We start from the raw sequence: 121,896 nt of genomic DNA, 5'->3' as shown, positions 1-121,896 counted from the left end.
CACATGCCTTCTGGGCAGCCTGTTCCAGTGCTCTGGGACCCTCACAGGGAAGAAGTCCTCATGTTGAAGTGGAACCTCCTGTGCTGGAGTTTCTATCCATTGGCCCTTGTCCTATCACAGGACACAAAACTGAGCAGAGCCTGTCCCCTGCCTCTTGACACTCAGCCCTTAGATATTTATAGACATTGATTAAATCCCCTCTCAGCCTTTTCTTCTCCAGACTGAACAGCCCCAGGGCTCTCAGCCTCTCCTCATCAGGCAGTGCTCCAGTCCCTTCAGCATCCTCATAGCCCTCTGTTGGACTCTCTCAAATAGATTCCTTTCCCTCTTGAACTATTCAAGGTGAGGCTCAACAGGGCTCTGGGCAACCTGATCTAGTTGAGGATGCCCCTGCTGACTGCAGAGGGGGTTGGACTGGATGAGCTTTGGAGATCCCTTGCAACCCAAACCATTCCACAATTTCAAAGCCAGGTATCACAAATCAGTTTCACTACCCTGAAACTGTTTCACACTTGCATTTAGTCTGCAGTTCTGTCCAGTAAGTGAAGCTTTCCATTGATTTGATTTTGAGGAAATGAGGGCAGGTAGAAAACAACCAAAAACCAAAGAGTCTGTCAGGGGGGTCCTTTTTATTGTTTGTGATACAGGTGACTTGAAAGACAGTTTACATTTCCTTTCTCTGACCAAAAGTTCTGACATGAGGCCCCAGAATCCCCAAACCTAAGTGATGTGGAGTTCCCCATTAGTTGTTATAATCAAAACTGACATGAAGCACAGAAGTTGTTGGATAACAACATAAAGACTAGCATAAGAGCACTAATCTTCAATGAACCACTGAACTGATTGCAACAGAAAGAAATATTCCATCAAGCATTTTATACTAAGCTATTTTTAATAGGAAGAAATGGAGGCAAGGAAAGTAACACAACATATTAACAGACGAGATGTTAACAGAGCTCAGCCAGAGGAATTACATCAGCACTTCAGTGTACACTAAAATCTACTCTCACTTACGGTGTCTGAATTCAGTTTTGTGCTGCCACAAGACAAAAGGTGACATTTCTTCCCTCCTCTGCACTTTTCTGGGCAAGCAGTGTACACACATGATCTGTGCATGTGAAGTTCTGCTGCACACAGGCTACCATTCTAGGAACAAGAGCTACCTCAGGCCCAAGTGAGGTACAGTAAATATTGAGTTGGTTCACTCGTTGTAGACCATGAGCCATGCAACCATCACAACAGCAACTCCCAGCAGTGGCAGCACAATGAGGTTCTTGTACTTTTGCCATGCTGATTGTTCAACTTCTACTTCGTCCTTTCTTCTCTTGTTCTTTCTTCGTCCTTTTAACCTGTTTTCAAAAGCTTCCAGCTCAGCCTAGGTGAAGAAAACCAGAAGCAGTTGACATTTGTGAAGGAATTAAACCTTATTAGGTATTAGATAACCTACACCCCCTTCTCCCCCCCAAAAAAAAAAGTTATTAAAACAACTGGCAGCCAGCAGAAGTGGTGCATCTCTTACAGGTGAGATGGTGGCATTGAATCCCATGGTTACAAAGTGGGTTTGCTTCCAAATATTAAGCCCTTGTTAAGTTTCCTATTAAAAACATCACCAAAAACCCCTGCAAACAACCAAAATTTTACATTGAATCTTTTTTTAACTCAGGCTGCATGTGTTAAGCCAAAGTGAGATTAGAATCACAGAACGGTAGGGGTTGGAAGGGACATCTGAAGTTCATCAAGTCCAAACCCCCCTGCCAAAGCAGGATGACCTAGGGCAGGTCACACAGGAATGTGTCCAGATGATCCTTTATCTTCACAGCTTTCTTCATAAATTCTGAATCTTCACAGCTATCAGACTGCTGTTCCATGAAATATCTTAAAAAAGATAAAAGGCTGAAATCTTCAAAGACCTCCCCCCACCCAATAAGGATGCACTCTCTGCTAAAAAGAAATTAATAGAAATATAAACCCAAATAAAAATCTATCATCTTTCCCCCAGTTTTTGGTGTTTTGTACGCTCAGCTTAATATAATCTTAGATACACACAAGAAGATTCCATCTGCTATGGACTGATATTATTAGTGTTATAAATTAGCAGTTAGTCACTCATATCTGACTGAGGTAGGTACATATTAGACTTCCAAAGAAAGCCCTAAGGGCCAACAATGAAGCAAAGCAATTGGAAAAAAAAATAAGAAGAATGCCAAGCTTCCATCCAGAACAGCAATTTCAGGGTGATGCCTGGATTGAACACTAGGATGCTCTGATCCTTATTCCTCATTCCCCTTCACAGCCTTTTAAACAATTACCAAGAGAATACAGACAAAAACTCAATTTAGAGCAGAAAGGTGAAATAAAACTGGGATTAGGCAGCCTGAAACAAAGAGTGCAAGACTGGGATAAGATTCCAATGAAGAGCCATCTAATTGCTAGGAAAATCAGCAAGGATGCCCTAAAAGAGAGCTGAGACAGACTAAAACCATAAATGGTTCAACAGTCCTCTGGATCTTGGGGTAGAGCTGTTAGGGAAAGCCTGCAACAAGGGAGCAGAGAGACAGGATGAACTGAAAGAGAGAAGAGAGATGTAGCAAGGGGTGCAGCAAGCCAGGACTGGCTGTGCAAAAGGCACAAACTGAAGCAGAGGAAACATGGACAGTGAACAGAGACAAAGCCTGGCCACAAGAGGAAATAAATCTACGTGAGTACTACTGCAGCCCTGCCAGGAAGAGAGGGACTAAGACAATAAGGTAGGTGCATTAAAGAAACGAGAACAAGACTGTCTGGGGAAATGGGCAGAGCAGCAGTCCAGTAAATATAATTTTCCTTTGGAACTCAAGATTGCCTGCTGCCTGGTCTTCCTCTGCTGACAGCAAATATTTGTCAGAGTTTCACAGAGCGGATCTCGCTTCCCTTCTTGGGCCAGACACCACCGGCAGCAGGAGAAAGGGACTCGTTCTGATGTCTCTGTCTTTGTATCTAATGAAGGCAGGAATTGTTGGCACTTCTGTGATGACAGGGGAGAAAAGTTCAGACCAAGTTCCACAGCCTGCTGTTTGAAACAAGATTACTTTCAGCCAGCTAATCCTCCTTTAGAAAAGCAAACTGTTTTAAAGAAGCAGTTTTTGCAAAATCCCAAACCTGGAGGCAAGTGCAGAGGTTTGAAGGTTTTTTACAGCTAATAAGGCAGCACTTCCCTTGACACAGGCACTGAGCAGAATCTGGGGCTTCTCCAGTGCTGTGCTTGTGATCTCTAGGTGTTAAAAGCAGAGTGCTTTGTGAACTGCAGCAATCTGAATTAAAATATAGGGCTTGAATAATTATATAACAGGCATTGAATTGCTTTCGTAGTGAGCTTAATAAAAACCCAGCTAAAAATAAATAGATCATTAAAAAGAAAAAAAAAAAAACAGAATGGAAAAAAGGTTTGTGGGCACAGAATATGAGAAAGAAGCCTTGAAAAGCTACCTACAGATTTTATGTAACTGTCAACCTTCCCAAAGTGTCACCTGAGGGATCTCTGAACAACAAGGTTGTGCCCAGTCTGCAAACTATTTAGTTTTTCAAACTAAACAAGCTCAAGCTTTTTATGTAGAACATGAATCTAACTTCTTTGTGTGCAGACATGTTAAAATGAAATGCATTTATTTTTAGGGTGGCAGGTAGGGATAGGACTAAGGGGAATGGAGCAAGACTAGAAGTGGGTAGATTCAGATTGGATGTTAGGAACAAGTTCTTCATCATGAGGGTGGGGAGACACTGGAACAGGTTGCCCAGGGAGGTGGTGGAACCATCCCTGGAATTGTTCAAAAAAAGCCTGGATGAGGCACTTAGTGCCATGGTTTAGTTTATCAGATGGTGTTGGGTAATAGGTTGGACTTGATGATCTCAAAAGTCTTTTTCAACCTGGTTAAATCTGTGATTCTGTGGAAATGTAACCAAATCTTTTACACCGGAGTGGGGCAGAGAGGGAGCTTGGTCTGAATTGTTAAATAATCAAAGCAATGATCATTCTGTCCACCTCTTAGCTGCTGTGAAACCCCTGGCCTCACATGGTGAAGCAGAGGGAAAGTTTGGCTGAGAAGCCTAACCAAGCTGTTTCCTTTCCACTAAGAACTAAGTGATTCCATCTGTAAATGATGCTAGCAGAAGCTGCTACCAAATATAGCAAATGTCAAAATACAAATGTGCAGAGTTACCAGAGCACTAATGAGTTTGTACATAAAGAACTGCATGAAGTATTCATCAAAACAGGTCTGAAGAAGCTGTGGCTAACAGATGAACTGTCTCTATAAAAATCTGCATCTGGAAGGTGGTAAAAGATGCAAGCCTTTGTCAGAAGGGAGTATACTCAATAAATATATACTCTTAATGTGACCCAGCACCTTCTGATGGTTGAGGCATGAAGGTAACAACATTACAAGATGATCACGGAACAGTTCCTGGTCCCCTGGAGGACAGGTACCTAACTGCATGCTTGCCCAATCTGGCAGATGGACACACTCCTCAATGAAAAGCCAAAGCAGACCTTGCCAGAGCACGACAGGCATGAGACTTGAATCAAGTCTCTAGGCAGCTACTCAAAGTATACATGACAGAGTTGTAACCCACAGGGAAACTCTCTGTCCTAATGAGATTGGGACAACGGTGCAAGCGGATCAGGTCTTTGAGTAAGCCTCTGGCACCCCCTGTCAAGCGGGCAGTGCTCTGTGATAAAGCAGTGTGATGTGCAGCTGAAAACACAGCTACAGCCCAGTACAGAGCTGCTGTGACAGGTAAGGAGAGGCAGAAAGCACACTCTGGACTTGGAAGGTGATTTGGTGTCAAACACTCAGGCACAGGCAGGAGCTATCTAGAAGGAGAGCAGCGAAGCTGTAGCCTCCAGATGCCAAACCCAACCCAGCCAGCAGCAGGGAGGCTGTAGTGTAGCCTCCAGATGACAAACCCACCCCAGGCAGCACCACCAAGCAAGCCCACCCTTTTTGCCTGAAACACCATTACTGTTAGTGCCTCCAGGCAGCTGGCACAGAAGCTTCTTGGACTCCAGTGCTGACAACATATGGTCACCAACAAAAGCAATTGCAGGAAATACACATTTCCCACCCTCACCCCCCAAGATCTTGAAGGACAAAGCCTCCTTCAGCCTTCCTCATCATGGGGGAAGGGAGGCTTCACCCAGTATTTCTATCTCCATGGAGGCTATGCAGCAATTCTGTGGGGGCATTATAGTGTTTGATTCAAATCAAGAGTACTTAGTATTTTGAAGACAAACTATAGAATACAGAGTCATAATAATGCAAGATCAAGCTGATTATGAAGATAATCCTCATGAAGGCATGAAAATTGGGAAAAGCTGTGGGCTTTTAGCCACTGAAAATCATTCACAGCACACATCTTTGAGTAAGGTAACAGCTGACAGGAATGACTCTGCGTATCACATTACAAACTATACCTCTTTAATTGCATGTAAATGAAATTATTTACTAACAAGAACAAAGTGAGGAGGAAGTGAATGAATCAAAAAAGAAAGGCTGATACCTGTTGTCTTCTCTTCTCTTCTTCAATAGCAGCTTTGGCTTCTGCCTCTTTCATCTGTCCAGACACACAAAGTGATAAGCAACTATTGTAAACCTGTTTTCTTACAGGGTCATAATTACTCCTGTGGCATAGTTCTCAGCAAAGGCAACCAAAACCTCCCTCAAGTGAGCTCTAAACTTAGATTACAAAATGTTCACTGCATCATTTCACATTGGAAAAAACATGGGAGCATATAATGGATGCTGCAAGGTTAGAAATTGAACTTCTGACTTCACCTTGACAACTTTAATTAGCAAATAAAAAAAACTTAAAAAGAATAGTTTGGTCACCAGCAAGCAGGAAAATCCCTGAAGGCAGTTACTCTAAATTTTGTTAGCACCTTTATCCCCAATTATGCATACAGACAGTTCCTAGATATGTAATTTACACACTACTTATGTAACTTACACACTACTCATATGACTTCCAGACTACTTACACAATTTACACACTACTTACACAATTTACACACATATATTTCATCTCAAGTACTTCTAATATTCCCTGGCTACTAAAGCAAAAGGAAACCTCTGTATTGAATGCCACATCTATTGGATAATACATATCCCAATTGTTTCAGAGCCCTTGGTGTCATTCAAACCAAATGGCATTAAAAATGCTTCCCCCCACCAGAAAGTCCCATGGAAAGAAGTTCATGGGAGTGATGTCAATTGGTAATTCTATGGAAGTGCTTTGTAGTGTTCAAGAAAGCAAATTACATGCTAGAAGTTATTAAGAATGGTACAGTCAAAAATGTCAATGCACTTGAATCTTAGCTCCTGCACTCAGGTGTTTTTTGGTTCTGTAATAAGAGAAGAATTGTAAAGCCTGAGGAGATACAAAAGGCAATAGGATGGAGTGGCCTCCATAAAAAAAGAGAGACCTAGCTAGATGTCATCAGGTGACTTAGATGGCACAAAATCCTGGGGAGGGTGAAGATGCCACATAAGGATAAGCCACCAATAATCAGCAGCAAGCTGGTTGATAACAGAGGGAAGTGTTCTACTCCCACACAGTCTTTGGCTATACCTAGAAATTTGGTGCTCCAGGATGTTTATAGATGCCAAAAGTTTATGTTGACTGAAAAATAGTTAAATATTCTAACAGAAGGTAAATCCAATAAAGACCACTGCACAGAAAGACACCTGCATGAGCCCTAAAATTCCCATAGTCAGGCATCATTACAGTAATAATAGCAAGAGGAAGAGCATAGTGGGGAAGTAATGTCTGTGCTGCCTGCTGTGCATTTCTTGGATGTTTAGCATTGCAGCCATTAAATTCCTACCTCATCCAAATGAGAGGTAAAAAATCTGGTCAAGAAGTTGAAATGAAAACAAGTTTTGGTCTCAATAACTGGATGAGCTGACAAAAATTTACTAAAATACAACTTGTGCAGGTGGAATTTGTTCCAAACAATCTGCAGTTCAAGCACCCTTGATGACTCTAATATGACTCTTCCCCTCCAGTTTGCTCTGGTGAGACCCCTCCAGGAGCACTGCATCCAATTCTAGTGCCTCCCACACAAGAGGGACATAGAACTCTTGGAGCAGGTCCAGAGGAGGCCACAAAGATGATCTGAGGGCTGAAGCACCCCTGCAATAGGGACAGGCTGGGAGAGTTGGGGGTTGTTTGGCCTGGAGATGAGAAGGCTTCAGGGAGACCTTGGAGCAACCTTCCAGTACCAGAAGGAGAGCTGGGGAAAGACTTTTGACAAGGGCTTGCAGTGACAGGACAAGGGACAATGGCTTTGAGCTGGAAGAGGGCAGATTTAGACTGGAGATGAGGAAAAAATTCGTTACAGTGAGGGTGGTGAGGCACTGGAACAGGTTTCCCAAGAAGGTTGTGGACATTCCCTCCCTGGAGGTGTTCCAGGCCAGGCTGGATGAGGCCTTGAGCAATCTGGGCTAGCAGAAGGTGTCCCTGCCCATGGCAGGGGGGTGGAACTAGATGATCTTTAAGGTCCCTTCCAACCTAAACCATTCCATGAATCTGTGAGAAGGGGGAAATCAGACCAGCCCATGCTTGGGCACACTGAGCTGCAGCAGTGTGCACTGGGAACAGGCTCAACAGCCCAGTCCTATTTGCAGCCTTTCAGGCAATTTTTAAAATTGCTAAACCATGTATCAAATAAAAGCATTATTGATAATTTCATTAGTCCAGGCTCAGCAGCAGAGTCTCTCTTGAGAAAAGTCTACAAAAGACCTTTTCAGCCACCCACATGTGAAATTGGCAGGGCTGGTGTCGAAGATGCTGCAGAAGCAGCCTGCTGCTATTTCACTGCCATCTAACGGCAGAACTGCAGCTCCAAAGAGGAAGTGACCCATAAAGGTGGGAAAAAACCCACAAGAGCTGCTTTTTACACTGCTGTGGTCACTACAAGAAAGACAATGAGTTGCTGGAGCCTGTCCAGAGAAGGGCAATGAAGCTGGTGAAGGGTCTGAAGAACCTAGAGGGGTGGCTGAGGGAACTGGGGTTGTTTAGCCTGGAGAAGAGGAGGCTGAAGGGAAATCTCATTGCTCTCTACAACTTCCTGAAGGAGGTTGTAGTGAGCTGGGGGATCAGAATCTTCTCTCTAATATCAGGTGATAGGATGAGGGGAAATGGCTGAAATTGTACCAGGGGAGGTTTAAGTTGGAGATTGGAAAAATTTCTTTCCTCCAAGAGTGGTCAGGCATTGGAACAGGCTGCCCAGGAAGCTTTTGGAGTCTATATTCAAAAAAACAAGTAGATATGACACCCTGGGACTTGATTTAATGGTGTTCTGTTGGTGGCTGGGCTGGATGATCTTAGAGCTCTTTTCCAACCAAACCAATTCTCTGATTCTATATTTGTATAAGACACATAGAGGGAAGCTTAACCATTCTCATCACAGTATGGAAAAATAGTTCTAGAACTCCTTCTTCAATAAATAGTCCAGTAAAAGACAGAGTGGATTCCTCAAAAGTGCACACTGACTGGGTGCTATGCAGAAAGAATTTTATTAAAAGTCAACACACTTTGGCTTTGGAACTGTAAGTTTTTAAACAGACTTACCTCATCTTGGACACATTAAAGAGTAACTGACATAACAAACTACTTTTGTCAGGGGCATCTGATTGCAGATCATTCCAGTTTTGTCATTTGCAAGCCACTACAGGCTAGAAAAAGATGCCTAGTAAGAATTTAACTACAACTTTGTAACTACAAACACTCCAAACAAATCCACACTCTTTGAGGAAAGCAGACAGAGCAGGGTTATGCCACACTATGCCTGTGGCATTGCTTGTAGTTTGCTCATTGCATTGGATCATTCCTCCCCATGGATGACCACATCAGGGGTGAGAAACAGGAGTCAGCACCTGCTGAAGTGCCAAACTGAGACACACTGCTGTGTCCCAGCTCACTTGGGCTCTTGTGAATTCCCTTTGCTTTAGCACACTCCATGTTCTCTCAACTTACCTTCATGTGCTTGCTGGAACTTATGAAGAGTGACTGAAGGAGCTGGGGCTGCTTGGCTGGGGAAAGAGGAGGCTGAGGGGAGACCTCATTGCTGTCTACAACTACCTGAGAGGAGGTTGTGGAGAGGCTGCTGCTGGTCTCTTCTCACAAGTAATTAGTGACAGAACAAGAGGGAGTGGCTTCAAGCTACGACTGGGTAGTTTTAGACTGGACAGTAGGAAACATTTTTTCCCATCAAGAGTGGTCAGGGATTGGTATGTGCTGCACAGGGAGGTGGTGGAGTCACCAACTCTGGATGTGTTCAAAGGTGGTTTGGATGTGCTGCCTGGGGATATGGTTTAGGGGTGAACCTTGTAGAGTAGGGTTCTGGGTTGGACTTAGTGATCCTGAGGGGCTTTTCCAACCTGAATGTTTCCATGATTCTGTGTGAACTGTCTGTTATGGTTAGGATTTTCTAAAGGCACATTCCAAGAATGTGACCTGCTTGCAAAATTGCAGGGGTTGGTCTCTGTGGTAGCTGATAGAACTTGTAAATCAATCCTGAAAGAGCAGAAGCTGACAGAAGTCAGCTCTACCTGTTGAGTTTTGAGGTTGTAAATTTGCTACATCTAACTCTTACCTGATAAAAGCAAGCAATTTATGTACTGATTCTTACAAAAGATAGAAGTTCTGTCTCTGGATAACAGCATGCAGTCTTTTCTTTACTTCATAAACCAGCAGAATTAGGAAGAGGTCACATTTACAGCAGGCTAAAAAGTACACTGCAACTGCTGCAAGCTCTGGTTCCATTCTGCTGGTACAGGATAACTAACACAGTGTGACAGGATTCCACTCTTCATGCTTGGACAAGTTGAGCTGCAGTGAGCTGTGAAACTTTCACTGGAAAAAAGCAGATTTAACCACTGCCCTGGGAAGTGGCCTGGCACTAACCTTACAGCACTGATCATCAGGGAAATCAGCTGATTTTATCAGCACTGACCATCACTTGTTCTCAGTGGATGAGGAAGGAACCACTTCTAACAACAATAATATAACAGAGTACTGTTTCAACACACTATTTCACTGAGCTAATTAACACTGTCTACAACACCAATCCTCCCCACTAACCCAAAAGCAAATCTGAAAAACTAGCTGCCATTAAACAGGACCATCTACTTAGGTTGTGGCTTTTTGCTGGTAATGCCTTGAAAAATGATTCTGTGTTCATTTTTTCCTCCTTTTCTTGAAGCAACTGGGAAGAAGAAATAACAGCTACAATGGATACATTACCTCAGATGCTTTCCTCTTCATTTCCTTGCACAATGCATCACATTCCAGTGAAACTTGGCCTTCTTGGATCTTGCTGCACTGGATTTCCTGTTAAGTATAATTTGAATCTTTTATAATCATTTTCCTATATAAAATTCAGTTACTTATTCATTTCTGCATGAAAATAATTGTAAACCATTCTTGTTTAGTAAACCATTGGTAACACAGAAAATAAAGCTAATGATTAAATGTTGTTTGAACCTGTAATCCTGTATTAAATTGTCCTTCTCTTTTGCTTCTTTCTGATAAACTAAACACAGGAAGAAATCAAACAGTCCAGTTTCGTTTATCATCTCTTTTCTCACTTGTTTGCCTAAGAAAAAGTAAGAAAAGCCTCTGAACTCCGGCAGAAAGAGTCTCAGTAATTTTATACACACTCTCTTAACTGGCTGGAGATTGCAGGTCTGGTTATGAGGGGAAAGGGGGGAGAAAAAAAACAGAAAAAAAAAAGAAAACAAGAATTCTCCCTCCCACTTCCTGCCCTCCTCCTAATGCTGACAAGAAAAAAAAACTGTAGGCAGAGACTGCCCAATCTGAAGCACTTTTCCTATATGTGTCACCCCACTGTAAGACTTCTGGTTGCACAAAATATTTCCAGGAGAAGCTGAGAGCTCTGGGGAACTGCAGTCCACTTGGAAGGCTCAGAAGTCAACTGTGTCCAGAAAAATAATTTAAGCATCTTATAATGGAGCCAGATAATTATTTTTTTTATTAAGTCATGATTAGTTGCCAAGACTTCACATCAGTTTCTGTTCTTCTGATAGTAGAATCACAGAATGCACTGAGTTGGAAGGGACCTCTTCTAAAGGTCATCTAGTCCAGTTCCCCTGCAGTAAGCAGGGACATCCCCAACTAGATCAAGTTGCTCAGAGTCCCATGAAGCCTGACCCTGACTGTCTCCAGGGACAGGGCTCCATCATCTCCCTGGGCAACCTGTTCCTGAGTTCCACCACCCTCAGAGTGAAGAACTTCTTCCTTATGTCCAATACTCTACAGCTATGAAAAAGTAGTTACATGGCTTTGTCCTTTAACTCTGTTAGAAGCTAAGGATGCTGATGCCTGTACTTGCTTTCAGGTTTGCAGAGAATCTCTACCTGATTTCATTAGTTAGGGATTCACAGTAAGTTTGTGATTGTTCCAACTTATGTAATGTGCTCTTGTAGCCAGGAAGGCCATTGCCATTCTGGGGTGTATTAGAAGGGCAGTGGTTAGTAGTTTGAGAGGCTCTCCTTTCCCTGATGGTGAGGCAGCACCTGGAATATTGTGTCCAGTTCTGGGCCCCTCAGTTCAAAAAGGACTTCAGGGAACTGGTTGAAAGAATCCAGCACAGAGCCACAAAAATGATTAAGAGAATGGAACATCTTCCTTACAAGGAGAGATTGAGGGGGCTGAGGGCTCTGTATCTTGGAGAGGAGGAGAAAACTCAGGGGTGACCTCATACACGCTGATAAAGATGTGCAGGGTGAGTGCCCAGAGGCTGGAGCCAGGCTCTGCTGGGTGATGCCCAATGACAGCACAACGGGCAGTGGTGGAAGCTGAGGCATAGGAAGTTCCATGGAAACAGGAGGAAAAACGTTTTCCCTGTGAAGGTGACACAACACTGGAACATGCTGCCCAGAGGGCTTGTGGAATTTCCCTCTCTGGGGATATTCAAAACCTGCCTGGATGCATTCCAATGTGATCTGCTCCAGGTGATCCTGCTCTGGCAGGGGGTTTGGACTGGATGAGCTTTCAAGGTGCCTTCCAGCCCTCAACATTCTGTGATTATAAACTTTCCCAACACTGGCAGAAAAAAAGATATTTTTTTTCTCAAATCATCCAACTATTCTCCCAATGAAGCTACAAAAACTCAAGTGTGCCTGAAGATAAAGCTATTGTAACTCTGGCAGCTAAAAACCTTAGAACCAACAGGATTTTACACTCTCCAGTGAATCTTTCAATATTATAGCCCAGCCCCCTCCAGCTGATGTTAATTGTTATAGCTCTACTGGAATAACTGGACCTCTTCAAATCTGCACCAGAGACACCCTATGCACAGGACCCTAGAAACATGCAGAGAAAAGACATCATTCTCAAAAGTGTAGCTTAAAGGTTTACCTTTTTCAGCCTCTTACAGAGACATCGAAGTTTAACCTTCTGGCTGCAGTTCAGAGGACAGCTACCTGAATGGCAAATCTCTTTACACCGGTGACCGCAGGGCAGCTATCAACAACAACAACAACCCCACAATCAAAACACTCACATCAATAAAGTGTCTAAAATTATAAAGCATCTATGAACTGGTTTTATTTTTGGATGTAGCAGCTTAGCAGAAAACTTCTACAGCTTCTCAGGTTTTTCCCCACCTTCCAACCTAAACTGTTCTATGAATCTATGCTCATTACTGAAGTTCAGTCCTCCCAAAGCCAGGCAGCTCCTATGATCCCTCCAGGACTGGACAAAGTCTTCCAAACAGACCTCCATTCTACTCTTTCACTAAGGAGGCTGTTTCAGGAGCTCACTACAACATGCAAGAGCTTACCTGAATTGCCTACATTTATTCTAGGCAGTCTAAACTTCTTAGTTCTTATCCTCATATTGAAATATTTCTCTACTGTCCCCTCATCAAAGGCTGTTTATTCCCACAGTATTCCTTCCATTGCTTTTCAACCAGATTAAATCAGTGTTTCTTGAATGCAGTAGTCAGAACTGCATGGAATATTCCAAATGACATCTCAGCAGGAAGGGCTATGCACAATGCCTTAATTGCACCTTACTCTTAACAGAATATCTTCCCTAATACATCTTCAGCTCTCATTTGCATTTCTCTCCAGCTAACCATGCTGTGCCAGTACGAATTTCTGCTGTTTCCTGGGAGGTTACTATTAGCCTTGACAGGCATCATCTTACTGTTTTTTTTTTTCTGTATTTAATACATGTGTTCTGCAGATGCATTTCCTCAATTCTCATGTACTAACAACACTCACCAAATTTTCATCAGAGAATTCTGCTGGGTTTGGGTGCCGAGGTCATTACTTAAAACAATGCAAGGTCAGGCATCAAGCCAAACTTTGGGAAAACATCCTGATTTTATTATCTCTTGCTCCAACTCTCTATTTAGTTCTGTTGGTTTGGGTTGTTTTGGGGTATTTTTTTTTTTGAGGTGTGTGGTTTGGGTTTTTGTAAATTATAAAATACAAGCAGTTGTTCCCTTCAGCCCACCTTCATCCTTGGATTAACCCTCTTCTGTTTCTGAACTGGATAGTCATTAAGACATCATCTACTCCAACCTCTCCACCATGGGCAGGGACACCTCTCAACTAGACTCAGCTGCTCATCCAACTTGGCCTCAAACACCTCCAGGGAAGAGGCAGCCAAAAGCTCCCTGGGCAACCTATTCCAGAGTCTCACCTACTGAGGAGCTTCTTCCTAAGATCCAGTCTAACCCTACTCTCCCTCAGCTTCAAACCATTCCCCTTTGTCCTGTCTCTAGACACCCTTCTGTAAAGTCCTTCTGCAGCCTTCCTGTAGGATCCCTGCACAGAAATGTTGAAGACTGATCAACTGTGAAAACTGTCCCCAAACATCTGCAAACATGCTGGTAAGAATTTAATCACCCCTGATTAAATAAACAAAGTTACATTTCCTTCAACAGGATATTTTGTTATTGTTACCAACCAAGAGAAAGAGCTTTTTAATTAAAGCATCTCATCTAACAGCTGTGGCAATATCAAAGCCTTTGCTTCTCCCTCAAGCTGAAAGGACATGTGACCAGTGCTGCATAATACTAGGACTCATTTTTATAGTTTCATACTGTCACAGCCCAAACAAAACCATGAAATGTTTCAAGACTTTTAAGTTGCTGCTGTATTTTTTCAAGGCACCGAGACAATGGAGTTGATTTTCATCATCTCTACATCTACCACACAACCTGGAATACAAATATTGTAGTGCCCTGGTACCACTGTTTCCATTAACCAAAAAAAGAAAAACCTTCTCAAAGCTAAGACTTCAGTAAAGTATCTCTCCTGAACCTCACACTGCAACAGGTTGCCCAGGGAGGTGGTTGAGGCCACATTCCTGGACATATTCAAGGTGAGGCTTAACAGGGCTTTGGGCAACCTGATCTAGTTGAGGATGTCCCTGCTGACTGCTGAGGGGCTTGGACTGGATGACCTTTGGAGTTTCCTTCCAGCCCAGACCATTCTGTGATTCTAAAATACTGTATGCCACTGAGCTCAAGCTGCACTATGCTAAGCTTGGTGGAGTGACAGTGCACACTGACTTTTATCAAACAGCAACTTCACTGAGCTCTGCTAAGGAGCCATGGTCAGCTTCTGGCACCATAATCCCATAAAACACTATTTTGAAAGTTACTTGAGGCTCTCAGGGCTGCACACAAAACATTTCCAGTTTAATTCTGGGCAGACATACTTGATTTGTAAACATTAAGTGTTCTAAATTCATAGAATCATAGAATGGTTTGGGCTGGAAAGGAGCTTAAACATCACTTAGTTCCAAACCCCTGCCATGAGCAGGGACACTTCCCACTGGATCAGGTTCCTCATCTAGCCTGGCACTGAACACCTCCAGGGAGGAGGTGTCCACGACCTCCCTGGGCAACCTGTTCCAGTGTCTCACTGCCCTCACTGTAGAATTTCTTCCTAATGCCCAGTCTAAAGCTGCTCTCCTCAAGCTGCAGTCCATTCCCTCTCATTCTATTACTTGTTATAAGTCCCTTCCCAGCTTTCCTCTAGGCCCCTTCAGGTGCTGGAATGTAGCCCTAAGGTCTCCCTGGAGCCTTCTTTTCTCCAGGCTGAACAGCCTCCTAGAGGAGTTTCTCCACCCTCTCATCATCTTCATGACCCTCCTCTGGACCTGCTCCAACAGCAACATGCCCCTCTTATGCTGGGGGCACAAGAACTAGATGCAGTGGGGGCTCAGCAGCGCAGAGAGGCAGAACCACCTCTCTTGTCCTGCTGCTCTTCCTGCTTTTGATGCAGGCCAGCACATGGCTGCCTTCTGGAGTTGAGTTTTTCACCAGTTGATGCTCCCAAGTCCCTCTTCTCCAGACTGCTCTAGAGCAACTCCTCACCCAGCCTGGACTTGTGCTTAGGATTGCCCCAACCCAGGTGTAGGACCTTGCACTTGGCCTTGTTGAACTTCATGAGGTTGGCTTGGGCCCATCTCTCAGGCCTGTCCAAGCCCCTCTGGGTAGCACCCCTTCCCTCCAGCACATCAACCAGACCACACAGCTTGGTGTCATCCACAAACTTGCTGAGGGTAGTCTTATTCACCTCTTTTGGCCAAGTCAGTTTAAAGTTTTTGTCATGAGGCCCCTGCAGTGGCCTTGATCTGTATTTGCTGGGGAAGGGTGGTGGGGGGTAGTGGCAGGGTGATGTCTGCCAAGGCTATTCCTTCAAATTGTGTTTTATCAATGACTGCTTTGGAAGAGAACGATCAGTACAACCTGTCTTACGATACAGCTAGCTCATTTTCCCCCAATTGCAGACAAGTATTTGATACTGATAAACTAGACAAAACATCCTTAGCACTCTTCAGTATTCAGAGAAAAAGGAGCAAATTGTTTAGATAATAAAAAGGTAAAAGGACCCCATACAGTACACATGAAGTTATGACAACAGGACCTGAGAAAAGCAGGGTGAACTCTAACACCAAGATATGAACTACCTGAAGCAGGACTGTGCTTGAAGAACAGGACATGAAAGCTCCATGAAAGTCAGTAAGAGCTAAATCTAGAATCATGGGAAGAGAAGACTATGCTTTTTGACACCATCAATTAGACTAAGACTGTCTGGATAGCAGAAGCTGCTCAAAACCTTATTTTTTAAGGTATTAATAGGCATAAGAACTTTAGAGTCAAATAAAAGCTGCATAAAAATGAAGTGGACTCTGCTGTCATTGACATCTCACTGAGTTAAGTGAAAAAAGACATAACCCCTAGAACAGAGCAATCCTGAACTGCAAGCTAGAATTCAAGACCTCTACTTAGATGGATTTTAAATCCCAGACTGAGTTTTGGGAATATGTCCAGAACAATAGTTACATTAATCACAGATGAGAAATGGGGGGGAAAATAATAACAAACAACAGAAATCTTTGAAGAGAAGCTGAAATACAGGAACACATACTTCACGTTAAGAGATTATAAGCACTCTAAAAAGAAAAGAGGAGGAAGCCTTGGAGCAAATAAACCCAAAGTAACAGAGAGGGAAATGAAAGGACAAAATGAAGAGGTAAATTGACAATGAAATAATATCCAAAAGTGTTCCCCTGCCAGGAAGAGAGCTCTCAGACATCCAGATGAGAAAATTGTGACAGGCACATTCATTTACAGAAAACAAAAAACCAAAGGACATCAGAAAGGCATCTACAAGGGCAAAACAGAAGCCAGAAGAAGCACAGAGCATAGCCTTCCTCTTAGGATTAGCCTCATCTTGTCTGAAAACCAAGCAGCAATCCTGGCAATTTTTGCATCTACTCAAAGCAAGTTTTCTAATAAAGGCAAGGATGCAAAGTTGAAGTTTCTGACACTGGAAAACAATGAAACAAAAGGCTTATAACTTATGGTTATTAGTTTGAGGCAGAATTCAGAACTATAAGAGATGAGGAATCTCAGACTAGAGGACATCAGAGGTAAACTACCATAAGGAACTGAGTAGAATCAGAGAAGGAGAATCAGCTGAATCAGATTATGAGTGTGATACACAAGAGAAAGGGATTCAAGTACAAAGGAAAAAGCCATCCAGAACAACAAAATAGCATGTAATTATGGGATACATCAGTACAAGCATTTTTATTGCAGGGAAGGGGAATTTCTCAGAAATTCTAGAGAGCTGAGCAGTGGAAACATTACTGTGTCCAGTTCTGGTGTCCCCAGCTTAAGAAGGGCACAGAGCTGTTGGAGTGAGTCCAGGAGGCCACAAAGATGATCCAAGGGTGGAGCACCTCTGCTATGAGGACAGACTAAGGGAGCTGGGGTTGTTCAGCCTGGAGAAGAGAAAACTCTTGGGAGACCTTAGAGCTGCCTTCCAATACCTGAAGGGAACCTTCTCATCAATCAACACCCCAAGTCTCTTTCTCCAGAGCTGCTCTCAACCCACTCTGCATCCAGCCTGGATTTGTGCCTGGGACTGGCCCAAACCAGATGCAGAACCTTGCACTTTAACTTGTTGAACCTCATGCATAACAACTGCCTTGTGAGTACAATTCACTAACCACCTTCACATCAGGCATTCAGACTAAACTTCTCTAGTTTGCTTGGCCCATGAAACTGTATCAAAACCCTTACAAAAGTAACCTCCACAAAATTCCACACATCCATCAGATCAAGCATTTGGCTCACCTCTTTTGGACATTGATTTCTGCAGGAAACAAGAAGCTCTTTTTCTTTTAAGTCAGCACCTGTAAGCTTCCTGCAACAAATTCCAAATTAAAGGGAAAAAAAAAAAAAAAGTCAGTAACATCAGAAAATCAGGGGTGTATTTTAAATAGATCTCACTGGAAAGAAAAGTGGGCTGGCTCATTTGTTCCCACCCTGTGGGACTAACAGAAACTGCACTGTTTTACAGACAAAAATCATCTAAATTTAGGGCATTTGAAGCGCTTTGAAGAATATGCATGCATAGGATGAATGTCTTCAAAGAACTATGCAGAGGATAATGCTTAAATCCACCAGTCCCATCTCATATTTAATAAAGCTCAGTTAACCCTCTATGCACAAACACACAAATGATTACTAAAAAGTTTTCCAACTAAAACAGCTAGATTTTGAAGTTAGTTACTTGTAAAGATTTTTTACATTAATTACACTAATTCTTGTTATAAAATCCTTCTTTACATTCTGTAAAAACATAAGGAAAAACTTCCTCACTGTGAGGGTGACAGAGCCCTGGAGCAGGCTGCCCAGAGAGGTGGTGGAATTTCCTTCTCTGGAGACATTCAAAACCTGCCTGGATGTGTTCCTGTGTGGCCTGCTCTAGGTGATCCTGTTCTGGCAGAGAGGTTGGACTGGATGATATTTTGAGGTCCCTTCCAACCCCAAACACTCTGTGATTAATCAAACATTATGTTAATTACAATCTATTTACATCATTCAAAATAAAATCACAGAACGGTTTGGGTTGGAAGGGACCTCCAAAGCTCATCCAGTCCAACCCCCTCTGCAGTCAGCAGGGGCATCCTCAACTAGATCAGGCTGCCCAGAGCCCTGTCCAGCCTCACCTTGAATATCTTCAAGAATGGGGCCTCAGCTATGTCCCTGGGCAACCTGTTCCAGTGTTCCTCCACCCTCATGGCAAAGAACTTGTTCCTAATGTCCAACCTAAATCTGCTCTTTTCTAATTTCAAACCATTGCCCATCATCCTGTCACTACAGGCCTTTGAAAACAGTCCCTTTCCAGTATTATCAGAACATAATAATATTCAGTTGTGCTCCTGAGACCCCATCAGCAGTAATACCAAAGAAACCACTGGCTAATTTTAAATAGAAACCCCTCCCATTATATTTCAAATGATACCCTTCAATGGAAATGTGCTAACTTGCCCTAAGAGCAGCTCCCATCCCCAGACATTTCAAATGCTTTCCAGTCAGCAGCACTGATAAGGAAAGTTGGGTTGAGTTCTGACACTTACAAGCATTCAATATAGAGTACTGAGAGTTTGCAGTGACACTTAATTTTGAGCATCTGGAGGCAGGATGGGCAGTCTCCAGGATGACAGGGCAAAACACATCGGTGAGGACAGCCAGGGGGCCGAGGCTTAGTACACTCCTCTTCACACTGTGAACATTCTGGACCTGCCTAACAACATAAAAACAAAGTACTGAAGAAAGTGCAAATCAGTTGTTAGATGCCATTAATAAACTTTTACACAGCAGAAAGAGCTGGGGTGTTTTTGCTAGGGGGCTCCAGCCACTCAATAAGATATCCCCCGAGCAAAAAGAATTATGAAAAAATATCCTTTTTAAAAGAAAAGGAGAAATTCCAGTGCTTGCCTGTCAAAGAGAAAGAGTTTTACTTCCTGGGCAGAAAAAAGATCTCCTAATCTTAGTACTTTGGAAAATTTCCATTGAGCCTGGTAGTTCTCTATGGAAACCTGTCAGGAAAAGAAGTCATTTCATCCTCAGACCTACCTTTTCCCACACACCATGTTGTTGTAACACTTCAGTCATGACATGTTGCTCTCTAACCTCCCTCTGTGGGGAGGTTTCTTTGCTTAAGATGCAACCTAAGTCATTCTATTTCCATACATGCACAACAGTTTGTATAACCTTCCAAAAAATACTAGCTCAGCTATATGCTGGGAGCTGCTGTGGTGTTGCCTCCACACCCTACATTCCACACCCTACAGAACTGTGGTGTCATTCTTGTTTCCATTCTTCATCAACATCAGCACAGTAAATTCAGCTCCATTTCGACTCATATGCTTACCTGAACTCAGCCAGCACCTCAGATTACATTCAAGAGATTCACATCACTTAGCAGCTGAGCCTACACAGGTATTTAAGCTCCTCACCCCCCCACACACATCCCATTGCAATGCTCAGTTTCACAGAAGTCAGCCAAAGTGAAGCCAATTTAGCCAAGAATGAAGTTACACAATGCTTCCCCAAAAGGACTAATGCCATGCCAATGTTTCACATTGCAAGAATTTCACAAAGTAAGAATTTAAGAGTTTTCTCCTGTTTTATTCCAGTCTCCTTTTCTTCTGCTTCTACAGCTGAACAATTTTTGCTGAAGTTTAAAAAGGAACCTTTGTTCAGTAATCATTTACAAAACCTAACACCCTCCCCACCCCCCAAAAACTAACACCTGAGGAAAACAATAGCAACTGAAAGCATGTAGAAAACTGTGATCAAATATTTAGCACTAGGTAAAAGCAAGCAGCTGGCCTTCCTGCAACATTTTGTAACACCATGTGCAGAACAAACCTAAATTCCAGACAGAATAAAAATCACTACTCAGACATATAAGCAATAAAGTTAATCAGCCCTCTTCTTGACTACATCTGCAGTTCAGTCTATCAAAACAAGAGAACAAAAGCTCTAAAGGTCAAAATCAAGCTGAGTTTATAAAAATTCAAAGAAAATTGAGAAGTGAGGTTTGCCCACACTGCACATCTACACAGACTCCTGTTGTCTCAGGCAAAATGGAGCTGGGAATAAACCTGACCCCTTCAGGCTGAAGTTAATTTAATTGAAGCAGTAGGCAGCCTCTTCTAGTCCTTAATGGAGATGTTTAATGTCACTCTCAGGATTCACTGATGTCACTCTACTGCTGCAGGTTAACATTCCACAAGGTGCACTAACAGCTCATAGACCTCAGACAAAAATTCCACCATCATTAGGAGAACAAGACAGTAACTGCAATACATAAACAGTTATCAGATGACACCACCACTTCTAAGACTGGAATCCACAGGGTTATCATCCTATTTCAGTTAAAACAGAACATTATGGCTTGTCCCCAACCCAGTGCTTTCTCAGTTTGCTAAGTACCAAGAGAGTTCATGTTGCAACTTTCTCTGAAGTAATGCTCTAAAAACTTTAGAAGTTGTTTTCCTCCAAATCATGACTCTCTCTCTCTTCTGACTGCTCAAAACTAGAACTATTTCCAGCTTTGTACTTACTTTTCTTTCTTTCTCTGTTTTTATTATCTTCTTGGCACAAGGCTTGGATAAGTGCACTCTGCACTGGATAAAAAACTGGCTGGCTGCCTGGGCCCAGTGGTGGTGAATGGAGTTAAACCTGGCTGGTGCCCAGTCACTAGTGGTGTCCCCCAGGGTTCAGTACTGGAGCCTGTCCTCTTTAATATCTTTATCAATGATCTGGATGAGGGCATTAAGTGCAGTGCATCCTCAGTAAGTTTGCAGATGACACTAAGCTGGGTGTCTGTGTTGATCTGCTAGAGGGTAGGGAAGCTTTTCAATGGGATCTGGACAGGTTAGATCCATGGCCCAAGGCTCATTGTATGAAACTCAACAAGACCAAGTGCCAGGTCCTGCACCTGGGTCACAACCACCCCATGGCAAGCTGCAGACTTGGGGATGTGTGGTTGGAAAGCTGCAACTTGGAGAAGGACCTGGGGTTATCAGTTGATAGTTGACTGAACATGAGTCAGCAGTGCCCAGGTGGCCAAGAAAGCCAAAGGCATCCTGGCTGGGGTTAGAAAGACAGTGGCCAGCAGGTGACCATCCCCCTGTGCTCAGCACTGGTGAGGCCACACCAAGTATTGTGTTCAGTTCTGGGCCACTCACTCCAGGAAGGACATGGAGTGTCCAGAGAAGGGCAATGAGGCTGGAGAAGGTCCTGGAGCACCTGGGCTACAAGAAAGGGCTGAGGGAGCTGGGGGTGTTCAACCTGGAGAAGAGAAGGCTGAAGGGAGACCTCATTGCTCCCTACAGCTACCTGAAGGGAGGTAGGAGTGAGGAGGTGACCAGTGTTTCATCTATTCTGCAACACTTCCAGTGCTCTCTCCCAAAGATTTGACAGCCTCCTTAACCCACTTACAGCTCTGCTCAGAAAATAGTTTCCCCAGTAGGTTGTGAGTGCCTTTGTGTGTAGGGATTAGGAGAGGCTGACTTGATCTTGACACTGACAGAAAGTGACTTTAGAAGCAACTTATCAAGAGTATTCAATAAAGTTTTGAGGAAAACAAAGTTAACACAAACCAAAAAAAAACCTGAGCATTTGCAAAACATAGAATATTGGCTCAGGTTTATAGTCTAAAGAAGTATAGATTAACTACCTGCTTCACCATCAAGGGGAACACTGGAATCTAGACTAGATCATAGGATCACAGCACCTTAGGGGTTGGAAGGGACCCTCAAAGATCATCAAGTCCAATCCTCCCTGCCAGAGCAGGACCAGAGAATCCAGCACAGGTCACACAGGAACACATCCAGATGGGGCTTGAAAGTCTCCAGAGAAGGAGACTCCACAACCTCTCTGGGCAGCCTGTTCCAGTGCTCTGGGACCCTTACAGTGAAGAAGTTCCTCCTCATGTTGAGGTGGAACCTCCTGTGCTGGAGTTTCTATCCATTACCCCTTGTCCTATCCCAGGGTCAAATGAGCAGAGGCTGACCCCTCTCCTCTTGACACCCAACCCATTTATAGACATTTATTAAATCCCCTCTCAGTCTTCTCTTCTCCAGACTAACCAGGCCCAGGGCTCTCAGCCTCTCCTCACAGGGCAGTGCTTCAGTCCCTTCAGCATCCTGGTAGATTCTCTCCAGCAGATTCCTGTCCCTCTTGAACTGGGGAGCCCAAAACTGGATGCAATAATCCAGGTGAGGTCTGACCAGGGCAGAGTAGAGGGGGAGGAGAACCTCGCTCGATCTGCTGGACACACTCCTGTGCCTTCCAGCTGCAAATTCTTTATTTTCTAGTTAAGACTAAAGATTGTATAAAAGCAAAGGCAAAAATAAAAGGAAAAAAAGGATCTCAACCTACCTTCTTTCCATCTGCAGCAGTGTTCAGTTGAGTGACATGATGACATTCTCTCATGCAGGTGTGATTCTGACAGTCCAGAAGCCGCCCACAGAATCTTTTACACGAGTAGGGGTTGGCAGAGTGGCATGGCAATGGACTGACCTAGAGGTTTCAAAGGAAGAAACAAATAAATACACACCCACACACAGAGTGTACAAACACACACACTGCACCTCTGCTATGTATATATACACACAACACACTTAGATTAGGTCAAGAGGAAGCCATGAAGAGGATCAGAGGGCTGGAATGTGTCTCCTGTGAAGACAGGCTGAGAGAGCTGGGATTGTGTAGCCTGGAGAAGAGAAAACTCCAGAGAGACCTCATAGCAGCCTTCCAATATTTGAAGGGGGCCTCCAAGTTAGCAGGAGAGAGCCTTGTTACAAAGGCATGTAGTGGTAGGATGAGCAGTAATGGCTTCAAACTGGCAGGAGCTAGATTTAGATTAGACATTAGGGAAAAATTCTTCACTGTGATGGTGGTAAGGCACTGGAACATATTCCCACAGAAGTTTGGAGGCTGCAAACCTCTAAGTGTTCAAAGCCAGGACTTGGAGCAACCTGGTCTAGCAGGAAGTGTGCCTTCCCATGGCAGAAGGGGGGTTAGAAAGGCCATGAGGATGATTCAAAGGGCTGGAGCTCCTCTCCTATGAGGAGAGGCTGAGAGAGTTGGAATTGTTCAGTTTGGAGAAGAGAAGGCTCTGAGGAGACCTTATTGTGGCCTTCCAATATCGGAAGGGGACCTACAGGAAAGCTGGGGAGGGACTTTCGAGGGTGTCAGGTAGGGATAGGACTAGGGGGAAGGGATCCAGGCTAGAGGAAGGGAGATTTAGACTAGACATCAGGAAGAAGTTCTTCACCATGAGGGTGGTGAGACACTGGAACAGGTGGAAGCCCCATCCCTGGAGGTTTTTAAGGCCAGGCTGGATGTGGCTCTGAGCAGCTTGATCTAGTGTGAGGTGTCCCTGCCCATGGCAGGGGGGTTGGAACTAGATGATACTTGGGGTCCCTTCCAACCCTGACAATTCTGTGATCTTTAATGTCCCTTCCAACTCAAATTTGGTCTACGACATACACACACAGAGGCACAGCATAACTGCAGGAAAAAAAGCTTCTTGAGTGTCTTTGTTAAAAGAAGAAAACCAGTGCAATGTCTGTTTGATTTTAATTTCTTTTTTTTTAAGTAGCCTTTAGGTTCCCAGCACGACCACACATATTTGGTTTACACTGATCATACCAGACAAACAAAAACCTGCTCTACCAAACAAGCTGCCCAACTTCTGCAACATATTTTCCTTTTTTTTTTTTTTTTTGGATCAGACTACTACATTCTCAAATCTTTCAGTGGGATTTACTCCCTCTTTCTGAATTACACTCATGCCTTCCATAAAAGGTTCCCAAACTGCTTTACAGTTCTTGCTGAAAACAGTTAATTTGCTTCCACAGAATTAATTGCTTTGTGGTCATCATAAACCCAAACCATTTTTCAATTCTACAAAGAGAAAATAACCTGCAAGAAGAAATGGCTCAAGGACATGAGTAGGATTTTAATGGCTTACAATGTATTTGTCCTAACTTTCCTAAAGTTGAATAGTACAAGTCTCTCTGTATCACAAGTATTAGAGAGGAAACTTGCTGTTCCCATTTTCTAACCATTGCATAATATTCACATAAAGGGAAAAAAAAATGTTCCTGTGATGCTGTCAAAAAAAAATTTGATGTTTTTTTTCTTAATATCATGATCATTTTGCAGAGAAAAAGCAGGAACTAGTTGTGATGTTATTACACAACAAGCTGATGTGACATAACTCACTTGGACTAGACAAAGGGTGTGATCTTGGGTTAAGGCTGAAATTGACTGAAAGTCTTCACCCTTCCTTTTCATGGAATCCTAGAATAATCCAGGCTGGAAGGGACCTCCAAAGGTCACCCAGTCCAACCTCCCTGCAGTCAGCAAGGACATCCCCAACTAGATCAAGCTGTTCAGGGCCTCATCAAGCCTCATCTTGAATATCTCCAGGGATGGGGCCTCAACCACCTCCCTGGGCAACCTGTTCCAGTGTTCCACCACCCTCATAGTGAAGAACTTCTTCCTGAAATCCAATCTAAATCTGCCCTTCTCTAGTTTGAAGCCATTGCTCCTTGTCCTCTCACCATAAGCCCTTGCAAACAGTCTCTCTCCATCCTTCTTGTAGCCCCCTTCAGGTCCTGGCAGGCTGCTCTTAGTTCTCCCTGGAGCCTTCTCTTCTCCAGGCTGAACACCCCCAGCTCCCTCAGCCTGTCCTCATAGCAGAGCTGCTCCAACCCCCTGAGCATTTTCGTGGCCCTCCTCTGGACCCTCTCCATCAGGTCCATGTCCTTCCTATACTGAGGGCTCCAGACCCATACACAGTACTCCAGGTGAGGTCTCACCAGAGCAAAGTGGCAAAATCACCTCCCTGGATCTGCTGAGAGGTGATTCTGCCACTTTACTCTCTTCCTTTTCTCTCTTCCACTTCTACTATTCTAATTGCATGCCTCTACTACTTACTTTGAACAACAGAAAGATAATGCAACTAATAGAAAAAATTAATTAATACAAGAAAGCTCCTTGTCTTTTGCTAGGTTTGTAAGTTGATTGGCCATATAACCAGGTGAGCACTGGAACTGAAAATGAGAGAACAGAGGACAGAGCAAGGGGCGTTCTCCCTAAAGCAAAAATATACAAACTCACTTGAACCTATTTGCCTACAGAGACATTTTCCAGGCTTCTCAAAAAGAAGTCTGTATTCCACATCAAGTCACTGCAGAATACAGTTGATTCATAAGGCTTCTGAACTCCTCATCATGACCCCCAGAGTCTGTGTGAACAGGAAGAATCTGCATGGCAGGCTGAATGAACACACAAATGAAAACCTTGAGGGTATCATATCCGCCTACTCTTCCATCCTGACCTCAGAGCTCAAGCTCAAGCTCACTGTGCTTCAGAAGATGCATGGATATGGTGCTAAGGGACAAGGCTTAGCACCAGGCTTAGTAGAGTTAGCTAATGGCTGGGCTCAATGATCTTAAAGATCCCTCCCAACCAAAACAACTCTGTGATTCTATGCTGGCTAAAGCACTAACACAACCATAGCAAGTAGTCTGAATGCCTGGTTCATATTCCCCCCCTGCAAACATCCTGCAGCTTGGTCTCTGATGGCTTTTATTTCTGTTGACCAAAAGAGCAAGAGGCCTAATAAAGAGAAAGTCTGAAGCAGAGAATAGTTCTCCATCCAGTGAGCACACACACACACACACACTAACTGCCAACACTTTCATTGCTCCTAATATGCTGTTCCTTCTCATCCTCTTCTTCCTGCCTCAGAGTCACAACCTCGATTCAGTAGCAACATAAGCAGTCAAAGGATGCTGGAAGCTAAAAGAAAGAATGAAAAGATGTACTCATCAGTAAAATCTGCCACTGCCCACTTCTCTGCCTTTCCTTGCTCCCCCACTGCCACTCATTTTTTTTATGACTAATGGTCCTGCTGCAGCTCAGCCAGTTACAGCAGACAGGGGTAGTAAAAGCAGATTAGGTCTACAGCTACACAATTCAACATGCTGATGAGACTTCTTTTAGTGGGAGTTAGTCTTCCATCAGATGAGGACACATTAGTTCCAGTTAAAGAGAACCAGCAGAAGCACATAGGCAGAAGTGGGACATCCCTTCTGGTAGCATCCCTCAAGTAGACTAGAGGAGATGCAATGTTGAATGAAGCCAGGGGCAGGGAAGCATACAAGCAAGCAGACAGCAGTAGCAGCTTTCCAGACAGCCAACTGCAGAGAACATCCCAGCCCTCTGGCTGCATCCAGCATAGCCTCAGCTTGCCTCACTCCTCACTTTCCTAAGTTTTGAGTGCAATAAAAGAGAGTCTTCTGGAATTAACTGACATTTTAGCCAAAACCAAGAGAATTTCAATTAATTTAAACCTACAGTCTGTTTCCAAATTTTGTTTCCATTACTTGACAAGTCAACCTGGTGTGGACACGAGTAGCAAATCCAAAGGACAAAGCAGAGAGAAGTTTTATTTTCTCTGGCTGAAATGCATTTCTGAAATGGCTAAAGGGAGGTCACTACTCTTGCTACAAAGATGAACATAAAAGAAGCCACAAACTCCAGGGAGACTGATGAGCTAAAGAATAAAGAACACAGATGAGAATCAGAAGTAATTTAGGAAAGCTGACTGGGAAAAAGAAAGGAAACAAGGAGGCATCGTTTTCGGACCACAGGATAAGGAAAGGAAAGCAAGGGGAAAAAAAAAGGGCAGGAAGCTTTCCAGCACATCTCCCAAATGCATAAAAGCAGCTAACAGATACATCAATTGGAATATCAAAATGATAATCCAGTACAATAGGACAGGGAAAATTTGGAAGTATTTGTAAGTTGTTTAGCCACAGAGACGAATCTCATAAAGATGGGCATAAGATTTTACCTAGAAGCAAAGTAATGATCTTCCATTAAAAAAAAAAAAAACCCTAAAAACACCACCAACCAACCAACCAACACTTAGAGTAATAAAACATAGCATTAAATTCCTAACAAGACAACCCAAAACCCGAACAACAAAAGCAAACAAAAATCAAACACAACACCCACACAAAAGAGGAGAGAGAGCAAGAGAAAGAGAGTTCTATCTGCCTGGAAACATCAAGACTGATCTTACAGGATCCTCAAAATACTCATCACACAAAACCAACACCAGAACGTTTCCCTTCCCCTAGAACATTTAATGACATAAAGCAACTACAAGAGAATTCAATGCAGCAGAGAAATTAATACCATACTGAGTCAAGGGTTCCTTGTGTGGGGCTTTAATTAATGTTGTCCTATGAAAATCAAGTTTTGAATATACACCTTAACTCTCATGATTTTATTTCAAAAGAGCACATGCATAGCTAGAGCTGTCCAATGCCCATGTTCACAGCAGTGCAAAGAAAAAGGCAAGCATCACATTTTCATTTGGGGATGGCAGCAGCAGCTGTTGATGATTGCATGCTTCAGGTTGTAGGACAGAGAAATAAATCTGAGAGCTACTTTTAAGCACCTACAAATTGAAGAACTGAAGGATCCCTGGTTTTCTTTTCTTTTTCTTCTTTCCCAAGTATATGAAAAAAAAAATCCCTAAACTTACACAGTAAAATTATTTAAAAGAAGGCTGCGCATTGTATGTAAAGAAATCTTAATTACCTTAAACATCATGCAGAAGCCTATTTCCACTGAGCAGACTTTCTACAATTCTATCATCTTTTTCAGATGACAGCAATTTTAAGTCTGCTGTTTCAAGTGATAAACTTCTTGTTCTAAATACCCAAAGACATGCAAGAGCTCAAACTTAATCAAACCCTTCAAAACACTTTTTTAAACTAAATACTGAAATAAAATAAAAATACTGAAATAAAATAAAAATACTGAAATAAAATAAAAATAAAAAATAAAAAATTAAATTTTTAAAAGCTCCAAAAGCCACAAAAAAAACCCCAAATCCACAAAAAACCCACAACCCAAACTCACAAAAAAAAAAACCCCAACAGAACAACCAGCTCCAACACCTACACAAACAAAAAATGACTGTCCAAGTAAAAATGTGAAGACAGAGGATTTGCTTATCATGCAACCCCTGAAGTGTCTGCTTTTGTTCTATCTTCCACTCATCATCAGACAAAAATTCAAGAAGACTTTGTAACTTCTTTCATTCCTAGCTGATTTCTTTTCTACCTGGTCCATTATAGGAGGTCTAACAACAGTCCAGCATAAGTGGTACCACAGTCCAACCATGAGTTCCTCTTCACAGCAAAACTTTGTCTGGGAAAACTGCTGCTTTAATCACTTGTGAAAAGTTCACTGAAATTTCCTAGAGAAAAATTCCCTCAGCAGCTAGAAACTACTATGAGAGGGAAGTGTTCATAAACACACAGAAGTATTTTCTCTTGTTAAAAACAGTAATTTAGTTGGAGGTAAAATTACACTTTAAGAGTCAATGGGGCTGCAAAAACACTAAACAGACATTAGATGGTTTAGGTTTCTTTCTTTTCAGAGTCCTCAGAACAGCATAAAAATGTACACTGCACATAAACACTGTAAACACCCCTCACACACACACTCTTACACACAACAAATCATTCTTATCCTTGGCTGCTCTCAAAATCTCAAAGATTAGGACGACCCTTTCTTCCACTCCAGAAAGCGCTCAACCCAGCAGGAAGGAAGCACTGCACTCTACTGGCTGAGAGAAAGCAGGTTTCATTCACAAGATTCACAGATTGCATTGGGTTGGAAGGGACCCTCAAAGGTCATCTTGTCCAACCCCCCCTGCAGTCAGTAGGGAAACCTTCAACTAGATCAGGCTGCCCAGGGCCACATCAAATCCGATCTTGAATGTCTCCAGGAATGGGGCATCAACCACATCCCTGGGCAGCCTGTTCCAGTATTTCACCACTCTCACTGTAAAGAACTTCTTCCTGATGTCCAGCCTAAATCTACCCTGCTCCAGTTTCAAACCACTGCCACTCATCCTATCACTAGGATGACTGATGAGAAAAATCCCTTTGGGTACTGGAAGGCAGCTCTAAGGTCCCCCCAGAGTCTTCTCTTCTCCAGGCTGAACACTCCCAGCTGCCTCAGCCTGTCCTCACAGCAGAGGTGCTCCAGCCCTTGGATCATCTTTGTGGCCTCCTCTGGACTCACTCCAACAGCTGTGTCCTTCTTATGCTGGGGACACCAGAACTGGAGGCAGCATTCAAGGTGGGGTCTCAGCAGAGCAAAAGGGCAGAATCCTCTCTCTTGCCCTGCTGGCCACACTGCTCTGAATCCAGCCTAAAATAAAGTAGTTTAAACACAGTAATTTGAACCATTTCCTCTATTAGTAAGAGCCACACTGTCTGCTGTTACAGGAAGGTAGAGGGGTTGGAACTAGATCATCTTTAAGCTCCCTTCCAACCTAAACCATTTTATGATTCTATAAACGTCACAACCATGTCCATCTAAACACTACCAAAACCAGTAAACCTTGCCTGCTAAAGTAAGTTATATATTGGGTCCAAACTAATAAAAGTTAAGGCAAGACTGGATGTCCTACCACAAAACACTGCCATTAAGTCAATAAAACACTGGCTGATACACCTGCAAGTTTTAGTGTGGAAAACAAAACCCAAGCTGAGCTGCTTGAACAACAAACAGAATAGTCACAGTTGGACTTCTCATTCATGTTCCCAGCACATTTTTCTTTAGCGACCAACGGGCTGCAAAGCAGCTCTGTGCATTCACAGCTTGCTTGGATTAATAAATGTGCTGCACAGACAGATTGTGGATCTATAAACTTAGTTAACAACATCTGCAGATGTTGCCATCACATAATCAAGCCACCATTATAAAACATACAGGAAGATAATTAGAGATGCTCAAGGGGGAAAAATGGGGATTGGCTTGAAATATTTTTAGGTGTTTACTGTTTTCTAGCATTTTTTACAAGGTTAAAATGAAACTAGGTTGGTTACAGTATTGTTAGCTGTACTTGGATAGTGAATTCATGTCAGACTTACCAGCAGACAAAGCTATAAGAGCAAGGTTTTTTTAAAGATTACTTTAGCAGTAACCTTTCACGATCAAGAAAAATGAGTTAACCTTACATTTCCTGACTTTTAGAAACAATTGTGAATAATGGTGAGTTATTTAGCTTCAAGCATCAATTACATTTTCTTCTCATGTAAGCTGAAATAGACAATGACTTCCTCCAAACCTGGAAAAGGTTGCACACCAAAAAGATGAGCTAATAAGTAACACTAAAGAAGTTTCCACCATATTGTTACAGAATCACAGTGTTAGAGGTGGGAAGGGACCTCAAAAGATTATCTAGTTCAACCTGCCTGCCAAAGCAGGATCACCCAGGGCAGGTCACACAGAATGCATCCAGGTGAGTTTTGAGTAGCTCCAGTGAAGAAGACTCCACAACCTCTTTGGGCAGCCTGCTCCAGGGCTCTGGCTCCCTCACAGGGAAAAACATTTTTCTTATGTTCATGTGGAATCTCCTCTGCTCTGGCTTGCCCCCATTGCCCCTTGTCCTGTCATTGGTCATCCCTGAGCAGAGCCTGGCTCTGTCCTCCTGACACTGCACATCTTTAAAAATCTGAATGAGGTCACCCCTCAGGCTCCTCTGCTCCAAGCTCAAGAGCCCCAGCTCCCTCAACCTTTTCTCATCAGGGAGATGTTCCACTGCCTTCAGCACCTTTGTGTGCTAGACTCTTTCAAGCAGTTCCCTGAGGTCCTTCTTGACCTGAGGGGCCCAGAAATGGACACAATATTCCAGATGCAGCCTCACCAGGGCAGAGATTGGATTTCATTCACACATGAATAGATCCCAGGCACAAGAGAATTGTCCTGTATGACACTATGTCCTTATCCTTTTAAAATAAGCACAAGAGTTTCTAGGAGAACTGAAGAAAATGTGTGAGAATGAGGGAATAATAACTAAAATGAGGGGAAAAAAGACCCTAGAATTATATAACAAGAAAAAGAGCATCCCCTAAACATTTAAACCACTAATATCTGAACAGCTACAAGAACACACAGCTTTGTAAATCACGAGTTAAAATTTCTGTCCTTGAATTTTTACAAGTGAAGTAATTATATATTCTTGAAAAAGGAACTAAAATACCTTCTGGTAAGTAAGCCCTTGTGATAAGGGCTTCATTCACATTAAAATGTTCAAAAACCTCATCATATTTCAAATACTGTTTTTGCACACTGACAAATTCCCTTCACATTCCACTTTGAAAGCACTTCCCGTGACTCACCTCATGCTGCCCAAGACACTCCCTGCAAAAGAGAAGAATCAGAGATTTAGAAAGGATGTATTTCTTTAATAAGGGACTTAAAACAGTGCTTTCCACACAACAATAATGCAATCTATTTTTAAGAGAAAAACCTCCTATCTACACAGATCAATGCCTTCTCTTTTTCAAGTTGTTTGGGCTGTGGTGTTTTATGATGGCAATCCCCAAATCCATATTTCATGTGCAGACTAATTATAGTGGGATACTGAATTAATCATTTTTATTTAAGAAAATCACCTGAATTGCTTCCAAATATCTGCTGCTTTGGTTCTACTATACCACATACTTTATTCAGTTATTTCAGAGAATTATCTAATCTACTCTTATAATTTATAATTCTATCCCTTTCACAACAGTCTACAACTCCTAGGAAAGAAAAGCTGCACACTGATCAGAATTGTGGAGGCAATAAATGGTGACTCATTCAAACAGTGATCTTCTAAAATGTAAACCAATCTTCTGCTCAATTTCTTTGGAAAATCATCTTTGTTTCCTTTCACCTCTGATCTCATATTTGTCATCTCCTTCCCAACTATTATTTTGATTTCTCTACTGAAGCCTTGTAGGGGAGACTAATAATAAAAAACAAAAACAAAAACAAAAACTCTGATAACTTCTCAACACAATGGAACAGCCAATAGCTTCAGATGGTCTTTAGGACAGGACATTAACAAGAGCAATCAGTCTTTCACCTAGCAGAGTAAGAAGCAGACACAGCACATGAACCTGTTCTTCACTCTACAAAGATCAGTTATTTTATATCCAAGATAATCTTCCTATATCCAGCTAATATGGCTTCATGCTTCTGCTCCACTGCAAGGGGAAGCTGCTCAACCAGCCTGATTGCCTCCTGCTATGAACTACTAAATCTGTCCCAAGCACTATGTAAACTAAGCACAACTTACCCAGTATGGTCTCCTTTTCACTTAGCAGATTTAGCTCCTCCAGCAAGGAGTCTTCAACCAAAGGGAGAGATTTTGAGTTCGGAATTCAAGAGGAACTAGAAGATGTGCACTACCCCATGCATGACACTACACAATGATCTCTGCTGCAGACCTACATCAGACAGTTTCTGCAGGCATCTACCCAAGCACTGACACCTGACTGTTTGTAACTACATATTTTTCACCTTTTGGCAGTCTGAATTCTGAGGCCAAGTATGAGAAGTACTGAGCAAGCAATCACAGCTGTGAACAGAAGTACAACCTACCATAGGACAGTCCTTGAGAAATTAAGTTCTAAACACCTAGGCAGGCAGTTAAAAGGATATTTTTTTTATCATCTTCCTGTGTCTACTTCTCACTTCAGAAAATGAAGACATAATATCTTCACATAAAGGAGGGATATTTGAAAAACAAACAGGCATTAACACCTGTGAAATATGCAGGGTTTAAAACAGTAGGAGATTACAATACAAAACCAGACTAAACAGCCCTTTTTAGATAAATGTTGAATTCTGAGTCCTTTTCCACACTGTAAACAGAAATCTATGAAATTGAGAAAGAATGGTGAAAAAAACCTCACCACATCTTCTTTTATATCCTCAGCATCATCACAGAAAGAGTTCATTCAGTTCTGCTCACCTTCTGGACAAGCTTAAACCAGAAAGGCATTGAGCAGATGGGATGAGTGGCATTGACCTGCCTTTTGTTAGCATATAGGAACTGAAAACTGAACAACAAAACAGCAGTTCAGTATGAGTAAAGTTACAGCCCCATAAACAAACAAGAGAGAAACTGCATGGAAAATGCTGTGTGCCACTGAAGGCTATCAAATCACAATGGTTGTCTTTGCAGTGCTACTTAGTCTTAAGTGCAGACAACAGGCATTAGAAACAACCAATCTTTACTCTCAGCCCTTTCTTACAGAAAGCACACCCTACAAAAACGGCTATTAAACCACTACCAGTGCTCTCAGGTCTCTGAGAGTGGTGTTCACCAAGGCACTTTGCATCTGCAGAGGAAAATATGGTCATTGACATGTCCATTTTTACAACGGTAAAAAAAAAGAAGAAACCTTCTTTCCATAGCAAAAATTTGGCTTATTTGTTTGGTGTTTTACTACTTACACTGGGATAGGAACCTCACAGGGAGGGCATGGCAATGCAGTTTGAATAAAAGCTGGCTCAGATGGCTGCTCCCAAGGGCCTGCAGACTGGTGCTGAGAGCAAAAGAAAAAACTAGTTGAATACAAAGCACAAATGGGACTTTCTGCTTGACTATAAATATTTCATCTAAAAAGATCTCAGTTCTAACAAATCCACTTTCTAGTAATGAACTCTTTACTAATGCAAATCAACACTCACCCAACAGGGGTCCCTTAGAGCTGCCTTCCAATACCTGAAGGGATCCTACAGGAAGGCTGAAGACAGACTTTCCCTAAGGGTGTCTAGCAATAGGACAAGGGGGAATGGTTTGAAGCTGAGGGAGAGCAGGTTTAGACTGGATTTTGGAAGAAGTTCTTCAGTAGGAGGGTGGTGAGACTCTGGAACAGGCTGCCCAGGGAGGTTGTGGCTGCCTCGTCCCTGGGGGTGTTGAAGGCCAGGTTGGATGAGGCCTTGAGCAGCTGAGTCTAGTTGAGAGGTGTCCCTGCCCATGGCAGGGAGGTTGGAGTAGATGATCTCTGAAGTCCCTTCCTGCCCTAGCCATTCTGTGATTCAGAACACAGCACCATATTTTGCTGTTTACTTACTAGGCCAGTTTGCTTCACAAGAGCTTCATCATGACAGGGAACAGGGCACAAATGGCCACAGGCCAACGTTTTCTGGCAGGACTGACGACACGGAGGACACCGACCAAAGTGGCAATAGTGTTTCTCCTGGGTGGAGTGATGGCAGGTTGGTGGTCGACTGAAGTCAAATCCAAGAGCAAATCAAGATGGCAGCAAGAAATATGAAGTTAGTCACTGAAAAATTATGTTCAAAATACAAAGAATTGAGAGCAGATTGTTTGTTGTTCGGTTTTTTAAAATGAGTTTACTTCTCACCTTCAGCAGTGGTAAGCATTACAGTAAAATTATACAGGAGCTCTAAATTAAATTAAAACCAGAGCTGGGTTTGTGTATTCAAACAGCTATTTCAATCCCAGTTCTGGTCTGTGATAGGCAATCTTGCTACATCCCAGCAGCAAATATTCTCCTTGTTCCTTTTGTTAGTCAAGTTTTCTAGGTAAAATGCCACACTGAGGTACTCCAGAATGTCCCAGTGATAACTTGAAGGACTGAGTGGTACTACAGAATTGGAAGTGCTCAGTAGGACAGAGCCTCCCTCTGGACAGCAGCAGGCTGCTCATGAAACCACAGCATCCAAGAGGTATTTATTTGATAGGAAGAATTACTGCTAATCATCTGCATGGTCAGGAACAAAGAAGACATAGAAGTAATATCTGTACTCATAGTCAAGGAGTAAGTTTTGCCTTTTAAAGCTGTATTTTATTATTTTCTTTAAGGACACCTTAAACTCCACTGAAGAACTTGAAGGCCACAGGTGTTCTGTACTGACCTGCAGAGCTGCTTGCATTTGGGAGGTTTGATGGTGCGCTCTCTGCCACAGGGCACCTTAATGACAGTTTTGCCACAACTGCATTTCACATCTACAATCTCTGGACATGGATTACAACTGCCTGGAAAAAAAAATATATATATTAGCAATATGATCATCTGAATATCTGATTATAAAAAATTATCACTAATGTAACTCTGAATATGCACGTGGTATAATTCTCCTGGTTTAACAGCTGGTTGTTCATGATTTACCTCTGCTTAGTTTCAAATCCCTCTTGGTGAAGAATTTCACTGATCTTAAAAAAAAAAGAGTGATGATAAAAATCTTGTTCATCCTCCAGTTAACTGCTATCAAGTTAGAAACAACCCCTCTCTCAGGTTTTAAAAAGAAGTCAGCATTAGAACTGTATGTGAGGAAGAAGTTCTTCCCCATGAGAGTGGTGAGAGCCTGGAATGGGTTGTCCAGGGAGGTGGCTGAGGCCCCATCCCTGGAGATGTTTAAGGCCAGGCTGGATGAGGCTCTGGCCAGCCTAATGTAGTGTGAGGTGTCCCTGCCCATGGAAGGGGGGTTGGAACTGGATGATCTTTGTGGTCCCTTCCAACCCTAACTGATTCTATGATTCTATTAAAGCCCAGTCATGGGGGTCACACAACACTTAAATATTTACTGGTTATGTTTCAGTCTTCCATGTTCATCTTTCCTCTACATTCAAAAAAGAGCTATAGAAAAATATAACAAAGTTTATCAGAGCGCTGCAACAGGCTGCTCAGGGAGGTTTTTGAGTCTCCTTCTCTGGAGGCTTTCGAGATCCATCTGGATGTGTTCCTGTGCGACCTGTGCTGGATTTTATGGTCCTGGTCTGGCAGGGGGGTTGGACTTGATGACCTTCAAAGGTCCCTTCCAAACCCTAACATCCTATGACCAGATTTTATGGATACATAGAATGATTGGGATGGAAGAGACCTTAAAGATCATCTAGCTCCAACCCCCTGCCATGTGCAGGGCCACTCCCACTAGACCAAGTTGCTCGAAGCTTCATCCAACCACATCTCCACAGCTTTGAAACCCCTCCAGAGATGGGGACTCCACCACTGACCTGGGCCAGGCCTTGACAACCCTTTCTGTCAAGAAATTGTTCTTCATGTCCAACCTAAACCTCCCCTGGAGCAACTTGAGGATGTGTCATCTTGTCCTGTCACTTGTTACTTGGTTCAACAAACTGATGCGCATCCCTCTACAACCTCCTTTCCCCCTTGTCCTGTTGTTAGACACTCTTCTGAAAAGTCCCTGTCCAGTCTTCCTGTAGGATCTCTTCAGGTATTGGAAAGTAGCTACAAGGTCCCACAGAGTCCTTTTTATGATGAGGACACCAGACCTGGAGGCAGGATTGGAGGTGAGGTCTCAGCAGAGCAGAGCCAAGGGGCAGAATCCCCTCTCTTGCCCTGCTGCCCGCACTCCTCTGGCTGCAGCCCAGCACACAGCTGCCTGCTGTGCTGCATGAGGGCACTGCTGGCTCCTGGGGAGCTTCTCAGCAATCAGCACCCCCAAGTCTCTTTCTTCAGAGCTACCCTCAACACAGTCTGGCCCCAGCCAGGATTTCTGCCTGTCTAAGCAAGTGTAGATGTGAGATTCTGGCTTATTAATCAAGCTGCATTCTGGAACTTTAAAGAAAGTAAAGCTTTGAAAGTGTTATCAGCAGCAACACTTTTTAAGCAATTCTGCCTTACAGGATCTGAGAAGCAACACTTTCAGAAGCAGATTTCTCAGTCACAAAAGGCTGCTGAAGAAAAAAGGCTGGAAGCATGCAGTCTTTATACTGCAAAGTAAAATAAATTATAATACATTGTCAGCACCCAAACAGCTACTCTTGCAAAATAAACTGAAAAATCTAAAGCTATGCTGCCCAGGCTGGCTGATAGCTATACAATCTACTTATACATTCCACTAATGAAACAACAGACTAGAGTCTCAAAAAGATAGAAGGAAGGGCACAAAAATGCACATCAGCTTGAAATCAAGGTGTTCTCAAATGATGTGTTATAAGGTACTGCAGTAGGAAACAAAAATCTTCTATTCCCTGGCAACACATTCTAAATTTAAGTATTTAATCATGCTTGCTGAAGAAGAAATGATCTGTAAACATCAAACCATAAACAGAATAGATTAAGTCATCTTTTTTTTTTTTCAGGGGCCTTTGCTAAAGGCCAAGTGGTTATTATCAGCAACCTCTAATGTAATTATTTTCTAGGAGGCATACTCCTTCCTTTCAAATCAATGCTCACCTTGCAGCACACTGCAAAGTTAACCTGACCTGCTATTATACACTAAAAATAAAATAATTAATCATTAACTTTCAGCAGCTACTGAAGCCTTGCTGTATAAGGAGAAGCACAAGAATACAAATATTTTTAAAATCAAAACCATTGCCTTTAGAAAGAATATTTTCAAACATTCTGACATGACAAATTGTACTAGATTGTAATTGGTTAATGCACATAAAAGTTACTTTCTTTTCCAAATGGATCGTCTGGCACTATGGCTGCCAGCTATGTCTGGGTTTCATTCACAGTCAGTCATTGCATGCTTTAGCTTTTCCATGTATCAGATAACAATGACAATTCTTCTGTTTTATGTCTTTTTTACACTGCAACGATACCCTCAATACTCCAAATGATGTCAGTATATCGATACTGATATTAGCTTGTAACTCACATAATGCTTCTGTAGGCATCAAGCAGAGTTTCCTTGAATAAACATTAAGTAGGGAGGCTGTGGATGCCTCCTCCCTGGGGGTGCTGAAGGCCAGGCTGGATGAGGCCTTGAGCAGCTGAGTCTAGTTAAGAGGTGTGGGGAGGTTGGAGTAGATGATCTCTAAGGTTCCTTCCAACCTAAGCCATTCTATGGTAGCTGTTAGCTTCCTTAGACGCAAGAGTTTGTACTTAAATATTGATAATTGTATTGTTTTGATAAATTTCATACACTTGACAGTGTATCTATTTGATATTTACAGACTTCATTTTGTTTTCTTAAATGCACTACTTTGTTTTGATAACTGCTGTTAGTTATTAGAAATCACTGTCACTTTTTGCCAGGCTCTAAGGTCAAAGTAGCATCAAACAGAAACAACTATTCAGTATAAAAGTTCATCCTATAGTGCAGCATTAGCTTAGTTTGCCAACCAGAATTTTATTCTATGGTTTAGTTATGAACCAAACTCATACAGAAAAAAAAATAAAAACAATTTTGGAGCGGTAGAGGGGAAGGAGAAGGAAGGAAAGAGAAAAAAGGCTGGGCACAGTTAACAGAGGAAGAAAACCCAAACCACTTGTTTGTGGTGACAAATTTAATAACAGGTTAAGTGGGACAACTGCCAGAGTCACTTGTTCTGTCCTCTTTAAGACTCACTGCCTCAAAAGCACAACTGCCTGCACAAGTTGTGAATTACTTCCCAAGCTGGTGCCATTTATAGTTCAGAATACTGAAGGAAATTACAGAGGCTGCTCAGCTGCTGTTTCAGCAGGGCAGCAGCTTCTGTGGGGAAAAGTGCTGAGAGGATAACCACTTTTTCAGTCATTCCAGTTTATTCCCCTACCAAGCAAATGTCAAAGCAATTGGCTGGGAGAAAAAAGCTGTCAAGTTATTTTGGCCATTTTTGGCACCTTTTTAACCAAGGTCACTGAATGTAGCTGTAAACTTTTTTCCTTATCCTTCATATAGTTAGTACCAAGTTATGTTCTCTTTTACCAGTAAGATACCAATATACATTCAAATTTGATTTTAAACATTATTTGAAGCCCACTCCTATCACATATTATCTTCCAGGATTTTTAAAACCCATCCAGCCTCAGCCAGCAAAGCATTTTCTATATGTAGTTGGGTTTTGTTATGCATGTTCATGTGAACACAATTATTTCACAAAACCACAGAAGGTTAGGGGCTGGAAGGGACCTGGATAACTCATCCAGTCCAACCCCCCTGCCAGAGCAGGATCACCTAGAGCAGATCACACAGGAATGCATCCAGCTGGGTTTTAAATATCTCCAGAGAGGCAGACTCCACAGCTTCTTTAAGCAGCCTGTTCCAGTCTTCTGTCACCCTCAAAAGGAAAAAACAATTTCCTCATGTTTCCACAGAACTTCCTATGCCTCAATGTCCACCACTGCCCCTTTTCCTGTCATTGTGCATCACCAAGCAGAGCCTGGCTCCATCCTCCTGACACTCACCCTTTTCATATTTATAAACATTAATGAGGGCAACCCTTAGTCTCTTCTTCACCAAGCTAAAGAGCCCCAGCTCCCTCAGTCTCTCCTCATGAGATGTTCCACTCCCTCAACCACTTTTGTCGCTCTTTTGTGACTCTTCCAAGCAGTTCCCTGAGGCGCCCAGAACTGGACACAATATTCCAGGTGTGGCCTCACCAGGGCAGAGGAGAGGGGGAGGAAAACAAGTCAAGCTATGGATGTTGAATTAAGCAGCTGGAAAGGGGACAGAGCATTTTCAGAGGAACAATGTTAGGCAAAATTATAAGGCAAAAACTCAGGTTGCCATTAAGTCCTTGCACTCTAACCAGCACTAATAACCTTTCAAACACACTGCCTCCACAAAAAGCCCACGAGCAACAAGGGAGAGAATTCATTTAAGCACCACACAGAGCCATGCAAACATGAAGTTTGGCATAAATAAAAAAATATTCCATCACCACAGGGATCTTTCACTCATTCTTACCTCTGTGGCAGCCTGAAGGACATTTGTGATTTCTGCAGCCTAGAGTCCGCCCACAGACTTGATCACAAGGTGGACAGTTTCCAGAACAGCACTATTAAAAAATAAATATACTTTATAGAACTGAAAATTCAGACATTTGTGGTATAAATGTGTTCTTTTTTACAAGTTCAGGTTTTCGAGATTTCTTTTTAACAAATCATACAATTTAGTCAAATGTACTCAAAAATTCTGCCAAGCATAGAAAGGAGACAACCTGTAAAGCTGTCTGTTAAAAACTCAGATTATAAAACAAGAGGAAAATGTATAGCTGAAAGCATCATTTCAATACACTAAATAGGCAGAGGGCTTCCAAAAAGCATAAGAACCTTTTTAATTTTCAATTTCTTACAATATTTTAATTCAAAACAATTTCAGAAGCTTACACATAGGATATTTAACATTCTGCCACCATCAGTCTGCAGTTTCTTCCACTTTTGTACAGTATCATCCTGGCACAACAATGTTGCTAACCACTTTTTTTGGTTTTATTTTATATATCACCTTTGCAGTAAAGGTCAGATAACTTTAAGACCATTCCTCTACTGTCCTAATATGAAGTGGAAGAATCAGAATACAAAACACCATCACCATATGCCAGGTCAGGAGAGATCCCCATTTTTATCTATTAACTTGAACAGAACCTTCCTTCTAACCTCTATAAAAAAAGATGACAATTAGGAAGAGAAAGCTGGAATTTTTTTTTTTTTGCTTAAATTAATGATACCACGACTGCATTTACTTATTTTGCTGCTTTTTCCCATACAGTAAATTCACTATAATAATACTCAAAAATACTGAAGAATAAAACTGTATTTTTTTCATGTCTCTTCGTGGTAAGGAGCCCAACTTTTGTACTGCCTTCATTCACACATAGCAGGCAATTGCAGATACTAGGAAGAAATTCTTTACATTGAGAGTGGTGAGACACTGGAACAGGTTGCCCACATAGGTTGTGGATGCCCCCTCCCTGGAGGTGTTCAAAGCCAGGCTGGATGAGGCCTTGAGCAACCAGGGCTTGTGGAAGGTATCCTTGCCCAAGGAAATAGATTATCTTTAAGGTCCCTTCCAAGTCAAACCATTCTATGAACTTACAGGCCTTCTTGAATTAATCAAACTGGAAAGATAGGTCTGAGCTATCAGTCATTCCTTAGATTTCCAATCAGAAGTGAAACAATACTCAGATTTCCAGCTGTCAAATCACTGCTGTTTGCAGTGCTGCATGTTGGAAGGTGGGGTGGAATGATGACTTGTCAAAAGTAAGAGTACCTCCCTTACAAAATCATGAGACTCACAGCCCTTCCTACAAAGTAAGGAAATAAATCACAGCATCATAGATTAGGTTTGGTTGGAAAAGACCTTTAAGGTCATCAAGTCCAGCCATCATCTAATTCTATCAAGTCTGGCACTCCTGACATTGGATCTGGGTAACCAAGGATCAATCACAGGCTTGACTTTAAGTGAAGGAGGTGTTTCAGACCTGAAGGAGGTGAAGGGGATGGATTTAACTACTTTAGAATGCATAAAGCATCAGTTACTAAAGTATCTGAAAGCCTTCTGGAGTCAAAATCCCCTCCTGGTTTTTAAGGCCAGTTTTTAAGCATGGTGCCAGGGAATTCTGGTATACCTCAAACTAATCTGAGTAACACTGAAGAAAACTCCTCTTTCTTCACTGTAGCAGGCACAGAACAACAGATTGACGTGATGTACTGCATCAAAATTGACAGAAACATTATCTAAACAACAGCTTTGAGCAAGATCATCCCTGGACACTCACCTTTCTCCTGCACTGGTGCTTTTGGCAATCACGAATTTTAGGGCACTTTGTTTCACACAGGTATGGCTTGTGACAAGGCATGCGTTTAGTGTGCTTCCCACAGCGACACTGCTTCTCAACTTCCTGGGCAGCAAGACAGGGGGAAAAAAGCAGCCTATTTTTCATACCAACAAAAAAAAACAACCAAACAAACCAAAACCCAAAGTAGCAGAAAATAAAATGTTCTACTACTACCTGTGAAGAAAAGTTCATGGGATAGTGATGCTCTATCACAACAGCAAGTGTATAGTGTGCTCCAAGCAGACCTGGAGACCTTGTGTCAGTCTTGCAGGCACTGTGCTCTAGGTGGTACCTCACTGTAGCCTTGGTCTCACCAAGACAGAAGCCACTTCCAGGGGTCATTCAAGCACAGAGTGCAAGATGTCAAGCATAAAGGCTAAAAAAATTCATACAACAAAGTACCTCTCCTGCATAGTAACCTAGATTCATCCATCACAGATAAGAAATAGGTGAGCAGGTTTCTCTGACCTTCATCCCAGCTATCATGTGCTAACTATTTTCACCAGAATTTGTAGCCAAAGTTAGTTCAGGAAGAGGTAATTGAGAACAGAGAGAACAACAGCTTTATGGGCCAGGTCACAGAAGCTCCACAGATATTTACAGAGCACAGCAAAAGGTTACAGCACCTAAATTCACTAATATACAAATAGTGTAACAAGAGAAAGTAGCAAGGAAGCTCCCAGAGGAGCCTGTGCCAGTCTTTGAGAACTCCTTCAGTGAGGAGTTTCTGCTAATATCCAACCTAAACCTCCCTTGGTGCAACTTGAGGCCATTTCCTCTCCTCTTATCACTTGTTACTAGAGAGAAGAAACCAGCTCCCACCTTGCTCCATCCTCCTTTCAGAAGGTTGTAAAGAGCAAGAAGGTCTCCCCTCAGCCTTCTTTTCTCCAGGCTAAACAACCCCACTTCCCTCAGCAGCTCCTCACCAGACCTGTTTCTCCAGACCCTTCACCAGCTTCATTGTCCTTAATTTAGAATCATGCTGGGGCAGGAGAAGAGTGGGGAAAAAAAACATGTTGCATGGATTCTGTGACAGATGACCTAATTGTCCTTGGAAGGTTTGCACTGTTCCAGGTAAACAGTGTTCCAGAAACCTAACAAGATGTGAAGCTGCTCCAGTAAGACTAACCTGCCTGCATATCTCACAGGGACCTCGATGGCAGCGCTGGGAACATTTGTGGATGCCACATTCCAGAACTTTGTCACAACTATCACCACAGGTGGGAACATCTTCTGTACAAGGCAATGTAAACTCTAGATGAAGAGAGAGAAGCATAAGCAGACACTTAGAGAAGAGGCCAAAATATCTAGAAAATACGAGCTCAGAAGGCAAGACTCTCAATTTTTCTCAAAGCTTCTCTTACTCAGTTATTCACATTGCCAATTAAACACCTGCTAAGAAATAAAGCTTTGAAAGAATTAAGCAAAACAATCAATATAAACAGGCACAGTTCACTGTAAGAACTTCTCATGGCCCCTGTCCTGCAGAATTAAGCTGAACTCCTGACTGTCAAAGACTGGATGATTTTTTTTTTTAAACGTATGAACGTATGTCTTTTCTAACCTTTAATTTTTTTTTTATTTAATACAAAAAAAGGCAGCTCACTTGATTTTCCACATGGACAGGACCTTTTCCCAGAACGAGGACAGTCTCCACAGGGACCAGCATGACAAACTTGTTCACATGTGTGATTACCACAAGGCAAACGTTTTCCACACACCTGGAAAACTCAGAGAAACCAAGTGAATGGCATCTTAATAACCCAAGTAGCTGCTGATGCAAGCTCTCCCTTACCACTTAATTTTAAAATTATTTTTATGTTTTTACAGGTTGTCAATCCACAGCCTTGGTCCTAACAATAAGCTGCAAATACACTTCAAATAAGCATGAAACTCTTATCTACTAAGCTGGGGTTTCATGCTTCTTTTTGAAGACAGAAGCTGAAATTTCAACCTCAAGCACAAGAAAACAGAATATACAAGGTCAAATTCACAGCTAGCTTAACCCTAGCATAATTCCAAGAACAGGAACATTTTAACAGCTGTCAGAAATGAACTGGGGCCCCCAAGCAGATCGATTCTCAAATACTGCTGCTTACATTTCTGATTGCATTTTCAAAACCTAAAAAATAAAATTGGTTTTGTATTGAAGGAGTCATTAGAATTCTTAATACACTGAGTAATCAAATTTTGCATAGATGAGAAATCAGCTAAAAAGGACAGCTTCAACATACCTGATCACACTGCCACTGAGGACTTGCACAAAGTCTTTCTGCTGTCTGTCTTCCACAGATGCATCGCTGTTTACTGACTCGTGGACAAGGCTGACAGTCTCCTGCATGTAATTGCAAAGTGACATTGACAGCAGGAATCACCAAAGAATGATGTATCCTCACCTGGAATATTGCATCCAGTTCTGGGCCCCCCATTTCAGCAGGGACAGGGATCTAATCAAGAGAGTCCAATGGAGGGCTACAGGGATGATAAAGGACTGGAGCACTGCCTAATGAGGAGAGGCTGAGAGACCTGGGTCTGGTTAGTCTGAAGAGGGGAAGACTGAGAGGGGAACTAATCAACGTCTATAAATATCTGAGGGCTGGGTGTCAAGAAGGAAGGGACAGCCTCTGCTCACTTGTGCCCTGTGACAGGACAAGGGGCAATGAATGGAAACTACAGCACAGGAGGAACTTCTTTACTGTAAGGGTCCCAGAGCACTGGAACAGGCTGCCCAGAGAGGTTGTGGAGTCTCCTTCTGTGGAGACTTTCAAGCCCCATCTGGATGTGTTCCTGTGCGCTCTACGCTAGATTCCATGGTCCTGCTCCGGCAGTGGGGTTGGACTCTCCAGAGGTCCCTTCCAACCCCTAACATCCTGTGATCCTCCCCTGAAGTTGCAGAAGGCAGCTCTACCTGCATGACAGGGATTCTCACACGTGTGTTGCCCACACAGCAGCGTTCGTCCGCAGGGCAGGCGGCACGACCATTCCTTGGCACTGCACCTTCGGGGCACTGCTTTAGCTTTCTTACAGTGACACGTTGTTGTGACCATCTTTGGGCAAGGTGGGCAGGGTCCTAAGGGTGAGAAATGCAACCTTGAGTACAGCTGTTTTACTCTGAGAGTCTCCAAGATTTAGCAGATTTTGAGTAAAACTATGTGATGGCTACAGAAACACATCACAAAACCAAGGGATGCAGTGGATTTACCTGGATGACAAAGCAGCAAACATTTATGCCCACAGGGAGGTTTGAATTCCCTCTCACAGATCTGACCACAGGAGTGAGGTACCAGCCATGGGTCCACTGTTGGATTCTCCACTTTCCCACAGTAACAGTAATACCTACTGGGAGTTTCAGACCGTTTGTATTCAAACCTACATTTTGGACTACAAGAGGAAAAAGGAGTGAAAAGAAAAAGCAATTTTTTAAAGACTGTTTTAAAAAGAAAAGGTTTTTTTCATCATTTCAGTTTCCCAAAGATGTTACCAGGCTATCAATAAACATTTTTACAACTACTGTTAACTAGTAACAACATAATTACATTTATAATATTCAACAAAGGTCTTGCTATACGTCAGATTTTACAACACATTTATTAGAATGCCTCAGGAATTGTCCTACCACTGCAGCGTTTTTTCTCTAAGTATGCAAAAACATTCAGCACATCAAGCACACAGAACAATTTTTTTGTCAAGTGATACCAAAGGAATGCATGCAACAGAGTTAAGTGACTTGAATAGAATCCATCAAAAGAAAAAAAAAAAAAGAGATTAAACCCCAAGTTTTTACCAGCAGCAATTTACAAGCTGTGCAAACCAAGATTTAGTGATGCTATTAAAATTATGCCTAACTATTTAAATTTTATCTGAAAGATTTCAGACTGCATCAGTTCAGCAGCTTAGAAATCATAAGCTGTACACCTTTATTTGTCATCCTTGATGGTGTCAGTTATTTAAAAACACATTATATCTAAAGGTGGATGTGCCACAGGCCATCAAGGCGTTCAGGCACAAGCCATGGATGAGGGAGGCAACACAAGGAATGAGAAAATTAAGTAGCTCCCATTTCCGGGTCCATTGGGAAAAGACAAAAGGCAGGGTGCTTCTCCTCAGGGAAGAGAGGCTGTGCAAGACCGGCATTCTCATTATTATCAAACAAAATGTCACAGAATCTCACAAAATCATAACATTGTCAGGGTTGGAAGGGGCCCCAAGGATCATCCAATTCCAACCCCCCTGCCATAGGCAGGGACACCTCACACTAGATCAGGTTGCCCAGATCCAGCCTGTCCTTAAAAACATTCAGGGATGAAGCTTCCACCACCTCCCTGGGCAACCTGCTCCTGTGTCTCACCATCCTGAGGGTGAAGAACTTCTTCCTGATGTCTAATCTAAATCTGCCTTCCTCTAGCTTAGATCCATTCCCCCTAGTCCTATCACTACCCAAAAGTCCCTCAACAGCTTTCCTGTAGGCCCCCTTCAGATGTTGGAAGGCCACAATAAGGTCTCCTTTGAACCTCCTCTTCTCCAGTTTATGCCTATCTAATACATTACAGGTCACAAACCAGTTCTACACAGTAGCCTGCACAGCTCTATTATGTGTTAAGTAAAACACCATTCATGTTGAGATTTTTTTTCATTAACCATTATGCTTAAAACACAAAACCAGTCTGTAGTATAACAGCCTTTATCAACTGCCAGACAACAATTTTGTATCTTATTTCCTAAGCAAACCTGCTCTCTGACATTCCACATTAAGAAAGCTTTTGAACCCACCTGGCACTTTCAACCAAACTTGACAGAAGATATCATCTCAGAGATATTGCAAGTTTCCACATGAAAGTAGGTGGGCAAATAATGCACAGAAAAACATACCCAGAAAAACTTTGACTGAACCTTCAGACATAAACCTACTGAAAAAAGCAAGGTTCATTCCTCATGCAGCCACAACGTTAACAACTTCTTCACATAACCTCATGCAAAACAGAGATTAGCTTCAATGCTTGAGTTATAGAGAGACACACATCAAAAAAAAAAAAAAAAAAGTCTAAAACTTGCTATTTTAGAACTGGGAGGTTTTAATTTATTCATTCCATGGTGCCAACTCTAAAAGTGAGAAATATGTAAAGCCATCTAGAAACAAATACTAGAAGCTGAGACATGTGATAGATAAGTTACCTTCTCAGAAGTTAAAGCAAATATGATGGAGTAGGTTTTTAATATCACTGTATAATATTCCCAAACCATGTTAAAGAAAACTGGAAAGCATTTTTTAAAAGCAATAGAAAAGACAGGCTTCTAAATTTTATTTTTTGGTGTACATGTCATTTAAAACTACCATTCCTTTCTAAAGTAACTCCAGCTCACATATCTTTCACAATTAAAGTATCAATAAATGTGCCCCAGGTAGCTCACCATGGCCAGGGATAATCTTTCTTCCCAAAATCATCATCTGTCAAAGGAGAAGACACAAGAAAAAGGCTGTCCCTGGCCCACTTCTGGATACACACCAGGTGGAATATACAAAAGCATCCACAACAGCTCCAGACCTAAAGAGCAGATACAATGCCAATAGCTTTATAGTGGGTTTCTTTCAGTTTTCATTGCTGAACATCTGTAATATCCAAAGAAATACAAGCTTGCTATTTTTCCATTTAACCAAATGGCTTCCTAAAGATAGATTTCACCTATTGCTAGATGAAGACAGGCAGTTTACTCTTAGAGATTCATAGCTGTAATTTTTTTTTCCTGCTCCTGGGGGATGTTTTTGCCAAGGTTTCTGGAACACAAAATACTCATTTAATCACAGAAACACTGATTTAAACACACTGGGGGAGGTCACATCTCAAAACCTCAAGCCCAAAGCAGGACTACTGCCAGCATAGTTAGTTCAGTCACAGCTTTGCCTATCAAAGTTGGAAAATCCTGAAGGTTGAAGACTTCACAACCATCCTAGGCAACCTACTCCAAGTGTCACACTATCTTCCTAGTATCCAATCTGCACCTCCCAACCTGTTTGTGCCACTGCCCCTTGTTACACCACCTGCCACCACAAAGTTGACTGGCTTCAGCCACCTTCGCAGCTCCAAGTAGGCAGAGGCTGTAATCATATCATCCCTAGGCCTGCTCTGCCAGACTAAACAAGCCCAGCTCCCTCTCCACCTCTCTCCCTGTCCACACTCTAGGACTCTAGACACCTTGGCACTAGAAATATTAAAAAGAATCTTCCTTCTTTCAAACTTTAGGATTTACATAGTAAGAAAAAGATTTGATCTGAAGTATGACTTTCAACTCAGTGTCTTTTATTCAAAGAGCAAGAGAGGTATAAAACACCTCCAGCTAGATCAGGCTGCTCAGGGCCACATCCAGTCTGATCTTGAATGTCTCCAGGGATGGGGCCTCAACCTCATCTCTGGGCAACCTGTTCCAGTGTTTCACCACTCTCATTGTGCACAACTTCCTCCTAATGTCCAGTCTAAATCTACCCTGCTCCAGTTTTAAAACCACACAAAAAAAAGATAACAACAGAAGTTAAGAACTTTTTTCCTATTAAAAAAAAAAAAGTTAATGACTACACTTTTATTGGATACTTGTAGTCCATGTACATCCAGCAGAAGAAGTTAAAAGATTTTCTGCACTTTTTTCTTTTAATGTTACACATATAGTTGCAAACTACTTAATTCAAGTAACTGTCAAAAGGAAGTTGGAGCTGTAACAATAAAAAAAGATTTGCCCTGAAAAAAACACACCTGTATGAAATCAGATAATCTTCTCAGACATGCCACCCTTCTCCTACACCTCATGAGCACTTGAAGAAGCAAAGCTTACCTTAGCTGTTTTGGTTGGAAAAGACCTCTAAGATCATCAAGTCCAACCATCAACCTAACACCACCATGGCCATTAACCCGTGTCCCAAAGTGCCATGTCCATACACTTCCTGAACACCTCCAGGGACGGTGACTCCACCACCTCCCTGGGTAACCTGTTCCAATGCCTGACCACTCTTTCAGTGAAGCAATTTTTCCTAATATCCAACCTAAATCTCCCCTGGCACAATTACAGGCCCTTCCTTCTTGTTCTATCACCTGATGCTAGAAAGAAGAGATCAAGCCCCACCTCACTGCGACCTCCTAACTTCCTAGTATTTCTTGCTTTGGTATTTGCTACAACACAGCTTACTGAATACATCCTTTTTATGCACTGGCCTTCAAGAACTTCATGTTTTCATCTGCTATTCTCCAAAACTTCAAAATAACTACATTACAATAACACACTTCTGTAAAAAAAAAAAAAAACAACAAACCAACTATATCGTAAGTATTTATTTCTTCAAGTGTTTGACAAATCCCAAAATGCTGAATGTTGTAGTTAGTACTTGATACCATTTTAAAACTACCAATCCCAAGAATTATCTTACTAATATAACGACACCCAAGTTATTCAGGAATTTATATTTGCTTTATTTTAAGATTACTGTAAAATACTTACAGCTTGGTTCCTTTTAACTGAAGCAATGCAGATCAGACATGTCATAGCCCCTGACTGAAAAGCTTCATTCACATATTGTCTTGTACGTTCCAGGTCACTCACATCTCCATCTTTAATGTATAAAGATTTTTAAAGCAATCAGTAATGTTTGATCTGCTATTCTGGATGTGTTGAGAGTGCTGTAAAAAGTATTTATTTCTTTTTCTCAGTCATGTATTAGGACAAAACTACATTCTTAGAAGTACTTAAGACAGCTTCAGAAGCATACCATGGATTCTGCATAAAAAGTACTGCCAGCAGGCACTGCTGGGAAGAAATATTTGCAATACATCAGAATAAATTGCTTGCCCTCCAATTATGAACAAAACTCTCATGCACAGCCAAGAGTACAGCACTGTTTATGTTTTCATAACAAAATACAAATTAATAAATTAAAACTAATTACCAGTTTGACTGGTGTAAATGGTAAACGTTTTGGCCAAAATCTTTCCTTGTTTTACTTCAGCATCTTCATCATCATCTTCAGATGAGGAGCTAAACTGGTCTTCAACTAGCTTTTTAGCTGCAGCCTGGTTAGCCTTCTTAATTTCTTCAAATTTCTTCTGTGAAGATAATTCTATTAAGAGCACAGATTAATGGTTAATGCCATGAGAGTTATTCAAAGCACCACAGTCAGTTCTCCATACTTTGAACTGTCTTTTTCTTCAAAAAAATCACAGAATGTTAGGGGCTGGAAGGAACCTCGAAAGATCATCCAGTCCAATCCCCCTGCCAGAGCAGGATCACCTAGAGCAGATCACAGAGGAATGCATCCAGGTGGGTTTTGAATATCTCCAAAGAGGGAGACTCCACAGCTTCTCTGGGCAGCCTGTTCCAGTCTGTGTCACCCTCACAGGGAAAAAAATTCTTCCTCATGTTTCTACGGAACTTCCTATGCCTCAACTTCCACCCAGTGTCCCTTGTGCTGTCATTGGGTATCACCAAGCAGAGTTTTGCTCCATTCTCTTGGCACTCACCCTTTACATCTTTATAAACATGAATGAGGTCACCCTTCAAGTTCCTCCTCATCAAGCTGAAGAGCCCTCAGCTCCCTCAGGCTCTCTTCATAAGGAAGGTATTTCCACTCCTTTGATCATCTTCGTGGCTCTGCACTGGACTCTCTCTAGTAGCTCCCTGCCCCAAGAGCCTGATGATTTTATGTTTTAAGGGCAGTATATTGTTAAATTTTCAATACCACAAAAGAAGAGATAAATTGCATTTTCTTCTCCACTGTGAAACCATACAATTCACAACAGGATTTATTATCTGTCATTTACTGCTGACAAATCCCACCAAACATACTGGAATATATGCACCTAGCATGCTGATTTATAAAAAAAAAACCAAACAAACCCAAACACAGCTCCACACAAATATCTTCCAGAACATGGTGAAGGAAAAAAACACTGACAAAACAAAACAGAACAGGCAACTCTTGATAAAAGTAATTCTTATAATTTGCTGATACCCTACTGTTATCTCTCCCACCATTTGGTATTTTTAAAACTATGACTTCTCTTGTTCTCCCTCCATCCAACAAGTCCTTATTGCAATAGTGAGGTCATGCTCTTTCACAGCTGGCTGTGACCAACTCTCCTATTATAATTATTAAGGTTGGACCAGCTGATCCTTGAGGTACCTTCCAACCTGTGTTCAAAGAGTCTATGAAGGATAAGGATAAGCTTTTCTTGAAGTTATTGCCTGTGAATCAGAGGAAGATTCTCACATGGAGGGAAAAAAAGTTATGTAACAGAGTTCATAACAAACGAAAGTGCCTTTAAGATAACACACGAGAGAGTTATAAAGGTCTTCAGCAGATCACAGGTTTTAAATACCTCATTTTCCATATTTGATTATGATACCCAGTGTATTTACTGGGGTTCTTTCAAAGTGTAGTATTCAGGCTTTCCTTTAGAAACTGTGCTGCCACTTAAAAGAGGTCAGTATCTGGCACTTGTCTACCTGCGAAGTATTTGCTGGGAATCAACTTGCACTCCTTCCAGCCCCATGCCCTGGGAAGCCCGTCTTTCCCAGGCTGAGACGTGTATACCTCACGTCTCTCCCTAATGGGCAGCATTCTCCTGGACATTTCCAACCGTACTAAAACCAGCTGCTGAATCCATTCTTCCGTTCTTTACTCTTCTGCTCGAAGCGCACTGGCTCTGCACACTGGGGAAGTGTAACGCCCCCGAGCCCCCTGGCACTGCCAGAGGCCTCCGCCTTTCCCCCCCAGATGGGACCTGCGGGCCGTAGACGGCAGATGGCAAAGCACCGGCTCGCTACCGCCCAGCAGCAAAGGAAGGGGGCTGGAGCCCGCCCCTCTGCCCCGCAGCAGCAAAGGAAGGGGGCTGAGCCCGCCCCTCTGCCCCGCAGCAGCGAGGGAAGGGGGCTGGAGCCCGCCCCTCTGCCCCGCAGCAGCGAGGGAAGGGGGCTGGAGCCCGCCTCTCTTCCCCAAAACGCCGAGGAAAGCACCGGCCTGGGCACTGGTAGGGTCTATAGAAGGCCCGGCTGGTCTCCGGCACCCCACAGCCTCCGACCGGGCTTCACTAGGGAGGGAAGGATACTACACTCACCGCTGTCCCCTCCGTCGCTGGTCCCCGTGTATGCAACGCTGGCACCGCCGCGGGCCCGAGGTGCCGCGGGCCGAGCAGCTGCCCCAGTGCGGGCAGCGACCCCATCCCCGGGCCTGGCGCGGCCCCGGCCCCGACCGCCCTGGCGCCAAGGCGCCTCCATTTCACCCCCGCCAGTGAGCGAGCGCTGGCGAAGGAACAGGCCCGCTCCTCACAGCCCTGGCTGAGCTCTCCCTGCCGTCCGGCCCGGCCCCCTCCGCCCGGAAGCGGCGGTGGAGGCGGCGGGGACGGCGCCGAGCCCCCGTGACTACAGCTCCCAGCGCGCCCCGCAGCGGCGGGACGGAAGTGGCGGCCGGGGGTCTCCAACACCCAACTTCCACCGCGACCTGCAGCCGGCCGGCCGCGGGGGCTGTGCGCGCCCTGAGGAATCGTAGAATTGTTAGGGTTGGAAGGGACCTCAAGCATCATCTAGTTCCATTCTCTGCCATGGGCAGGGACACCTCACACTAGATCAGGTTGCTCAGAGCCACATCCAGCCTGGCCGCGGGAGAGCGGCCCCGGGCTGGGCTGTCAGACAAACGTTTGCTGGTTGCCAGACTGGGGGCTCTTTCTTGCATCATGCTTGAATTCATTTCGACTTGCTGCTCTGGCCGGAGAAGCGATGGCTTCAGGTGGCTTTCGCAGAATCACGCAATCATTTTGCTTGGAAGATCACCGATGCCAGACGTCAACCCAGCACTGCCAAGTGACCACTGACTCATGTCCCTAAGCATCACGTCTACACGGCTTTTGAATACTTGAGGGATGGTGGCACAACCGCTTCTGAGCCGCCTGCTCTGATGCTTGACAACCGCTTTGGCGAATTATTCCCAATACCTGCCCTAAGCCTCCCCTGGCACAACTTCAGGCTGTTTCTGCTCACTCTGTCACTTGTTACTCGGGAGATGAGGCTGACCTCCACCCTGCCTTTGAGGTGGTTGTAGGGAGTGAGAAGGTCTCCGCCCAGCCTCCCCCCGAGCAGATTTCTGGCAGCTGCTTCTGCAGCGTGTGGCTCTGGTGCATGTTTTCTCCACAGCTCCTCTTAAAAGTGTGAGAGTTAAAAATCGGCCACAAAGCATGTTTAGAAACTTTGCTGATGTATATCCAGGAAGTTTTACTGCACAGAAATATATGTTCAGGAACTTGAGTGCCTCCTGAGATGGTCTGACAAATAAGTGCAAGTTGAAGTGGTTTTAATTTTAGGGAGATTCCCTTACAGCACTTAAATTCTGTCTTGTGGCAGAAGGAAACTGCATTTAGTAGGGACTTTTTTTTCAGCAAATACATGTTTCGAGAAGTTAAATAATACAAGATTTCCAATTATAAAGAGTCTGAAAGTACTGAGTGAGATGATGGAGGTCAATTCTGGTTTTCTGTTTTGTTGTGGTTTAAAACATTGGTTTTTATTCTCAAGAAAGGGGCAGCTAAGGACAACTTGTGTCGTAGACTGAAAGATCAATAAAAGAAAGAAAAAACGTGAACAGTAGATCTCTGTCTTTATTAATGAAAACTCATTATTGTATCACACATTTCTTTAATACAAAGTCTTTAACTCTTTAACAAAGGAGAAAAGTGCTTCTTAAGTGCCCCAGTGAAATGTGTTGCAGTCCTACAGGGTCTGTCTGCTACTGTACAGATCTGCTGCCCATCTGCTGCCACACAGACTTGAATTGGAAGAATGCTGATTGCAAAGTCCCAACATTTAGAATATAGTTAGAAACCAGAATATCACTTGTTCTGGTGTGCACAAGTTGAGTCTTTAATTAAATAAATGACATCCTCTTTCCCCTCATCAGCACATTATGCCATTTGTAATTCAAAGTGCAGAATCAACTGTAAATGAAGAGCAGTTTCTTATTTACATTTACCCTCGTTGTTCCTTGTATATCCTCTGCATTAATTACTGCATCACATTTAATCCTTCCAGTGAAATCAGGAGTTATTTATAGGTCTCTGGCATTCTGGAAACCTATCACTCTGATCAAAAAAAAAAAAAAATTAAAACCACCAGAAATGGGTGCACATTACAAAAGATGCAGTTTATAATATCTCTGTATTATTAAGGAGAAGAATCAAAGTGTAGAGATATTCCGAACTGGTAGTAATGCTGACATATATTTTATAAGGAATGCCAGTCCAATTGCCCAGAATAATCAAACTGCCTTAAATACAGAATTATCCATTCTCTCCTTGCAGTCCCTATCTTCACTCTGTGTCATCAAACATTTCCAGTGTTGAGTGGCTGTTATCAGTGCTGAAAATGCTCAGCTGAAAATACCTAGCTGAGACCACAACTAATAAAACCAATTTTTAGGGGCAAAAAAAAGACATAAATTGTGGAAAAAAATCCAAGGAGGTAATGCTTTTTAAAGCAGTTGGAAACATATCTGACATGTTAGGGTTGGAAGGGACCTCAAGGGTCATCCAGTTCCAATCCCCCTACCATGGGCAGGGACACCTCACACTAGATCAAGTTGCTTAGAGCCATGTCCAGCCTGGCTGCAAAAACCTCCAGGGATGAGGCTTCCACCACCTCCCTGGGCAACCTGTGCCAGTGTCTCACCACCCTCATGGGGAAGAATTTCTTCCTGACATCCAATCTGAATCTACCCACTTCTGGTTTTGCTCCATTCCCCCCAGTCCTATCACTCCCTGACACCCTAAAAAGTCCTTCCCCAGCTTTCTTGTAGCCCCCTTCAGATACTGGAAGGCCACAAGAAGGTCTCCTTGGAGCCTTCTCTTTTCCGGACTGAACAGCCCCAACTGTCTCAGTCTGTCCTCATAGTAGAGGAGCTCCAGCCTTCTGATCATCCTCGTGGCCCTTCTTTGTACCAGAGGCTCCAGAACTGGATGCAGTACTCCAGGTGGGGTCTCACCAGAGTGGAGTAGAGGGGGAGAATCACCTCCCTCAACCTGCTGGCTACGCTTCTCTTGATGCAGCCCAGGACACAATTGGCTTTCTGGGCTACAAGTGCACACACATGATAGATGTCACTATCTGAAAAGCAGAAAGAAATACCCTATCAATGAAAATAATCACCTAGTCATTGTATTCTTTCCCCAACAGCAGCTACAGAAGATGGTGTAGGAAGGATTTAGCCTCTTTCTGACATATTTCCCTCTTGCACTCTGCCATCATCCACAGCTGTTACATTAGGGACATAAAAATTTTCAAGCACGGATGTTAAAAACTTGCTAGTCCACCTTCAGCAGCCACAGAAAGAGTCTTTAATACTATGTCTTTGTGATTGTTGTGGAAAGAACAGCTAGATTTTGAGCCATTCATATTTGTCATACTGATCCTTGCAAAAAGCATTATTTACTTCCCTCTCTATTCCAGCCTTTGTGTGAAATATCGTGAAAAAACATCCTAAATATCCTGAAAAATCTGCCCACTTACCTTTAAAAAAATCATCCAAAGTGGAGCCAGTGAAGTAAAATATTTTCCAAATCTTACAGCCTTCAGTACCCACATTTGTGTTGTAGATATGCCTAATTATTTATATTATATCCAATGCTTAATTAATCTTATTTTCATAGAATCATAGAATGGTATGGGTTGGAAGGGACCTCCAAAGGTCATCCAGTCCAACCCCCTCTGCAGTCAGCAGGGACATCCTCAACTAGATCAGGTTGCACAGAGCCCTCTCAAGCCTCACTTTGAATATCTCCAGGGATGGGGCCCAAACCACCTCCCTGGGCAACCTGTTCCAACACTATCATGGTGCAGAACCTGTTCCTAACATCCAATTTAAATCTACTTTTCTCTACTTTGAAGCCATTGCCCCCCGCCCTATCGCTGCAGGCCTTTGTAAACAGTCTCTCTCCATCATTCTTGTAGAGCTCCTTCAGGCACTGGAACACCATTATTAGGTCCTCCCCAGAGCCTTCTCCAGGCTGAACAACCCCAGCTCCCTCACCCTGTCTTCATAGCAGAAGTGTTCCAACTCCCTGATCATTTTTATGGTCCTCCTTTGGACCCACTCCATCAGGTCCATGTCCTTCCTGTATTTTAATCAATTGTTATTGAAATGTGTTTGTCTATACACAGGTTTAATATCATGGTTCATCATTTTTACTTCAAATAATATAACTGTGACTCAGCCATTCCTTCTCTTCATAAGTACACAAAGAAATTATATTAAAATGGCAGAATTTCCATTATTTACCAGTACATGACTCTCTCTAAATGGAATATATTTGCTGCAGAGCAGTGTTACGCGATGAGAGTACATAAAGCATCAGCAGATAATACCACTTGTTTGTGCAAGAGCAAGGTGTTGTCTTCCATCCTCACTCCAAATTCTTTTTCTTCCCCAAACCTGCCAAATACGTGCTGCTTATCAGAAACCAAGACATTGCCTCAGCAAAGAAGTTTTCATGATCAATAGTCAGTTCCTACAAAGATTAGAAATGAATGCATTCAGCCCCGTGCAGGATTTTACTTTAAGTCTTACTGGCAACCTCCAGTGATTTATTCCACTTTTGACACTCCAGGTTTTTCTGTGGATGAATCTGCTTCTTCTAAGTCTGCAAATTCTTCCTCTAGGACTGGCTTCAATATTTTCTCAATCTGTGTAAGTCTTACTTTCAATTTCTGCTGGGCAGCTTCATACTCAGCCAACAACCTGGCAAACTTTGTTTGCAATCTGTCCATCGCTCTTTCCATGTAGGTGACCTTCTCTTCCAGATCTTTAGGATCACTTCCCAGATTAGCAATTTCAACGTCCAGCAACCCATCTTTCATTAGGATTTGCTTGCCTTTTTCTTCTAGCATAGCCTTTGCATCGGGATACTCTGTTAAAGCCTCCATGAGGTCATCTTTAGACAGACAAAACAAGTCCGAGTATCCAATGCTCCTAATATTGGCTGTTCTTCGATTGCCAGCTTTGCTACCTTTGATGTTGAGAATGCTGATTTCTCCAAAATAACTCCCATCACTTAGGACCACAAACTGGGTAATTCCATCATCAGCAACCACTGCCAGCTTGCCTTCTTTGATGATGTACATCTCTCGTCCGATGTCTCCTTTTCTGCAGATATAATCTCCAGGGCTGTAAACTTGCGGCCGGAGTTTCAAAACCAGTTCCACCAACAGACCAGCTTCACAGTCTGCGAAAATCCGGACTTTCTTCAGCGTTTCCAGGTGAACATTGATTGCAATCTCTGCTCTCAGTTTATCTGGCAGATACTTCAAGACTTCCCTTTCATCCACAGCCTTCTTGTTTGTCCACAGGTAGTCAAACCACTTTATAACTCTTTTTTCCATGTCTTTGCTCACGTTCCGGAAATGCATGTACTGCTTGATAGCATCAATCTTTGCTTGAAACTCTGCCCTGGCAGCATTCATGTTGGAGATCATGGAGCCTACATTACCAACAATGGTAGCAAAAATCAATACTCCAACCAAGAAGTCGACAACCACAAAGAAATACTCAGAGTCTCTCACAGGAGGAGGTGTTTCACCGATAGTCGTCAGGGTTAGTGTGGACCAGTAGAGACTGTAGACATATTTTCGAGTCAGACGGGCAAACTCAGGATCAGAGGTGTTGGGGTAGACCCATGTGTCAGCCCCAAATCCAATGGCTTTTGAGATTGAGTAATAGACACAGGCATTCCAGTGAATAATTATCACGATGTACATGACAAGGTTAGAGATTCTGAAGATATTTGGGTAGTTTGTCCTCGTTTCTGTTCGCTGGAAGAATTCAAACATCCGAGCGACTCTGAGTAGTCTGTTGATTCGTAACTCGGGGTAATTCAGTCCTAACTTAAAGTAGAAGAGATCAGTTGGTATGATTGACAGAAAATCTAGTTTGAATTGAAAAGATGTTTTATATTTTTCTTTAAGCTTTTGTTCCTCTTTCACCAGAAGACCTTGTTCCAGGTAACCTAAAATGAAATTGTGAATTAAAAAAAAATAAATGTTAGGACTTCAACTGTGATTTGTTTAATGTCAACCCAAATCTACTTTGAAAAACATTTTGGGTGCAAATTCCAGATGGTACATAAATGTTGGGTTGATGGCTGGGCTTGCTGATCCTAGAAGTCTTTTCCAACTTTAATGAGGTCCCTTCCAATCCAACCCATTCTTTGATTCTATGATTCTATAATTCTATGATTCCCTTTTTAATAATTAATTTCTTATTTCTAAATATTCAGCTTAATGCTGCATGGTTCAGCTTAAGCTAAAGTATACAGCTTTGAAAATTAAACATTTCTAGCTCTGATTCTTTCCCTCCACTTTCCCATTATGGTGAACACCTGAAAGAAAATCCAACCACACCCTTCTTCAAAACTCCATTGGCTATAGGAAGGATGGTTAGTGAGGGAAGGAACTGGAACATGGGAATTCAATGCCATATGGAATGTATCTACTCAATAGCTCTGGAAATAGGATAAGGTTTTAAAAGAAAGCCTTGCAGCTGAAGTTGATTGGATGTCTTGCCTGCTCAATGGCTTTGAAAATCAAGCAAATACTTGAATCTCTGCAAAATCCAGATTTAGGTGCTCATTTTTCAGAACCCCTGATCTTCACTTGGCAGCACTGCATGTTTATTTTGTCTTGCTGAATCAGCTGCGGACAGAACAGCTTGTATCCAGCTTACCTCATGCTTAGCTTACCTCAGGCTTTTACGTGATCTTTGAGTTTCTCCTGTTTTTTCCAGGTCACAGACTACAGCTTTTCAGAGTTCTGTTTCAATGTCTTTATTATTGCACCTCATCAAGAGTACCCAGATAACAACAGTAGTGGCATTCTATGATGATTTAGAGGCTAGGTGCCTTTAAGAACCACAAAGTTACAGACCTCCAAGAGGTCCAGAGTGACCAGGAGGTGGACCAGAAAAGTGTATTTCATTCCCATTAAGTCCTGCATCCCTATAAGACTGGCTGCAGTTTCAGTTTTCTTCGCTTTTCCCTCCCTCTCTCCTCCTGGGAGGACACACAGGCTGTTGTCTCTTAGAGAGGAGTGAGACCTGGTGTTGGCCTTTGCAAAGCTGCCAACCTGGAGCAGCCTAATTGGGTCCTGGAGCTGCTAAGCTGAATTTTAGCTGCGTCACAATGGTGTGGTATGAGGGGTAGAGAGGCGTGGGAGGTGGGCAGTCATGAAGGCATGGGTTTGTTGGCCTGGCTTAAAGGGAGGTTTGTGTGAAGCTTTGGCTTAATGAGCTTCTGTGTTAAACCCAGACTATTGATTTTGTGTATTTTATATGCTTTGCACTGTTTTATGTACTTATGAACAGCATTTCCATTTAAACTTTCCAGTTCTATCCAAATCCTGTGTGTGAGCATTTTTCTTTTACCCTTTTGGAAGAGGTAAAAGAGCATCTGTCTCACTCTAAACTAAGACATATCCTGAATATTTTAAAGCACATGTGAAGAGGAATAAGTAAGCATTGAGTCTACTTGCCTGTTCTGGTCCTTACAAACATATCAACAACATAGATGGCATCAGAAATGTAATCAATAATAAACCAGGCCACTAAGTAGTCATGCTGAAGCTCATCAAAACAGGCTCTGGATAGGAAAGGACAAAAGTAAGTCACCATGAGATGAAAATTAAATCCTTGCATTAAATCTGTTTATCTATTTAGGGATATTGCATTTGGCCTGAAGTGTTCTGTAGTCATTGAAGGGGTACATCACCTAGCAATAATCATGGTCCAGTTGTACATGACAGGCATTGTGATGCAAAACAACCAGTTGTAATACACATTTCCTGCTGGATCAATAATGAAAATATCTTTCTTCTTCCTAAGTGATAGGCAGGGGGGGGAAAAAAGGAGATGTAATGAGAGACTAAAAATGCACATAAAGATTTTTGAGAACAAAGCATGTCAGAAATGGTTATGTAAAATAAATGGTCTTCATTATAAGCTTCCTGTTTGAATGCATGGACAACATGAAGCTGCTTGTTAGGTGTGACTTGGGATGCAGGCTCTAGAATCTAGAATTTGCTGAGCAAATTCACCTTGGCAGTCCTATTTCAGTTTATAGGGGCAAATGTAATTTCAACTTTTGCATATTATTTAAGTTCCTACCCAGTTAACTGTCTTGTTTGATGATTGATTTGACCATCTTTCAAAGAAGAAAATGGTTATGTGACAAGTGAGATAAATTATGCCTTTATGTGAGATAAATTCATGCCTTTCTCACTGGGAAAAGTCTAGCTCTGAGAAAGGTGAAACTGGCATCATTCACAGAAAGAAACCAAAGAACATGAATTCATGCAACACAAGCTCCTACTGCACTATTTTAAGTTTCTCTTCCTTAGCCAGAAAAATTATGAATTTACTAAATAAAAGTTAAAGCAAGAACTTCATAGAGAAGTTTTGCTTGCTTGTAGGTGCCCTTATGTGTAGCACATCTTCAGCTGCAGGGTGTTATCCAAAAAATATAGTGGTTAACCAGAGTACCAAGAAGATGTTTTCTTGATTCATTTTTTTCAGATCACAGGATGTTAGGGGTTGGAAGGGACCTCTGGAGATCTTTGACTCCAACCCCCCTGCCAGAGCAGGACCATAGAATCTAGCACAGGTCTCACAGGAACACATCCAGATGGGCTTGAAAGTCTCCAGAGAAGGAGACTCCACAACCTCTCTGGGCAGCCTGTTCCAGTGCTCTGGACCCTTGCAGTAAAGAAGTTCTTCCCCGTGTTGAGGTGGAACCTCCTGTGCTGGAGTTTATGAACTGAAATCAAACAAACTTACTCCAGGGAGAAACCCTGCAGGCTCTACACTCATTCACTAGTGTATAAGCATCTTGTTTGCAGGATGTCCAGGAATGGATTTAGTTCTACATCAAAACCAATTTTATTAGACTAACATAGCAGGACCTAAAAGAAAAATACTTACTCTTCTTTATTTTCTTTCTTCTTGGACTTATCTTTATTTTTGCTTTTCTCCTTTTTTTCCTTGGGCTTTTGTGTTTCTCCATCCTTTTTTTTTTCTGACTTGCTAAGAAACAGATTTACATTTTTTAGTTGTTACAGACTAGGTTAAATCATATTTGGAGAGAAATTAAATGCCTTAGGAATAGAGGTATTATTACTCTTTGTCTTACCTCTTCTTTTCTTTTTTCTTTTTCTTCTCTCTAAGGAAAAGAAAAATAGGATATATTCATGGGATGCACATAGCCCTTGCTTCCACATTTAGTTATTAGAATCATCTGAATCAAGTAAAGAAAACTTTATTCTTAGGTGCTTGGCCTTCAAAATTGCCTTTGCTTATTGCATTCACTTAGAACTACTTTTATTTCTATTAATAGGTATAATACTGAGAATTATTATCATTGAGCATGGTCACCATAATTGGTGTGCATGAAGTTAAAATGAATGTGCAGCCTCTTTTGGGGTTACTTGAATGCCCTAACTGTTTATAAGGAAATTATTAGACATGTATCATTCCTCTTCATTGCTTCTTAAGCAACCAATATTGTAGAACTCTTCTTTTATGAAATGGCAAAGATACTTACTCATCTTTATTGCTATTGTTGTTAACATTGTAGTTTGCAAGTGCACCAGGAAGATACCATGGCCTGGGGAAGAGCAAAGTAACACAGTTAGATGACATCTGCTGAAATACAAAAGGAAATATTTCATCTCAGTTGTCAGGGACTGTTTCCTACTGTTTTAATCATGGGTTGAATCATCTAAGGACTTTAATCTCCTAAATATTAAAAAATAAGCAATATATCACAAGCTTAAAAGCTTCATTTATTAATAGAGGATGAAGAAAATTAGATGACAGCAAATATTTGTGCTTAGTGAATCCTATGCAACTTATCAAAGAAAAAAAAAAACAAAACCAAACACAGACAAAATGGTAACTCTGACCTACCTGTTCTCCCCTTTGTCCATTGGTCCAGGGTCCTCACTGGTGTCTTGCACTACCACACTGGGAACAATTGGATGGGAGTGATGGGTCTCAATGACTCCTACCTTCATGGTTAAGTTTGTCTGACCTTGGGTAAATGTGAAAGATTGATTTTAGAAAGAATCAAATCATTTCACAACTAGCTGAAGTAACCAGCAAATCAATTTCTTTTCTAAAGATGAATCCTTTATATCCTTGATGCCTTGAATCCCACAACATTATTTTCTGTTTCCTCTCTCCCATGACATTCCCACTGTCAGTGCTTCAATGTGCTGAATGACCAGGCAACTGGTGCTAAAGGAAACATTCAACACTTCCTCTTAGAGGAGGCATTAATTTAAGTCTTTCTCCTGAGCTTAATCACATAATTTGAAAATATTTAGACAATTGCATTTTAAACATCTACTACTGTTTTATTTGGGGTTGAACCAAAGCTCAAAGCTTACTGTGCTGAATGAACAGGTTTATCTTCCTCAGCCTGGTGGTCTCTTATCAATGCACCCCAGGATACTGTTGGCCTTCTTGGCCACAAGAGCACGTTGCTGGTTCATTTCCAGCAGGTGAACTCCTCACCTGTACTGGTGCATGGGATTATTCCACCATGGCTCTGTAATTGCAAAGAGATCATGCCCCATGACCACACACAGATCTCTAGTGTTTCCTGAGCCACTAGTTCTTCTTTTCACCACTACTCTTACAATTTTATCAGTTGTATCTTGTCATCAGTGAGACTGACAGTTATTTGGGCTTTATTTTTTTTCTACAAGTGTGATCTGCTCTTGTCAGGGCCACCTAGAGAGGATTATAAAACAGATGCTGTCCCCTGCAGTAACAATATCCCTGCTCACGTGAAATCAGTCTAGAGAAGGCTGTAATCCACAGAGTTACAAATAAGCAGCTGTGACACTGATAAATATTAAGTCAAATGCCATAGAATCTTAAAGAAAGAAGTTCCATTCTTCAGTCAAGCACACTGCAAAGGAGAAGCAGGGTGACACAGCTGCCACATTGCTGCCAGACTAACCTGACTTTCCTTATTAATTAATGAAACTAAAAATATTCCCACCCAGAAAATAGGAAACTCATGTTTCTAGCAGTAATCAAGCATGAATTGCACAAAGTGGAAAAAAATAATCCAGCAATATACATCCTTTTACAAGCAGAAAGATAAAGAGTCGAGATTAAGGTGTGGTTTTCCCATGAGTAGTCCTAACTGTAGTCCAACATTGCTGGTAAATCTTTAAAAGATTAAGAGCTAGGATCAGGTCTAAGATGCTACACAAAAATAGATTCTAAATTTCTAAGACATAGTAAACTTTAGGTTAAATTCACAGGGAGCCTGGAAGCTCTTTCCACTGACTTACTGCAAGGATAAATTGTGTTTGGAAGGGGGGAGATTGAAAGTACACCAGGTGGAGTTAAGCGGCTTTAAGTCTGCTTACAGGAGCTCTGAAAGCTCTGCTAATGCTGGCACACAAAATTCCAGCCTCATTTAACCTATTATTTTCCACACAGTCACAGTGAAGCTGTGGAGCTCACAAATAATGGTGCAAAATAAGGCTGTGTCCAACCACTTCCAATTACTCTGTACCAGACAAATGCAAATGTATTGATCTCAGAGGAGATCATTCCTCAAACAGAGAGGGTTCTAAATCAGGCAGTTCACATTAGGACCCCCAGTACCAACATTTCCACATAGGAACTCATTTTTTCATGTTTATCTTTGCTTTTAGAGTCTTCCTTAGCTTTAAGAGCTAAACAATCCTCCCTTGTGCTGTCTAGACATACTGATTTGCAGATGTACTAGACGCTAAAGATGATGAACAGTGTGGCAAAATAGGATATGTAGAAAAATCTGCACCCATCAGAGTACTTAACCTGGAGTTTGAGCAAAAAAAAGAGTATCCTATTTATTCCTCTGACATCATTAGTATCTGTTTTGGGGTGCTTTGTGTTCTGCTGAGGGAGCCCTTGGCAGTCATGCATTGGACTTGCTGGGAAAGAGGTGGTGTCAAAAATAGCAATCTCAGGTGCTACAGCAAGGATCTTTGCCTTTGGCATTCACTCAGGACGTACAGCCCAAGGATTTATTCAAATTCCACTCATTTCAAAGCACACTGTGGAGAGTTTAGAAGACTGTGAGCCTAAGACACAGAAATGCTAATGCAGTATGTACCCAGCACAAGCTAAACAGACACAGTAATTGCTCCTGGGTTGGGGACTGGGGTTACCTTGGTACAGCATTTGTAGGACAAAATCCCAACCCTGGGAACAGGAGACAATCTCTTGTTAAACTCAGTGGATCCACAACTCACCTGAATGCATTTTTTTGTTTTTAATTGTAACAAAAATATGTCAGAGGTACTAAATGGTACCACTACCATGTTTCCTGTTCTGTTTTCCTTAAACTGCCTTATTTTCACAAATTCTTGCCCTGCTTTTATTTTCCTAATCCAATGCTCAATTTCACAGTCACACATTTAGGTAGCAAGTCTGAAAGGTAATCCAGAAAAGTGCTTGCTTCAGTCCTACTTTAGATTATTACCATATTGTTTTTTAGTGTATCATCACAACTCACTTGCTTTCACTGTCCTGGATTTTTGAACGTGGCTCCTATAAAAAACAATGGAAAATTCAAACATTATGACCTAAACCCTAATTATATTAATTGCCATACATCAAAATCATTAGGGCTGCAAGAAAACAAAGGCAGTGTTATCCTTTTACAGGATGAAAGATCAGCTTCCATCTGCTCTGCTCTTTTACTTTACCCATTTCTCCCTTTCTTGCTGTCCCACCACATTCACTTCTCGAGTCATTATTTCCAAAGGGGTTATACTGGGACAGAATTTGACATCATTTAAAGATCCAATTCTTTTTTTCTTTACAAAAAGCAGCAAAAAAAAAAAATCTTCATTAACATTCAATGTGTTACAAGGAAATCCTTTTTCTAAGGTGCAAAGAGTCCTCAGCAGTTCTGCAGTTCCATCAGCCTGCGTGCTTACCTTGGGAATGGAAGCTGCTGCTCCTAGTAGCAGTTTCAGTCCTCTGAAATCAGCCACGTTGCCTGAGTACAAAAGCAAAGCCACCATGAAAAGCTAAATATAATCAACATTTCCTACCCAAATGCCTTATTCATCCATTTCTCAACCAGCCAGTCCCATGTGCTGTTCTCAGAATTATTCCCAAGGAAGGACATGGATATTAGAGGAGGATTTCCTTGACCTGGTGATGGATTTTGAGATTTAGAGAGAGCTGAAAGTGACAGTGGCAGCAACTATTATCCCTTGTCTGAACAGAAGCTTACCAGCCCTATCATCATGAACAAGAAGAGATAAATATTGGAGCACACTCTGTCTTGAAACTAAAAAAAAAAAAAAAAAAAATTAAAAATATTATTGTAAATGTCTACACATTCTGTCCCATTTTCTCAATATTGCAGATGCTGTTATTCCAGTAACAGGTCTACACAGTACTAAAATAGATACAACACTAGAAATTGATATTTTCTTTCTATTTTATTGTGGTTAACATATTATAGTATCACAGTACTGATTATTGTATTGATCTATTATGCTGATTGTTATTGTATTGCAGATTAATAGGAAACACCATTTTAAACTACTGAAAGTGCTTCACTAATCTAATATCACTGTCACATTTCTATCCTGATCTTTTAAAAAGTGACTATAGATGTAGTCACCACAAGGAAGAAGGTTTAAGGCATTCACACATTCACGGACTGCTTTGGGTTGAAAGAGACCATCAAAGGTCATCTTGTTCAACATGCAGTCAGCAAAGACACCTCCAACTAGATCAGGCTGCCCAAGGCCACATCAAGGCTGATCTTGAATGTCTCCAGGGGCAGGGTCTCAACCACACTGAACTAATCTTCAAGACTGGTATAGATTAGCCCCCTCCAAACTGAACAACCCCAGCTCTCTCAGCCTGTCTGACTTCACTCACAATCACATCACTTTAGCATCAGTGTTTTTTCATGGATATTTTGCCTGTGGTCCTGTGTTCCTGTGAAGTAATCTTGACTGCTGGGAGAGTGATGAACTAATGGATTCTTGTTTTAGTAGGTCAACTTTAATCTACTTTTGTATCTTGCATTGTCATCATCTGTGCTTCTTCTCAATCCCATTAAAGATGCCTCTCGTTTCAGACAGCCACCAAACACTAACCAAAACACCAGATACATTAGACATACGTCTTTGCAGCTTTTAGGGGCACAGCATTGCCTTTCAGCTTACTGTGTCATAGCTGTGTACACAGATGGGTGTTTGGATGAGGACCACAGTTTTGGCAGGCTTCTTTTCTCCAAACACTGCTTGTCTTTTCAAGTGCTGATGTGATTTCAGCAATGAATGTCATGTCAGAAGTGCTGTAGCTAAGGCTCCAGGGCTTCTGGTTTATTTAACAGTCTCTTGTATAGGCGGATGTTAGGGGGTTGGAAGGGACCTCTGGAGATCTTTGGGTTAAACCCACCTGCCAGAGCAGGACCACAGAATCTAGTGCAGGTTGCACAGCAACACAATCAGACAGGGCTTGAAAGTCTCCAGAGAAGGAGACTCCACAACCTCTCTGGGCAGCCTGTTCCAGTGCTCTGCAACCCTTATAGTAAAGAAGTTCTGCCTCATGTTGAGGTGGAACTTCCTGTGCTGTAGTTTCCATCCGTTGCCCCTTGTCCTACCCCAGGGCACAAGCGAGAAGAGGCTGTGCCTTCCTTCATGACACCCAGCCCTCAGTGTCATGGAGCACAGTCTGTCCCAAAGAGGCTAGGTGACTGGAAAACCACCAGTACAAATAGTACCTCCACCAGTAGGTGGTACTGTATTTTTACTTCAGCATTAAATGTGTACTTGATGGAGAAGAAACAACCAGAAGCATTTTGTGTGCTGGTCTGTTAGATTCCCACATGCTGGTGAGGCTGAGAATCATAGAGTCATAGAATTGTTAGGGTTGGAAGGTCCCTCAAGGATCATCCAGTTCCAACCCCCCTGCCATGGGCAGGGACACCTCACACTAAATCAGGTTACTCAGAGCCACATCCAGCCTGGCCTTAAACAGCTCCAGGGATGAGGCTTCCACCACCTCCCTGGGCAACCTGTTCCAGTGTCTCACCACCCTCATGGGGAAAAACTTCTTCCTAACATCCAATCTGAATCTGCCCATTTCTGTTTTTTTTTCCATTCCCCCCAGTCCTATCACTCCCTGACACCCTCAAAAGTCCCTCCCCAGCTTTCTTCTAGCTCCCTTCAGATACCGGAAGGCCACAATAAGATCTCCTGGGAACCTTCTCTTCTCCAGACTGAACAGCCCCAACTCTCTCAGTCTGTCCTCATAGGAGAGGTGCTCCAGCCCTCTGATCATCCTCATTGAATCAGAAAGCACTGGACAGACTGCAAGCCTTGTATGGACACGAGCACTGTCAGGCACACAGCACAGCACCACACATGCTAAAAGACCACCTTGAAGCCACCTTTTTGAAATGTCCATGAGCACAACAAGCACTGTGGCTGGCTGTGTCCAGCAGTTCTTTGTGTTCCCTGAGCTGAACTTTCAACCTGCATGACTCTGTGATTCTATTCTATGTAATGGCTTATGAAACCATACAATTTGCAAATATGTTTTACTTATCCACGTTAAAAACAAGGGCTTAGACTTCTACCTTGAAACTATTGATTGGGTAATAAAGACAATTGATTCTTATAATAGCCAGGAGCCTGTTTAACCACAGGGAGTCATCCTAGGGTAAGAATCACCAGACACTGCCCTAGTTCTGAGAAGCTGGGAGAGCCTGCTCAGGGGATCCTCCACATCCCCCCCGAACCAGAGGTCAGAGCCCATCACAAACTATCCATGACTGTGCATTGAACCTGCTCCATTCTCCTCCCAACTGTGAATGGGAGGAAGATTCAATCCACAGAAACTTCCAGTGGACACAAACTCTGCCCAGGTGCCCCAGGACAGCTCTTGCCTTTGAATTCTGTTGCCTGAATGTTGTTCAGGCAGGGTCGCAGAAGTCCCCAGGAGAGAACTGGGACTTTATAGGGATTTACACCAAACAAATCCCCTTCGGGGTCACTCCTGGAGTCCTGTGTGGCCGCAGCTCGCCAGGACGCGCCCAGAGGCGTGGCGGGGATGCCACCACCACCTCCGCGGGGCAGGTGAGTCAGGCGCGCCCGGCTGCGCCTGGCGGTGACCCGGGCGGGCGGAGCCGCCACTGCCGCCGCTACGGAGAAGCCCTCGGAGGGGGTCCCCCGCCGCCATGGGGCACGGAGAAGCGCTGCCCGACCGCCAGCCTTGCCGCATGGGTCAGTGCCTCCGCTGGCGCCGAGGGATAGGGCGGGGCTGCGCGGCACTGCGCGCCCGCTGCGCTGGGGGGTGATGCGCTGGGGGCGAGGCGCGGAGGGGAGGTGAGCGGCGCTAGGGACGCGGCGCAGCAGGTGCGCGGAGGGGAGGTGCGCTGGGGACGGGGCGCAGCAGGTGCGCGGAGGGGAGGTGCGCTGGGGACGGGGCGCGGAAGGTGGGCGGGGGGTGCGCGGCAAGGGGCGGAGGTCAACGAAAGGGGGGGTGCGCGACGCCGGTGCGTAAACCCCGCGGTGCCCCTGCGCTCGGGTCGGGGAGCTCCTGCTGACGTAAGACTGCTCCCCGGTGACGTCACGCAGCCGTTTTGCGGTGAGTGTGGCGCTGGCGGCGCCGGGGAGACTCCTGAGCTGCTTCTGCTGCAGCTGGCTCCTGACGGAATCCTCTTTTTGGTGTCTTTTCTGCGTTTTCACGAATGGAAGCTGTGCTGGGCAGCAATCCCTTGTGCTGTGCTGCACATCCACTTTGGGCCCCAGCAGCCAGCCCTTGGCCAAGGTGGCTGATCAGGGATGTCCAGTGACAGGAAAAGGGTCAATGGACACAAACTAGAACACAGGAGGTTGCACTTGAACATAAGGAAAAACTTCTTCACCATGATGGTGGCACAGCACTGGGACAGGCTGCTCAGAGAGGTTGTGGGGTCTCTGGAGGCATTCCAAACCCACCTGTAAGTGTTCCTGTTTGATTTACTCTAGCAGGGGGGGCTGGACTAGATGATCTTCAGAGGTCCCTTCCAACCCCCACCATTCTGTGTGTGATTTCCTAGATGAAAGAGAAAGGCATTTTGTGCTCCTGCCAGGTGTGAGCTGACTTAGGTGTGCAATAAAAATGGTCATATTACACATCCAATCCAAATAGTTTTCCAAATGAGTCAGAACCAGTATCTTCAAGGGCAGGATAAAAGCCAACCTGGCTGCCACTAATGAACAGGGTAGGTTCAGGGCAGGGTCATCATAGGCATTTTGAAGGACAGCAAAATGACAGCAGGTTAAACTTTCTACAGGGAGTGTGCATTGATCTACTTGACCTGGACAGGTGATTTTTAGGTGTTTGAGAAAACATTTACAGACTTAGGCAGATAATAAAAAAGCTGTAGAAGTCACAACAGTGGCCACCAGAACTCAGGCTGGTTTCCTGTTGCTATCAGCCTTAAGTTGGAGCTGGGAGAGTTCTGCTGACATGTTTGTTGACATTTGAAAGTGGGAAGTGAAACTAAGCTTGGCTACAGAAACTGGGTGCTGAGCAAGCCAGGTGGCCTCAAGGGATTTGTCACCTTCATCAGTCCTTCCAGGTAATCTTCAGATTGGTGGCAGTGAGCAATCCAGTAATTGTAGCTCCTGGGTCAGCCTCCTCTTCCCAGCTCTCAGGTGGTTCTTTGATCAGTAGTGACATCCCACTTTACATGTAAATGGAACAAGTGACATGTTTTTTAAAACCAGAAGAGCTTCTCAGCATAATGAATGGAGAGGAGAACCGTTCAGAGCCACTCTTCTCAGCTGGCAGGTGGAAGAGGGGAGAAACCCAGCATCTCTTTGTAGATGTGAGCAAAGATTGTATTTCAAAAAGGAGAGAAACATCTTGTGGTAGTCACCAAGTAGCTCACTGCAGATGGCATGATTAAATTTTCATTATTCGATGTTGTGAAGTCTGCTGGGGAAGGGGAAAGTTAAGATTCAGTAGAAAAAGCAGTAGTAGTGTCATGTGGAAAGGAATAAGCCTGCCATTTATCTCCAGCTAAATGAAAGTACACCATTCACCAAAAAAAAAAGGGGGGAGAGGGGAGGAGAGAAGAAGAGAAGTTGTCATCACTTTAGAAACCCAACACATTGATAGAAAGCTGCCTTTACCATTGCAGGTAGCTAGAAAACCATATTTAGCAGAAGGTTTTTCTCTTCATGCTTTCTTTTAATCAAAGGCAAGAGCTGTTGCTGCTGCTTCTCACATAAAACCTGAAGTAGCTGAGTGGTGCTGGTACAAGCATCACCAGTCTGGTTTAGCATCATTGTCAGCCACTGAGAGCTAAGGCATTTCATTCCCTGGCAACCTCTCCCCTTTCCTGCCTCGAAGGACTTAGCTAAGAGAAACGTTGATGCTTAAAGGACTTCTCTGTAATTTTCTTTTGTGAGTTCATCTTTAATAATTATGTCAAAAGTTAAATACATGCAAAGTTATCTTCTAAAACTATGCTAATACTTTAGGATTCCAAAATAGTTTCAGATGCAGATGCAAATTCCATTTCTCTTACTTTTAGGAATGATAAGCTGGCAAAATCCTATCTACCCTATATCCCATGCAAAAGTAATTTCATATGGATGTAGGTTCTTTGAGATTTTAATCTTCAGCTGCAGGATATGGACATATCCATCTCGTGGGACTATTTTTGTGGAGCTATGCAAAATAACTCCAGCTCTGGAGAAACTCTCTTGGCAAACAAGGAAATGTGATAGCACAGCCTGAAAATCAAATGATAGCTTCCTGTGGTGTGTTTGTTGTGTGGCAAAGGACAACTGGGAGCAGATCACAGAATTGTCAGGGTTGGAAGGGACCCCAGGCATCATCCAATTCCTCCCTCCCTGCCATGGGCAGGGACACCTCACACTAGATCAGGTTGCTCACAGCCACATTCACGCTGGTCATGAAAACTCCCAGGGATGGAGCTTCTACCACCTCCCTGGGCAACCCATTCCAGTGTCTCACCACCCTCACAGTGAAGAACTTCTTCCTAACATCCAATCTGAATCTACCCACTTCTAGTTTTGCTCCATTCCCCCCAGTCCTATCACTCCCTGACACCCTAAGAAGTCCCTCCCCAGCTTTCTTGTAGCCCCCTTCAGATACTAAAAGGCCACAGTAAGGTCTCCTTGGAGAACTTTTAGTTCTTTCCTTGTAAGGGGTGACATCTCCCAGTGCTCCTATCAGCATTGTCAGCTGCAAATGAAGATGTGCTATCAAATTTCATACTTTTTAATAGCTTTGATATTGTAACTATTCCTTCCTAAACAGTATTAGGTGCAGTGAAGTACTTTTGACAGAACATCAGTATTTCCAGAGCCTAGGTATGAACACACACACGGAAAGAAAAATAAGAGCAAGTGTATTACTGATGATGTCGCTCAGCAGGATGAATCATTCATCTGTCATTTTAATTACAAGGGAAGCATGGAAAGCAAAATTATTTGTTGCATCTAATGCTTTATATGAATCACACTGGACTGAGCTTTTGTACTTTGCATCATCTCTCTCACATTCCAACACAGCTTCACAATAAAACCTTTCTTTCCAAAGAGGTTGTCCTTTAAAGATTCACTGATCCTTGCTGTTAGTGTGCTGCAGTCTGCCATGAGAACCTGTGAAACATTACAGGTGGATGAATTAGATGGATTAGGAACTAGATGGATTAGGAACTGGTTACCAAATAGAGTTCAAAGAGTAATGGTCAATGGTGCCAAGTCCTGCTGGAGAACTGTTAACAAGTGGAGTCCCCCGGGGATCAGTGCGGAGTCCAGTCCTGTTCAACATCTTCATCAATGACATTGATGAGGAGACAGAGAGTCTGCTCAGCAGGTTTGCTGATGATACCAAGCTGGGAGGCTTGGCTGATAGCCTGAAGGCTGTACAGCCATACAGAGAGTTGGACAGACTGAGAGCTGGGCAGAGAGGAACCTAATGAGGTTCAACAAGGATAAGTGCAGAGTCTTGCAGCTGGGAAGAAAGAATAAACTGCAGCAGTACAGGTTAGGAGGGGATCTGCTGGAGAGCAGCCCTGTGGAGAAGGACCTGGGAGTGCTGGTGGATAAGTTCTGTATGGGACAGCAATGTGCTCTGGTGGTCAAGAAGGCCAATGGGGTCCTGGGGTGCATTCAGAGAAGTGTGTCCAGCAGATCCAGGGAAGTTCTCCTCCCCCTCTACTCTGCCCTGGTGAGACCTCACCTGGATTACTGCACCAAGTTCTGGGCCCCCCAGTTCAAGAGGGACAGGGATCTGCTTGACAGAGCCCAAGGGAGGGCTACAAGGATGATGAAGGGACTGGACCACTGCCTAATGAGGAGAGGCTGAGAGCCCTGGGGCTGGTTAGTCTGGAGAGGAGAAGACTGAGAGGGGATTTAATAAATGTCTATAAATATCTGAGGGCTGGGGGTCAAGAGGGAGGGGACAGGCTCTGCTCAATTGCACCCCAGGATAGGACAAGGGGCAATGGATAGAAACTCCAGCACAGGAGGTTCCACCTCAACAGGAGGAGGAACTTCTTCACTGGAAGGGTCCCAAAGCACTGAAACAGGCTCCCCAAGGAGGTTGTGGAGTTTCCTTCTCCGGAGACTTCCAAGACCCACTTCGATGTGTTCCTGTGTGACCTGTGCTGGATTCTATGGTCCTGCTCTGGCAGGGGGGTTGGACTTGATCTTCAAAGGTCCCTTCCAAGCCCTAACATTCTATGATCAGCCCAGAGTGGATGAAAAAGGTGCAGCTCACATAGTAGTCACCAAACAATTCCAATAAAACTTAGTGGTGCCCGTTTGCAGCAAGAGTTTGTTCCCTATTTTATCTCTTTTTATTTGTTCTCTCCAAATCTCTTCTACAAAGGTAAAAGCAGAAGCTTAGAATAAAAGGGGATTTACTCTTAGCAGGCAAAGTCTGAAATGCTGGATTTGGCTCTATGTTTGTGCTTTGGAGATGTGGTCTCTGCACAACACAGAAGAGCCCTTTCATCTCAAGACTTCAGGCTTGCTCTTTACGATTCGAGTTTTACATCGAAGACAATATTTTAGTGTTGCATTCTTTGGCATTGCCCTAATTGCTTGGCTGAGCTAATGTGGTGCAAAATATGACATCAAATCATGTATGCACTTGTCAATTACAGGAGTGGGTAACGACCCTGGGGCAGCACCGTGTATGTTGTGTGGATTTTGTGAGTTATTTGCATCATCAGAAGTGACAAGCACTCTGGGCAGGCATGTGAAGGAGTGAGCAGAGTGAGGATGGGGCTGTGCCAGGTTTGTGAATCACTTGTCCTCCTTTTTCTCCTCCCAGGTGCTTGCCATGACTCCTGCCAAGCATTGTGCCAGATCATCAACGTGTCTGAATTGCACTCTTCTCTCCTTGCCTCTACAGACAGGAGTCTCAATGAAACGAGCCAGGGCATTTCCACACTTGCTGGAAGCAAGGGTCACATCTACGTTGGCTTGGCTTTGGCAATAGGTTCCAGTATCTTCATTGGCTCTAGTTTCATACTGAAGAAGAAAGGACTTTTGAAGCTGGCAGACAAAGGATTCCCCCGAGCTGGTAAGAACCAGCACTGGTAAGCACTGCCTTGCACCTGCTGGGGACTCAAACACCTTCTGTAACTTGGCAAGGTTTGAGTCAGAGAACACACGTTTAAGACAGCCTCATAGCTGAGAATTGCCATACTTCAATGGTGATCAGAAGCCCCATCTTGACTAGGGATGAAAACACAGTATTACATCTTTAATTGTGATTAGAAGGACCAGGGTTTCAGAATTCTTAGGACTATGGGAGCAGCAGTGGATGTTAAATCTACCAAATTGGTGATATTTCCTCCCTGACAACACTTAGATGCCAGATAAGATTTTCCATTCATCTTATCCTTCAAAATGCCTTTCTCTCTCTCTCTCTTTTTTTTTCCCCCACTTTTTTTCTCCCTCTATTAAGACACAAAGACCTAACAGAGCAATGAGGTTTAGGGCTGTGGTGTTTTTTAGGGTACAATAAGCTGTAGAAAGGATACTCAGTACAGAAGTTTTTACAGTTAGTACAACTGCTTCAAAGCCAACAGATCAAGAGCTAGAAAAAAAGACCCTTCTGAGCCTTTTCCTTTCATGAATTTCCTTTGCATGAATTAAATAAATCTAATTTTCTATATTTAATTTTTTAATGCATTTGTTGTGTTCACTGCAATATACTGTTCCAGAGAATTTGGTTATATGAAAAAAAAAATCTTACTGAGTGGTCAATATCCTTTAATTTTTTTTTTTATGACATAAAATATCTGCAGACAGTGGCATTTTTCTTTCTAATTTCTCAACAATTTAAGCAGAGCCAAAATGCAACTGACTGTATATGAATGTATTGGATCTGACTTGGGAAAGCACTTGGAAGCATTTCTTAAGCTCACCAAAAATCTTTGGGAGCATTTTAGTTTTGCTTGGAACATTCCCTTTAGTCAAATATAATTTTTTTTTTCAGAAGTCTTAAGCCACAAAGCAGTAGAGTGATTAACAAAAACCAGTCAAAAAATCAATCTTCATGTCACAAATGGATAACATGCTCTTTAGATGACTTTTTCTGAGATCACACAGGATGTTAGGGCTTGGAAGGGACCTCCAAAAATCATTGAATCCAACCCCCCTGCCAGAGCAGGACCAGAGAATCCAGCACAGGTCACACAAGAATGCATGCAGATAGGGCTTGAAAGTGTCCAGAGAAGGAGACTCCACAACCTCTCTGGGCAGCCTGCTCCAGTGCTCTGTGACCCTCACAGTGAAGAAGTTCCTCCTCATGTTGAGGTGGAACCTCCTATGCTGGATCCATCATCCCTTGTCCTATCCCAGGGTGCAAGTGAGCAGAGCCTGTCCCCTCCCTCTTGACCCCCAGCCCTCAGATATTTACAAACATTTATTAAATCCCCTCTCAGATAATTTTTTTCTGCTCTCAGGACAGGGTGGACATTCTTACCTGAAGGAATGGCTCTGGTGGGCTGGACTGCTTTCAAGTAAGTCACCTCCTTCCTCTCAACCTGTATGGAAAGGTTACATCAAGCAGGCTGTTATAAATAGATGCATTCCCTGATTGTTCACTAATCTCACTTAAATGTCTTTGCCATCACCTCCATGACAGAAGTTGTTCTGCTGTCCCATCTCTCAAATATCATGTTTGCTCTTTGCAGATCTGGTGGGTGGAAATTACCCCCAAAAAAATAAAATTGCCAGACTAGCTCAGATGGAAGCAAATGAAGCTCTGTTTACAAGCAAAACCACAATCCAGAAATATGGAATGCAATGAATATGTACAAAATAGATAAGATTTTCATGCGTTGACAATTTATAAACAACACAAAAACCCCCCTGGAGAAAACCAACAGTTTCCTCCTCTCTGCTCCTGTCCCCCCACCCTGTATAAGGGAAAAAAGAGAAGAGCAGAGAGTAGCTTGTTAGTACATAGCCACAACAAGAACACAGCCAAGGTCAGCAAACCAGCAGAAGCTGCCAGCTACTATCTGCTAGAGCCAAGAGCTGAGAAAAAGAGAGAAACTTAATTTATACAACTAACTTGATGTTACTTATCAGACCAATGGCATTAGTTAGACCTTATCAGTAGTTTTCTTTTGCATCCAACGCTAGTTTATTTACATTCTATCACTTTTCTAGTCAAGATCTGTGGAAAACTTCCTAGGCATCAGCCTAAAACTGCCACAGCAGAATAAAAGCCTTTTCCTTCATACCCAGTCCAAAGTGATGGAATTGAATCTGTCCAGCTTCTAGGAGTACTTAGGGGAAAGATATTTAATTTTCTGCAGCCTTTGTGTCCAGAGAAGGTTAGATAATTATGAAAGGAACATTTGGACATACAGTGGCGAAAAAAAAATTATGATTTACATTTGCTGTCTTACAAAACATTTATAGTGAAACTCCTTTTGTTCCTACCCTCCACCTGAACCTGATCCAAATGTTCTTCCTTCCACAGTGGGATTAGGAGAAGCTGTGAACTTTGCTGCCTATGCCTTTGCACCTGCAACCTTAGTTACCCCTTTGGGGGCACTCAGTGTTCTCATAAGGTTTGTACAAACTGGAAGCAACCAGTGACTAATGGATCCTTCACTGTGTGAGGGGAATCAAACTGTCTTGGACTAAAACCAGAGGATTTGAATCAGAAAACTGAAAAACAATATAGGGGTTTGGAAAAAAAAATGTTTTGTTGTGGAAAGAATTTTCTTATTGAGAAGTGAATTTTCTTTGTAGGGGGAGTGAGTCTTGCTCCAAATATATATTTTCCCAACAGCCTTCCACTTATTTCTTATCAGTGCATGGCAGGTATATTGCTGATGCACAGTGGTAGAACCTTGCCATTTATGTCCTGCTAGAGAACTAAAGCTTTCTTAAGAAGCCTTATCCTGGTCTTCAGGTGTGAAAAAGCTTCAGAAGAAAATACAGACTTTCTCCATTAACATGTGTTCAAAAAGATTTCTGGTTTTTATAGGAACATAGTTGCACATTAAGGCACACTTACTAAGCATTTTGGGTTTGCTTGGTCTGTTCCAAGTCCTTCTGCAAAGAAAATGTTAGCTTTTTTTTTTTATATATCCACAGTTAAAATTTGTGATTGTTTTGAAATATGAATGCCCTTCAAACACTCATTTCCCAGTCTGAAGACACAAATAACTACCAACCACTTATTCACACACATTAATAGGACTATCACAGAAGCAGTAAGCCATGGATTGTGCTTAAAACACAGCCCAGGGGGGTTGTGGAGTCTCCTTCTCTGAAGACTTTCCAAACCCACCTGGATGCATTCCTGTCTGGACCACCCTACCCAAGGCAAGAGGGCATGGGGTGAAGCCATGCCAGGGGAGGTTGAAGCTGGGCATTAGGAAGCACTTCCTGACAGAAAGGCTGATTGGGCACTGGGATGGACTGCCCAGGGAGGTGGTGGAGTCTCCATCCCTGGAGGTCTGTAACAAAAGCTTGGCTGTGGCACTTGGTGGCATGGTTCAGCTGATGTGGTGCTGTTAGGCCATAGGCTGGACTGGATGATCTCAGAGGTCTTTTCCAGCCTCAATAATTCTGTGGTACACAGACATTTTTAACATCTCATGTGGCTGGGGAAACTAAGCCTTTTGCTTCTGTTTTGCCCAACAGTGCTGTACTGTCATCCTATTTTTTAAATGAGAAGCTGAATATTCACGGCAAGCTGGGCTGCATGCTGAGCATTTTGGGGTCAACAGTCATGGTCATTCATGCCCCTGAGGAGGAGGAGGTCACCTCACTGGATGAGATGGAAAGCAAGCTGCAAGATCCAGGTCTGTATCCAAGTACAGTGAACTTGTGCTGCAGTTCACAGAGAAGTGTTGAGGACACTGAGTAACTTTTAGCATGTCCTTGGATGTAGTCTGGTGTTTCCTCTCATGCACCTTACTCCTCTCCCCTTTCCTCTTCCTTCCAGCATTCGTCACCTTTGCTGTTCTGCTAACAGTGGTTGCCCTGGTGCTGATGTTTGTGGTGGCTCCAAGGAGAGGTCAGACCAACCTCCTGGTCTACATTTCGATTTGCTCCCTCCTGGGGGCGTTCTCTGTCTCCTCCGTGAAGGGCCTGGGCATTGCCATGAAACAACTGCTGGAGCAGAAGCCAGTTTATCACCATCCACTGCTGTACCTTTTGGTGGCTGTCTTGGTGCTGTCAGTCAGCACTCAAATCAACTACCTCAACAAAGCCTTGGATGTGTTCAGCACCTCTCTGGTGACTCCTGTTTATTACGTGTGCTTCACCACCACAGTCATCACATGCTCCATCATCCTCTTCAAGGAGTGGAGCACTATGGACCTGGGTGATATCATTGGAACCCTCAGTGGCTTCTGCAGTATCATCATTGGTATTTTTCTGCTGCATGCTTTCAAAAATACCAACATCACCTGGAGTCAGTTGATGGCCACCATTGCCAAAGAACCATCATCACCACACCGTGAGGATGAGACCTGTCATGCTCTACTGGAGAGCATGCAAGACCCAGCTTTGGCACATGAGGAGGACAACATTTTATTCAGTCAGCACAACTCTCAAGCAACATTCATCACTGAAGTCTCATGAATCACAGAATCAGTTATTGAGCCTGGAAAAGACCTCTGAGATCATCCAATCCAGCCCATGAGGGGCTATTCAGTCTGGAGGAGAAGGCTCCAAGGAGACCTTCTTGTGGCCTTCCAGTATCTGAAGGGGGCTATAAGAAAGCTGGGGAGGGAGTGATAGGACTGGAGGGAAAGGAAAAAAAATAGAAATGGGTAGATTCAAATTGGATGTTAGAAAGAAACTTTTCACCATGACAGCAGTGGTGAGACACTGGCACAGGTTGCCCAGGGAGGTGGTGGAAGCCTCATCCCTGGAGGTTTTTGCAGCCAGGCTGGATGTGGCTCTGGGCAACCTACTCTAGTGTGAGGTGTCCCTGCGCATGGCTGGGGGGTTGGAACTGGATGATCCTTGAGGTCCCTTCCAACCCTGACAATTCTATGATTCTATGACCTAACAACACCACATCAGCTAAACCATGCCACCAAGTGCATGAACTGCAGGCTCAGCCTACCTGTGTCTAGCAGAATGCTCCTCTCCTCTACAATCCTCTGGCAAACCATCTGTCAGGGCAGTTAAATGTGGGCCACTCCTCTGTACCAGCTGTCAGCAGTTAACAAATGAAACCTGACAGAAACCTGATGGTGATTGGATGCCAGGCAGTGACCAGTCTTGTCCCTTTCTCATGCAGCATCTCCTCCTGGAGGATTTCAGCAGGCAAGAATGGTCTTCCTAAGCTCTGCTTACAAAGTGCAGTTTTCCCATCCTGATACAAGATAATCCTTGCTGAAGTGACAAGCACTCTGCTATTATCTTAGTGGTGGCCTTACCATTACAGACTTTCTTTTTTTAAATAATTTATTGCCAAGCAAGTTTGTAGATAGTCTACCTGAAGGATCTTACCTTGATGAATAAGATGAAGAAAATATTGGTTGAACTTTTTTAGCTTTCTAACATAAGGTTTTAGGCAACATTTTCATTTTTTATGACCTACCAACGAATCTTGAATGAAAGCCATCAAAAATTGATGAAATGTGGTTCTTGGCAGTCATTCTCATTCAAAATCCATTTTTTAGCAGCCAAGTCTTAGCTCTTCTGCCCTCGAAGTCCTGAATAAATTGCTTGTTCCTTTTTATTTCAGAACTATCACCAAGTTACATTTTAAGACAGAGCAAATTCATTAGAGTCCTGAGCACAGTTGCATAAATTTATGCAGGATGAAAGAATGAATTACTCAAAGGCAGGAGGAAACCAGAATGTGCATTTAAGAATTTTCCCTCTGCTTTATCCTAGAATGGCTTAGGCTGGAAGGGACCTCAGAGATCATCTCCAACCTCCTCCCCCCTCCATGGGCAGGGACACCTCTCAACTAGACTCAGCTGCGATTCTGGCATGGAACACCCCCAGGGAGAAAGCAGCCACAGCCTTCAATACATAGTTGGGGAGACTCCAGAAGAGGCTGCCCAGAGAGGTTGTGGCCCCTTCCAACCTCAGCCATTCTCTGATTCTATGAAACGCACTTACCTTAAAATGGTAATGACCATGGGTACAACTCCGGAGTGTTTTGAGCTTCCCAAGTGATGAGACTTGAAGCAATTTTTTGCTGTTAAATTGCAGAGTAAAAGAGGCTTCTGAGAAGAAAACATCCAAACAGGGTTTCATTGCTGCTTAGTTAAGGAGGAGAACACTTTGGCTTTATTGGCCTGATTCAGGCTACAAAATGCAGTTAAAACCAGCAAATAATACAACTAATTAAAAGCCTAGAGATGAAGTTTTCTTTATAGTTTGCCTTTTAACAACAAACATTGCTTTTCACTGTCAGTTGCTCACACAATGTAAATACTAACTGAAGAAAATACTGACTGACCCTAAAAAGAGAAAAACAAATCCTTGTCCATAGCTCCTGGCCCCTCTATGTGCCTACACAACCATCACTGTCATGTAATAAAAGAGGAGGGGTTTGTATGAAAAAACCAGTCCAACTCTTGAATGGATGTGTGGTAAGGTCTGGACTCTTTTTATACCAAGTTTAGGCTCTTTTTATATCAACTCCTGTAGTCAATCAACCAAGGAAAAATTCTATATTTTTTTTAACTGGACCTGCATATCTGCTTTTATACACAAATAAAATCTCCCTGGAAAAGAATGTTATTTTCTTACATCAGAAACATTATTTTCTTACATCAGAAAACCAAACTGCTGCTTATTTTCCTGGTTTACAGGAAGGCTGTCAAGAAATAAATTAGCTTTTTTTTTTCTGTATAAAACCCATTTGCTATGAGAGATTATTTTGGAAAAATATTTACATTCAGTTACTAGTTTAGAATAGTTTTAAGTTTTGGTGAAATTCTGCTAATGTTTCTCTTGTAATAAACTATTAATGGATGATGTACTAAATACTACGTGGTTTTTTAAACAAGGGATAAAAAGAACTATCAAAATATCAGAGTATCACAGTCTCAGAGTATATCAGAGGTTGGAAGGGACCTCCAGAGATCATCAGGTCCAACCCCCCTGCCAGAGCAGCATCACTTAGGGGAGTCTGCACAGGAATGCATCCAGGTGGGGTTGGAAAGTCTCCAGAGAAGGAGACTCCACAACCCCCCTGGGCAGCCTGTTCCAGGGCTCTGTCACCCTCACTGGAAAGAAGTTTCTCCTCATGTTGAGCTGAAATCTTCTCTGTTCAAGTTTGAACCCATTGTTCCTTGTCTTATCACTGTGAACCATCCAAAAGAGCCTGGCCCCCTCCCCTTGACACCCACCCCTCAGCTATTGATAGACATTGATCAGATCCCCTCTCAGTCTTCACAGGATTGCAGCTGTAGTCTCAGCAGGGCAGAGTAGAGAGGTAGAAGAAGTGTTTCTGGTAAGCATTTAAACACTATCTCCTAGATGCAAAGAAAAGCAGCCTGGGTTTAGCAGCTGGTCCTGTGCACCAAAAAAAAAAAAAAAAAAGGATTCTAAATGAAGGTTTGGTTGAAAGCAAATCGTATCCTGGGTGGCAGGTTGAGAGAGGGGATTCTCCCCCTCTACACCATTCTGATGAGACCCCACCTGGAGTACTGCATCCAGTTCTGGAGCCCCTAGCACAAGAAGGATCTGGAGGTGCTGGAAGGTGTCCAGAGAAGGACCACAAGGATGAGCAGAGGGCTGGAGCTGCTCTGCTATGAGGACAGACTGAGAGAGTTGGGATATGGAGAAGAGAAGGCTCCCAGGAGACCTTCTTGTGGCCTCCCAGTATCTGAAGGGGGCTACAAGAAAGCTGGGGAGGGACTTTTTAGGGTGTCAGGGAGTGATAGGACTGAGGGGAATGGATCCAGACTGTACAGCCCCAACTCTCTCAGTCTGTCTCCATAGGAGAGGTGCTCCAGCCCTCTACTCATCAAGAGAGATCATCAGGAACCCTCTGATCATCAGGAGGTTCAGCACACAGCTGCCTCCAGAGATGTTCTGATCTTTTCCAAAACTAACCATCTAAGAGCAGCTTCAACTGAAAAATGCATTCTTCTGGAAACAGGATGCCTCACAGTTCCTGACATCCTAGAGAAAGTATCAAACCCAGTGGAGAGCATGCAGAAATTATCCTTGGCTACTGAAGAAGAGGCATGTGAAGGACCTGGATTCAAAGTAGTAATCCCACTGAGGAAACTGCATCCAAAATTCCACACAGCTAGGGTGTGTTTATCATACAAATTAAAGATAAATATTTAATTATTCTAAAGAAACAAGGCCAGGCTGGATGTGGCTCTGAGCAACCTGATCTAGTGTGAGGTGTCCCTGCCCATGGCAGGGCAGTTGGAACTGGATGATGCTTGAGGTCCCTTCCAACCCTGACATTTCTACATTTCTGTGATTCTATGCTTAACCTCCTGATTTTTCCATGCTTCATCCCTGATTTAAGGGGAAGTGGGGAGATTCAGACTGGATGTGAGGAAGAAGTTCTTCCTCATGAGAGTGGTGAGAGCCTGGAATGGGTTGTCCAGGGAGGTGCTTGAGTCCCCATCCCTGGAAGTGTCTAAGGCCAGGCTGGATGAGGCTCTGGGCAACCTGCTGTAGTGTGAGGTGTCCCTGCCCATGGCAGGGGGGTTGGAACTGGATGATCCTTGTGGTCCCTTCCAACCCTGACTGATTCTATGATTCTATTACTGTAGAACTCTTCATGATGTACTGCTGAAAGTGTCAAACAGCATCATACCTTGCAGGGTCTCCACTGAGAAACTGATGTGCAGAGGAACAATTAAGGTAAGGAAAGACAAGTTTGGCTTACCTTATATCTTCCACATTCCTTTTTTCTGCTAGAAGAAGGAACCCCTAAGTTTCCTCCTTTACCACTATGTGCTGCTGGCATTGATGGGGTAGTCATTTGGACTCCAAACTTTTGACAGGCTGCTTTGTATAGTTGCAACAATCTCCTGAGGCTTTGTCACTAAGGAGAAGCAAATAGACATTGACACCTTCTAATTTTTGAAGGGAATAGCATGAGAAAAGGAAAGCACTTCTTCCAAGAGGCTTCCTACTTTTCAGCATAAAGGTTTAGGCAAAGCAGTGTAGGGATCTAAGAACCTCCAGAATTACAGCAGCACTCAAATGAAACAGTCATAGAATCAGTCAGGGTTGGAAGGGACCACAAGGATCATCCAGTTCCAACCCCCCTGCCATGGGCAGGGACACCTCACACTACAGCAGGCTGGCCAGAGCCTCATCCAGCCTGGCCTTAGACACCTCCAGGGATAGGGACTCAAGCACCTCCCTGGACAACCCATTCCAGGCTCTCACCACCCTCATGGTGAAGAACTTCTTGCTTATATCCAGTCTGAATCTCCCCACTTCCAGCTTTGTTCCATTCCCCCTAGTCCTGTCACTACCTGAGAGCCTAAAAAGTCCCTCCCCAGCTTTCTTGTATCCCCTTCAGATACTGGAAGGCCACAAGAAGGTCACCTTGGAGCCTTCTCTTCTCCAGACTGAACAGCCTCAACACTTTCAGTCTGTCTTCATAAGAGAGGTGCTCCAGATGATGGGATCTATTTATTAAAGGCAACTCCAGTTAGCTAAGTTTTTTGGAAACAAACTTCACCTTTGTCTTCTCTGCTTACTAGCAAAAAAGAAAAAAAAAAAAAGGGTTTTGTGCAATCCATTTTCTATTGCAGACAGCACAAGAGTCAAAAAGAAAACATAAGAGAGTCTACAGAAGAACTGAAATGAAAATGCTGGTACAGAGTTAGACAAGGCTTCAGTGAGGACGACAGAGCCCTGGCACAGGCTGCCCAGGGGGGTAGTGGAGTCTCCTTCTCTGGAGACTTTCAAAACCCACCTGGATGCATGCCTTTGGCAGGGGGGTTGGACTGGATGATCTCTGGAGATCCCTTCAACCTCTAATGTTCTGTGATACTGTAACATTCATACTCCTGTCTATTTACTCCACATACTATTATATATTTACATGGACTATCCTGACACCCTTTGGACATACACAACAAGTTGGGCTTATGATGCACTGGCAGTAAATTACTGACCATACAAGCTGGATCCAAACAACAGTTAAAATTGTTTATTTACACACAGGGTTAGTATGACATTTTTTTTCTGTTCAGAACAGGAAGTTAGATTGCTGTACATGCAGACAACAGACAGCAAGAGGAGCCCTCCTTAGATACTTGAGAGTTTACTTTCATTTACACCACCACACATAAGTGCAGGCAGGACAAACTTGTGCTTGGAAATTCCAAGAGGAAAACACACTTTCTATATAAATAAATGCATTGAATTTATATATTTACAATACATACAGCATATAACTTATTTGAGAATCAATCCAAACCAAGGCACTATGGTACACTGACAGCCAGTTGTGCTGAATCTTGGACTTAAGCTTTCACAAGTAACACCAAGACTAAGTATGGGAGGTCTTTGGTTGACTGACTAGGGACTTAGTTGTCCACAAATAACATCAAGGCTATGAATGGGAGGTCTCTGGTTGACCCAGCAGCCTAGAATGGCTTGGGGCACATCACAGCTCAGTTCAGAAGCAAAGCTTTTTTGAGTGTTATACTATGCTGAAGGCTGTGCTGTTAACAGCCTAATATGTGCAAATGAAAGATGTTTTGTGTTCTTGGTGTGTCATAAAACACCCAGCAACAGAGAAAATGTTTCTGGAGCATCTCTGGAAATGGTTGGATGTCAGTAAATAGCCGTTTATAGATACCTTCAATTTTTAAGCATGCAAATCACTACTACTACTACTGTCTGTAGAAAGAGAAACTTAGAGCCATGGACTGTATGTACACAAACCCAACCCACTGAATGCAAATTAGGCTCCTGGGCTTTGGTCACATCCTCTCTCTCTCTCTCTTCCTCCATAAAGAGCTCAACTTGGCAGCTATGCAATGCTGACCTTCCAGAGAATATAGAGACTGGCAGCATTGCTGAAGGTGCCCTGCTCACTTCCCAACATCAGGGGAAACTCCCTGTGGAGTGTATCAGCTGTTACAGGCTCTCCACCCTGTTTAGCAGCATCCAGCAGCTCACACAACCAAGCTGTTAAAAAGAAATGGTCAAGCCACACATCTCTGGGAAGCGACTTCTCTCCTGTACTTGTGCCACTGTTGTCTTGATTGTTGTTTTTTGGGGTTGTTTGTTTTGGTTTTGGTTGGGTGTTTTTCAGAAAGCATCTTCACCCTCTGCAATGTCAATGATTGTGTGAAGCAGGTCTTCAAAAGTTGGGCGTCCTTCTGGTTTCTGAGAATAAAAAGCACAGAGAGCTGTGATCAGAGAGCAATAAAGTTGTGTGGCTTTTTGAGAAACTCTTGATCACAGAAGCACAGAATTAACCAGGTTGGAAAAGAAATTCAAGATCATCAAATCCAACTTATCACCCAACACCATCTGATCAACTAACCCATGGCACTGAGTGCCTCATCCAGGCTTATTTTAAACACCTCCAGGGATGGTGACTCCACCACCTCCCTGGGCAGCTCATCCCAATGGCCAATCTCTCTTTCTGGGAAGAATTTATTCCTAACATCCATCCCAAACCTTCCCTGGCACAGCTTGAGACTGTGTCCTCTTGTTCTGGTGCTGCTTGCCTGGGAGAAGAGACCAACCCCCACCTGGCTACAACCTCCCTTCAGGTAGTTGTAGAGAGCAATGAGGTCTGCCCTGAGCCTCCTCTTCTCCAGGCTAAACATAGAATCATAGAATCAGCCACGGGTGGAAGGGAGGGCAAAGATCATCCAGTTCCAATCCCCCTGCCATGGGCAGGGACACCTCACACTACATCAGGCTGGCCACAGAGCCTCATCCAGCCTGGCCTTAAAAGACTCCAGGGATGAGGCTTCCACCATCTCCCTGGGCAACCTTTCTTGCTCACCAGCTTTCCTTCAGATACTGGAAGGACACAATAAGGTCACCTCAGAGCCTTCTCCCTCAGCCTCTCCTCCCAGGGCTGTGCTCCAAGCCCCTCCCCAGCTTTGTTGCCCTTCTCTGGATACATTCAAGCAACTCAACATCTTTCTTGAACTGAGGAGCCCAGACCTGGACACAGTACTCAAGTTGTGGCCTGACCAGTGCTGAGTACAGGGGCAGAATGACTTCCCTGCTCCTCCTGATGTCATCCTGTGGCAATGAAAGCACCTTCTCACCAGCCATGACACAAAACCATTTCCTTCTGTGGAGTTTGGACGTGTCACTTAACCTCAGCAAGTGTCACATTTCTGTAAGCTTTGATAAAAAGCCAGAAGAGATGTTGCTGGACTACATTCTTCATATAACTGATGATTTTGTGTAGTGTTATGCTGCTTCATTTCCCTTCCCTATCTCAAGTCTTTCTTTATGCAGGTCATTCATGCTCTGAGAGCTTTCACTTCAGCATTCTTTCCTGGACTCCAAAATGAGAGCTCTATCACTCTCTACAACTACCTGCAAGAACCTTGTGGAGAGGGTGGTGCTGGTCTCTTCTCACAGGTGATTAGTGATAGAACAAGAGGGAATGTGCTCAAGTTGTGACTGGGTAGGTTTAGATTGGAGAGTAGGGAAGATATTTTCCCATCAAGAGTAGTCAGGGATTGGAATGTGCTGCCCAGGGAGGTGGTGGAGTCCCCAAGCCTGGATGTGTTTGAAGGTGGTTTGGATGTGGTGCTTGGGGACATGGTTTCAGGGTGAACCTTGTAGAGTAGGGTTCTGGGTTGGACTTGGTGATCCTGAGGGGCTTGTCCAACCTGAATGTTTCTGTGATTCTTTGAGAGTGTGCCATAGACTTATGCAGTGACATCCTTCATCTACTTCATCTACTCTATTTTGCATACAGTTCTTTAGGTGTGATAGCATCTCCTGGGTATTGTTTGATTAAAGCAGTACACTGAGGTAGTGTCTCCTGTGACCCTGCTGACACTTAATTCAGCATCTTCTGAATGTTTGAGTAACTTGCACTTTTCCTCCATCTATCAGCCTCTTCACATTTGTATCACCTGACGAATTTTGAAGTCTCAATATTCACTTTCCCACATTCATAACCTTATTAAACCAGAACTAAAGTACCAACAGCTAATCAGATTTTATGACCAAGGTTGACAGTATCTTGCCCCCACTTGTGTCCTGTTTCTGATCCTCAAAGATTTTTTTTTTCTTTCACAAGCTGTTTAGATTTCCTTGCTAACCTCTGATGAAATCAATACATTTTAAAATCAGTTCACTGTTGTTCACACAAATCCTATTAACATTCACATTAATATTCAAAGAGCATTAACAAAGAACTTCTTATTTCCAGGTACTTCACAATTCAATGATTATTTCAAGCAGGTTACCAAGTACAAGGTAAATGTAATGAGCTGTAGTTTCCTGGCTCCTGGGAAGTGCTTTTTTGAACCACAGATTTATTGCTCATTCTGTGGCCCTCCAGGGCTCTGGTGTGCTTAATGTAATTTTTTGCTGCACAAGCCAACTGGGTTGTAAGTTTTAGATCTCCATCAGTTAGTTTGATGACTAATTGATGACTAAAGCATCAGGCAGTGTGTAATGATGGAAGTTCTACCTCAAACATGAGGAAAAACTTCTTTACTGTAAGGGTGATGAAAGTGCTGGAACAGATTGCCCAGAGGGGTTATTGGAGCCTCCTTCTCTACAGACTTTCAAGACCTGCTCCAATGTGATCCTGCTTTGGCAGGGAGGTTGGACTCTGAGCCCTGGAAGTCACTTCCAACCCCTACCATTCCATCATCCTATGATCTTTATGACTGGAAAGGAGCAAGTTTACCCCAGCACCCCCTGTGCCAAAGACTAACTAGAAATCCTGCAGCTCTTTGCATTCTTGGTTGCCTCAGCTGCTCTCTCAGAACTAGAGGCTTCTCTTCAACATATCTAAAAAGCCTCTTAAGAGACTTTCTGATTTAATACTACAAGAACTATTTTATACTGATGTAGTTAATGCAGTACTGGCTTTGCTGCCCCCTTGACCTTGATCCAAAACTGGACAATCAGTGTTTTTCTGGGCTAGGAGGATTAATAGTACAATTTTTTGTCTTCCTTTAGAAACCTTGGGATTTGTGTTTAGATTCAACTGCAAATTGATCTATATTTCCCCTATAATTTAGAATCAAGTAATAAAGTATCCCTTCAGAAAAATGTTTTCAGTCCTTCTGGCATGCTTCAGTAATGAGCAATAAACTGAGGCAATATGAAATCAGATTCTCCACTTCTAGGCTGTTTCTGACTGCACTGTTTTTGCTAGCAGTATTTGTACTACCCTAAGTGATCCTGCTGTGGCAGGGGGGTTGGACCTGATGTTCTCTTGAAGTCCCTTCCAACTTCTGATATACTGTGAGACTAAGATAAAATCATGCCCAGCACAAATTTAGCAGTTATTTGTTTTTGTTTTGTTTTGCTTTAAACTAAATGCCTCTGCATACTTAACCTGACAGACCATTTATTTCACAGAGATTGCCTGAGTGGTTTTGCTTATCACAGCTCTAGTTCAGCTGCAAAGCAGGGGAAGATCTTCATCTTAGCAATAAGCACAGGAATAACTGAGAGCTGGATGCTGTCAGGATGCTGCAATAGAAACCAATTGGTTTTTCAATTAAAAGAGAGAAAAATCAAGTGTTTACCTCCTGCCAGCACATCATCATGATTTCATACACCTGCTTGCAGGCTAGTTTGGGCCGATACAGACGATGTCCCTGGCTGACCATTGTTACCACTTCATAGTTGGAGCTTTTCTCAAAGGGCATTTTTCCTTCTGTAAATACTTCCCACATTAAAACACCTGAAATAAAACATAGAAATGTTAAGAAAACAAGCAAGCAACCTCTTACGAGTTGTTCTTGTTTTGAGCCCTGGGCTCAGGATTGCTGACAGAAAAACAGTTGGAGATCCATGTTCTAGGAAGTGTTTACCTGTCATTGCTGAAAACAGCTTAAAAGAGCCTTGGGGGTGTTGGTTGCTGAGAAGCTCCCCAGGAGCCAGCAGTGCCCTCATGCAGCACAGCAGGCAGCTGTGTGCTGGGCTGCAGCCAGAGGAGTGTGGGCAGCAGGGCAAGAGAGGGGATTCTGCCCCTGGACTCTGCTCTGCTGAGACCACACCTCAGATCCTGCCTCCAGTTCTGGTGTCCCCAGCATAAGAAGGACACAGATGTTGGAGTGAGTCCAGAGGAGGCCACAAAGACGATGCAAGGGCTGGAGCACCTCTGCTGTGAGGATAGGCTGAGGGATCTGGGGGTGTTCAGCCTGGAGAAGAAAAGACTCTGGGAGGACCTTAGAGCTGCCTTCCAGTACCTGAAGGGATCCTGCAGGAAGGCTGCAGAGGGACTTTTCATGAGGGTGTCTAGCAACTGTCTACTATCCTAAGTGATCCTGCTCTGGCAGGGGGGTCAGACCTGATGATCTCTTGAGGTCCCTTCCAACCTCTGATATACTGTGACAGGACAAGGGGGAATGGTTTGAAGCTGAGGAAGAGTAAATTTAGACTGGATCTTAGGAAGAAGTTCTTCAGCAGGAGGGTGGTGAGACTCTGGCACAGGCTGCCCAGGGAGGCTGTGGCTGCCTCCTCCCTGGGGTTGTTGAAGGCCAGGTTGGATGAAGCTTTGAGCAGCTGACTCTAGTTGAGAGGTGTCCCTACCCATGGCAGGGAGGTTGGAGCAGACAATCTTTAGAATCCCTTCCAGCCTAAGCCATTCTATGATTCTATTCTATGATCTTACTTATTAAAGCCCATGCTACTAAAGTAACAGTTCTAAAAGCTCTTTGGGGAATTTCATGCAAGCATAAAACAGTGACTAATGATTTCTCTGAACTACTTCTCATCTGACTGAATCTTTCCCAAAAGCTGAAGCTTAACTGTTATTGACAAAGTGCAGGGGGGGTAGGGTATGGAGGGGAAATCTTTTCTTTCAATGATGAATGTCTTACCAAATGACCAGACATCTGACTTGCTGCTGAATCTGCTATAGTTAAAAACTTCTGGGGGGCACCATTTCACAGGGAACTTAGCTCCTGAAGAGCTTGTGTATTGATCATCAAGGACATACCTTCAGGAAAAAAGAAAATATTTAAAATACAATCAAAATTAAAAAATCCACACATGTTAACTTGCAATCAGCCTCCACGCCTGCACGTTGCAGTTTTGAGTTGGATTTGACTCTCAGCAGTTCACATTGCCACCTAATGGCCACGAATGTGAGCATCACACAAGGAAAAGGGCTTCTCTGAGGCACCTCAAAGGTTGCAATCAAGACCCACTTCATCTTCTTCTCTTAGGATGATGAGCCATACCACTTACCACCCCCAAATTAAATGTTTGTATTATAAGAGACAGTGATGCAAAAGCATAAATTCCTCACTCTGTTTGCCACCAGCCAGTCTGGATTTAGCTGTCAGGGAACATGCAAGCTCAGGAGCACAGAAAGCTGGCAAAAGCTAAGCAAAGTATGGTTAAACCACTAATGGTTTAACACCTTCACTGGAAGCACTGCTCCCCACACCTTGCTTTGCCCACACATCACCCACCTGGTTTTGCACATTTAGGTGTTAACAAGGGCAGGAAATTACACCCACCAGCCCCCTCCAGGTCTCATCACTACCCACACTTCAGCTAGCAAGCTGCAACTCTGAACCCTCCACCCCAGGAGAATCCCAAACTCATGGAGCAACCTCTTTCTATCCTTTATTATAGAGATTCATTATTATCTCTGCAGCATGAGCTCTGCCGTCCAAGACACAAGTTCTCATGTGCTGGGGTTGGACTTGATGATCTTTGAAGGTCCCTTCCAATCCCTAACATCCTGTGAGCCTGTGATGTGCCTCCTCCATCATTCCAAGGTTAAAATTTGTAATATTTTTCACAGGTGCTACAGAGAGTTGTTAATAGAAGACCACTCAAGACCATGGTGTCAAAGCCAGCAAGCACTGGACACACTTCCTGAGAAAGAAAAATGCCTAATTTTGATTTTCCAGAATTGAAATGAATTAAGGAAAGGGAGAGGGGACAGGCTCTGCTCAGTGAAACCCTGGGATAGGACAAGGGGCAACAGATAGAAACTACAGCACAGGAGGTGCTGCACTGTAAGGGTCCCAGAGCACTGGCACAGGCTGCCCAGAGAGGTTGTGGAGTCTCCTTCTCTGGAGACTTTCCAGCCCCATCTGGATGTGTTCCTGTGTGACCTGTGCTGGATTCTATGGTCCTGCTCTGGCAGGGAGCTTGGACTCAATGATCTTTGGAGTTCCCTTCCAACCCCTAACATCCTGTGAGCCTGTGAAATCACCACATGACCACAGAATGAACAAACTTTTAAGCCACTGGAAAAACAAAACAACACAGCACAGCAACTGAACCAAAGGATGTTCCCTAGAGAGGTCAAATAAAGATCATTTTTGCCTGCAGTTTTGCTTGCTAGGGCTATGCGAATCTTCTCAAATCCTCAGAGAGGTGTTTGCACACTCAAGCCATACCTTGTCATCCCAAAATCCGACACTTTGACCACTCCTGAGTCGCTCACCAAGCAGTTCCTGGCAGCCTGCAAAGGGAATGGTGAAGAGCTGGCTGAAAAGCTTGCAGTGCCTTGCAGACAAACGGCAAGGGTTTCATGAGAGCTTTGTCTTCACTGCTTAGCAGCTACACCAATTTGCCAAGTCCAGTGGTGTATTCTCATGTTAAAAGGTACATGTGCCTTTGTTTTGTTAAACCATCTTGAGAAGCAAACAAAAACCCAAGCAAAACTGACATAAAAAAAAAAAAACACCAAAACCCCCACAAAACCAAACAGAACAAAACAAACCCCATGAGCAAACAAACAAAAAAACGAACCACAAGAAAAAAAAAGATGGTCTCAAGGGATGAGTGACCAAAATGGCACCAACACAAAACAGAGGCAGGCTCTTATGCCAGCGCAAATAGCTACTAACTCTTCATTTAAAAAAAAATAAAATAAAAAAATAGAGATTTCATTTCATTTTCTTAGATGAGAGAAACTTGTCGTCATTTTCTGTTCTGAGCAGTTTTAGAACCTTGATTAGATCCTAAAAAGCTAATTATTGACATTTTCTGCAAGTATTAGATCCTAAAGAGCTAATTATTAACATTTTCTGCAAGAGCACAAGTGGTTATTCACAAACAAGCTGTTTCAAGAGGGAACAGGTAAGTTCAAAACCAAGGCTGTTTCAAGAAGGAATAGGTAAGGACCCCTCCAGGGAGCTCCAAGACTCTCCCCATGGACTGAGAGACACCAAACAACCCTCCAGGAGACCCCTCCAAGACCTATTAGGACTCCCCAAGAACCATCCTCCCCACCTTCCACAGGTCAAGAGAACCCCCAGTGTGTGCGTGACCCCTCCAGGAGTCCCTTCATGGACCAAACCCCAAAAGTGTCAGAGGGATGTGGTGCCTAAAAGGGGATGTTACCAGGTCTCTGTGGATGAAGCTGTTCCTCTCCAGGTACTCCATTCCCTCACAGACATCTTGGCAGATGGTCAGCAGGACATCTTTGCTGAGGGCTCCCCGTTTCTGTCTCAGGTAGTTGAGCAGGCAGCCGTGCTCCATGAACTCGGTCACGATGTAAATGGGTCTCTGTTGTGTGCACACACCGTACAGCTGGACCAACTTAGGATGTGTTAGCTTCCTGCAAAGATCAAGGCCATATCATTACTGCCTCCTCCACCCACTCCTAGCTCTCCACCACACCAGACTACAATTAAAGCACAGCATTAGAGGCATTTTTGTAATCAGTACACAGCATTGGCTGGGTCCAGTCCTGTTCAACATCTTCATCAATGACATTGATGAGGAAACAGAGAGTTTGCTGATGATACCAAGCTGGGAGGCTTGGCTGATTCACCTAAAGGCTGTGTAGTCATACAGAGACTTGGCCAGACTGAGAGCTGGGCAGAGGGGAGCCTAATGAGGTTCCGCAAGGATAAGTGCAGAGTCCTGCACCTGGGAAAGAAGAAAACACTGCAGCAGTGCAGGTCAGGAGGCAAACTGCTAGAGAGCAGCCCTGTGGAGAAGGACCTGGGAGTGCTGGTGGGTAACAAGTTCTGCAGGGGACAGCAATGTGTCCTTGTGGCCAAGGAGGTCAATGGGGTCCATTCAGAGGAGTGTGTCCAGCAGATCCAGGGAGGTTCTCCTCCCCCTCTGCTCTACCCTGGTGAGACCTCACCTGGATTATTGCATCCAGTTCTGGGCTCCCCAGTTCAAGAGGGACAGGGATCTGCTGGAAAGAGCCCAAAGGAGGGCTACAAGGCTGATGAAGGGACTGGAGCACTGCCCTATGAGGAGAGGCAGAGAGCTCTGGGGCTGGTTAGTGTGGAGAAGAGAAGACTGAGAGGGGATTTAATCAATGTCTATCAATATCTGAGGGCTGAGTGCCAAGAGGGAGGGGACAGGATCTGCTCACTTGCACCCTGGGATAGGACAAGGGGCAATAGAAGCTACACCACAGGAGGTTCCACCTCAACAGGAGGAGGAACTTCTGCACTGTGAGGGTCACAGAGCACTGGAACAGGCTCTCCAGAGAGGTTGTGGAGTCTCCTTCTCTGGAGCCTTTCCAGCCCCATCTGGATGTGTTCCTGTGTGACCCGTGCTGGATTCTCTGGTCCTGCTCTGGCAGGGGCGGACTCGATTTTTGGAGGTCCCTTCCAACCCTTAACATCCTGTGAGCCTGTGATCAGAGGTCTGAACTGTCAACAGCAGTGCCAAGCAGACAACTCACATCATTACTTTAGCTTCTTCAATGAAATCCTCTTCATACATGGCCCCTTCACGGATGGCCTTGATGGCCACTTTGTACTGCGCCCTCCACTTGCCCAGCCGCACCACGCCGAACAGCCCGCTCCCCAGCTCCCTCATGAACGTCAGCTCTGAGGGATTGATTTCCCATTTCTCTGTAAAGCAAAGCAAAGCAGAGCTCAGCAGTGCTGTGTTGAGCAGCTGACCAGCAGGTGATAAGGAAGAGGAAAGGGAAACTGCACTGCAGTGCATTAGGGACTGTAGGGATGAAACGACTTCAAATTAACTTGACAACTGAGGGCTTCTGTACACCACAAAGGTACTTTTGGTACTTCTGCCTACTTTTAGGCAGGCATCAGGTTTAAGCAGTTCCTGGCTAACACAAAAGGCAAAACTCAAAGTCTCCTGAGGCCACTAATTACATCCTGATGTTATCAGACCTGATTTTAACAAGCTCCTGTCAGAGGAAGTTGTGCCAAGGTAAAGCAGCTGTTCTTGTCACCTGATGTGCCATGCTTGAAACAGGTTATTCCAAATTTATATTAAAAAAAATAAATAAAACAACCCCTCCCCAGAAATCAAAGTGCCACAGTTGAGTCATAAGCCTGGAGACTTATGAAGGAGCCAAAGGCACAGCTCTTGAATCAGGTAGAGCTCAAGGTGTCCACAAAAAGAGTGGAGGAAGATGCTGAATTTCCCTGGAGCACCAGCAACACGTTCTGCTTCTTCTCACTCCTGCCCTTAGCACCACACACCTCCCACCAGCTCTGATGCCTTTGCATGCCAGTCTTCTGAGAAAGGTTATCTAAGGTACAGCTTGGACCCGCCCAAGTTAGCACAGGCAATCATACACAGAATCACACAGCAACATTCAGGTTGGAGAAGACCCTCAGGATCACCAAGTCCAACCCAGAACTCTACTCTACAAGGTTCACCCTGAAACCATATCCCCAAGCACCACATCCAAACCGCCTTGAAACACATCCAGGCTTGGGGACTCAGCTACCTCCCTGGGCAGCACATTCCAATGCCTGACCACTCTTGGCTGGGAAAAATTTTTCCTACTGTCCAGTCTAAACCTACCCACTCCCTCTTGTTCTATCACTAATTTACTTGTGAGAAGAGACCAGCACCAACCCTCCACAACCTCCTCTCAGGTAGTTGTAGACAGCAATGAGGTCTCCCCTCAGCCTCCTCTTTTCCAAACTAACCATCCCCAGCTCCTTCAGTCTCTCTTCATCAGATTTGTTCTCCAGGCCCTTCACAGCTTCCTTGCCCTCCTCTGCACTGGCTCCAGCACCTCCACATCTCTCCTGTATTGAGGTGCCCAAAACTGGACATACTCAAGGGGAGACCTCACCAGAGCGGAGTACAAGGGGACAATTACCTCCCTGCCCCTGCTGGAGTAGGGATGGTACAAAATGAAGTCTCTTCCAAAAAAACGTTGTAGCATCTTAACAGACTTAAAGTCACCAGGAACTAGATGTGTAGATGAACATAACACACAATTACCATAGCTGAATCCTGCTGTGGGTGGTGCTGTTGTCTTCTTAGGGGTCACAGGGTACCGCAGCCTAGTCACGAGACCTGAGGTTCAAGGATAATTCAAGAGACAGTTAATTTCTGCAATGGTGCCAGGCAGCAAATCAGACATTTACCACTGCAGCCTTATGCTGAAAGCTGTGTATAATGATATCCTCCCCTGCTGGGTTGTGCTGACCCTTCAAAGTGGCTACAAGAGGTACTCAGGACAACTCACTGCATCTCCTTTGCCACTGAGTGATGGGTATAGATATACTCATCTATACATAGGTCATACAGTGGTGCTGGCACCAACAAAAACTGAGGACTCCTTTCATAAATCGTATCAGAAAGATTACCTAAAACTCATAATGTTATTTTTGAGCAGTTGGACTTGATGATCTCCAAAGCCTCTTCCAACCTCAGCAGTTCTGTGATCATTTCTATTTCAATTCTCATTCTAATCACAGCATCACAGAAACATTCAGGTTGGAAAAGTCCCTCAGGATCACCAAGTCCAACCCAGAACCCTACTCTGCAAGGTTCACCCTGAAACCATAGCCCCAAGCACCACATCCAAACCACCTTGAAAAACATCCAGGCTTGGGGACTCTACCACCTCCCTGGGCAGCACATCCCAATCCCTGACCACTCTTGCTGGGAAAAAACTTTTCCTAATGCCCAGGTTAAACCTACCCAGTTGTAGCTTGAGGCCATTCCCTCAATACAATTCTATGATCATTTCTATTTCACACATACAAATCCCCACCAGTTTCACCTGAAGATTTTATAGATACAGACCAAATGCTGCTTGCTAGCTGAATATTCTCCAACAATGTGATATTGACAAAAGGAATGAAGCAATTAAAAATAAACAGTAAAATCACTTATAATAAAATGAAAAAAAGCAGGACTATGGTTTTGGAGCATAATTCCCAGAAAGGCTTTTTCCAGCACATCATCAGGAAATGCTGGGCCATCTAAGTTTGATAGAAACATCTGGAAAATCTAGCTCATGAGGGGAATTTATTATGCTCTGGGCTTGAAAAAAAAAAACCCAAAACCCACATCAATCTATATCAGTATCTGTGCCTTGAACTCAATTGGTAAATTCTCCCCATCCTATCATACAGTAGTACACCAGCACCAGCTGTAGGTCTGAAGTGTCTGAGCTTCACAAAGACTTCTCTTTAGAGATTTCCTGAACCCCACATTACTGTTCCCCTCATCTGTTTGCTGTATGGAAGGGTAAAACTGTCTCAAGTAGTGGTAACCTGCAGGTAAAACAAGCACTGGGGGAGTACCATCCCTGTCTGAAACACAATTCTTGGTACCATGGTTCTCAGCAAGTCAAAGAAATGAGAGTGGGAAAGGCAGTGGAGGGAACTGTGTGGGGACAGAGATGTTGTAGCACAGGTATCATTGCACAGAAATGATGAGCAGAGGTGTAGAAGCAACCACAGAGAGGAGTTTGCTAATTCTGATGCCCTTTGCTGCAGTGATGTCCCAAGTATAGGACACCCCTCCTAGCTGAGAGGCAAATGGGGAACCTGGTCTTGTTGGGGATGTCCCTGCTGTGGGGAGGTTGGACTGGATGACTTTTGGAGGTCCCTTCTGGTCTGGACCATTCTATGATGCTATGATATGGAGCTGAAGGAACGATTTCTTCTACAGCTGTTCTTTTACTCTATTAACAGGAAGATACTTTGTATTCAACATAAAACTTCATATCTCATCAATGTCTATCAATATCTGAGGGGTGGGTGTCAAGGGGAGGGGCCAGGCTCTTTTTGGTGGTGCACAGTGGTAAGACAAGGAACAATGGGTTCAAACTTGAACATAGAAGATTTCAGCTCAACATGAGGAGAAACTTCTTTCCAGTGAGGGTGACAGAGCCCTGGAACAGGCTGCCCGGGGGAGTTGTGGAGTCTCCTTCTCTGGAGACTTTCCAAAACCCTCCTGGATGCATTCCTGTGCAGACTACCCTAAGTGATCCCGCTCTGGCAGGGGGGTTGGACTTGATGACCACTTGAGGTCCCTTCCAACCTCGGATATACTGTGAGACTGATATTATTGCCTATACTGAAAAAAAAAAAAATGCAAAATGCAGTGTCTCCTGACTTGCCTAAGAAGGAAGCTTCTATAAAAACCTGAAAATCCAAGTCCTAAAAACCACCTCACACTCCTTTTCAAATCAATCCTGACTGGCAGGGGAAAAAAAAAAACCAACAACCAATTCATCTACCTGCTGCATTGTGTTTATGATACTCTATGATTTCTGGAATGGAGTTGAAGAGATGTTTTTCTGCGAGGTAGTACTGCTTTGGCGATGTCACTGTTTCTTTTATATGGTAGTGTCTTATTCCTGATGAACCTTCTCTGCAAAAAAGAAAACCACAACAAATAACCATTAGTAACCACACAATGGCATTTCTTCTGATTTTAAGAGAAGCAGGATGACTTGGAAAAGGAAAATGAAAGGGCTGGGGTGGATGTCCAGCCTCACATGCTATGGGAACATTTTTGAGTATCAAAGATCACAAGTGCTGATGACTCACCTGCATCTCAGTGCTCAGACCAAGTTGAAGATTAACCCACAAAAGGTTAATTTTCAGCCTGCTGAGCTGCCTGATCCAGTTCACCACACTCCAGCGAGCACTTGGGCTGGCAGGAGGGAAGAGATTGAATGGAGAGGGGGAGCAAGACCTCCTTCTTTGGGTGAAGGTTCAGGTCTCCACTGAATTAAACCAAACGTGACCTAGCCATGGAGCTGAGCAGCTCATTTTGGTCACCCGCATGCCCTCATTTCTTTATTCAGCTTTCTCCTGGGCTGTTGGCTACAAAAACAAATGGTTTCAGATGCTAGAAGCTGTGCAGAGCAGCCACAGAAACTCACCCTCCAAATTTTGTGTAAAGGGAAACTGTATACAGGCCAGGCTGGCTTGAGTCTCTCACCACAAACCCACCTTCTTTATCCTAAAATGCAAGCACAGAGACAATTCTGTACAAGTGATCTTCAGGCTTTGTGTCTCTGACTCATTCTGTGATTTGCACATGCCAAACTAAGCCTCTGCTTTAATAAAAACAGCTGCTCTATGTAAATTTTGCAGGTAATACTGCAAGGCTGCTGTGCTCACCTCGTTTCTGAGGAGCTGCTCTGCCTTGCTTCTGTTCAGGTTTCTGCTGTACCACCTGCAACACAATACCAGTAACCAAAACTTCTCCAAGGCGTACAATGTATATGTAGTGCTTAAAAGGAGGTATTACAAAGCTGCAGACTTGATAATTTCATAAAATTAAGGCCAAGAAGTGGACCTTTGGTAATGTACAAAACAAAAGAAATCAGTCTCTGCTACATTGTGCAGTCATCCCATAAAAACACCCTGCCACAAACCTAGTCAGAGCCCACAGAAGCCAATCAAGTTCAGGGAATTGAACTACTTCTGTGGCAAAAAACACTTCTCAAGCACACACAGGCTGATGGCAGCAGCTGCTCTGAATGGCAGCCCAAGGGCAGGCTGGCAGCCCTGGGGAAGGAGCTGCCTGCACAACAGCTGAGCCACCTGCAGAGCTGGCTGCTAGGCTGCTCTCATTCAAGAACTTCATGACTCTGATTTTCCAGGGGGAAAAGAGGAGGTTGAAAGTGAATGAAATGTCAGAGTTGCACATCCCTGAGCTGGGTGCTGCACAGGCAGGTTAAAGCAGCTACAGAAGCACTGACATTTCAGTCAGCTGCAGTAAATCATATGAAAAAGGGAAAGCATGAAGCTCACAGAACCTCCCTGAGCTGGGCTGTCACAGCAGGAACTGAGCAGGGAAGTGGCACAGCAGCCTCCAACCAAGTTCTGCTGTTTTGGAGATAGTGGTTTCTTGCAGTCAGTAGATATCCTGAAGTAATCCTTCCTGAACTGCGTGGTGACTCAGAATTACAGCCCCAAGGAAGTAGTATGGCACAAAGTGGCTGGACCAGATAAGGCAGCCCAGTTCCTTCTTTTCCTGCCAGCCCCACAGCCTAGCTCAGAGCAGGGGGGGCAGGACTCTTAACAAGAGCCTCAAAGATGGGAAAGCAATAAAGAATAATTCCCTCTAGTAAAGCTGAGGGCAAAATCCCAGAGGAAATTTTACCTTCTGTCAAAACACAGTGGCTGAGAAGAGTTCTGGAAATACTTAATGGGGCTTCAGAAACCAGTTCTAATTATTACTTCTTTACAGCTCCATTTTTAGATAAAAGTCATGAAATATCTCTTAAGTTCTCAGGCACAACAGATCTGCACTGAGATTTGACAACCAAGAACAAGAGGTTTGGAGATGACAGTGTTAAATTTTGTCCTGATGTGCTTAAATAAGTACTCCATAATTAAACATCAAGTGCAAAAAAAGTTGGGTTTTTTGGGAGGCTTGTTTTTTTTTTTTTTAAAGCAAAAATGAAACCAAAAAGCCCACCATCAAACAAAATCAAAATAGCAACAAAAAAAACCCCAAAAGACACACACAAACCCCAAACCCAAATCAAACACGTATGCTATTGTAGCTGATAAGACTTAAAATGCACCAAGCAGTGTATTTGCTTGAAAATTAGAGCTGCCTTCCAAAAATCCCTCATCTGTTGTTTGTTTCGAATTATTTCAATTCTTTACTACTCTGTTCTCTTACTGCCACACACTCCGGACAGACCCAGCTGTAGTCCAATTGGGGTTGGACTAGATGATTACCAGAGGTCCCTTCCAACCCCTGCCATTAAGTGGTATGAAATTATTTTTGGTTGGAAAACACCTTGAAGATGATTGAGTCCAACCATTCCCTAACCTTACCAAGTCTGCTGCTGAACCACATCCCTCAGCACCACATCTGCCTTTTAAACACATCAAGGGATGAGGATTCAATTTAATATGAAACCCCCCAATATTCAGCAGACTTAGGTAGATTTCTTTTAAAGTTTCCCTTTATTAGAGAACTGGAAAGGGTTGCTTTGCTTTAATACTAGTGGCTTCAAAAATTACATGCCCCATGGCCTGACTTGACTCTATATTGTAAGTCACAGTTAAATCAAGGAGGAAAATCAGAATTTATATGCAGTTTCATCTCTGAGCTCCATGTCATTAAATGTAAATAGTTGCTTTCCCAACTTCCAAACTCCATGGTCATTCTTAAAGCATAGCTTTCATTTTATGAAAGATCCAGATTTTAAAGTCAAGATAGTCACTCACTCATATTGCTCAAGGTTGTTGGACTTCTTTCCTGTTACATAGTTGCTTGGAATATATCCTTGCTTTCTAGAAAGAAATAAAGATATAACCTGAGTGAAAACATGTGAAATTGCATGCCTAGGAGACAGGGTTTCATCCTGCTCCTTACCAGGTCCCTCACTGTCATTTATTTATTTTAGTTAGGTATTTAGTTATTTATTTTTTACTGCCCCACCCACTCTACTACTGATTACACAAAAGTCTACTTTTCCACTTCAACATTTCCACATTAACTTTCACTGCACCTAGAGAAGTGACACAAGCAGCAAAAGTGTCCAGCACAACCAGGAGAAGGAGTGAAGAGGAGTTACCCTCTGCTGCTCTGTCACTGCAGAGACAGAGACCTCTGCTGCTCAGAGGTCCCAGTCAATCACTGGAAATAGGTTTGGAACCTGGCACAGGTTGATAACTTTGCAGTCACCCCCAACATACTGCAACAGGGACCTAGTAAATGTTGAAGTATGGAAACTTTCACCTTTACAACCACAGGGAAAAATTTGAATCTAGGGAATGGGAAGTTGCAGTCATTAAGGCATCCAACTGCAGCTCTCTCTCTCAACTCATTTAAAGATTGCCCCTAATGATCCAGTTGTTAAATAAGAGGATGATTATTCAAGTCTGGAAGCCAGAGCCTGCTGAGCTAAGTGTTATCCATATACTGCTTCCTAATGAGCCATTCCCCAGGGAAGCAGGAGTACTGCACCAGTCCAGCAAGGGCTTGCAGGCTGGATGATGATGCCTCTAATTGGGAAACCATAGAGCCCACCAGGAAATATAATTGGAAAAGCTTCCAGTTCTGCAAACGTCTTTGCACTCAGGCCCCACAATCTATTGAGAATTCCACATTTTCAATTTGGTTTCTATGTGGAGATAAAGATGTGGATAAGATTTCAGGTCTGGGTTTGAATACACCTGTTGGCACATAGTCAGTATAAATGACTCCCCCCTGGGGGCGTTCAAGGCCAGGTTGGATGAGGCCTTGAGCAGCCAAGTCTAGTTGAGAGGTTTCCCTGCTCATGGTGGGGGGAGGTTGGAGTAGATGATCTCTGAGGTCCCTTCCAGCCTAAGCCATTCTAAGATAAAGCAGAGGGGAAATTCTTAACTGCACGTTCTGGTTTTCTTCTGCCTTTGAGTAATTAATTCTTTTATCCTACCTAAATATTTTAAAGCCAACAGCAGCTGTGTTCAAGCCTCTAATGAATTTGCTCTAGCTTGGTGATAGTTTGGAAATAAAAAGGCACAAGCTCATCCAGGGATTTGCTAATCAATTTACAACTCCTAAGGTAGAAGAGCTAAGACTGCCCAGGGAGGCTGCGGCTGCCTCTTCCCTGGGGATGTTCAAGGCCAGCTTGGATGAAGCCTTGAGCAGCTGAGTCTAAGTTGAGAGGTGCACATGGTGGGGAGGTTGGAGCAGATGATCTCTAAGGTCCCTTCCAACCCAACCCATTCTAGGATTCTATGACCACAGCATGGAAATAGCCTTGTGAACTTCCTAAGAAAAGCCAAGGAAGTCAGGTTTACCCATATTTGTCTTTTGCTTTCCACCAGTGGATGTCATTCTTCTCAATCACTGTGTATTCTTCACCCTTTTCTAATCTCAAATCATGATGTTCTGTAGGCTCAAAGTCATACATTGCTACCACTATCTCCTCCTCTTCATTGCCATTTTCTTCAACTGGAGGAACAGGTGGTGGAGGCCTTCTCTGAAAACAACCCAAAATTATTATCATCCCACTCTGCTCCATCATTCCACCCCACCCACCCTTACCAGCAAACCACTGCAAACCAGCTGAGCTTCCCAGAGGCAAAAGCTGGGCTGGTTCTGGCTTTCCCCAGGAGTGAGCTGTGGTGGCCCAGGGAGGGCAGCTGCATTGTGTGGCAGATGATCATCCAGGTGCTATCCACGGGGCTGGCTCACACTGCAGCCCCACAGCAGGGCAGTGCAGCTGGATTTGGCTTTTCAACTGCCTCTCCCACCAGCGGTACAGGTGTTGCTAAATTTCCTCAGGATTGTTCCCACCCTGAGACAGAGCAAGATGCCTATTCACTGATGCATACAGAAACAGACCTTTGCTCCATCATATGGAAAGGATCTCAGGAAATTTAAACACCACCTGAAAAAGCAGCAAGTATCTATTCAACATTTTAGAGACTCTACCTACCACACTTTTCTCTGGCATTGGAGATGGCAATCTCCTTATACCTAGAAAGGAAGCAAAGGAAAGGATTTGGGACTACTTAGCTATAGATTTAAAAGCTCAATAAAAAAAAACAAATTTAAGATTCAGGTAAGATCTTAATACCTTAGCTAGCTTTCAGAATAGCTTATTGAGACAGAAGGCAAAGACAGCTCCAGTTAAGCATTAGGAAGATGTTGGTGACTGAGTCAGTCAGTAGGCTACATCTACCCACATCCAGAACTGGCAATGACTGTGCCACACAGAAATCCCTAACCCAGAAATAGATGAGAAATAAAGAAAGGAATAGAAATAAGACATAAAGGTATGTAAAAAGGAAGCAGTGCTCCTGTCATCATGATAATCTAGAGGTTTGTTGCTATTAACATCTGTTCTCAAATAAATAATTCTCCTCCTGACCCTAGCTTCACTAAGTAAAGCATCAAATTTGTGTGCATGTTTTTATTACTTCTCTCAGATTTTTTTTTCTGCTCTGCTTTCTTCCACACTGAGCTGTACATGGTTTACATTTTCATAGATTCATAGAGCCTGCAGTTCATGCACTTGGTGGCATGGTTTAGCTGATGTGGTGGTGTTAGGTCATAGAATCATAGAATTGTTAGGGTTGGAAGGGACTACAAGGATCATCCAGTTCCAACCCCCCTGCCATGGGCAGGGACACCTCACACTACAGCAGGTTGCTCACAGCCACATCCAGCCTGGCTGCAAAAACCTCCAGGGATGAGGCTTCCACCACCTCCCTGGGCAACCTCTTCCAGTGTCTCACCACCCTCATGGGGAAGAACTTCTTCCTAACATCTAATCTGAATCTGCCCATTTCTAGTTTTGTTCCATTCCCCCCAGTCCTGTCACTACCTGACACCCTAAAAAGTCCCTCCCCAGCTTTCTTGTAGCCCCCTTCAGATACTGGAAGGCCACAATGAGGTCACCTTGGAATCTCCTCTTCTCCAGACTGAACAGCCCCAACTCATTCAGTCTGTCCTCATAGAAGAGGTGCTCCAGCCCTCTGATCATCCTGGTGGCCCTTCTCTGGACACCTTCCAGCATGTCCAGATCCCTCTTGTAATAGATGCTCCAGAACTGGATGCAGTACTCCAGGTGGGGTCTCACCAGAGCTGAGCAGAGGGGGAGAATCACCTCCCTTGCCCTGCTGGCCACACTTCTCTTGCTGCAGCCCAGGATGTGATTTGCTTTCCAGGCTGCAAGTGCTCACTGCTGGCTCATGTTGAGCTTATCCCCCAGCACCCCCAGGTCCCTTTCTTCAGGGCTGCTCTCAAGCCAGTCCCTGCCCAGCCTATATCAGTGCTTGGGATTGCCCCCACTCAGATGCAGGACCTTCCAACTTGGTCTTGTGGAACCTCATGAGGTTGGCTTGTGCCCACCTCTCCAGACTGTCCAGGTCCCTCTGGATGGATCCCTTCGCTCCAGCCTGTCTGCTGCACCACACAGCTTGGTGTCATCAGCAAACTTGCTGAGGGTGCCCTCAATGCCACTGTCCATGTCACTGATAAAGATGTTGAACAAGACTGGTCCCAGGACTGAGCCCTGATTTTGCCCAAGTACGGCTGGCCATGAGCCACTGATTATTCTTCAAGTCTTTTAGGGCAACTAAATCCACAGATCCTCAGCATTGCCACCAACAAAGGAAATCATCCAGACAATGCTGATTTCACTAGGAGGTAAGCAATGCCTTCGTTTATTTTCCTGCAAAAGAAAATTAGTCCTTAAACTGAGGACTAACTAATGACTGTGTTATAATGTAAGAGAAGACTGCAGTGAGGGTCACACTTGCACATCACTGTGTGCTGCAGCATCCACTGAGGAACAAGCAGAAGCTGTGATTTGGATGCTGGAAGGTGCAGAAGCCTACAGAACCCACAGAATGCAGTGGGTTGGAAGGGACCCTCAAAGGTCATCTTGTCCAACCTTCCTGCCATGAGCAGGGACATCTCCAACTAGATGAGGTTGCTCAGGGACACACTGAGTTTGACCCTGAATGTCTCCAGGCTTCAAGTACATCTCTGGGCAACCTGTTGCAGTATTTCACCACTCTCATTGTAAAGAACTTCCTCTTAATGTCCAACCTAAGTCTACCCTGCTCCAGTTTCAAAACATTGCCCCTCCTCTTATCACTACATGCTCTTCTTAACAGAACTTCCCCAAGGAAATCTGGATTCATCCTAGCTCATTTGGGTACAGTTCTTTCCCCAGGAAGTCAGGGTTCATCCTGGTTCATCAGGGTTCATCCAGGTTTAACATGCAGATGTTGACAAACATCAGTGCTGTGTCTGTAAACATTTTAAGCCTTCTTCTATCACTTTTACTCTGATGTGGTAGCACTGGATGCAACTTTGAAGTTACCTATCAGATCTGAGAGCTAGCAAGCATTTCAAGCTGATCTTTTTCACCAATCAGTCTGAGGTAAACACTTAGTCAGAAAAGTTTCTGGTGGGATAAACAAAGCCAAGTGAAAAAACCTGGAATACTGTGTCCAGTTTTGAGCTCCCCAGTTCAAGAGAGACAGAGACCTGCTGGAGAGAGTCCAACAGAGAGCCAGGAGGATGCTTAGGGGTCTTGAGCATCTCCTCTATGAAGAGAGACTGAGAGCCCTGGGGCTGTTTAGTCTGGAGAAGAGAAGACTGAGAGGGGATCTGATCAATGTCTATCAATAGCTGAGGGGTGGGTGTCAAGGGGAGGGGGCCAGGCTCTTTTGGGTGGTTCACAGTGATAAGACAAGGAACAATGGGTTCAAACTTGAACAGAGAAGATTTCAGCTCAACATGAGGAGAAACTTCTTTCCAGTGAGGGTGACAGAGCCCTGGAACAGGCTGCCCAGGGGGGTTGTGGAGTCTCCTTCTCTGGAGACTTTCCAAACCCACCTGGATGCATTCCTGTACAGACTCCCCTAAGTGATGCTGCTCTGGCAGAGGGGTTGGACCTGATGATCTCTGGAGGTCCCTTCCAACCTCTGATATACTGTGAGACTCTGAAATTCAGCAGCCTCAACTATCCCTTTCAGCTTTCTCTAACCATTTTCTGCAAGGACTTTGATATTTTCTACGAAACACTTGGAAATGAAGCAACCATTGTTGCCTTAAGTTTAGGCATGGTACCAACTATTCACTCTGCTCTTCTTGCCTAATTTGTAAGGCATTCAGGTGTGATGACAGGATCATATAATAAAAGCAAAAAAAAAAAAAAAACACCACCAAAACAAAATCCAAACCAACCAAAAGCCAAATCAACTCTTACGGGAAGAGATATACTCACTGTTTTCATAGAGATTATATTTTTCACAGCCAGGTGCTAACTTCTCTGTCTGTCTGCAGCACTGATAAATTCCCTCTGTCCAGAATTTGGGATGGTATTTTATCATTATATTGCTGTTGTTCTTTATTTCTAGAAGAAGTAATTAAAAAAGATATACTGAAAGATTTAAAATATTTTGGATAAATATTGCAATAGCTTTGAGTCAGTCTTTGTTTGGCCTTCCTCAAGCTGTGCTTCTCTTAAGGACCTTCTTACAAGTTTCTGTGGAAGTGATAAAAATGTTAGTAGAGGGCATTTTTATTATGATAATCCAGGACTTTATTCCAGGAGAGAGTGATGTACTCCCTGCCTAAACTAAACTAGCCACCCCAGCAGGGCTTTGGTGCATCCACAAAGGGAGATCCTCAGAATCAGGCAGGCAGCTGTGAAGGTCCTGGGGGCTCTCTGCCTGTCCCTTTTCTTTTTACTGCTTCTACAAGTGACTCAATTTTCTCCACAATTAGTACCTTGGAAGGAAAGATAGCTGACATTTAGCACTATTCCATGGCACAATGCCTCTGTTTGGTTCCAGCAGCTCCTTACTCCCCCATCCTAAGAGCTTGCTGAGTTTGAGAGGTTATATTCCTTGACCTGTGGCTCTCAGAAATCACTTCTTATTACTTTAGAGAGCACCTTCAATTAATGTGAGCATTTGATGATGGCAGAAAGCATTAAAAGGTTCTTGGAGAAAAGAAGTCTTTGCTCATTGTGATAGTGTCAGGTAGCTTGCATCTCAGTGGAGATGCCTCCTGCCTTTTGAGTGAGGCCATGAACTAGCTTGGAAAAGCTCTTTGATGGTCTGTACATCGTGCAAAAGCACAGAGTCAGAGTCTAATTGCAGCTGGGCCTCACAAATCAAATTAAATCAGTCTGATTGTTCGATACTTCCAGTACCTGTTATCCTGTGCTGTGTATGTGAATGACAAACCAGCCCAATTAAAAAAAACTAAAAATCAGTGCATCAGAAGCTTTACCATTTTATTTTTCTAGCCTGGTGTGGGTTGACACCACAGGGCAGCCAAGTACCCACGCAGCAGCAGCCGCCGCCAAGTACCCACAGCACCTTGCCCACTCCTTACCCAGCTGGACTAGGGAGAAGGTAGAGCAAGAGGAGAAAACTTGTGGCTTGAGACAAAGAGAGTTTAATAACCACACAAAAGAGGGGAAAAAAACCCAGACAACAATAACCCAAAAGTGATACAAAGGCATCACCATCTCCCACAAGCAGAACAATGCCCAGCCAGTCTCTGAGCAACAGACAATATAGAAGCCAAAAAAAAAAAAAAACAACCCAACCTGTCTTCCCTCACCTCAGTTCATATTGCTAAGCACAATGTTATACAGCTTAAAACATTCCTTGGGTCAGTTCAGGTCTGCTGTCCTGCCTGTGCCACCCTCCCAGCCTCTTGCCCACCTCCAGATTCCTCACTGCAGGGGCAGAGGGGGAAAAAAAGGCAAAGCCTCCATGCTGAGCAAGCTGCTCAGCAGCAGGCAAAACACTGGTGTGTTTTCAACACTGTTTTGGCTACAAAGCCAAAAGACAGCACCAAGGTAACTCCATCCTATCCAGACAGCTCAAGCAAAGGCATCTATGTATGTCAGAAATTGATTATGAACAATTTCCATTACCTTCTTTCAGATTCCTCACCCACTGATCCCGGCTTTGTGCACTCGGAGCAAAAATATAAAGTGTGTTAGCATCGTACACAACCTGGAGCAGGAAAGCAAAGAAGAAAGAAATCAAAATGCATTCACCTGGTAAATTTCAGTTATTTATTCCCTGGGGAGCAGAGGGAAACAGAACAAGACAAGTGACTGAGAGTTAGGGCTGTTCAGACAGGAGAAAAGAAGGCTCCAAGGTAACCTTACTGTGGTCTTTCAGTATCTGAAGAGGGCTACAAGAAAGCTGGGGAGGGACTTTTTTGGCAGTCAGGGAGTGATAGGACTGAGGGGAATGGATTCAAGCTAGAGAAGGGAAGATTTAGATTAGATGTTAGGAAGAAGTTCTTCCCCATGAGGATGGTGAGACACTGGCACAGGTTGCCCAAGGAGGTGGTGGAAGCCTCATCCCTGGAGGTTTTTGCAGCCAGGCTGGATGTGGCTGTGAGCAACCTGCTGTAGTGTGAGGTGTCCCTGCCCATGGCAGGGGGGTTGGACCTGGATGATCCTTGAGGTCCCTTCCAACCCTGACAATTCTGTGATTTTTTTTTCTATGAAAATGAGCGTATTCAGGAGCACAAATGCAGAAACTGGGAAAGGTTTTTAGGGTTTCCTATTCATAGATGATGCTTTCAGTAGAACAATGAAGGATTTTGTAACACAGTATTATCTTGAGAGCCTTCCTCAAAATATTTGCTTCACCCTGTGTTTTCTAAAACCATTTCAGTTTAACTTCAAAAGCTGTTTCATAATCAGATCCCCTTTGGTCCCAGCCATTTCATGGTTCCTTGTGATTCTGTAGTGCTCTGGGGTGATTCTAGCCTTTTTTTTTTTCTCCCCACTGTTTTGATTGAAGTAAAGCAAGGATTGCCCTGGAAGAAAGGTGGCACAGTCCCCGCTCTGGCAGTGGAATTCACCCTCACTTCATTTCAATCATCCCCTCTAATATAAGCAGAGACAGCATCTTACCTCCTCATATTTATATAGAATCACAGAATTGTCAGGGTTGGAAGGGACCACAAGGATCATCCAGTTCCAACCCCCCTGCCATGGGCAGGGACACCTCACACTACAGCAGGTTGCTCACAGCCACATCCAGCCTGGCTGCAAAAACCTCCAGGGATGAGGCTTCCACCACCTCCCTGGGCAACCTCTTCCAGTGTCTCACCACCCTCATGGGGAAGAACTTCTTCCTAACATCCAATCTGAATCTACCCATTTCTAGTTTTGCTCCATTCCCCCTAGTCCTGTCCCTACCTGATAGCCTAAAAAGTCCCTCCCCAGTTTTTTTGTAGCCCCCTTCAGATACTGGAAGGCCACAAGAAGGTCTCCTTGGAGCCTTTTCCTCTCCAGACCCTTTTCCCCCCTCTAAGCACTTTGTTCTCTGTGTTTACTTCTGTCCAAGTTCACAATGGAAGAAAAACCAACAAGTTTTATCTTGATTTCACTTATTCCTGTATAATTTAATGGTAATTACATTTAATTTAACATGAAGGAATGAAGACAGGGACAATGGGCTGCCAGCTAATCCATTTTGGAGCAAACCCAAGATCAGACACTTGGCCAATCAAAACTTGAGCACAGAGGGGAGGGAAAAGAAAAAGACAAAGTGTATGAGGCACAGCTCCCAAGTGTGGGACTGCAGGGGGAACAGAGTCTGCTGGGGACAGATTTTAATCACTGATCCTGAACCACCTCACACACAGCCCCAGGCAGCCAGAGAATGGGCTCAGTATTTAGCAGGGCCAGTGACTGCAAGCAAGTGAAAAAGCACTGTAAGATATATATTCTATATAAAAGGCACCTACCTGAAATGGGTATTTATTCTGACATGGAATAATGCCATCACTTTTTACAACTTCTACACATTTGATCCTTGAAACATCCACAGATCCTTTTCTGTACTTTTTCTGTAAGAGAAAAGGAAAAGAAATAATGCAAAATCAATTTTTTTATCTAATCATCTCTTCTTTTTTTTCCCTCCCCAGCAGAGACTTCTTATTTTCTCTTTCACTTACCATACTGATGGTGTTTTTCACTTGAAGAATTAAAGATCCACAGTGGTGGAAGGGTAGAGAGTCCAGTAAAACTGCTAGCAAAAAGTACCACTTCTTTCTACACAGACTTTCCAATCAGTTGTAATCACAGTTTTCATCTACTCTGCTAAAAATAACTTGAGTACAGATGAAGGAAGTCTTTCTCTTGATGATTTTAAATTATGATTAAAACTGATGAGGAAAATAAGTGCCCATGCATCTGTTGTAGTCCTAAAACCATCACAGCATCATCTAATCTGCTCCTTCATTCTGTTGCTCAAGGTGTTCCACCATTGGATGTTAGGAACAAGTTCTTCACCATGAGGGTGGTGGAACACTGGAACAGGTTGCCCAGGGAGGTGCTTTGGGCCCCATCCCTGGAGATGTTCAAGGTGAGGCTGGACAGGGCTCTGTGCAACCTGATCTAGTTGAGGATGTCCCTGCTGAGTGCAGAGGAGTTGGACTTGGATGAGCTTTGGAGGTCCCTTCCAACCCAGACTATTCTGTGATTCTGTGATCAAGATAAAGTAGTGATAGCCTACATTTAACTAAACACATCAGATTTAAAAGGATTATTTTAATTTCTAACACCCACAAAACAAGAACTTCAGATCTACCAAAGCTACTGCACCCCTTCCCTAACGACAGACACAAGCCTCTTGAGAAGCCTACAGAAAGAAACACAGAGCAGTAACAAAGGTATAAAAATGCTATAGCCCAATAAAGATAACAAGTAGATAAAAATACATGTCTTGAACTCACACTAAAGGTTGCAATTTGTGGGGTTTTTGGTTTGTTTGTTGTGTTAGTTTTTAATATATCTGCTTGCTGAAATTAGCAAAAGGGAAGTGACTCTACAGAAACAACTGTAGACAGCTGCTCAACACACAAAAAAGCCATAAATACTTCACATGTGCCTGTGCCTCAGAAACATGAGGGACAGTTTTAGAAGCCCTGCTCCTTGTTCACAATGAGGATGCCAGACCAGGCAGTAAGCCTTGTTTCCATGAAATGCAAAAAGGAATAATCTGTTTTCCATTATTTAACATATAAGACACAATATCAAGTTAAGGCACTAGGCTTATGTTGTCAGATATGAGAACAAAAATATATGAATAAATAATTCCTTAACAAAAAACACTCTTAGCGCACAAGAGGACAAGAAATACTTAAGTGTTACAGTATCACAATACATTAGAGGTTGGAAGGGACCTCCAGAGATCATCAGGTCCAACCCCCTCCAGAGCAGCATCACTTAGGGGAGTCTGCACAGGAATGCATCCAGGTGGGGTTGGAAAGCCTTCAGAGAAGGAGACTCCAACAACCCCCCTGGGCAGCCTGTTCCAGGGCTCTGTCACCCTCACTGGAAAGAAGTTTCTCCTCATGTTGAGCTGAAATCTTCTCTGTTCAAGCTTGTACCTGTTGTTCCTTGTCTTACTATTGTACACGACCGAAAAGAGCCTGGCCCCTTCCTCTTGACACCCACCCCTCAGCTATTGATAGACATTGATCAGATCCCCTCTCAGCCTTCTCTTCTCCACACTAAACAGCCCCAGGGCTCTCAGTCTCTCTTCACAGGGGAGATGCTCAAGTCCCCTAAGCATCCTCCTGGCTCTCTGTTGGATTCTCTCCAGCAGGTCTCTGTCTCTCTTGAACTGGGGAGCCCCAAACTGGACACAGGATTGCAGCGGTGGTCTCAGTAGGGCCAAGAAGAAGGGGAGAAGAATCTTCCCAGCCCTGCTGGACACACTTTTCTTGTCAGGTAAATATACAAACAGCTCATCCCCTGCACACTTGGAACTACTCTTCTGCTGAACAGAGCAGCTTTTGAGCTGCAGAAGCCCTTATTGGGACAGCAATGTGCCCTTGTGGCCAAGAGGACAAATGGGATCCCAAGAAAACTGTGTCCAGCAGGTCTTGGGAGGCTCTTCTACCTCTCTACTCTGCCCTGCTGAGACCACACCTGCAATCCTGTGTCCAGTTTTGGGCTCCCCAGTTCAAGAGAGACAGAGACCTGCTGGAGAGAATCCAACAGAGAGCCAGGAGGATGCTTAGGGGACTTGAGCATCTCCCCTGTGAAGAGAGACTGAGAGCCCTGGGGCTGTTTAGTCTGGAGAAGAGAAGGCTGAGAGGGGATCTGATCAATGTCTATCAAGACCTGAGGGGTGGGTGTCAAGTGGATGAAGGTGCCAGGCTCTTTTGGGTGGTGCCCAGTGACTGGACAAGGAACAATGGGTCCAAGCTGGAACACAGAAGGTTCCACCTCAACATGAGGAGACACTTCTGTATGGTGAGGGTGACAGAGCACTGGAACAGGCTGCTTAGAGAAGTTGTGGAGTCTCCTTCTCTGGAGACTTTCAAAACCCACCTGGACATGTTCCTGTGTGGCCTGCCCTAGGTGATCCTGCTCTGGCAGGGGGATTGAGAGGAGGTCCCTTCCAACCCCTAGAACTCTGATTCTGTGATATTCCCTGTAGCAGATAAAATGTCTCTTCAGTGTATTTCCTCTTTGCTGACGAAGATATTGTGCTGCTTACCCCCACAAAAATTGGAGCTGGAGGGGTTAAAAATACAAAGAACATTCCAGCTGGCAAGAAGCTTAATGAAAAACTGGCAGATGTCAGCCCAGTTGTCAAGAAATAGCTAGGTCCTGTCTCACCCATTCTGTCTCTCTCTTTGTGGTTCATACTATTCCTTTCTCCCTTGCTTATCTCCATGTAGGAAATCCTGCAGCCAGCAGTATGTGACCCATGGAACTTGTGTTCTCACCAGTATAGAAGGTCTCAGCATCACTGACTTCTCCTTTTATGGAGCTGCTCTGCAACTGCACAAAACCTCAGAAAAGCCTGGCTCAGCCAAGACCCCCAGAGAGAGCTTCTGCAGTAGAATATGCTCCAAAGCAAATGTGAGATGGGCTTTGTAAATCTCCTTTTCTTTCAAATGCTTCTTAAAGAGCATTACCATTCAGCAACTCAGAAGCATTAGACACTGTTGCAGCTTCCTCTTGAGAGGCATTTTACTGATGGTGCAAATATAATCACTGCCACTAGATGTTGGAGGATCACATTTTCCAGCCTCTGATTTTCCAGTGTGTCAGATATAGAATCATAAAATCATAGAATTGTCAGGGTTGGAAGGGACCTCAAGGATCATCCAGGTCCAACCCCCCTGCCATGGGCAGGGACACCTCACACTACAGCAGGTTGCTCACAGCCACATCCAGCCTGGCTGCAAAAACCTTCTTTACAGTGAGGGTGACAGAGCCCTGGAGCAGGCTGCCCAGGGGGGTTTGTGGAGTCTCCTTCTCTAGAGACTTTTCAGCTCCACCTGGATGCATTCCTGTGCAGACTCCCCTAAGTGATGCTGCTCTGGCATGGGGTTGGACTGGATGACCTCTGGAGGTCCCTTCCAATCTCTTACATACTGTGATCCTGTGACATAAAAGATTACACTTCCCAGCCCATCCTGGGACCTCTCTAGCCTCTGGAGACCTGTAGCCAATGGTTTTAGACATCCCAGTGCCTTAAACCCACGACAACACCACACTAGGAAAACCTAACTAGCACAGCTTTTTGGAACTCTCTATTGCTGTCCTGCTCCAAAGGCAGCACTTGCACAATATCAGTGCTGAAACAAAACTACACAATTTCACCCTGAAACCTCCAGCTTGAATGGGCCCTAGCCCTTTGAAAGTTAATTTTCCTTCCTTAAAATAATACAGTGGTAATTTCAGTACCTTCCGTCTCCCCTCTATTCAAATTACAAAAGCCAAATACCACTCTCGCAGAAGAATTTTTTTTCCATAGGAAGAGCCTTTCAAAATTAGCAACCCCCAAGAATGTTCAAGAGGGATGGGGGGGGGGGGAATTCTGCCTTTTTTTCTTTTTTCATATAAATTCTGGGGGGTTTTTTGTTAGTTGTAATAGCTCTTCTGTTGACACAAAGAAGTTTTCACACAAGTCTGATCCTGATGGCAAATATCACTGCTGCCAGTGAAGGTAAGAGCATCGTGCAGCTCCCCTAGACAGGCTCATCAGAAAGCTGCCTTCTACTTCACTCCACAAAACCAATCTTCTACATTAGACTGAAAAGTTTCCTCTCTGGGGCTATTATTTGCCTTCTCTGTAGAAGCAGCAAATAGCTTCTGCATACTGATAAATAGCTAAGTGCTCTGCCTACCCTAACACTCTCTCTGCAGCCCCTCCAGAGCTAAGAGGATACTGCAGCAGAGACTCTCCCCCATTTTTGTCCTCCCTTTGATGCCACAGATCCCCAGTGGAGACTCCACAACCTCCCAGGGCAGCCTGTTCCAGTGCTCTGTCACCCTCACTATAAAGAAGTTTCTCCTCATGTTGAGATGAAATCTTCTATGTTCTACTTTGAACCCACTGTTCATTGTCTTATCCCTGTGAACCACCCAAAAGAGCCTGGCCCCCTCCACTTGACACCCACCCTTCACATATTGATAGACATTGATCAGATCTTCTCTTCTGCAGAGTAAACAGCCCCAGGGCTCTCAGTCTCTCTTCACAGGGGAGACGCTCAAGTCCCCTAAGCATCCTCATGGCTGATGTTCAGGAACAGCCTGGATGAGGCACTTGGTGCCATGGTCTGGTTGATTGGATAGGGCTGGGTGATAGGTTGGACTGGATGAGCTTGGAGGTCTCTTCCAACCTGGTTGATTCTGTGATTTTAAGTTTAAACAAGGTTTTACCCTGCTGCCAGTAGCTACACTTATGAGATGATTCCTTTTTGTTCCAAGTAGGTATGTGGCATTTTACAGAAATAACCAGGTTGGAAAAGATCTTTGAGATCATCAAGCCGAACCTTCACCCCACACCATCTGATCAACTAACCCATGGCACTCAGTGCCTCCTCCAGGTTTATTTTAAACACCTCCAGGGATGGTGACTCCACCACCTCCTCAGGCAGCCCATTCCAATGGCCAATCTCTCCTTCTGGGAAGAATTTCTTCTTAACATCCAGCCTAAACCTCCCCTGGTGCAGTTTGAGACTGTGTCATCATAGGATTTAAAAAAAAAAAATAGAGAGAGAGAAGAGCACTTCCACACCTAACAGGGTCCGTGTTAAAATCTCAAGTTCACAAGAAAAACATTTCATAGAATCATAAAATCAACAAGGTTGGAAAAGACCTCAGAGATCATCGAGTCCAACCTATCACCCAGCACCTCATGACTAACTAAACCATGGCACCAAGTGCCACATCCAATCCTTTCCTGAACACCTCCAGGGATGGTGACTCCACCAGCTCCCTAGGCAGCACATTCCAATGGCCAATCTCTCTTTCTGGGAATAAATTTTCTCCTCACTTCGAGCCTAAACTTCCCCTGGCATAGCTTGAGACTGTGTCCTCTTGTTCTGGTGCTGCTTGCCTGGGAGAAGAGACCAACCCCCACCTGGCTACAACCTCCCTTCAGGTAGTTGTAGAGGGCAATGAGGTCTCCCCTGAGCCTCCTCTTCTCCAGGCTAAACACCCCCAGCTCCCTCAGCCTCTCCTCACAGGGCTGTGCTCCAGACCCCTCCCCAGCCTCATTGCCCTTCTCTGGACATGTTCAAGTGTCTCAATGTCCTTCTTCAATTGAGGAGCCCAGAACTGGACACAGTGCTATGGTTGGCTGCTTTCTGTCATCATAAATGTTCCACTTATGCTACCAGCCGCACCAAGCATCTAATTCTGTCACCTTATTTACAATCCCAGCTTGCCCAAGCTGTGAGTATTGACTCATCTGGTTAACAAGATTTCCTTTCAAGCTTGTCTTTAAAAAGAAGTGGTGGTGTGACTGCTCATGTGACCACAAACCAGGCCTGCTGGCTTTCTGTTCTTTTTGAATTCTCTCCACTGGATTTTTGTTGAAGGTAAAATGGAAAAAGCAAAACCAACCAACCCAAACTAGAAAAAAAAACACCACAAAAAAACACCACAAGCAAACAAACAAAACAAACCCCCACACCAAACCAAACCCCAGCAACCAACCAACAAATAAAAACCCAGGGAGAAAAAAAAAAGTGCCAAGAAAAGACTTAATTTTGGCCAGCTACCAAAGTAAGATTCACACTCTTGACTACAGAAGCAGAACTCAGCCACCCTTGGCAGACTGCTGCTGCAGTTATGTGATTAAAATGAGGGTGTGAAATCATCTTGGCTTGGGATTTCTGTGCTTATTTTACCAATCTGGACTTTGAATATTGCCAAGATGAAAAGCTAGGTACAGAATGATCTCCTCTTCATCTGCTGTATCTCTTTGAATCCAATCAGCACACAGGGGAGTCCCATTGATTTCAGCAATAAAGCAACTAGTCAGAGGGGACAGAATTCTTTTCATCTCTAATCATTGATTTTTTTTTTTAATTTTTCTTTTTAGATTAATTACTTCAGACAGAATACACAACTGTATTATGGTAAACACAAACTTGCTGTCACCATTAGTGACTTAAAAACAATAATAACAAAAAAAAAAACAAGCCAACCAAACAAACAAAACCACAAAAAACATCCACAAAAAGAAACCCAGACAAAAAGCAAACCCCAAAAAATACCACAACTGGTAAAAATATTTTCCATTTCAGTTGCCCAGTGACACAAAGGAATAGCTACCACTGTGTCATAGAGACCACACATCCAAAATCACTGTGGTTGGAAAGGACTTTTAGGATCATCAAGTCCAAGCATTATCTGGCAGGCTTGGCTGATTCACATGAAGGCTGTGTGGCCATTCAGACCAGTGCTGAGTCCAGTCCTGTTCAACATCTTCATCAACGACATTGATGAGGAGACAGAGTTTACTGATGATACCAAGCTGGGAGGCTTGGCTGATAGCCTGAAGGCTGTGCAGCCTGTGCAGCACACAGAGACTTGGACAGACTGAGAGCTGGGCAGAGAGGAACCTAATGAGGTTCAGCAAGGATAAGTGCAGACTCCTGCACCTGGGAAAGAAGAATAAACTGCAGCAGTACAGGTTAGGAGGGGATCTGCTGGACCACAGAACCCAATACAGGTCACACAGGAATGCATCCAGATGGGGCTTGAAAGCCTCCAGAGAAGGAGACTCCACAACCTCTCTGGGCAGCCTGTTCCAGTACTCTGTGACCCTCCCAGTGAAGAAGTTCCTCCTCCTGTTGAGGTGGAACCTCCTGTGCTGGAGTTTCTATCCATTGCCCCTTGTCCTATCCCAGGGTGCAACTGAGCAGAGCCTGTCCCCTCCCTCTTGACACTCAACCCTCAAATATTTATAAACATTTATTAAATCCCCTCTCAGTCTTCTCCTCTCCAGACTAACCAGCCCCAGGGCTCTCAGCCTCTCCTCATAGGGCAGTGCTCCAGTCCCTTCACCATCCTTGCAACCCTCTGTTGGACTTTCTCCAGCAGATCCCTGTCCCTCTTGAACTGGGGAGCCCAGAACTGGATGCAATATTCCAGGTGTGGTCTCACCAGGACAGAGTAGAAGGGGAGGAGAACCTCCCTGGATCTGCTGGACACATTCTTCTGAATGCACCCCAGGATCCCATTGGCCTTCCTGGCCACAAGGGTGATTACAGATTCATCTCCTTGTGGTTTCACTTGTGGAATGGCTTTCCAGAGTCTAAAGCATGCTCCAGCAACTACTGCAGCCATTTTAAACCCATTCAGCATTGGGACAAATCTGGAAAGTGGCTTCAGTGAGGTGAAAAACCTCATCCTCAGCACTGAAGATATGAGGACGCTCTGAGGGGCAGTGGTCATGATGAAACTGAGTCTGAAGCTCACCTGAAAAAATGCTGGGCTGAGGATTTGCCACTATTGACTTGGGGTCCAACTGAATTTACACAGAAAGTGCTAAAGGGGATGAGCTGCTCATCCCTTGAAGAAGGTTGACTTCTTCCAGCTTCCTTTCCCAAGGGTTACATGATCCACAGTCTCACAGCATATCAGAGGTTGGAATGGACCTCAAGGGATCATCAGGTCCAAGCCCCCTGCCAGAGCAGGATCACTTAGGGGAGTCTGCACAGGAATGCATCCAGGTGGGGTTGGAAAGTCTCCAGAGAAGGAGACTCCACAACCCCCCCCCTGGGCAGCCTGTTCCAGGGCTCTGTCACCCTCACTGGAAAGAAGTTTCTCCTCATGTTGAGCTGAAATCTTCTATGGTCAAGTTTGAACCCATTGTTCCTTGTCTTATCACTGTGAACCACCAAAAAGAGCCTGGCCCCCTCCCCTTGACACCCACCCCTCAGCTATTGATAGACATTGATCAGATCCCCTCTCAGCCTTCTCTTCTCCACACTAAACAGCCCCAGGGCTCTCGGTCTCTCTTCACAGGGGAGATGCTCAAGTCCCCTAAGCATCCTCCTGGCTCTCTGTTGGACTCTCTCCAGCAGGTCTCTGTCTCTCTTGCACTGGGGAGCCCAAAACTGGGCTCCACTGGATCTCATCTCTAATGAACTTGGCATGCAATGCACTGCTCCTATCAAATGTTCTTTCCTGTTTGAACTCAGTTAATTCCTAGAGGTGAAAGCAATGGCCCTCACAGGAAGCATGGCCAGAAGCTGCTACAATTGTAACGGGGTTTTTTGCCTTTATCACTTCGTGATAGCAGTGATCAAAATTCCATCTCTCCGGAGAGACAAAGAAATCAGCTATCATGATCAGCTATGAAGATGACAGCAGGACTTGAACACCTCTCCTGTGAAGAGAGCCTGAGGGACCTGGGGCTGTTTAGTCTTGAAAGGAGAAAGCTGAGAAGGGATCTTATCAATGTCTATAAACACCTGAGGGGTGGGTGTCAGGATGAAGGTGCCAGGCTCTTTTTGGTGGTGCCCAAAGACAAGGAACAAGCTGGAACACAGGAGCTTCCACCTCTGCACAAGGAGACACTTCTGTATGGTGAGGGTGATGTTGCCCTGGAGCAGGCTACCCAGAGAGGTTGTGGAGTCTCCTTCTCTTGAAACTTTCATGACCCATCTGGATGTGTTCCTGTGTGACCTGCTCTAGGTGATTCTGCTCGGGGTTGGACTGGATGATCTCTGGAGGACCCTTCCAACCCCTAACATTCTGTGATTCAAGCTGGTTTGTGTTATTTCTGGCATTCTGGCCATGTGCCACTGCTGTGATTAAACTCCAGTTCTTGTTGACTACCAGATAATGTTAGACACCTCTGTCAATCTGCATTGTAAGTAAGAAAAAAGAGAAATGGCAGCTCACCTTCATTGCCACCGATGGCCTTTGCCCCCATCCCCTCCTGACAGTATGAGATACAGCAGAAAAAAAGCCAGCAGCAGACAAAAGCAAAAAGGAATAAAGGCTCTCTGGAGTATCAGTCTGTCCCCTACCTCTGCTCGACCTTCGTAATAAGTTAGCATAGACTTGGTGAGCACAAAAAGCCTCTCTTTGTAGTTTAAGGGAGAAGTCCTCTTCTTCTGCTGGGACCTCTTAATCAAAGTCTCTTGTAGGATAGTAGTCATGTTCATCTCAGCCACTGGTCAGCTCTGTTCCTAGCCATTGAATATCAGGTCCTGTGAAAAGAAGAGAAATAAATCATTGCAGTACCTCTGGAGGATCCCAAGAGCTGGAGATTGCTGTCATAAAAAGAGCTTCTACTCATCACAGTCTCACAGTGTATCAGAGGTTGGAAGGGACCTCAAGAGATCATCAGCTCCAACCCCCTTGCCAGAGCAGCATCACTTAGGGTAGTCTGCACAGGAATGCATCCAGGTGGGTTTGGAAAGTCTCCAGAGAAGGAGACTCCACAACCCCCCTGGGCAGCCTGCTCCAGGACTCTGTCACCCTCACTGGAAAGAAGTTTCTCCTCATGTTGAGCTGAAATCTTCTCTGTTCAAGTTTGAACCCATTGTTCCTTGTCCTATGACTGTGAACCACCCAAAAGAGCCTGGCCCCTCCCCTTGACACCCACCCCTCAGCTATTGATAGACATTGATCAGATCCCCTCTCAGCCTTCTCTTCTCCACACTAAACAGCCCCAGGGCTCTCAGTCTCTCTTCACAGGGGAGATGCTCAAGTCCCCTAAGCATCCTCCTGGTTCTCTGTTGGATTCCCACCAGCAGGTCTCTGTCTCTCTTGACCTGGGGAGCCCCAAACTGGACACAGGATTGCAGCTGTGGTCTCAGCAGGGCAGAGTAGAGAGGCAGAAGAACTTCCCTAGCCCTGCTGGACACACCTTGCTTGATGCATCCCAGGATCCCCTTGGCTCTCTTGGCCACAAGAGCACATTGTTGTTCCATGGAGAACTTGCTGTCCACCAGCACTCCAAGGTCTCTCTGTTGAGCTGCTTTTTCTACTCATACATGAAACTACTGAGTAAACAAAATGCTGGAGCTCATTTCTGTCACAAAAAAAAAAAAAAAAGGAGCTTCTACTCATAAATGAAACCACTGACTATACAGAATGCTGGAGCTCACCCTGAGCACCTGGAAGTTTACAGAAGTTAATTACTAAAGAAAGTTCAGCCTTGGCTCACTTGAGGGCTGTACTGGAATATTCCCAGGAAGCCAAAAGCTGTACCTGAGTAGGATGAAATAAGGGACACTGCAAGGGGTCTGCTGGAGAGAGTCCAATGGAGGGCTACTAGGATGATGAAGGGACTGGAGCACTGCCCTATGAGGAGAGGCTGAGAGACCTGGGGCTGGTTAGTCTTGAGAGAAGACTGAGAGGGGATTTAATAAATGTTTATTAATACCTGAGGGCTGGGGGTCAAGAGGGAGGGGACAGGCTCTGCTCAGTTGCACCCTGGGATAGGACAAGGAGCAATGGATAGAAACTCCAGCACAGGAGGTTCCACCTCAACATGAGGAGGAACTTCTTCACTGTGAGGGTCCCAGAGCACTGGAACAGGCTGCCCAGAGAGGTTGTGGAGTCTCCTTCTCTGGAGACTTTCAAACCCCATCTGGATGTGTTCCTGTGTGACCTGTGCTGGATTCTATGGTCCTGCTCTGGCGGGGGGGTTGGACTTGGTGATCTCCAGAGGTCTTTTCCAACCCTAACATCCTGTGAGCCTGTGTCACAGAAGACATGGTGAGTAGTCTGAAACGTGCCCCAGGTAAAGAGCAGTGTGCAATTGTTCTTCAGCCACAAAGCCCTAATGTCCCTCCAAGTTCTGATTGCTAAGGTATATGCACATAGCAATGCCATTTGCAACAAGTCTGGTAAACAAAATTGAACATGGATCAGAGGAATTGATTTGAAAATTTACCCCAATTAATGAAAATTTTTACACACAAACAGTCATTTAGAAGATACCAATTTGAGAACAAAGAATTAAAGCTTGTTCTTCAGAAAGTGATGCCCTCTAGCTTCTATTTAAAAAGGCTTTGTGCTGACCCTCAGCAGTCTCAATGATTTACTTCTGACAGTTCTGGTCACTCAGTAACATCAAGCTGCTTTAAAGTTTTACACCACAACTGATCCCTGTAAGACAGAGTCTGGAACACATAAAAATCACAGTATCACATTGTATATACATTATAGGTTGGTATATACATTATAGGTGTATACATTAGAGGTTGGAAAGGACCTCCAGAGATCATCCAGTCCAAGCCCCCTGCCAGAGCAGGATCACCCAGGGTAGTCCACACAGGACTGCATCCAGGTGGTTTTGGAATGTTTCCAGAGAAGGAGACTCCACAACCTCTCTGGGCAGCCTGCTCCAGTGCTCTGTGACCCTCACTGGAAAGGAGTTCCTCCTCATGCTGAGGTGAAATCTTCTATATTCAAGCTGTACCTGTTTCTTGTCTTATTAAAGAGCCTGGCACCCTCCACTTGACACCCACCCATGATATTTACACACATTGATCAGATCCCCTCTCAGTCTTCTCTTCTCCACACTAAACAGCCCCAGGGCTCTCAGTCTCTCTTCATAGGGGAGGTGCTCAAGTCCCCTAAGCATCCTCAGGGCTCTCCATTGGATTTTCTCCAGCATCCATCACTGCACCCAGTTACTTTCTTTGCAAATCTGGCTCCAGCACCCTGCCAGAGACACTGTCAGGCAATGATGCCATCAAACACAGCTGACCTCTTCCCTCATCTGCTCACTGCCACCTCCAAGTGCCATTCTGCCTCGTGTGGGTGTGAACCTTCCTCCTGCTGGGCTGGGGAGCAGGCTAGGGAAGGGATCCAACCAGACATTCCATCATGCAGCACAGACTGCTGCCTGCACAGACTTAACACATGAGATGGCACAGAGGCAGGAATGAAAGGTGTGGGAGAGATTGTAGAGAAGCTGTTCCAGAAACTTTTTTCCTCCATTACCTTACCCTTTGCCAGCTTTCTGCCAGACCTGCCCAGTCCCACCTCGAGCCACACTCCAAAGCAAGGGCACACTGCAGGCACAGACCTCAGCTACAACTCAAGCTAGAACAGCACAGCTGCAGGCTGAAGCCATAGCTTGAAGAAGCAACAGGAACATCTGCTGAAGCACCAGTGACTATGAATATCTTCCACAATGTCTATTATGCGGACGGGGAAGGGGAGGGAGGGCGATAAATCAAGCTCAAGCCCTAGGCAATCACTGCAAAACTCTGTACCAGTAGAAAATTTCCATTCAACCTACTGAAAAATAAACAAACACATCCTCAAACCTTTTTTTTCCAGTTCTCACAGAGCTTAATTTATGCACCTGTTTACTACTTAGAGCATTTTAAAATTCACTGGGGAAATGTTATGTACATTTTTTTTCCCTCTGTGGACAAAATGGTGTGTTTCACAGAGAAGACTGAGAAGCCACAGCCCTCCTCACAACATTACCTTACAAAAGTAAAAGCTCAAATAAAATTAAAGGTAAAC

At 43.9% G+C, this 121,896-nt stretch overlaps 4 protein-coding genes across 5 annotated transcripts; 1 reads left to right on the top strand and 3 right to left on the bottom strand.

The window, feature by feature from the left end:
- Positions 1-1,152: 1,152 nt before the first annotated feature.
- NFXL1 (nuclear transcription factor, X-box binding like 1) lies at positions 1,153-52,013 on the bottom strand. 2 transcript variants are annotated; one of them, XM_054383042.1, is made up of 22 exons: positions 51,845-52,013; positions 49,687-49,857; positions 49,242-49,351; positions 47,169-47,302; positions 44,962-45,140; positions 44,668-44,829; positions 43,994-44,094; positions 43,366-43,480; positions 42,889-43,013; positions 41,700-41,822; positions 39,887-39,977; positions 35,159-35,279; positions 34,351-34,507; positions 33,728-33,819; positions 31,621-31,642; positions 22,772-22,912; positions 18,955-19,121; positions 17,666-17,735; positions 12,418-12,522; positions 10,282-10,368; positions 5,536-5,589; positions 1,153-1,375 (listed from the first exon to the last, which is right to left on the bottom strand). In XM_054383042.1, the coding sequence occupies exons 1-22, from the start codon at positions 52,011-52,013 to the stop codon at positions 1,202-1,204; spliced, it is 2,670 nt and encodes an 889-aa protein (XP_054239017.1). In that variant the 3' UTR covers positions 1,153-1,201. The 2 variants fall into 2 exon arrangements, with proteins under 2 accessions (XP_054239017.1, XP_054239018.1); XM_054383043.1 differs by having other exon boundaries at positions 51,854-52,013.
- Positions 52,014-56,363: 4,350 nt separating this feature from the next.
- CNGA1 (cyclic nucleotide gated channel subunit alpha 1) lies at positions 56,364-61,835 on the bottom strand. Its single transcript, XM_054383169.1, has 7 exons — positions 61,728-61,835; positions 61,364-61,434; positions 60,953-60,982; positions 60,745-60,846; positions 59,537-59,644; positions 59,301-59,407; positions 56,364-57,781 (listed from the first exon to the last, which is right to left on the bottom strand). The coding sequence occupies exons 1-7, from the start codon at positions 61,833-61,835 to the stop codon at positions 56,364-56,366; spliced, it is 1,944 nt and encodes a 647-aa protein (XP_054239144.1).
- A 6,076-nt stretch (positions 61,836-67,911) lies between these two features.
- NIPAL1 (NIPA like domain containing 1) lies at positions 67,912-77,954 on the top strand. Its single transcript, XM_054383293.1, is given in 8 exon segments — positions 67,912-67,971; positions 67,973-68,084; positions 68,439-68,448; positions 73,064-73,416; positions 74,807-74,863; positions 75,835-75,925; positions 77,010-77,170; positions 77,314-77,954. Coding segments are annotated over 8 exon segments (1,485 nt in total).
- A 6,392-nt stretch (positions 77,955-84,346) lies between these two features.
- TEC (tec protein tyrosine kinase) lies at positions 84,347-118,583 on the bottom strand. Its single transcript, XM_054383319.1, has 17 exons — positions 118,431-118,583; positions 108,879-108,980; positions 107,041-107,122; positions 105,373-105,501; positions 102,067-102,107; positions 101,426-101,607; positions 99,866-99,931; positions 97,796-97,850; positions 97,555-97,634; positions 96,904-97,037; positions 94,650-94,724; positions 93,121-93,292; positions 91,815-92,031; positions 90,866-90,930; positions 89,327-89,445; positions 88,028-88,185; positions 84,347-84,665 (listed from the first exon to the last, which is right to left on the bottom strand). The coding sequence occupies exons 1-17, from the start codon at positions 118,566-118,568 to the stop codon at positions 84,588-84,590; spliced, it is 1,893 nt and encodes a 630-aa protein (XP_054239294.1). The 5' UTR covers positions 118,569-118,583; the 3' UTR covers positions 84,347-84,587.
- Positions 118,584-121,896: the final 3,313 nt, after the last annotated feature.

Source organism: Indicator indicator, chromosome 8 (assembly GCF_027791375.1).
Source record: "Indicator indicator isolate 239-I01 chromosome 8, UM_Iind_1.1, whole genome shotgun sequence".
Classification (NCBI taxonomy): Eukaryota; Metazoa; Chordata; class Aves; order Piciformes; family Indicatoridae; genus Indicator; species Indicator indicator.
The sequence above is the reverse complement of the archived record's forward strand: the minus strand, read 5'-3'. Positions and strand labels throughout refer to the sequence as shown.

What these genes read in the sequence shown, in the direction of transcription:
- CNGA1 (XM_054383169.1), bottom strand. Translation starts at nt 61,835, where the DNA reads ATGAAGGTAGGAGTCATTGAGACCCATCACTCCCATCCAATTGTTCCC. An exon ending in TGGACAAAGGGGAGAACAGG is followed by an intron (nt 61,435 to 61,727) that starts TAGGTCAGAGTT and finishes GTTACTTTGCTC; the next exon opens with TTCCCCAGGCCATGGTATCT. An exon ending in AACAATAGCAATAAAGATGA is followed by an intron (nt 60,983 to 61,363) that starts GTAAGTATCTTT and finishes TCTTTTCCTTAG; the next exon opens with AGAGAAGAAAAAGAAAAAAG.
- TEC (XM_054383319.1), bottom strand. Translation starts at nt 118,568, where the DNA reads ATGAACATGACTACTATCCTACAAGAGACTTTGATTAAGAGGTCCCAG. An exon ending in AGAATAAATACCCATTTCAG is followed by an intron (nt 107,123 to 108,878) that starts GTAGGTGCCTTT and finishes TTCCTGCTCCAG; the next exon opens with GTTGTGTACGATGCTAACAC. An exon ending in TCGGATTTTGGGATGACAAG is followed by an intron (nt 89,446 to 90,865) that starts GTATGGCTTGAG and finishes TTTTTCCTGAAG; the next exon opens with GTATGTCCTTGATGATCAAT.
- NFXL1 (XM_054383042.1), bottom strand. Translation starts at nt 52,013, where the DNA reads ATGGAGGCGCCTTGGCGCCAGGGCGGTCGGGGCCGGGGCCGCGCCAGG. An exon ending in AGCACCAGTGCAGGAGAAAG is followed by an intron (nt 39,978 to 41,699) that starts GTGAGTGTCCAG and finishes ATTTTTTAATAG; the next exon opens with TGCTGTTCTGGAAACTGTCC. An exon ending in TTGTGAAGCAAACTGGCCTA is followed by an intron (nt 33,820 to 34,350) that starts GTAAGTAAACAG and finishes TTTTGCTCTCAG; the next exon opens with CACCAGTCTGCAGGCCCTTG.